Genomic DNA, 144,179 nt, shown 5'->3' with positions numbered 1-144,179 from the left:
CACATGGAGAATTCATGTCTATACTGAAGCTTTTCCATGTATCAAGAACAACAGCAGAAGCACTGGTCTTTGTTTTTTTCCCCCCTCTGCACTAAATGTAGTCCCCCAGCCCCCTCTCCCTCCCCTCCAGCCCTGTCCAGGTACTACAGTGTGTTTGCTGGGTGCTTCCAGGACACATCTGCCCCAGAGCTCCACAGACACGCAGCAAATGAGCACTTGCTGTCATATTGCAACACATCTGCTTGATGTACAGTCGAGCTGACGTATTTTAATATCCTACGCGCTGGCTGTGCATACTGTCAGCACAGTGGAGCTCAATGTACTGTAGGCTTGTTTTGTGGGCTGATGTAATGCAATTGTGTTATTTTGTTTGCATTGTGCGGGTGTGTAATGTTGTTTTATGTCAAATATGCATCAAACTGCAGTCGCTGTTGGCTTTTCATTACTCAGCTTTGCTATATTGTGATCACAGCAGCAATCAATTCTTCACAAGGGGAGAGGAGATAAAGAATTCATCGTGATTTATTTGGCCTCAGACAAACTGATTCTCCTCTGTGCCACTGCACATTAACATATTCGAGAATATGAAGAGTTGGATTTGAAATGAGACGTCGTCTCTCTGCTGGCTGAAAAGAAAAACAAGCATATGAGGTGTCATTCATGGTACGAGACATATTAACCCATTCACGTTCATATTATTTGTGTTTTTCTATATTTCATGATATCATCTTCTCTAAAATTAGACATTTTGGACTTGTGCTGCCGCGAGGAATTTTGTTGCTGTGAACAGAATGATAAGTCCAGAGAGGATGAACACACACATACAGCTGAGTTATTATAAATAAAGCCTTAAAGCATTGTTCTAATCCTGCAATATCACAGTACTGAGAGACGTTGAGGTGGAGAGTGTGTTCATACAATATAAATGAGCTTCCACAAGCCTGTAGCCAGAAGCTCCTGACCCACAAAGACTGTTTAAAGCTGTCTCCTCTGCTTTTATCTGCTTTAGAACCAGAATAAAGAAAGTAACAGAACCTCTCATGTCCTCTCAGCTCCTCTGAGCCTCAAGTCTTTACAAACAATCAACCCAGACACATTATTTAAGTGGAGCAGGTTCCCTTTAAAAACCATTTTTTCCTTCAGATGTCTTCTGATCACCTGTCAGGGACGGAGCATGCGCAGTGGACAGGAGCCAGAGACCACAGAGGCTGTTGAAGACAGATAACCAGGGTGGGAAAGAGAGGAAGTGCTACATTTAGATTTCAACATAAAAGCTTTAAAGTGATATTGGGGTTATTTGTTTATTAGCCTTTATTTCACCAGTTTAGTCCCATTGGGGTAAGACAACAACATTTCACCTGCCAAGAATAGCAGCAACACTGTTTCTTAAAATACAATTAAAACCATTAACTTGAGATATTTTACTAAAGCTTTCAACTCGAGGGATTTACATTTTTGAAAAATATTCATATATATATTCATATTCAATTGATTAGTTTGCTGAAAACCTGAAATCTTTCTTTCCCCATTCGGAAATAACAAATCACAAAATGTCCATAAAGACTGAAGATTATGACTCCCAGAATTTAGAATTGTTCAAATTGTTCAAATTGTTCGAATTGTTAAACATCTTTAAAAACCACATCAACCAGACAGCGACTAGATTTTTCTGAGGTGAAAATCAAGCGACTTGATTATTTCACTTCAATATGACTTCAGGGTGTTGACGTCCTCTCCTTCTATGTACGAAGCAAGATGAACATTTTTGATTTGTAGTTCAATCTTAGCATGCTGGGCAGATTAGCTGCCTGTGAGCAAAGCGAAGCAAATTAACACCAACACCGGTTAATTAGGGTTTTATTTTGTAAAACCCACCGGAAGCCCCCTTCAGTGGCTGTGAGCAGTAGTAAACCAGAGCTCCTGACGGAAAACTGTGGTCACCGTGCAGCTGCAGAGATGCGCGACACAGAAAAACAACGAGGGACGAGAGGGATGGAAAGAGGGGACATGAGGAAATAAAGACAAAACCACCTGAGATGCTCCGAAACACCGAGGAACTGCGTCTTCACCGCGCGTTTTGGAGATAATTACGCCGAGGGATCGCGCATCGATCCGGGTAGCAGGGTACAGGGGGGGGGGGGACGGGAGGGGTCGATCATGGGGAACGAAGCGAGCCTGGAAGGAGGCGAAGGGCCGCCGCCTGGGCTACCGGAGGGGCTGGCACCTGACGGGAAGGGCGGCTTCGTGCGGGTCTCCGACGGGAGCCCCGTCAACCTGGCGGAGCTCAGCGAGGAGCAGAGGAGGCAGCTCGCCGCGGCGGTGTCAAGGGCGCAAGGCAGGCAGCCCGGAGGCGCAGCCGCCGCCGCACGAAGGCAGGAGCTTTCTTTAAACAGCATTTATTCATTTCCATGCATTTGAGAGCAGGGGGTGGTGGTGGTGGTGGGGGGGGGGGGGGGGGACAGGACGTGTGGATGTGTTGTGTGCAGCAGCAGCATCTGGAGAAAGATGCTCTGAGGAGGCAGAGAGCCGTTCACGCCCCATCATTCCCTTCTTACAGCAGCTCCCCGTGTAATGGATCAACATCCACATCTGGCACATCTGGTAGAAACACCAGCACCCTTCTCAGAAAACAGCCTGACACCGGCTCTAGTGTTGTCTGACCACGTCTTGTTCCTCAGCTCATTGTGTGTGTCATGGTTTTTAAATGGCTGCTAATATTCCAGGCCTGGAAATATAGTGAACCTGGATGTGTCACTTGTGTGTCTCTGTGTGAGATCACAGACTTAGAGACACACCTCCACTATTTGTGCGATATTTTCGAAATGCCTGCTGGGTAAAAACGTGTCGTGCCCAATGTGTGTGTGTGTGTGTGTGTGTGTTTTTCTCTCCCCACCACCACTCTCAGATTGAGCCTTTAACAGCCAATAAACTTTCATGAGCTGGTCTCTGATATTACCAATCAGACCACTCTTGAATTTCTCTGAATTGGATTTTAATGAGTTGTGTTGGAAACCTGCTGTGTTATGGGGTGAAAACAATATGTTGCCATAGCCATTATGAGTCAAACATTTCCAAACAGATTCTCATAAATCGGGCTGCAACGCTTAATCGATCAGTAATCGACGATTAAAATCGCAGCCAACTATTTTTGATAATCAGTTTATCAGCTTAAGTGTTTTTATAATGTTTAAAAAGTATCAGCTGATATCAATGTCTTAAATGTGATTATTTTCTGGTTTCTTGGCTCCTCGAATGAGAGTTAAGTGAACGTCTTTGTGTTTGTGTACAAAACAGGACCTTTGAGGAGGTTTATGTTAGCACGTTCTGCTTCACATTCATCTTCATTTTTCCATTTTCAATTTACATATTAATAGATAATCACAACCCGAAACAGAATCCTGCAAAGATTCCTCGATAACAAATACACTGGCTTGATGTGTGGCAAATGCTAATTGGCACCAACTGAGGGGGGGGGGGGTGATGTTATTTATATCTGAGCTGGAGATGTAGGGGGAGGGTGTGTGCATCAATATTAATATGACTATAAATAGGAGCAGTTGAATCATTTCTTGCTGCTTTTTAATTTTCAGTTTTGTTGAAAAGTCTCATTTAATGGTTTAACATTGGTGTGAATGAGGCTGGTCGCTGTCCGTGGTGCTGAAATCCTCTCTACAGTGCTGATGCTCGATTCCCTCTCACCCTGTCTGTTATCGTCTCATAGTAAATACAAATGATGAGATGCTGTCATTACAGTGTTAAACTTTATCGCCCGGGAAGGTGATTCAAATGAGACGTAATGACAGAAGCCTGCAGCAGCACGTCTATATGTAGCATACACACGGAACAAGAAATAATATCAATCAATGTGTTTGTGCGCTGATGCATTCCTCTCAGGGTCCAGTTGACTTTCATGCATGTAGTTTGTGTGTGTGTGTGTGTGTGTGCTGCCTGAGCTAACAAAGACTTACCCCAATGGAGGCACACATTCCACCCCCCCCTCTATCTCAATGATCTACACTCCGTGTCATTCAGCGGTATTCACTTTACTGTCAGCTTCACCCCGGGGCTGCTAGCTACACATTTTGTGTTCACTGATGTGTTGAAAGGACCGGAGAGCCAGTGCCACGGTCTCAAGTTTTATTATTAGCACAGTGACGCCACAGTGGAGGCAGCGCAGTTGGCTAATAAATCGAGCAACGATTGAGTTGAAAATGGGCTGAAAACAGAACAGACATCAGTGAGAAGCTGTTTTTCTTTCACCATTATTTTTCAGTGTTTTTTTGAAGCATCTTTTATGGAAACCAAATATTTTTAGTATTTTTTTGGCAATCATCAGATTTTCTCACACTGCCACAGTAAACACAAATTAATTACATTCTCACAAATTCTATCTCTGTTTTCTCTTTTCCAGACCTTCAGAATCTGATGCCCAGCAACGACCCCAACAGGTAGGGGCCTCCAGGGGCCCGACAGGTCTCAGTAAGAGCCGAACTGTAGACGCCTTCAACCAGGGCCCACCTGGCAAGCCCACGCCGGGCCGCAGCCCTTCATCCCTCAGCCTTTTTGAGTCCAGATTCCGGCAGGAGCCAAAGGACCCTGAGACCAAGTCACCCGGCATGTTTGGCTCCAGCTTCCTCAGCGGGGCCAACCCCCTCAGTGCCGTGTCATCGATGACTTCCTCTGTCTCCTCCTCCATATCCTCCATGGGCGATTCTGTCAACATGCCCAAGTTTGGACTGTTTGGGGATGAGGAGGAGGAGGAAGACGCAGCACCTGAGTCCAAGCAGGGAGGAAAGCCCCCAGGGAAGGGCCCTCAACAAGGGCCGGGTCCAAAGGGACCACAACAGGGTGGACCCCAGAGACAAGGTCAAGGCCCCCCGGGGCAGGGGCCAAAGCCAGGGCAAGGACCCAGGCAAGGTCAGGCACCACCAGGCCAGGGGCCCAAATCAGGCCAGGGTCCTCCTGGCCAAGGACCCCCTGGGCAGGCCCCCAGGCAAGGTCAGGGGCCACCAGGACAAGGACCCCCAGGGCAACAGGGCCCCAAACCAGGTCAGGGACCCCCAGGGCAACAGGGCCCCAAACCTGGTCAAGGACCCCCTGGGCAGGCCCCAAGGCAAAGTCAGGGGCCACCGGGACAAGGACCCCCAGGTCAGCAGGGCCCCAAACCTGGTCAAGGACCCCCTGGGCAGGCCCCCAGGCAAGGTCAGGGGCCACCAGGACAAGGACCCCCAGGGCAACAGGGCCCAAAACCCGGTCAAGGAACCCCAGGTCAACAGGGCCCCAAACCAGGTCAAGGACCACCGGGTCCAGGTGCCAAACAGGGTGGCCCTCCCCCACAAAAAGGTGGCCCTCCACAACAAGGACCAGGGAAGTCTGGACCCAAGCAGCAGGAGCCACCTGGCCCCGGGGCTCATCCTGGGGAGCCACCTAAGAGTGGAGGGCCACTCGCTCAGCAGGGGCCTGGAAAGACTGGAGGTGGACTCTGCCCACTGTGTAAGACCACCCTGCTGAACACTGGGTCTAAGGACCCTCCAAATTACAGTGACTGCACTGAGTGTAAGAACCAGGTCTGCAGCCTCTGTGGGTTCAGCCCCCCAGACTCAGCAGTAAGTGACTCAATACTTTTGTTTTCTTCAGTTTTTTTCAGTTTATTTCAAATGTGATAAAATGTATGATTAAGATTTACTCCAAATGATAAATATCTGGTCATACAAACTTTCAGCCTGGTACTTATCTAATCATACATGAGACGGTTCATGTTCTTGGAGGCAGAGGTTTGGAAAAGTCCCACATTATTAAATGATCTGTGTGTGAAATATAAAATGATCAAGTCAGTTTGCTCTGTTCCAATTTAACTTCAAAAACATCATCCTTATCTAATTTCTGGGATAACTTGAAATGTAGTGTCAAGGTTAACCATAAAGTTACCATCTGTCCGAAACGACAGGAAGTTATTGAAGACTGGTTTGACTGAACCATCATATAAAAAATGAGCACACAGTAACAAAATTAGACCAAATAATTGTTGGCACTGTTACAGTACAGTTGATTCCAATTATGGCCTGTTGGTTTCTATTCTCTGAGCCTGACAGAAGGGAGTGCATCTCATACGAGTGGCACACCATTTGAGCAACAGAGGGACCATATGGTTCCAGGGAATGTTGATCAAGGTGACTCATGTCATGGCCACAGGAAGATACTGTGCCAGCCAGCGCGGACACTCACCGATGGGACATCAGCAGAGCAGAGCAGAGTGACTGGTTCACTCTGAATAAAGTCTCAAAAAGCTTCATGCTGTTTGCAGTCACAGTGCATGTTACAGTAGTATAAGCTGCTTTTAGGTTGGTTGAACTGACTTTACATAATAAGCACAATAATAAAACCATTCTTTCTGTTAAAATAATGTTTTAAACAACTGTATTTAGGTCTTTACGGTCTAATTATCTAGAGTTGAGATGATAAAGGGGCGAATTAAAAGTATTTATTTATGAAAAGCATTTGTCTCTCTACTCGCAGTCAGATTAAAATAATGACGTGTATAAATAGCATTTTTTTTCATTCTGAGTTAATTAAAAACAGACAAATCACTAAAATGTATTCATTATTATTAGTAGTTATGCAACTGTTGCCAGATTTATATTCACTCTGGGTATAAAGGAGCGATTTGAGAGGAGAAAACAGGATTCAGCATCATTTGAAACACTAATTAATGGACGTGTCTTTGAGTTTGTGAGCTAAACACAAAGAAAACGGTTATTTTAGGGGTTTAATTTTGTATGCCTGCCTGTGTTTATGCTGTAATTAAATGTGCCATTGATGTCCACGCTCATAACAACGAGGAATCTTGTTCCAGTCAATTCTAACCCATGTTTTGTGTCATGCACAGGGTAAAGAATGGCTGTGTCTGAACTGCCAGATGCAGCGGGCGATGGGAGGTATGGATCCCCCCAGCATGACCAAGCCCAAACAAGGCTCTGCCCCGCCGTCGCCGCAGAGACAGGCGCCTGGCAAGCCCGGCAAGCTGTTGATAAAGCAACAGAGTACCACCGACCAAGGGTTAACACCGCCAACCACGCCGAGGCAGAAATCTCCAGGTCCTACCTCTCCGGGACCTCTTTCCCCAGCCTCTTCGGCAGGATCACCCAAAATTGACCCCAAGACAGGTCGTCCCATCCAGCAGAAGACCACTCCTCAGCAGTCGCCATCTAAGGCCAAACAGGAGTCCAGCTTCTTCGGGGGGTTTGGAGGTATCAGTTTAGGAGGCCTGACCGATACGGCTAAACCTCCTGCGGCTGGTTCTCAAGCGACCGAGTCTGTTACAGGGAAACTGTTTGGTGGTTTTGGCGGTTTGATGGAATCATCAAAACCTCAGGCACAGGCTCCGCCTAAGCAGGAGGAGTCAGTGGCTGGGAAGTTGTTTGGCGGTTTTGGAGGTTTGACAGAATCGAAATCTCCTGCTGCTGCTTCTCAGATGTTCAGCTTTGGATCGTCCCTCTTGAGCTCAGCCACCAATCTCGTCACGGGGGAGGATGAAAAGGCAGCGGAGTCTCCACCTGACTCCCCTGCTGACTCCGGACCAGGTTCCCCTCCTGACTCCCCCTTCTCTGCGCCTGGATCTCCTCCTGATTCGGACTCTGCTCCTGACACCCCACCTGCCAGATCCAAGAAACCCCCCAGAACCATCTCTGTGGAGCAGGAAGAGAAGGCCCCAGCAGTGCAACCGGCACCTGCCCCGACCTCAACTACCAAGGAAAGCTGCCCTCTCTGTCAGGTGGAGCTGAACGTGGGATCATCAGACACACCGAACTACAGCTTCTGCACAGAGTGCAAGAAGACAGTGTGCAATCTGTGTGGATTCAATCCTACTCCCCACTTAGGAGAGGTAAGAAGCCTCATTATTGTTACACTTTTCTCAAGTTCCACAGCTTCCTGTGATTCCAACACACTGCACCTCCCAGTAATTTATGCATTCTGTCGTATATAAATAGAACGCAAACATCCTCTAGATGTTTCATTGAAATAGGTCACTGAAGAGATACCATCAGGAGTTTTCAGCTGAGTGTTTTTTCCCACAAGCATCCAGCAAACTGCTCTGGAATGAGGATAGCATGTTATTAGCTGCACTAAATGCATTAGTTTACCCCAAATAGACAGTTTAATGTCATTTGCACATATTTGTCCACTGACAGAATGGTTGTGGTCAATTACGCAGCATTTTAACAAGACAGGCTCATTCCGATCAGGCTGGTTTTTGTCGACAGGGCGGCCAGAAATGTGAGGATCAAATGGGGCACTTGAGAGAATGGACACTTGACACTTGTACTTTGTATATGTACAGTGTGTGTGTGTGTTTGCTTTGTGGACAAGATACACAACTTCAATCCCATTTTCTCTCTCTGAAATCAGGAGATATGTTTCTGTGCAAACGCACGTACAAAATGATTGCTTGAGTGTTTGTGTTTGCGAGAACGTGCCATGGTCTTTGTTTGCCTAATGATGATATGGAAACCGAACATTGCCTGCTTATCACTTGAGGTGTGGGGGACTGGTTTGCCTGTGTTACTTCATTATGTTCCACACAGAACAGATGGTTCTCTAGGGAGTCCGATCAGGATTCTATGGGAACAGAGGCCAAAAAGCGCTTCCGCTTCAGCATGTAGGCCAAGCACTAATATATATATACTACACCCACGTACTATTCTATGTGTACAATCCTACACTGCGTCACTCATAACCGTCTTGAAGCCACACATTGGTTAAACGAACAAAAGCTAAAGGTCAGTGACAGTAGAATGTTGACTTACATCCTCTTGATGTGGTCATGTGATTCAGGACAGAGTCACATGTGAGCCAGCTTCACGTGTTGGCTTGTGGTTTAAGTGAGTCTTGAATAATCTGCTGTGTATTTCTGGCTCTCTGAGGAGCCTTATTCTGTAGCAGCCAGCAGATCTAAGCTGCTGCACCACCGCTATGTTCACAAGCTGTGACAGTCTCAATGGAAATCAACTTTTATGTTGTAGGAATATAACTAGAAGACGAATATTGATTTCTAAGAAATATATACTTTGCTTTCAGTGTGAGTCAGATATGAAACTGGGTTCTACGAGTGATGAACTCCATTTTTTTGGGAGGGGGGTATAAAATAATCAGTAATCAGAATCTATAGGTAAAAGTTAGAAATAGTCGTGATATTGATTTGAAGTCATATCTCTCAGCCTCAGCGAGTTATCATCTAGCTTTTCTGTCAGAAAATGTATGTTTCTAAACTTGTGTTGTTGCAGTTTTAGAAAAATTTTAAGTCATGAATTCAACTATATCCCCTTCCCCTCGGTAGCATTCCAAAAACAAGATGTCTGCCGTTTGTTTACAGCACTGACTGAATTTCTCTGAAGTTTGGGGATTCTCTTTCTTGCGGCTCTTAATTGCTTGATTGGAAAATGGGGAGCTGAACTGCAAATCACTTCATTTAGGCCAAGCACGGGGAAAATGTAATTATACTGGAGAGCTGTGCCACTGATGTGCTAATTGGTTATAGATTGGTCGTTGTTTTAAAAGCCAGGATCGTCAGCTCAGCTTTGGTTTGAACGATGGTTTGAGCCAGATGCTGGTACGAGAACGAGGAGTCCCTCTTTGAGGCATGCAGGAGTAAATACTTTTAATAATTCAGTGAAAATAATAGGATTTGGTTGAACTTGAGAACACGTCAAAGTGGGGAACTACTGCAATATTCAGTTGGGGACACTTGTACACACCCAGCACCACGGTTGAGTCACCCCCCCCCCCACATACTGTGCCTCGCTTCTGTGTCATTCGCTGTCATAAAGGCCGTCAGCAAGGGTTCATGTGCTGACGCATGTGAGTGGGTCAGAGTGAGTGTATATGAATGTGTGCTTGTGTCTGTGTACTGAACAGTATGTTTTATTTGAAAGATTGATGACTTATCGAGTATGAGATAAACCGTGCGGGCGGGTGTGAGCTTTCAAAGTGTAGGTGCTTGTCTGAAGGGTTTTTCATGACGATACGTCCGAGTCCACGTGAGAATTTAGGAGTTTTCTTTCTACTGAAATACTGAAAAGGTGAGAGTGCATGTGTACTCTATCGTCACGTGTGCATGTGAAGGTGTAATCTCTGTTTCCTAAAAGGATTTAAAGGGCAAGAGGAAACCTGTCATTCCTATCGAGGCTTGATCCCAGACTCAGGTGTCGGCGCTTAATCCACATCAATATGAGTCGTGAAAAAAGGCACCACAGAGAGAACAGCACTCACCTTAATGGCCCCTCTTCCTTTCTTCCTTCCCCTCCGGCCATCTTTGTCACCTTTTTTCCAGAATATCTTTAAAAATCCCATCTCTTTTATGTCGTCTTTCTGTGCATCCTTTATTCCCCTAAATGTTTTTATATGACATGGGGGGAAACTCACGCAAAGCCTTTGGTATTTTTGGTGCTTATCCTCCTTTCAAACACAGAATTTTCTTTTTGTGTCAGACTCCCTGTGAATTCGTGTCTAGTGCTGCTCAGCGCTGCTGCCGTGGCTCAGGCTCCATGTCATGTTGCCCTTATCGGTAATGAGTGTGCTCGTTGGAGAAGTCTTACGTAAAAATGGGAGAGGCTCCACTTTGCTAACAAGCACAAATCGAGGAATCCAGATAAGAGACTGTGAGCTGTGAGCTACACCACCAAGGAAAACTAGATTTTATCCTTGTTTCCAAACTCAAAAATATATTGAGCCACAAACACCTCATAATCATCTGTGGTTCATGGAATAGCCTGGTCCAAGTCCAAAAAAAACCATATCACCTTATATCTGTGTATTTGTTTAGTCAGATATTATTTTTCACGATATTATGACGATCACACAAAGTTTTTCACCCACTGGACGACTGTGATTTGCAATAATATATCAGATGGTCTTTAATTATTAAAAACTCGAAGGCTGTGGGTAAGAAACTGAAACGCTTTGTTCCAAACTCCCTCATTATTGTGGCTATATGAATCTACATGGTAAAAACCTCAAAATCAAAATGGATAAACAAAGTTATAAAGTGACTGGTTATCTAAGTATTTTACCAGCTGTACAGTACATGTACTCTAATATACAAACCATGAGAGTGTCTGCTATACTGTTCCCATTGTAGTTACTGAACGATTGTGGTTTGGTGAGGTTGAGGAACAAAAACGACTCAGATATGTTAAGATAGTTCCCACCAGCTCCTCTGACGCTCGCTAAAAATGGCACGTTGTGGTTTTACTAGAGGATGATGTGTCAGACTATTTCTTTGCAGGCGTAGTCATTTCCTGCCTGGCCGCCTCCAACGATAACATGTGTAATGTATCCCAATGAGATTAGAGTTCTGCATCTTAAATTGTCCCGTCACCAGATCCGTCTTTGATGACGGGTCTGTTGTGATGCTGCATTGCGATAATCTCTTGTTTTTTAATATACACAATCATCAGGATTCGGTTTAGGCCTCTGTTATAGTTATAGTAAAGATTCTGTGAAGCCACTGAGTGAATTTAAAGTTAATTCAGTTTCCTTGCAAAAGACAAACCAGGCATAGTTGTGCGTGCTTGTCTCCTTTGGTCCTGCACATCCTCAATACGCCCACACTCTCTGCGTGGTGATTCCTGTGTCCTCCTTCCTCATTGTTATTCTGTGGCTGTGCCCATGAATCCTCCCACAGTCTGAGCCCTCCGGAGTCAGATGAAAACACTCTGTGGTCACACTGTACGGACACATGTGTACATAGTAGTGTGTGCTTACAGGCTTTGGTATATTTTCCAACTACAGCTTGAGCTCATCCTCTGGCCTTGTGTTATTCCCTTTTTCCTCTCTGTATCACAAAACCAGTTGTTAGAGGAATCTGTCTCTTGATTCCTGTTTGTGTTGATCAGGTTGATCTGTATCGGCAGCTTAATACGAGGCCAGTGGCCTCACAGCTCTGCCATCGCAAGCCCACGAGGGCGCAAAAATAGTCGCTGCCACAAAAGAGAGACACAAAGGGCGAGAACACATACAACTGTAGGGCAGCTCTCTCTCTCTCTCCCTCTCTCTCTCCAGTCTCTTTTATCGCTGTTTTGTTTTCCCTCTTCCATATTTCCTCCTTTAAAAGCGTCTCTCTGCTGCCCCAGGCAACCCACAGAGTCCCCCACATGGCCACCTTGGAAGCCATGAAATGGACATTATTTTTAGACGTTAAGGTGTATGTGTGTCTGTGCAGAGCTTTGGACAGAATATGTCTGTTGCAGAGCCAGTTTCACTAGTTTGACAGTGTAAATGCTGGTTCATGAAAATGGAAATATTGCACATATTAAATGCATTTGTCTCTTAAAACTAAACCCAGGACATTTTTCAAGCTATGACAAGTGGTTCACTGTTGTTTTAGAATTTCCTCTGATATTAAATGTCCTTGAGGCCCTAAAAACATCCCTTTTCTTTTTATAGAACTCCCCTCCAGCTCCTCTCCAGAATTATTTTCAATTATCCCCTTTCTAATTTACTGCCGCTTGTATGCTTAGAGAGGTCCAGATTTTAGCCACCAGACCTTTCATGCCAAGTTAGACGGGGAGCAAAGCCAAGACACAACGTGTGCCAACACTGAAGCTGTGGTGTGACGGAGAGGCAAGGACAGACAGCAGAGACACTTGAAAACACAAACACAAACACACACACACATCCTGGCAATGGCCTCAGCTAGTTAGTATAGGCTCTGGAGAGACTATGATATGGGGTGAAAAAGCGAGTGGGCTACTCTGAGCTTTGTGGATGGATTCTCTGACTCTGACGTCCTCCATAAAAATTGATATGCATCAGGTGAGGCCAGCAGCATGAGTTCCGGATTAGGAAAATGGCTTCACCTAGGAGGTGAGTGGAATAGCTTTTTATTCCCATCATTTAAGGTGGTGCTGTTTATATTTATGGCAGACTGAGGCTTCTCTATTTATTTCCAATTAAATGGTAAAATGCAAAATCAACAAAAACACATGATCCAGGAAGAAAAAACAATCAGTATACATGTTGTGCATTAGAGTCCAACTGATATGGAGTTTTAATTAATACAATTAATAATTATTAATGACTGTAAAGAAAACACACATATTGAACTCGAATCAAGAATCATTTGAATGTAAAATATAAATGCACACATTTTCTGCTTTGTTTATCACTCAGGCTCTGACACACTGTAGATTGTAATGGTGTAAGAAAAAGATGAAAGAGAGTTGGAAACAAGTAGCGAGCTCACAGACGGATAATGAGTGCGGACTTGATGGACTGGAGGCTCGGAACAGAGCGAGCAGAGAAATGGCCGACAGAGAGAGAGAGGAGCCCAACGGGGCGCTTGACGTGAGAGGGTGGAGGGGTGGAGGGGCGGTGTCACAAAGGATATGGGCGCTAACCCATTCTGCCCTGAGCAGTGCAGCCCATGACATCCTGACTGTTGTGGTTTGTTTTAGTGTTGGTGAGTCAGGCCTGTGTGTCACATTATCAGAACCTATAGGCAGAATTCACTGTCAAGATTTTAAATAATAAAGGAAGAAGTCACCAAAAGAGCACTGGTCCTCTGTAGCATGATGCTGCAGCCGTCATGCATGCATTGAATTTACATGTACAAAACATGCATGTGGGTACTGTACACGGCTCAGGCAAAGTACATCAATGATTTTTATTTCACCGGTTAATTTAAACTCAGCCACAGTGATTTGCATTGTTTGTTTTGCAGCATGCTAACATGTCATTTACTTGATGGATAAATGGAAACACAGCCTCCTTCTCCTCTGTGAGTGTCACTGCCTTTTTACACAATATAACCGGAGCCCACAGCTCATTAAGCCTAACCTTTACACTGAATGGAGGAGTGGGTGGGAATCCCCATCACCCCCCACCCACACCTCGTTTCTTCTCTCTTCTCTCCTCTTTCTGTTTCCCTGACTTTAGTCGACGTGTGATGTGAGATTCTTATGCACGAAAAGCAATATGTCTGTTTCAAACCATGTCACCGCCCACATACTTCCCTAAGCCCTTTACGTTGGCGTGGTTGTTAAACAATACATCCTCTAGAGGGCAGCGCACAGTCGAGAGTTTCCGACAACTACAAACATGGCAAAGGCGGAGGAGGTTGTGATAATGTACCTCTGTTATAAACAGTGATCAACAACTTACTCACAAAGTCTCTCCTCAAAAAAGTTCAGCCATTGTTTGAATTTCCTCCTTGTGTCTCACTATTGGCCACACGCTATGATTTATCACGGTTCCGCTCAGTTTTGTCAGTTTTGTCTGATCTGTAGGCTAAGTTCGGAGAGAAGGCTCAGTTTCTGTATACGTATCCTAAGTTGAGTGTGATGAACCATAAATCTTTGCACTATAAGAGTCTTAAAAGTCCTGCAGACTTTGGTGATAAGTTTCAGTGTTTCATCAGTGCGACTGCTTCATATCACATCTCAGTCATTATAATGAAAATACTTAGTGTAGCTTTAAACAGGTATTCCCACAAACTAAATATGCACACATTTATTTTGCTGTGTGGCCTGTTGTGTCTCACATGATATGTCAAATGACTCAATTTCTATCTCACATGTGCTCAGATTATGAGGTGGGTTGTGAATACACAAACATGGATGCAGACCAAAAATGCCCTGAAACAAATGTCCCTCCTTAATCCCTGGGCTCAGAGTAAATATAGGCCCTGTCCCACACCTCTTCCTTTGCGTCAGATCCACTTTAAAAAAACAGACTTGCTCTCTCAGTTTTTCACTCACCTGCCAGGGGAATATCAATCCACCATGGATCGCAACATTCTTGTCTAGGGAGAACAGAAACACTCAGGCTCTTGTTTGTCGTCTGTCAGGTCTGAGTCAGATTTGTGAAGAGAATTGGATAATTAACTTTTTCTCAGCCCTCACCTATCCCACTTTACTCAGAGGGCTTTCTTCCTGCAGTCTGACCAGCACAACCACAGTCCTCTGGTGCAGGTTACCAAGCAGCTGAGGGTTAAAAGCACTTTTCTCAGAGGCCTTTTGACAGAAGCGTTGGATTTATTCGTCTTCACAGCGCAGATTCTGCTGCTTATTCTGGGATTAAAGCCAACAGTGGGATGGTTTCAAGCCCACTTCTCCGACCCGAAGGCTCTCACCGCTCACATAACTATTCAGTTTCATGATTTTAATGAGGATTACATCGACACGTGGCCGCGCATGCAGCGGATCGAAGCCCCGATATGGACACATCTATAACAGTGGGACATTTATTAGGACATAAGATCTTTTTTGGCTTGCAAAGGAGCTGATGCCTTGATGTTCTGCTCGCAGTCTAGTGCATTATAATTAAGTTGGCGGGGCAGAAACACTCATCAATGAGAGAAGGGCAGCGACAGACAGATTTTAATTTTAGCAAGAGCTCCAGCACTGAAAGGTGAATTGAGCGGTGCTGAAAGGACACTGGCCTTTAAACAGCGTTATTATTAATATAATGAGCTAAATGAGGATATATTGAATTTTCCTTAACTTAACATGGCCATTCATCAGTGTTGCTAATCCATGATATCCATCCAGTGTTTGGGACATTGTCAGCAAACAGCAATTTTCAAATAATATTTCCCCGGCTGTAAATTTTTATCAGGATCAAATTTCCATATTGTGTTATAATGGAATTTCATGTTTCTCTTTCCAAGCATTCATCAAAAAGACATCCCATGAGTCTTAACCACAGATGCATCATCAAAACCTTATGTCGTGTAGAATAATCTGCTTGTTATCCTGGTTAAAATAGCAAGATGTTCAATTATAGATATGCATATTAGCATATTGAAAACAACATGTCGAGAAAAATATGCTTATTTTTCGGTCTTGATTGATGCCACTTTCATATTTTTTCAATTAAATTAATTCCTAAAAATAGCTGATGGATAACTTGTTGTATTTCATTTTAATATTGTGGTTTGGGGATTTTTTTTGTTGGGAGCAGTAACTAACTTCTTGGGGTTATTTTGGCCCAGGCATGCTAAAAGGTGGATTTTGTTACTTGCTCATAGCAATGAGAGTAGTATTGATTTTCTTTGCAAGAAAGCAAATGAGAATGTCACCCCAATTGTATTGATTTAAGCAGTTTATTCTTGATAAATAACGTTTCTCAATTAATTAAGTATTCAAGTAATTCATTGCCACGAAGTGACCTCAACTGACTCTTCAATCTGCAGTGTAACATGTTATCATCATGAGCGATAGCTTGTTCTGACATCCCAGCTCATGATTTGCAGATTTAAAGGGTGATAAAGTCAAACCTGTTGGCACTCACTGCGGACGAGTCACCTCCAGTAACTGTTAAGCTCCTTCCACTGCTTCACCCTCTACCTCGCTGCATCATGCCTTTATCTGAAGTCTTATGGTTAATTCTGTTGCTTTTTCTGACCCTGACTCACGCACGATTATTATGCTGTTTCTCACGTCCTCACATCCCCGTATAACCCCTGTATTCCATCCTTTCATCTGTCCTTTTCTATCTGCATAGTCATGTTATAGATCCTCTACCTCGCCCACTCTCTGTGCCAAGCTCTGTCTAATTTTAGCTGGGTAAAACCCTTGTAGAATCCCTCGTCTTAATCAAAGAGCTGCACTGACCTTCACAACACTCCAGCTCCCTGTTGGAAACAATAACCGAACATGGCTACAGCCCATCTTGTCTCGATATCTGGTTGCTGTCTGCGGTTTTCAGTTTGTCTCCACTCTGTGTCCTTGGAGAAGGTTGGGGAACGATGGAAAGTTTGGAGCATTGGCGCTGGAGTCTGATGTTATTCATTCATGTATGAGCTTGTGTTTGTTCAAGAGTATCATGTCAGAGCGAGTTGTCAATTCCTTCCAAGGTGTTTCTCTACTTTATGTGTCATCAACACTGTCACAAACTCATGTCTGTGTTGGTGTGTGTTTGCTCTTTGGTGTCTATGCACATGTAATATAAGAACACGTTTTTGCAAGGTGGGGGAATGAGTCCTGAGCTTTTATGAATCATCCACTGTGTCGTTTGCAGAACTCATATCACACGGAGGCGTATCACATTTATTTGAAAGATCGCTATTTATAAACATTATATAAATACATCTTTCTCGTTAGTGCAGTGTTGAGATGAGCGTACCATCCTGTGGGACTCTGTGGATTCACTCTGTAAATGAAATTTGTCATGGATGTGCTGAGAAATCTCCTCTGATGACTAAAAGACTAAAACTGTGGTACCCATTCATCTGTTGATAAATGACAGGTATTGAATTATAGTCTGTTGGTTGGTAAGTCACTCGATCTGTTTCCTTTTGTCACAACTATTTGATGAATTATAATGATGAAATTATCAGTACAGAAATTCCCCAGATGATGATGCCAAGTGTCTCTATTGATCCGCTGGCTAGTGCCACAATCACATTGCAATATTCTTATTTTAGCAAGTTATCTTACCAATTGTTGGATGAATGTTTTCTTCTGGAAGAACATAACAGTGGAGCTCACCCTATAAACACAAATGTCTTATTGACTAACTTGCCAAACATACCCCAGTGTTAACCCCCACTGCTCCAACCTGCCATTCCTTGTCCAATGCTGCATTAAAGGGATTTCATTCGTTTGACGGATTGTGAACGTATCATTACTATTAGCATTTAGTTTAATGCACCACTATTGATCCATTGATCAAAATTATCTCTATTGAAAACCCTACCAGCAGTGACAGAGAAAGCAGGGAGCAGGTCATATTTTACTCTATAATCTGAGGTATAACCTGATCCAGGGAATCTTGAAGGGTAAAGACAGACTTACTCTGTCTAGACATCTCAAATGTATTGAATTCTGTCTGTTAAAGTCAGAGCTGCCAATGCTTCCCTGTGTAGCTTTCAATAAAGCCAGGTACAGTTAATGACTTGATGGCCTTTCAAGGTGATTGCTGCAAGGCCTCTCTGTAAGAAATACTTTGGAGACTTGGCTGCTTAGCAATAGTGATTTAAATTAACATATCTGGAGGTTATTCCAAATTACTTAAAAGGATGGGTGAGGTCTGCAAAGTAGCCATGAGAAACGCTGTGGCCAAGTGTTTTAGGCAGCAGTAAAAGCTTTAAGTGTGCCTGTTGTGATGTGCTGATAACATCGGTGATGACTGGCTCTGCAGGAGCGGAGGCTGACCGATCGTCTGACTGAGTGACTTTTCAGCATTTCCTATCGTCGGCCATCTCTGCAGCTCTCAGTGCCTGCTTTTTCTGCTTTAACTGATAGAGCCGTCAAGCCGGAGAAACTCCCACCTAAGTCATCCCAGCAGGGACGGGTGGGAGGGGTCATGTTGTTAGTGCATGTTGCACACGCAAATGCAATCACATCTGTACTGTGTCCATCATCATGTCTGAGGATTAAATGGATTTCTGTCGTGTTGGGAAGGCAACTCAGTAACGTCAGCAAACCTGAGAGATGGAAGGAAGACAGGCATCTGAAAAGATTTCCATGAAACTTGGTGGAAGGATTGGGCATGGGCCTAGAAAGAAGCCAAATTTGGTTTGGATCAGGACAAAGGAGCAGATGCACACATTTTTTCTTGTATCACTTTCTTTAACACTGCCTTGGCAGAGCTATGGTCTCTAATAATGTCATTCTATTTACCACTTAATTCATCTTCTGAGGCAGCTTCACGTACACATCTCATAGTTTGGTACATGCCACAGAGATTTGTATGCAGGTGTGTCATCGTAAGTTTAAGCTTCTGACTTTTTAGGCATTGACTACAACACGGGCAGCTCATGCCTTATTTACTCTGACTGTGCTGCTGCAACATTGTCTCTGTCTCCCTCTTCTATCCTCCTGCTGTTCTTCTCTCTCACTGTGACTTGAGAGTTGACACGGTGGGAGAGGTGGTTTGTCTGTTTCATGGCTGAACATGCAGCCTGTGATCTCTGAAGCCCGACTTTAATATAAATCATTCTGTTAAGCCAGGCAAAGGCATTTCTGGGGTGAATGTGACACAGATCAGCGTTTGTGTGTGCATTTGCATTTATAGCCAAAGTATTTTTTCCTCACATCCCAACATGATGATTATTTATCATCGCAATAATTTTCCATTAAACAAAACTGCTGGATATTAAACTCCAATAATAGCTGCAGCCTTTGAATTACAGCCTCCAGCAAGGCCCTCCGCCTTGGTGCATTCCTCTGGAGCCCTGTGTTTAAATGAGTAACCCGGGACTGTGCAACACAAAAAAGATTGAAGAAGCCATGATTGGACAGATTCAGCACAGCAAGCAGCAACATTTAATATCTGGGTTAAGGCATCCCAGGTGATATTGGTCAAATATTGTACTCAATGAATAAACAGCACAGATTATTTAAATCAGCCTTCACCATTAGATTAGAGGTGTTACTGAAACTAAACACGATGTTCAGGGCGCACAGTCCTGGGGAAAAACAGCTGTGATTTACTTACACATTGAATGTTTGTTAGTGCCAAGGTTTAACGCAGTTTCAAGATATGTGCACAGTTACGCTGTGAAGTTTAAAGCATGCATGCCCAGGCACACCAAGTTATACAATCATTGAAACACAAATACATATACTATGTTAAGTCTGCTAGATGAAATGTCTGCACAGGCCACCCAACCCTGTCCGACATGCTTTGGTAAACCTCTGTCCCATTACCATGCATTATGCATGGGCCTGTCTCTTAAGTCCCATAAATGTAAAAGCTTCCTTTGAAATAGAAGAAATTCCACTGGAGCCGTGTCACAGTGACGTCTTATCTACGTAGAAACATAACGGTGTATTCATGAAGACAGCTTATCCATCTGCAGTGTTGTCACACATATACGCAGTGTGACTACACATATACTGTATAACATATCTGTGCCATTACTTATTTTCTAATTTATTGGTAGAAATCATGTTGCAGAAAACAATTTTGTAATTATGTACTAACAAGTTGTTCATATCTTTGTCTTACAGAAAGAATGGCTTTGCCTCAGCTGTCAGACCCAAAGAGCCATGTCAGGCCAGCTGGGAGACATGCCACCTCCATCCATGGCCTCCCCAAAGAAGCAGCCACATGCTCCTGCTCCCTCCACCTCCCCTACCCCTGCTGCTGTAGATAGCAAACCTGTAGTAGCAGCAGAATTAACCCCACCAACTCCTGAGACCAAGGTAGAACCTGCAAGCGCTCCCACACCTGATTGTGCATTAATTCCCCCTGATCATGATAACTCTCTTCCTGTTAGTGCCCCTCCCCCTGAAATCATTCCTCAGGAAACTCAATCAAATGAACAAAAACAAGCCCAAGCAGCTGAACCAGTGTCTGAGCCAGTAAATCATCCTGAACAAGAAGCTCCAATGTTAGAAAGCGTAGTTGAGAGTGTCCCTGCAGTTGAGCACCAGCAGAACAGCACAGAGAAAATAGCAGTGGACCTTCCTCAACCTGAGACGGGTCCTTCTAATTCTGTTCAACAAACACAGAGTGCACCTGTCAGTGATTCCCCAGCAGCACAGCAACAACAGACTAGCTCTCTGAATGCCAGCGAGGACCTTTCTGTCTCTTTAGAACATGAAAATCTATTGACTAATACAGGTTTAGACAAGACATCAGTCCCTGCTGAGGTAGAAGCAGAGCCAAAGATTTCTCAAAGTGAGGCGGCAGCTCCCCTGACAGATTATGAGAAAGTGGAGCCAACTACAGAAAAGCTTCCAGAAGGGACTGAGAATTCACTCCAGCCGAAGCCTGTCTTGGTACCCGAAGCAGTCACACAGGAAGTTTTAGTTAACCTTGATTCAAAGCCAGATTCTACTGAAAAGAAAATAATAGAATCAGAACTTTGTAAGCCAACTGAGAAACCTTTGTTAGAGGAAGCCCAAGATACTCTTGCAGTGACAGTAGACACAGCTCCTAACATGGAGAAAACAGACATCACAGAAAAACCTGAGGCCGACAATGTAGCGTCTAATTCAAAGAGTGAAATAACCGTGGAAGTAAAGGCAGAACCAGAGAGAACAGTACTCACACAAGATGCCCCTCATTCTCCGGTTGAGGCTGAAGAACAAATATCTTCTGTAGACCATGCTGAGGTTCCTAAACTTGACGAGACCCAGATAGAATTAAGGCAAGAGCCAGCAAAATGCATAGAATCCGAAAGTTCATCAGTGTCAGAGAAGCGTCCCGACTCAACTTCTGATGAGAAAAGTCAGTCTCAAAAAGTGGAAAACAAACACATAGAAAAGGAAACAGAGCCTGTGCCAGCAGATGAGTCACTCCCTGTAGCTCTGGTTCAAGAAAATGAAAAGAAAACTGTTGAGGAAAGGGTTATTGAGAAAGTTATTGAAATACATGAGAAGGCTGGGGGGGAAGCAATAGAGGACAGTGCTGAGGAAGTTGTTAAAAAAGACACTGTTGAAGAGAGGCTTGTAGAGAAGGTGGACATTGAGAATAAATCATCTGATGGCAAAGCCTGTGAAGATGCAGCAGGTGAGAAGGATGCAGCTGCAGGGAGGGCGCCAGAGGTAAACGCTGACGCAGGGAAATCTTTTGAAGAAGAGGCAATTGCACAGGACACAGCTGGGAAGGCAAATGACCAGAAATCTCTAGAGGAGGAGCTTAATAAAGCAGAATTGGTTCGAGCCCCCTCGTTTACCAAAACAGAGAATGTTTGTCCTGAAACAGAGAAGCAAGTATCAAAAACAGTAAAGGAGCAAGAGAGTGATGCTGAGAAAATGCCAAAAGATGAGATATCTGTAGAAAAAGAACCAGGAACAAACAATAAACCATCACAGTCCGAGGAAAGGCTTGTTGAGACAGTATCACTGACAGATAAATCAGAGGAGATGACAGAGCCTGTGATCAAAGCAGAGATTGAAGCGCAGAAAGAGAAAGAGCAGAAACTTATCGATACTATGTCAAAAGAAGACAATGAATTTGAAGCAGTAGTGGAGCAGGAAGCTGTGACTATGTCTGTTCTCCCATCTCCTGAGTCTAATGATCAAAAGGGGGTCAGTGTTAAGGACTTGGTGCAAATTACAGAGATGACAACATCTGCTGCTGTTGATAGTGAGACACAAATCAGAGATAAAGAAGATGAACACATTCTGGATGAGACAGAAGCTGTTACACAAAAGGCCAAGTGTATCGCTGAAAATCCACATGAGGTAGCGACGTTAGAGACGTTAACTCTAACACTCAGTAATGAGAAACAGTGTGAGGAACTTACAGAGCTGTCATTCAAAGAGAAGGAAACAAAACTTGACAAAAAAGAGGATGAGTCACAAACTGTTGCTGGAAACATCCGGGAAAGAATTTCATTATCAGAGGAAGACACAATCTGTGACACAAATGGCTCTGCACAGTCTGATGTAGGAGAGAGCACAATATCAAAGAATGAAGTATCAGAGACATGTTTTGATAATGGAGGTGAATCTCTGTCAGTAGCTTTGGTCCCTTTAGAAAAACCTGAAACCCCAGCCTCTGTAGTTAGTGAGCAGGACAAACATCCAAAAGAGGAGAAAACTAACGTGGAGGAGAACAAAGAGGCAAAAGATCAGACTCTGGGAAAGCCCAGGGAGGAAGATGCAGTCGCTGAGGTGACCGTAGTATGAAGCCCACATAGTAGTAGATTTTATGAATATCTTTCTACGTCCTTTGCTTTATTTCTGCTGTATTTAACAAAAAAATTATATACATAAAAATGAAATACCTAAATATCATGTTCAAGCTCAAGGATTCCTGTTGAAATGTTGTTTTTATTTCCAACATCTAAAGGAAAATAATATTTCTGTTTTATATCAATCTAACAGGTAAAAACGGTGGAGGCCTTTGGAGAGAAAGATATGGCTACAAAAGAGGGCAGCCCCACCAGCCCATCGGACATAGCAAAGCTGGAAAATACTGTCCTTCCCATTCTTGAGGCCCAGGCGAACATGCAACTAAAGGATGAGGAAGAGAAACTAACAGACACACTAAAGGCCAGACGTAAATTAGAAGTGATTCCTCTCTCACCAGAATCTCCTAGCTCAGAAGATGACAGAGAACTTTCTGAGAAAAATACCCAAGGTACCCCAAAGAGAAAGCTCCTTGTGCCCATGGATATCAGGGCAGATTCCTTGGACGACAGCAGTGAAAGTTTTGGAAAAGAAAGTCCAATGTCAGGAGACGATGAGGACTTTATCCGAAAACAAATAATGGAAATGAGCGAGAACGAGGACGCTTCCCCATCTGATGAGGAAAACCTAATCCGGCGAAAGATCAGAGAGGATGAAAAGAAAAAAATGGAACAGAAGAGAACAGAGGGTATAGAAAGGAGCACATCGGGAAAAGCCAGGCGACTTACCAAGAAAAGCAGTATAAGTCCAGATGATGAAGAAAAGCAACTCCATGGCTCATTGGATAAACCTGATATAGACAAAGAGGAGGAGCCACAACTAAAAGAAGTAGAGCATCAAATTGGTACTGCAGTTCGCAAATTCCAAAGTATGGAGCTGAATGCAACTAGCAGCCCTGTGCGCATAAATAATGATGATAAAGAACCTGAAATGGAATGCCTTACAGACTCTCCAGATGATAAATCGAGAGGTGAGGGGTCATCTAGTCTACATGCATCCAGCTTCACTCCTGGGACATCCCCAACATCCCTCTCATCACTGGATGAAGACAGTGACAGTAGCAGCCCCGGTAATATCCGTTCTGATGAGGGTAAACAACACAGGAAAGCCAAACACAGACAACCTGGACAAATGCTGCCAACTATTGAAGACTCTTCTGAGGAGGAAGAGTTACGGGAAGAAGAAGAGCTGCTCAGAGAGCAAGAAAAACAGAGGGGCTCCGGGAAAAAATCCAAGAAAGACAAAGAGGAGATTCGAGCCCAGAGGAGGCGAGAGCGTCCAAAGACACCACCAAGCAACCTGTCTCCTATTGAAGATGCCTCACCAACTGAAGAACTGAGGCAAGAAGCTGAAATGGAGGAGATCAGACGATCATCCTGCTCTGATTTCTCCCCCAGTATTGAATCAGACCCTGAAGGGTTTGAAATCCATGCTTCAAAGATCGCAGCAGTCCAGAAAACATATCAACTGCCATTATCGGTATCTCTTCACTCTCCAACAGACGATCAAAATACTGATAACCCACAGAAAAAAACTCTTAAATCTGCTGATGAGGCTTATGAGGAAATATTGCTGAGGGCTAAGTCACCAACAATCGACAAAGGTGAGATTCGACCAGAAAAGGAATCCCTTTATGGAGGCATGCTCATTGAAGACTATGCCTATACATCTCTTATTGACAATTCAACCGCTGATATGGGTGAGCCAGAGAAGATTATTATTCCCGGTCAGCCCAAAATATTGAGATCACCAGATGAAGTTTATGAAGACATGATCAAGAAGAGGAAAGAATTCATGAAGCTGGAGCAGGAATATCAAAAGATGCAGCCAAAACAGAACAGTACTACTCCAGAGATTGTGTTGCAACCGGCTGAAAATACCCTCTCAAAAATCGGTCCAGTAACATTGAGCAAAGATGGAAAGCCATTGTTGGATGCTGAAGCTGCCTATGAGGAGCTAATGAAAAGAGTGCTGACTCCTGGAACAAGTCCAACTCAGCAGGAGCCAGAGGTGGAAGCCACTGCATCAAGACGGGCACTCCACCCCATCCCTGACTTAAAAGTGACACAGTGTTCTTCAGGAGAGTTGTCATCTGATGACGAGAGTATGTTCAAAAAAGAAGAGGACATAACAGCAGCATCAGACACAACATCAGCAAAAGACACGGAGACATTTGTTGTGATATCTGAGTCTCCTCCATTATCCCCTTTGGAGCAGCCTCACACCACAATTGTAGCATCGGAGGCTGATGTTGTGGACTTATCAGGTGAACTCCCAAGAATGTCAACTCCTGTGATTGCGAGTGTATCACCCTTACCTACAGTCCCCCAGTACACACCTGGCATTACAAGTGTAGTGTCAACTGCCCCGCCTGTGCCCCCTAAGCCAAACGTATTGCGTAGGGCTAATTCTCAGGAAAAAGCAGAAGTACCTGTTGCACCACCACTGCCTCCACCCACCCCACCTAAACCTACTGTTTTTCCAAGGAAACCCCCAGTTCCACTTCCACCTCAGGCTTCAGCAACTCCAATCCGACCAGAGACAGTGGCTATGACTACAACCCAAGGACCGTCTACAAGACAAGCAGTTACACCGACGTACAAACCTCATGTTCCCCCTCCTGTTCCGCCAAAACCATCAGTTCCTGCTGGGATTGGCGATACTCACAGACAAGGACATAGTGTTAAACCACCAATTGCACCAAAGCCTGGCTCACAGCCTTCTTCACCTGCCCATGCCCCACATCCACCAAGACCCACTGTTCTTCCAACTGGTCATACTGACATAGCCCTAAATCTGAGCCCCTCTAGTGAGAGCAAGCCATTTCAACCCTCACCAAAGTCACCTTCTTCTCCAAGATATGCCAGCAATCTTCGTGACACATATGTGGTCATCACACTCCCATCTCAGCCCAGCTCTCCAGTTGACAGTATCTCAACTCAAGCTCCCTCTAGCCCTGGCCCAGTATCCCCTTCACATCAAGCTCAGCCCCAAAGTTATCACCAACCACAGCCTCAACCTCAATCATTTCCACGGCAGCATCCACAGCCAACCCCTCCACAAACGACCAGGGTGCCTCTGGCATACACAAAATTCACAGAATCTATTGAAAATCAAGAAATTTGTGACTCAGAGAAACATGTATCTAGTTCTTGTCACATAATTGAGGCTATATCTGCCTCAGCTCAGCCTCCTGTTGTTATGCCCAACCTCATCTCTCAAGTGGTAACCACAGAGGTCCAAAGGACAACTGTTTCTGTTGTTCATGAAAGGACACCACCACCAGTGCCAGCTCCGAGGGCAAATGGTGTACCAATCTCAATGGAGAAACCCAAGCCCCAATTGCCTGCACAGAATGGACAGGTCGTCCTACCTTCTGAGGTGGTAGATCTTAGGACTATGAAGGTGGATCCAGAATCAGACATGAATGGAGTAGATCTGTCTGCTGGTCCTGACTCAAGACGTCAGTCCTTTGTGACTGATGTTAGTCGTCAAAACAGTGCAGTGCAGTCATCTGTGGTCAACCTTAGTTCTGAGTCATCTACTGTTTCTATTGTGACTGATAGTATCACCATTGTGACCTGTGCTGCAACAATCCAGCAATATGACAATGTAGAAACCTCTCAAGAAACTCCGGTGCCCCTTCAACTGACTAAAAATAAAGTTTTTGAGCCTCTTTCTCAAATTGTATATCGGCCAATTGATTCTCAGCCCTCCACTCATGTTAGTACAGAGATCCCTATCAACCTCACAGTTGGATCAAGTGTAGGAACTTTCCAGACCACCCCTGTCACAATTGCACCAACTTCTGTCTCAAATTATGTTGCCAATGGATTAACTACAGGTACAACCACAGTGGCAGGAGCTGTAGATCTTAGCACAACCAAACCTTTCAACACTATGGTAACAGTGGATGGTGCTTCAGCAGATGTGGTCACAGCTGTAATCACAGACGATGATGGCAAACCAGTGGATCTCACTGCAGGAAAAAGAGCGGTATGCTGTGATGTTGTATATAAGCTCCCTTTTGCCGGAAGCTGCACTACTCAGCAAACTTCTACACCTCTGCCTGAAGACCGTTTTGGATATCGTGATGACCATTACCAGTATGACCGATCCCCTTATGGAATGAGGGGGTTTGGTGGAATCAAACCATCGATGTCAGACACTAACCTAGCAGAAGCTGGCTTGTTCTTCTATAAGAGTAAGAACAGCTATAATTTCAGTGGCACCACAGAGGGTGCAGTAGATCTTACTTCAACAAAGATTTCTGATGCAGGTCAGTGGTGTGACGTTGCTGATCTGTCACTTAAGTGTCAATTTGAGCTGCTTCGACTCATTCATGGCTAACGTGGCGAACCTTTTTTGTTGCTTTTTGGTTTCGTTTAGCATGGACAATTTTTTTGTTTCTTTTTTATTCTTTTTTCTTTCATCATAATACTTTTGCATGTGCCTGCATGCTGTTTCTGTACATCTTGTATATGCTTGTTGCACCTCTCAACATTGGATTTTTTTCCTTTTCAACATTTTTTCATGATTTGGATAAGGCATGGCTTACTTCAACATTAAATAAGTGTACATTATTGGACTCAACTGATATTTTTGACTTTTGACAGGTGAAGCTGTTGATTACTCCAAGAAAGGGACTTATGCAGGAATGACAATTCCACCCTATTCTCAAGCCAGAGTTACAAGTGCTGTTGGTACACTCTTTGGTACAAGCACTGTCTTGAGGTCCTCAAATGGGGTGGTGTATTCCTCTGTTGCAGCACCAATCCCATCTACGTATGCCATTACCACCCAACCAGGATCCATCTTTAGTACGACATACAACACCCTGTCAGGTATGCATACCAGTGACACCATGCCTTCCCTGTCCAACCTCCAGAACTTGCCACTAACACGGTCCCACAGTTTCCTGTCCACTATCTCCACTACTGCAACAGAAGAACAAGGAGAAGCCCCCCTCAATCTGGAGATCTCCAGAGGGGGTACTACTGCTAATGATGCTTTCACCACAGCAACAGCCTCTTTGACCCTTGACACCTACACTGATGCATCCCTGGAGGCCATAGCTGCTTCACTGGAAGCTCTGTCTTCACCCATGGTTCCTGGGGATGGCCAATATCAGGTAGAGCGAGAGAGGTTAGCGATGGAGAAACTCAAGCAACAGCGCCTGGCTGAGGAATTAGAGTGGGAGCGCCATGAAATACAGCGGTTCCGTGAGCAAGAACAGCTCCTGGTACAGAAAGAACTGGAGGAGCTGCAGGCCATGAAGCAGCACATCCTGGCACAGCAAGAAGAAGAAAGACAGGCTCATCTAATGATGCAGAAAGAAACCTATGCCCAACAACAGCAGCAGCTTGAGCAGATTCAGCGGCTTCAAGAGCAACTGCGTTTGCAACTGGAAGAGCAAAAGTTTCGTCAGATGTATCCAGGTGGAGAGATAGGGCAAGGTGTGCAGGAGGCAGTTGTCTTAGGACCAGATGGCACAGTGTTGGCCAGAAAAATCACAGATAGTGGATGCCAGACAGATGAAGAGGATGAGACAGTCAGCAAAGCTTACACAGCAGGGAGAAAAAAGAGAAGTGCTAAAAAGAGTGTAGACAGTTGTGTGCAGACTGATGATGAGGATCAAGAGGAATGGGAAGCTCAGAACAGAAGCAGACAAAGCCGGCCACGTACAGCTAGGGGTGATAGGGGAGGGCAGTCAGAGATGTCTCTTCAAGCCCATACTGAAATTTCTATACAAACAGATAAAGAGGGGAACATCAGAATGGACACCAGGATGGAGCTGTCTGACTCTGAAAGGACCTCGCCAAAGAAAAGACCTACTCCGTTAGAAATAGGCCAATCCTCTAACCTCAAAGTTGATTCCTCTACACTTCAAGCTCCTCCAAAATCTCCAAAAGTGCTCTACTCCCCCATATCCCCAGTCATATCCCCTAGCAAGTCCCTTGAGTTTGTTTCCTATGAGAAATCACTGGGTGATACAAGCCCACAAAAGCTAAGAGGAAGTACAGAGCCATCAAAAGCCTCTCCTGCGAGTCCAAGGGGACCAAAAGCAATGCAGAGATCCATGTCGGACCCAAAGCCTATGAGTCCAACAGGAGACGAACAGGCAACTTCTGGTACCCAGTTTGGTGATAGCTATGCTGTAAGTACTAAATGTATCACTTTAATTAACTGTCCAGCTGTTTGTGGTGGATTTCTAACTTGATAACATTTCTTGTTAAAATGCCATAGTAATAGTGCCGATTGTAGTAGTCTCCTATTAGGCTATTTAAACTGTTGTGATCCACTACCTCCTACAGAGTTTTGCAGTTTCAGTCACAAAAAATAAATATTAGTCCAGTGCAAACAAGATAAAAGATAAGCTCACTTTATACCTACACTCAACAGTATTTAGATATTATTCCTGTGGATTAATACAGTTGAAGAATTGCTGCTCCATATAAAACATCCATAAATCAAGACTCTTTTGACGTCAACAATCTTCTTTTTTCATGTCATGCACAAGTAACGTGATGGCTCAGCGGTTCCTGCCCCCACAGCAAAATGCATGCACTCCTCATGTTTGCATGAAGAAGCTTACATATCATTCTGTATGCCATGCACGCTAGGCACTGCTGCTACCACTGTGGCATTTCTTCCAAGGAGCCGCTGTATGGCTGCTTAATGCTGCTCAACAGTTGGATTATTATTATGAGTGGTGGAATAGAATGGCTGTTAAATAGAATAGACTTTGTGGATTCATAAACTGTTTCTCTTAGCTTTGCACACAAATACATATACTCAAATTATTCTAATGCTTTGGATAACATTCCATCCACATTCTGGTTTCAGATACCTAGGCGAAGTTGCCCATTGAATGTTTATACCCATACATACACTGAAGCTTCTCTTTAAAATTCTGCTCTATATAACTTTAAGAATAATATCATGCATTTCTATCTAAATTCTGTATCATTTGTGATGAAACATTCTAATTAATGTGCAAAGCTGTAATTTTTTTATTTTATTTCTGACATACAGTACCTTAGACTCCGTAGGTAGACTCCATAAACTGCTCCAGGCCCTCTTGGGATTATGGAAGTCAGTTTTCTGCTTGGGCAATTCATGCTGAGAATCTCATACATACATAAAAGGATGGAAAATAAGCTGAGATTGCAGGAAAATATTGAGCTGTCAGAGATCCATAGAGACTTAATGTGAATAAATTGCTTATTTTGAGACTTTGGCTTTGGAAGTATTAAGAATCATTTTATTTGGATGCTCAAAAGGTGATCAATAAGCTGTGTTTTCCAATAACCCATCATACATTTAAATACACCATGTTCATGTCCTTAACAACACAGAGACCAGAAAAGGAGAAATCTTTTTTCTTTTTTGAGGGACATTTTTCAAATTCTTGAGGCTGCTTTTCTAGCTGACTCATCTGTTTGATGGATTGAGAAACCTGTTAAATAGAATTCTTTCAGGGGTAATCATTTCTGTTTTTTTCTACAGGGGAAAGGTTCAGGCAGCACACCAACAGGCACTCAAAAGAAGGTAAAGAGGACCCTCCCCAATCCACCATCAGAGGATGAGTCAACAACCAGTGGCCAGACAGCATACAGCACTGGTTCAGCCCGTCGAAGAATGTGCCGCAATTCCAACATGGCACGTGCCAAGATCCTACAAGACATTGATCGTGAACTGGATATGGTGGAGCGTGAGTCATCCAAGCTCCGGAAAAGACAAGCAGAGCTAGATGAGGAGGAAAAAGAGATTGATGCCAAGCTGAGGTACTTAGAGATGGGCATTAATCGGAGAAAAGATGCACTTCTGATAGAGAGAGAGAAGAGAGAAAGGGCCTACTTACAGAGTGTTGCTGAAGACAGAGACTACATGTCAGACAGTGAGGTTAGTAACATCCGAGAGACTAGAGGTGGGCGTGGAGTTGGTGAAGATGAAGAGATTGAAAGTCATGGTCTTGAACGTCCCAGGACAGCTCCTCAGTCAGAATTGGATGACTTTGTCCCACCTCAAACCAAACATGAGTATGGAAAATACTCCCAGTATCAATACTCTCAAAGCCAATACCAGCAGACTCTCTACCAGACTCCCCAGTCCTACCAGTCTCATTCCATCTATTCCTCTGTCCCCTCGCTCACGAGCTCACAGCAGCAGAGTTACCATCAGATGCTATTGTTGCAGCAGAAAGCTGCGAGACAAGCAGCGCTACTCTCAGAGCTGGATGCAACTAAATATGAAGTAATTAGTCGCCAGCCGGATCCCACATCATCAGCTTATCTAGGAGTGAAGTATGACAAATATGGCAACCATCTGGATCTCAGAGCCTTGGATGTTGGAAGTATAGCAAGCAGCCCCATGTCAGCTGTCTCTGATTCCTATTACACAGATGTAGATCACCATACACCTCGGAGTTACATGCTGCTGGAAGATGCTGCAGAACTAGCTAAGAGCTCCACAGGTCTGTCGTCATCATATAGTCTGGCTGAGAGGGAGCTAGCTAAGGCAGAGAAGCTGCTGCGAAGGAGTGCTGCGGATCTGGGGTCTACTGACTATCTGGGCTCCACCTCCAGACTCCATACATTTGGAAAGACCCCTGATGAAGAGGATACAATGGAGGAACCATATGAACTGAAACTCCTGAAGCAGCAGCTCAAGCAAGAATTTAGGAGAAGCACAGGTGGGACAGAAAACTTACTGACAGGCCTCTCCCAGGACTACTATACCCCTAACACTGCTGTCTCTAGTTACTCCCAAAGACACTATCCAAAGTCAGACAAGTATAGCATCAGTCGACTTACTCTAGAGAAGCAGGCTGCTAAAAATCTCCCAGCATCTATGTTGTACCAAAAACATAAGACTCCGCTGATAGATCCTAAAATCTCGTCCAAGTATTCCTCTATGTCAGACAGCAGAGCTCTGGAAACAGACTATACCAGCTATCTGGGCTCTACCAGTGCATCTCCAAGATCCAGCCGACTTATGCAGGATGAGATTACCTTTGGCCTTCGTAAGAATATTGCTGAGCAGCAAAAGTACCTTGGGTCGACCTTGGGGGCCAACTTGGCTGGATCACTAAATTTGGGCCAGAGCTTAGGTTTGGACTCTGCTTATCCTAGTGGTAGTCGCTCAAGACCCTCATCCAGGCCCACATCTTGCTATGGCCTGGATTTGTCTATGAAAAGGGACCCTTCAAGCTCTTCACTTAGACTTAAAGGGGATGGAGAAGCATCAGGAGATGGACCAAGCTATCAAACCCCCTCTGGTCGCACCAAACCTACCAGCCTTCCTATTGTGCAAAGTGGACGTGGCCGGATACCCATAGTGGCCCAGAACTCAGAGGAGGAGAGTCCCTTGAGCCCCGTTGGACAGCCTATGGGTATGGCCCGGGCATCAGCAGGACCTCTGCCACCCATTTCAGCTGATTCAAGGGACCAGTATGGTTCCTGCCTGTCGTTGCAGGACTCCCAGCAACAGCAACATATCAGGGAAGAGCCCACCAGGGGTAGGGGTTATGTGCTTCTGGATGACCTTCAGGGCACCATGTCAGATAGTGAAGGTAAAAAAAGACCTATTACACTGTCAATCTTTTCCTATTTAATATTTCATCCTTGAGCATGTGTTGTTATGTTTTGTCTTGCATGCATGTATTACTAATGTGGATAATATTTAGCTGTTTTGTATTTACTGAAAGCTTGCATGTGTGTGTCATTTTCCTGTTTTCATGTTCAACCGTAACTTTGGTGAATGCACTGTATCGTCTTTTCTTTTTCTGGTGTCAGTACATTTGGTCACTCTGTTGAGATCTGGTGTGCATGCATACCTTTGTATATGTAACTCTGTCGTATAGGATGCATGTACTGTCTTTCTTTCTGTGTTTCAGATATTTCAGGCTTTCTGCTATTTTATTTACTGAGTGAGATCTTACTTTCTAACTTTCCATCACAGATACATTATGTGGGAGGTTAGCGCTTGTGGCAATCCGTGTTTCATTTGGACAAAACGGTCAATTGTAGCTGTTTCAAGTCGTACAGAAGATTAATTTCAAGTTTCTCAAATCTAACATTCAAGTATACAAGACTTGAGCTACAATCAAAGAACTTATTTCCTATTTAGAAAACTTTATCACTTCACAAATGAAACCCTGAAAAAGTGCCTCCCCACATGATAAGTTTACACAACTGGTCCAGAATTCATTCAATTGAACCAGTCCTCCAAAAGTATTTTAATTATTTGCTAATTATCAGCTAAATCTTCCACCCAGCAGCAAATTATATACAATATATAAATTATATATTTTTTGATGTGTCATGTGAATAGGAGATACTGTTGGTGTATTTCATAATCACGTGTGGTTCTGTTATTACGATACCGAACTGTAGGCAAGAAGAATACTTTACTCCAGTTAAATAATAATAATAATGGTTTAAAGCATGTTGTCATTACAGTAAAAGTAGCATGATTATTTTCATGTTTGAAATTCGAACCTGTGTGTAATAAATTTAAAACTTTACCTTGCATGTCTTGTCGTGAATACTTGCTTGTTATGTGTTGTGATGCATCTGTGATTTTATATTGCATGGAATACATTTATGCCTGATAATCTTTCTCTGAAGTTTCTTCATATTCATTTTTTTAAAGGTATCACTTTAATTAAAAAGAACATAGTATAGGCATGGCCCATAATTTTCTGTATGTTTGACTGTAAAAAGGAAATAATCTTAGAGTCTTAGAGTAGAAATACCACTGAAAAATAATGTTTGACGGAAAGCAGACTATATTCTGAGCTGTCATCACTGAGAGGGCCCAGTTCTGGAAATTAATTAAACATTATCTTATTCCAATAAGGCAGTTGATATGTTAGAGAGAGCTTACAAGTTAGGTAAATCTCAGTTAGCTGCAATCAGTTTCTAGGCGGAGGACGATGTTTTCTTGAGATATGATTGAAAATGCGGATTCTGATGAAGGTGTTATTATGTACTCTCTTCTTTTGGTTTAAAAGTTTAAAGATCCAGCTTGTGATTTGTCTTGAATGCACCATAACCACTTTTTGATTAAATTCATATGGATCTCATAATCTTGCAATGTAAACTCGTTTGCCTTGATTCCAGCCCTAAGTGATTCCCTGATGAACAGAGACGATGCAACCAATGGTAGAGTATTAGTTCAGTTCTTTAGTCATTCATAAGCTAACACATTAACCTGCACCACAAGTCAAATGCAATACTCCATAAAATGATGACTAAATGTTGGGGAGGTTGAAGACACTGGTAAAATTGCAAATAAATATCACATTAACTTTGATTTCTTTAATGTTTGCACATGCAGTTTTAAAAATCTATACATGTTTGGGAAAAATAGATTCATAATCCTAACGACTGGAGAATAATGGGACAAAATGTACAAACCCAACATTAACAGTCATAGGAAATTACTCTATAGATTATAGATTACGCTGCTTACTAAGATTCATATTTTACTCATACTGTTCAAGCTGCGGCGTTATTAGTTTACAGTACCTGCGAAAATGTTGTGTTTCTCAGCATCAGTTTCCCAGTGAAATAATAAATCAGCTTTCTTTTGTGCCTTCCTCATATTTTTACCCCAGCGTCTAATGAGTATTTGCTTTTCATGAATATACATTTTTGCTTAATGGTATTGAATCACCTTTGAATTACAAGTCATCCTCTCCAATAGGATGAAAAAGTCCAGGTTGTCAGATTGGTTTTAAAGTAGTGCTTGTTTTTATCCCTGAAGCCTACCACCTTAGACGAGAGGAGACGGACTGGTTTGACAAACCGAGAGATGGACGTTTGGAGAACGCACAAGACAAGAGACAGGTGAAACAGGAAAGACAAAAAGACACACATACCTACTGCACACAAACACTTTATATTAAAGTTCTCACGTGTACCGTATATATCACATCCGAGCAGAAATATAAAGCATGCACCCTGGATGTCAGTATGTACCCATATTAAATGAAATGCCACTTATACAGTATGTTCATGTTGCAAAGAATCCATATTTACCTATTTCCCATTTACCTTGTTCATACATGTCATCTCACCATTGTGTATGGACCACAGGGAAAAGTCCCATACTACCCCTTCCCTCACCTCAGGGTCAAACTGCAGAGGGATCCCAAAGACCGCAGTGTCTCAGGTAAAGTACCACAGTTTACTACATTTCATTCACTAACATCCGCATGCTACTGTTTGTGTAGTAGTTGTGTGTATATTCAAAGAGGCATGCACTAAAAGCTAATGCATGATTTAGATTTCATTGGCCCCATTGCTTAATAACTGCATCCGCTATGCACTGTTTACAGCACAGATATTCTTTTCCTTTAATTGGATTTTAACGATGATACAATGGATTTCAAATTATTCATAAAGAAGAAAGTCAATAAATTGTGCACATTATTGTGGATTTGGGTTTATTGAGCATGACTAGTGTGCTTCATGCGTTTTATTTACTCGATATTCAGGCCAAACCTCAACAAACTGGCAAGTCTCTTCCCCTGCCATTACGTTCCATCACACCATTCCTCCAGGCTCAAAGCAGGCAGACATTTCATTTCCTGGCCTCCCCTTTGATTTGGCTCTTCTCCATGCTCATCAGTCATTGCCGTGCTCAAAATGGCGTATCCTTCACACTCAGGATTATCTCACGCAATTAACAAACAGCCCACAAAGGAAGGGTTTTGTTCACAAGGGCCCGGTGCTGAGTCATTTTTGCCTCAGTCCTTTTGTTCTCGCTGCAACACGTTTGAGTGTTTGGTACTGAAAAATGATTCTGTGTAGGTGAAGGCCTTCCTTTATGTGTGACCTGTGGAGGAATATAATAGATCCTTGTATGTTTTTTGGATAGGCAGCACACAAGTTGGCATGTATCTCGTTACACATGCAGCAACCACAGAATGACTGAAAGCCTTTGAGCTGGACAGTAAACTATGCAACAGAAACAGTTATTCCATTCATTTTATGCCTGTTTACGTTGATTAAGTAGCTGCCATTGAACCCACACAAGGTTTAAAAAAGCAGGTTAAACCCAGTGTTGAAAATGAAAATAAATGTGTTTTCTTCACTTTTCTTGTCCCCTCGAAATATTTTCCTTTACAGAAAAATAAACTTAATGTCAACTAATATTTACAGTATATAGAAATCAGTAAGAAATTAATCATTTCAATTTAGAACATTTAAATATGTTTTACATCCCGGTGATTTTCCATTTACAGACCATAATAATTATTCAAACAGCAAAGCTGATTCCCCAAAGTCTAATTCAGTTTTACACACGTTTGTTTCCATAGCATTTTGACTGAGTTTATGTGTGTTGACATCCAATAGAAGGTGAAGATGTTCGATTCCACTGTAAGGCACTCACCAGTCCTTGTCTTTGAACGTGAACAGGAAATGGTCTGGGTATCCGTGTGGTTGGAGGGAAAGAGGTCCCCGGCAGTAATGGAGACATCGGAGCTTATGTTGCCAAAGTGCTACCTGGTGGAGCTGCAGAACAGACAGGAAAGATTCTTGAAGGTATGATTAAAATTCCTCTTGTGCAAAAACATTTAGTAATAGAACAAATGTACTTTTATGCCTCTCCAGCACTTGCTAAAGTCTAGATTAAAGGATAGGATGAAAAATTTAACATTATTTATTTATTTATTGTTATTTCAAAAAAGAAAATGTACCATTGAAAAGAGCTGGTCTAGTTGTTTTTTCCTCTTTTTAGTTTTTGTGGTTTAACAAACTGCAGCTTAAGAGTTAAGCCTGATATTTACCTCCTCATCTAAACATGAGATAGAAAGTGAATTATCGTATTCCCTAAAATAAAGGGTAAAACTATTCATTTAAAGGTCCAGTGTGTATGATTTAGGTGAAATGGGTCCATCCTGAACCTTAAGATTCGCAGCCATGCGACTCACGTTTAGCTACATCTTTCATTAGTTTTATCACCTCCTGTATTTTGAGATGTTCTTCAATGATTATGACCAAAGAAATGTGTCTTCTTCTTTCATTAATAATGTGTTTTGGGTTAATTTTCCTCTAAAATGTCATCAGATACACGATTAAAAGTAAGTGTCATATGGGAGGAGCCACAGTCAGATATGTCACCGAGTCACGATGTAAATAAAATGCACTACCCAGCAGCTATATGACCTGTGGTTTCACCCTTACATACCTCTCACTGACGCCACCTGAGGATGAATTGTTGTGGCGTTGTATTTACAGGAGCACATTTCATGAGGCCTTATTGATTTCACATGAGGGAGTCAGGGAGCAGTTAACCCTCTCGCCCTCTCAGTCCATCCGTCCACTCCCAGTCCCCTTTAATCTCCGCGTCGAGGCGAGTTGAATGTGTCGGACAATTGGTGAAGCCGAGTCTTTTTGAAGCTGCCACTCTGGTGATCTATGGATGGCGAGAGATAGTGAGGGAGAAACACTGCCAACTCAGACCTGTGTATCGGGTGCAGTCCATCTGTCTGAGCTCTGTGGATGTGTTGGTGTTTGAGCGTGGGCAAGTCTTCTTCCATTTCCTGTTTATTTCTTCATTCTGTTTGTCTTCATCAGAACATTCAGAAACAGTTCTGGTGAAAAACTGAACTGCATAATAAAAAGATGAAGATACTAAAAAATTTAACTGTGAAAATTTGAGGGAGAAATGGGGGTCAACTTAAGTTAGCTTAAATTTAAATGTACTGGAAAATTAGCCCAGTCGATACACACTCTCGACCAATCATGAGTCAGTCTCAGCTGTCAGTCATGAAGCCAGCCAGAGGGTGCTTGAGCTCAGAGTGCAGGGAATCGATCCTGCTACAAATCTCCAAAACATAAGCGACCCTAAGTTTTTAATTCCACGTAACAGTTCCTTATGGCAAATGCTTCCTATAACGTAAATACTCAAGAACTTTACACCGCTAGTTCTTCATATTAGCGATCCCACTGATCCGTCGTGGTTCAGCTCTACGCACAGTAGAAGTCTGTGGTTGAAGCAGATGAAGACTGCTCGGAGTCCAAGAGTCAGGATGCATCTGTGGTGTTGTTAGCCACTAGGAACACTGGACCATGATAACACCCAGAACCCTGTCATCAACAGTCAGTGGGAACACGGCGTCTCGCTCGCTGCCGTGTGAATATGGAGGAAATGTTGTCAGATCCAACAGATGAAGAGGCTTGACACAGAACCACAGTGTGTGTGTGTGTGTGTGTGTGTGTGTGTGTGTGTGTGTGTGTGTGTGTGTGTGTGTGTGTGTGTGTGTGTGCGTGTGTGTGTGTGTGTGTGTGTGTGTGTAGGAATGCATACTTTTTTTGTCTGTTGCTGAATCACAATGGGACCAATTTGTTGAATAATATCAAAGTGAAACTACAGCACACCTTCCCTGTCACTCACACATGCAGCCAGAGAGTATCCCCGCAAACAGAGGACCCTCCTGATGAGCTGTTTCAACCTGTGTAAGTCCTGCCGGCGTGCAGGGTCTGTGTGTTTTGGAGGATGCGTTGGGTTTGCTGTGCTGTGTGGATTCAAATCAACTCTCTCTGCTGAATTTTAATTAGGATAAATGGCCACTTCCGTCTACCAGACATTGGTCATCGCTGCAGTGGACTGGAGATTACATTCTGTATTTCTTTCCAGTCGATAATGCATCATGTTTGAAGTGTTATCCTGCGAATCCTAGTTTTGAAGCTCAAATAACACAAGGCCGTTTTGGAGTTCATCTTTAGTCCTGTTTTGGTCTTTGAGCAGCTTTGTCACACAGCCACTGTTTGGGTTGTCACCAGCATTTATCTCTCCAGCTCTGATGTGCATGCTCTCCCAGTGCAAGAATCAAAGTATGCCAAGTTTTCTTCTCACGATCATTCGCTGTGAGTCGAATTAAGATGAATTGATCCATTTATTCATTCACAGAGCCTCTCGCTTCAAGGTTTTCTCTTCTTGGTGTCAAATGAAATGTTTGTGTGGAATCTGCAGAACACTGTATTTTTAACAGTTTCTTCTTTGCACACATTGTGTGTAGGAATGCAAGTCCTGGAGTGGAACAGTGTTCTTCTGACGGGGAAGACGTATGAGGAAGTACAGGGGCTCGTCGGGCAGCCGTGTAATGATGCAGAAGTCTGTGTCAGACTGTGAGTAACTTTCTCTCCCACTTATAATTGTAGCATATATTCCAGGGCTGTTTTTCTCCATGACTGACAGTGGCAGGAGGGACTTTGTTTTCAAGAACGCCTTGAGGGAACGAGCTAGCTGTACTTGATTAAGTCTGTAACCGACCAGTCCGATTATATCTTCATCTATATCATACTTCACTTTTCCTTTTCTTCATATCCTCATTTTTATTTGTATTTATTTTCTTCCATATGTATGAAACGATGTGTTTTTTTCAGTGATCTCAACATGCTTGCTGATTCTGAGGGTTCCCAGCATCTGGATTTCCAGGATCACAGCAAAGGTACTTTACATTTGTTTTTATAAATAACTCCAACGTTCTTTTGCTGCTTCTCACTTCCTCTCCTCCATCTCTGCCTCCTCTGTATTCTCTGAATTAACGTCTCTATGATTTTTGTGTTCACGGTTTCTGTCGCCGGCTTTTTTATGGAATTGGTGAACAAAAGTTTCAATCCTGTTGGTGTAACATGCAACTTTCCCTTCATAAGAAGCAGCTAGAAAATGCATGGGACTGTGTAGGTATGATGATGATGATGATGATGATTAGTACTTATGTCTGTACGAATGCACCCTGTAGGTGACAGACCTCCCAGGTCTCCGGGTGTTGACCCCAAGCAGCTGGCGGCCGAGCTGCAGAAAGTGTCACAGCAGCAGGCTCCCTCATCCGCCTCCTCCTCAGGTCTGCCTGCCACCAGCTCAGTGACCTCCAGTCCCGCTCAGCCGGGTTCACCGTCCGTCAGCAAGAAACGCCACAGCAGCAAGGTGAGTTACCGCGTTCCCATTTTACAGTGAATTGTTGAGTTGAGAGGATTGTTCTGGTCACAAAGTTGTGACATTTGCTGATCCAGTCGCTTTGTGGTTAGACATAAATCTGCAGAGGGAGACCAGACTTTCACATTGTAAAGCATTTCTTAAGAGCTGGCACTCTAAAACTCTAAAACTACATTTACAACTAACTTTAAATCCAAATTTTGGAATATATTTCTTTACAGTACTGTTTTCCAAGTTTTCCAAAATTAGCTTTGCTTCCCTGAAGGATATAGTGTGGCAAGCTAGTGGGAAAAAGTGACCATGCAGGGGGGACCCTGAGAAAATGTGTTCAGTCACTGTTCCTTCATATACGGTGATCTGAATTATCGCAATAAGTTCCATAAGTTTCCTCTCTTATAACATGTACTGAGTTCTTAATAATGAAAATGAGGAATTATAAAGACAATAAAGGAAAATGCCTGGTAGCACTAATTAAATGAGGCATAATAAAGAAACTGTCTAATCAGAACATTTTCTAAAAAGCAGAACAGCTGTAAAACTGGTTGTAGCTTAACCAATGTTTCCTAAGCATCATATGCTTATGCACACAGATGCATCAATAACTCACAGTTCAAGCACAGCATGAAGAGCAGCACAGTACACAGTGTACACAACGAACACCCACCAGTAACCATGAGACCTCCACCTACAGATTCTTTCCAGCAGGAGCTTAACATGTTGCTTTTAACTCTTCCAGACGGCAGAGGGGACGAAGACCCAGTCTCACCCCGTCTCTGGAGACATACAGGTCTGGCGAAAGAAAAGATTAATTCTGTCATCTTAAATTTAAATTTAACATGGTTTCTCGTGCTCTGTCCAAATGCATGTGAATAACTCCCTTTTCACTGTGCTTTCGTTCTGCAGCTACAAATCCACTATGACAAGCAGCTGGGAAACTTGATCGTTCACGTCCTGCAGGCCAGAAACCTCATCCCGCGGGACAACAATGGCTACTCCGACCCGTTTGTTAAAGTGTATCTGCTGCCAGGGAGAGGGTGAGTCGAGGGTGTGGAACCTGCAAGCACAACTGAAATAGTTCAGAAAAGGAACAAGGCCAGTTTAGGATTAATGATACAAAATGAGAACAAACTTGTGTAGGTCGACTGATTTAAACCGATGTGTGTACAGTTTTTCATCGTTTGCCGTCTTTTTCAGCCACTTTTTCAGGAGAAGGGAATTTGAGTGTTTTCGCATTCACATCCAGGCTCTGCAGGCAGCCACTTTGTTAAGCTCAAACCTGATTTCCATTCATTTCCAAATCGATTTACAATTGATTTTGGCTTACCATGACATCTATCAATGTGCAGCACATGGCCTCTCTTATGCATCACCTCCACAGAACCTACAGTGCACACCAGGTCCGTCAAATGTTCAATTTATACCGTCCCAGCTTCTTGCTCCTGTTGCGGGACTCCTCCGCCACCTTATCGCTGCCGAACAACATAAACATCATGTGAATGAGATCCAGTGTACTTGAGTTGTTGTTGCCTCTGTTGATGGGTGCTCTCCTGTAGGTGTGAGTGCAGTCAGAATCAATAGCTCTCATATTTACTTGAAATACAATCTGCACTCGCTCTTACATCCACAGCTCCCTGCGAACTGTGATTGTGCTTTAATGTAATTGACTCTCCCACCCTCTCTGCTGTACCAGCTCCCTCGAGAGAGTGTTTGTGTTTTTTTCTCCCCGTGATCGTTTCAGATACAAGCAGAGATGTATGGCTGTGGGCTTTTTTGCGTTTCACAGAGCAGATGCAAACACCACAGTGGATTTTAGAGAGGGTTGAGATTATGCTAAAGTCACAGTAGGGGTGGCTCCCACGCAGCAGCCACGCTACAGGAAGTGCTTACAGAAACATTTTGCACATTTGTTTAAGCGCATGTGTGCACACACTGTATATGCTACATGTGTATACATGGTTCAATTTCACAGTTATCAGAGGCTTTTCAGATGCATCACAGATCTACTGTAAACTACATGGAGGTCCTGCAGCGTGTTTGATGGTGTCAAATAAGAATTGAATACACAGCAAAGAGGGATGTGTCAGTGTGAATAAAGCTGGAATTATGCTTCTTGGTGCTGTATGTTAGTGAACGTACACAGATGTTGAGTGGATGTGTTTCTTCTATACTTGTACAGATTGGGTTTCTAAAACAAGTGTCAGCGTCACGTTGAACAAATCACGATTTAAAGAAAAAAAAGTGTAAACCTGTTTGGCCTGAGGTGAAGCTGGTTGCAGTTTTGTTTGCGGGACTGTAAAAGTGACCTGCAGTAATTGAGACCGACTGCAGGACTCAGTCCACAGAACCCTGGAGCTATAATAAGTGACTTGAGGAGGACTTTAGTTTCTTATGTTCTGGTTAAAGATCATTTGTTGAAGATCTGATGTGATGTGCAGGTTTCCACTGCGTTTTGAAGAGCAGGAAATCTGGAAGGTGTGTGTCCTGAGCTTAGGTTCACAAATATGATTATGCATGTGTCCATTGAGGCATAATTCTGGCTTAGGTTGCAAGGTTTCTGTATCCAAAAATTGGGTTTGGCCACTTCCAATTTCTTATGTCTCTGCAGCAGATCTCCACTAAGTTTGCCAAAGGATGCGTAACATCACCTGAAAGCCCTGTTTACACACATACATGAAATCCATCAGACACTAAAGCACAAGTTCAGTCCACCCACTGCAGCTACAACCACAGCTCCCTGCTCCTGCTCCTGCCCCTGAACACACAATTAATGACTCACACACTTCGCCTCAGACTACAGTGATCCCCCCCCCCCCCCCGCCTTCCACATACGCACTCACAGTCCACAGTCCACAGACACTCTGACCCCCACCCTCCCTCTGACTATTCTTTCTGTATGTTGTTCTTTATATTTAATGCATGCTGGACCCCCCTCAGTCAGGTCATGGTTGTCCAGAACGCCAGGTATGTGACTTGCCCACTTTGGCACTTTTTCAAATTTGGTTGTCAGTTTGGTGAAGGTAACTGAAACTTGAACCAATCGGAGGCTTTGATCGATACCAGTCGCTACGCTCCGTCCCACAAAGTCCCTTCACCCTGGAACGATTCCGCATCTTTCCCCCCCTCGTCCCCATATTCTCATGATGTCCCCCCCTCACCTGCAGGCTCAGTGTCTTTACATTGCATTTACAAAAAAAAAACCTAAATAACATCTAACCATGTCTTTAACATAACACTTAGAAACATATTGACCTCTGTGTTGACGATTAACGTTTCCCAGCTAACTGTTGTGTTTTCCTGGTTGATGGTCTGTTTCTGTTTCCTAACATCGAACCCGACACCCTTTAGTTTGTCCCTGTTTTGTGGTGAAAATCCCCCCCCCCCAGTTACGTCCCCCATCGTGCCCCCGACATCGTACTGTGCCCTCGACGCCACATTTAATACACACTCCCATTATTTTTGCTCTGCAGTCCTTATTCATCCCATTATTCCCCAACACATAGTAGATTGTCCTTGTCTCTCCGGAAAACTAACTCCTACAGACGCACTCATGAATCTACAATCTTAAAGCCTGACACACTGCAAAAAACATCCATCTTAACAAGTCATTCATTCTTTTCCAGTGATGCTACTGTGATGTAATGATATTTTATTTCTTAAACCAACTGACATAAAAGGTCATTGAAGTCAGATCATGGAGCAACTTTAAATTTAACTGAGAAAAATTTAACTGAGAAATTATTTTTCTTACTGACAAACATTTCCACCTGTTTTAGGACATTTAAATTTAAAATGACTTGATAGACGTCAAAATGGACTTTTTTGCAGCCCAGCCTGAAATCATACCCTGCTCTCCATACCGTCCAAACAATGTGCATCACTTTCATTCTCTCCCCTCTACTGTCACATTGTGTCCTGCTCCAGTATGTTGTGCTCTCTGCCTTGTGCTGGTCCACTATAACCTGCAGTGCACACGTCTGTGACCGGTGCTTGCGATTTATGTCTCCCCCCCCACCCACACACAGTGCTGAAAACAAGAGGAGGTCTAAACATGCCGGCAAGAGTCTCAACCCCGAGTGGAACCAGACTGTCATCTACAAGAACATCCACCTGGAGCAGGTGCGTTCGTGCTCAGAGACACGTGCACACTCCGGTGCCACACGTGCAGCATCATACATTTTTGCTTATGTTGTCAAAACGTGAGAATTTGAACGATTACAACCTCCAGGTCCCTCCTCACCTTTCCAATGAGCTCCAGAACGGTCCCCCGGCTGTGTATTTACATGTGCAGGACAATAACGTCAGCCAGACTATTATCTTAGTAACATGAAATCTGCTCCTGGTTGGGCTAAGTGGTAAAATACACTTTTGCAAATGCACCTTTAAAGATTAAGCACAGAAGTATTCTTTCTAGTGAATAAATGGAAACAGGAACCAAATGGCTCAGTTTGTTAAAAGGAAATAAAACACTGTCTCGTCTCTGCTGGCATGCTGACTTATATTGAGGCCGTTGGTTTTAGTGGAGCAGATGGATATGCCCCTGGGATTTAATTAAACCATTTTAGATCATATTGTAGATTTGTTGGACCCATAACAATCATAGCAACATTCTTTTTTTAAAGCTTCCTAAATGACTGCACATTTTTTTCTTTTCCCATTCTAAAGTTAAAATACACTCTTGTGAATATGACTCTTTCCCTGTGTGTTCCAGCTGAGGAAGAAGACGCTGGAGGTCAGCGTGTGGGACTACGACAAGTGCTCCTCTAATGATTTCTTGGGAGAGGTAAACTTCTGTGACAGTTTCTTCTCAGAGTCGTCCCTGCAGCTTTTTGTGCATATCCCAATTCAACTGCCGCTCGTTGCCAGGTCCTCATCGACCTGTCCAACACGGCCCAGCTGGACAATGTCCCGCGCTGGCTCCCTCTGAAGGAGCAGAGCGAGGGCGACCACCACCGGCGCTCCCACTCTGGCCAGAGCCGACACGGATCCTCTAAACCCTCCTCGCAGCACTCCTCCCCGAAAACCAGCTCCTCGCACGATAATCTGGACTCGCCAAAATCGTCTGTGATCAAGAGCCGAAGCCACGGGATCTTTCCAGACCCGGCGAAGGGTAGGACACGTTCTGTTTCCCCTCCCCTGCTCAACTCTATCACCCTCATCCCCAAACAACCCTTCTGCTCTTCTGCTTCCCTCTTTATTCATCCTTTCTTCTTCTTTATTCTCCACACTGCACTCTCTTCCTCTCACTTCTTTATTTTCCTCAGTGTCCACCTGTTTTTTCTTTCTCTGCAAATAACCAGCACCTTCCTTCCTCTGCCCATTCTTGTACACCCATCGTAGCTTCAGCAGCTTCATGCTTTTTGCTTTCTCATGGTCTGTATTCTTGGTTGCCATGATGCCACCCAGCTCAGAGGCCTAGCCTAAGCTTCTGTCCCCTAACACAGAGGGCAACATGGCCGTGGAAGGCTTTGAATTCATTCAGAAAAATAATCATCAAATTTAATGGTGCTCGGCCATAATAGAAACATTAAGGTGGTTACCCTGCTGGCTAGAAGCAGTATATCAGTAGCCAGGAGCTCATTCCCCTCAGGTGTTACACCAAAGGTAACAGCCTCAGTTCACCAAAGTAAAAGATAGATTTTTTTTGTGTAATATGGTGAATCTGGTTGTTTTAGACACGCAGGTGCCCACTATCGAGAAATCTCACAGTAGCCCTGGCACATCGAAGCCTTCCCCGTCCGAGGGCCACAGCCACAGCCATGGACACAGCCAACACTCTCGCTCGCACGGCGCTTCGCGCTCCAGCAAAAGCGCAGCGCGGCAACACCATCCAGAAGGCGGCACTGGAAGCAGCGGAGGCGCTGCCATAGCAACGGGCCCCGATGCCCCACAGCAGTCGCAACAGCATCCGCCGCCGCCGCAACGCCTCCAACCAAGTAAACCAAGACGCAAATAAAGCCTACGCAGCATGGCCTCCTCGCACTCATCTGTGCTTCCTTCTGTTGAGTTTCTTTTTTCCTATTCTTTTCGTTTCCTTTTCAGTTCCTGGTTTCCCTCACTTCTTACTCACACCCTCTGGTCCTCTTCCTCGTCGCGATCACAGTTTGTCAGTCTCCCACCGCTTCCCTTCTGTGTGTACTCTGTAGTGTGTAGCGCCAGCACCTCACCTGTACTGTAGCACACTGTGTTTGACCTTTGACCTGAGTTTGAAGCCCTTTCATCGGACCTACAGAGGCGTAGTGGTTGCTCGTAGAAAGGACAGTACTTACTGATTAAAATCACGTCACCATTAAATACAGCTAAGAGGCTATATACAGTATGAGGCTTATTTTCAAATACAAGTTAAAGGAAATTAAACATTAATCTTTTTTTATCGAGGTTCAAGATGAAGTTTTACTGTTTTGAATGATAAACTTGAGTGTGACAGCATCAAAAACAGAAAAATACAGAAGAGTTGAAGGTGATAATCTCAAGGAACAAATCAGTAAATCTGTCACTTAATGTCGAATCAATGTGTCGTCCCCAGCTCGATTAAATGAGCAGATATTTATGACCAAATATAAACGTTATTGCTACAAGTTCAGTTAGTGAGTAGGTGGACAGGTAGCGTTTGGTTTGGATTGATTCATCCAACCAATTAAAACTGAAGAAAGTCGCGATCCCAACCCCCTCCTCAAAATATCATTAACCTCTTTTACTATTTTGATTTTCTATTTTGGATTTTTGTTTTTTTTATTTTCTGTTTATCAATAATCAATAACCAGCTTTTCTGAAGCTCCTCCACTGAGATGGCTGAGCATGCAGTCCGCTAACTTCCCCCCCCCAACCTGACCCACAATGCAACTCAGTCGATGCTGCACACCCCGCCCCCTTCATGACATGCAGGAGGGGCGAATGTGCACCTGCACACTGTGGCTGCATGTGATTGACAGTCAAGCTGGTTGCCATGGTGAAGATAAACTGCTCTCTGAATCTCCATCTCGCTCCTCCTCCTCCTCCCCCTCCTTCCATCTTGAACTTCGACCCCCATGACCTTTGTCTCCTGGCGTTGACCCCCCCCCCTCCCCCCTCCCGACACCTGACCTGCGCCTGCGAAAAAAACAAACAGGCCAAAGAGGCCGCCTCTCACTGAGGCACCAGAGACACAGCGTAGTGGGCGTGCTCACCATTCAGAGAGCCCAGTCCGATTGGCTGCCCGCCCTGCCGTCGGCCGTGTCTGCCACAGGGGGCCGAGCGGACGGCCGACACCTGACCCTCAGGAAAGCCATGTCAGAAGAGAGGCCGCAGAGCACCGGAGGTGAGCGTTTGCCCCACGAGTCTCCTCTCTGTCGTGTGACTGAAGCACTGATGGAGCAAAGGAGGGAGAGAGTGAGAGAAAGAGAGGATGCAATGCTACTAACGCACACCTGCAGAAAGAGAGAGAGAGGGGGGGGGGTCTTTAAAGCTAATGAGAGAGACAGGAAGTCAGAGAGAGAGAGAGATTCGCACTCACTCACACCACGTCACCAGAGATTCATGCAGCGAGGCACACTTCCTTCACGGCCACCGACACAGTTCACTAATACCAGGAAACGAATGTCTCAGTCTTGTGGTGTGATTCACCGAGAGTTAACATCTGCTGCGTCACGACTCCCCCGCTGCTTCATTGAACTGGTATCAGTGAGCTCGTGGCCTGAAGGAAAGAAAAAGAAAAATGTGTCTGCATGGATCTTGTTCTGCACCACATCCACACATGTCATTCATACTCTCCTCTCACACGACCTGATCAGCTGTTAATCCTAAACATGTTGTGTTTAAAAAGATCCTTTAAACTCTTCTTGATATGAAGCTGTAATCATGTGATCTTAACTTTTTTATGTAAACCAGCGCAGACTAAGATATTAGATGGATTTAAATAGTTCATATAATAAACTAACAACGTCACTAGGGTCTACGTGCCTCTTGTGTGGTCTTGCATAAACATATCTGTGTGATATCTCTCTGGATTTGTTTGTGTGTCTCACGTTGAAGCTTTATATGTGGATGATTACCGTCTTGTCTTCGTCTAAGAGAAAGACACATTGTTCGTCCATATGCTTCCTGCTAGTCTTCAGTGTTTGTGTGCAATTCATTACAATTCAGTTCTGTGAGCATTAAAAGTTGAATACGGTGAATTTTAGCCTCTGCAGATATTAACTGATGCTTCTTGGCCCCAGCTTTTTACTTCCCTGGAGGTGGCAGAGGTGCAACTCTGTTTTTTTTTTCTTTCTCCTTCCTGTCTTTTGTCCTTGTCTTGTCGTGATGGATGCGGTCGTATCTCTGCACAGCTCGTTCAAGCTACAGATCCGGCGACGCCCCGGTCACAGCGGCCTCGCTGGACAGCGGCCTGAGTGGCAGCGCCTACAGCTTATTGGACGAAGAGGCGGAGTCAAATGAGGTGGACAGTGCCATCTTCCAGGTGCCCCGATTGTGAGTCCGCAAAGACTTTTACTTCAAATTTATATTATATATGAATGTTTAGATGATGCTTAACCTTTCAAACCTTCGATGCAAATTAAACCTTTTGTATAATTTCTCTGATTTTGTTCCTTGTCATTTCAGTGGAAAGATTCCAAACGGCACTGACCCGATGAAATCTTCTCTGGGACACGGTGATGCTGAAGGTGTGTGTTCAAGTTTCTGGTAAATTCGGTGAACCATTCATTCATTTATCAAATCGTTAAATATATATTCTTTTTTTAATAAATAGAAATACATTTTTCTTTGTATGTATAATCTACTTTTATTACAAGTAGATTATAAAAGTCCTGAATAATCCTTATTTTGTATCTAGACCCATTTACAGGTTATTTTCATCATTATGTCTTGTCTAATTTTCCTGACCGCTCCCTCCTGCCTGTGACGCTGTGACTCATGTTACTGTGACTAATGCAGAGGAGCACAAATTACCTTAAAGAGCTAGAAAGACCCGAGGTTCGCTATCGCTCTCCTTACAGCAACGACTGGAGCTCAGTAAAACACACACACGGATTAACACGTTTACACTCATCTGCACTCTTCCTTCATCTCCCTATCATTTTATCATCTGCTCTCCGGCTCTTTGTGTGTGTCTCTGTAACACACACACACACACACACAGGCTTCCCTGACGGAGTTCTTGTTGACCCAGCTTTAAAAACTGTCACGTCCGCTCAGTTGCCACGGCAACTACAGGTCAGGCAGAGCTGCTCATAACTTCTCCTCATCCTTGTTAAACAAATAAAAGCAGTCGCTTGCAGGCCATGTTTTTATTACTCATCATGTCAGTGCACTAAGTGTCCAGTAGAGGGCGGTCTCAGAGCAGCAAAGGAAAACACAAATTGATGGAATCTGTCTAGTGATGAAACAAATCCCATCCATCCTCTATACTGCTTCAATCTGTATAACGTGATGTGTGTGTGTGTGTGTGTGTGTGTGTGTGTGTGTGTGTGTGTGTGTGTGTGTGTATAATCAGGTAAATCCCAGGTAATGGGTGAGATAAAGATCGCTCTGAAGAAGGAAATGAAGACGGAGGGGGAGCACCTGGTCCTTGAGATTCTTCAATGTCGTAACATCACCTACAAGTTCAAGAGTCCAGACCACCTGCCTGGTAACAGATGAGCAGACGTTTTATCGAACACACACAGAAACTGACCTGGTTGACGTAACAAACAGCAAACTCAGATTTATTACCTCCTGGTGTCACTTACTTTTCCCCCGAACGTCTCTTCACGGTCTTCACAGATACTTTTACATGATTCTGTATCATTTTTTATATTTGACAGCTGGGAAACCCACACAAACACGGCGGGATTGGCATCTGACATACCATCACATCTTTGCCAGGTTTTTTTTCTCGGTGCTGTGACACACGTGTTGCGTCAGTGTTTCCAGCCAACATTAGGAATATATTAACTGACTTCATAATATTTCATAATACAGAATGTATGTGCACGGATACAGAAACCATTAAGACGAGGGTCGCTCACACGTGAACACATAACTGAAAATCAGCATTTAATGATAGTATGATTATCACTATAATTACTGTAGGAATGGAAACAGCAGCACCTTGAACTGTGGTGGTAACTGAGCAGTGATATCTTTATACTAGATGTGAAGCCACCTTTATAAATACTGGACGTGTGTGTCGCAGTCAAATCACACTTCTCTTCCACCTCCCCCTCGTCATATTTACATCCTGGTATCCAGGCTTCCTGCTGCTTGTTTGATTTTCCCTCTGGGATCTGCACACAAATCTTTATTCCTATTCACAGTCTATGTTTGTTCTGCAGTAAAAATCTGCCTCATCAACCTTTAACGTTAACACTTCAGTATGTTTTAATATTTAATATCTGGTGATGTCCCCTGTACTTGTTACGGTTATTGGATCTTTGGTGTTTTCCTTTCTGCTCATTCTTTGGAGTTACAGCGCATTTGTCGCCCTCCAGTGGCCGGCTGCAGGAAAACATGAAATGTGATCTAATAGTAATAACTAAAATCCAGCTTCTCTGTTATCATGTAGGCAGTATTTATTTCAAACACTATGAACAAGTTAGATAACTTAACATAAATGTGTGTGTGTGTGTGTGTGTGTGTCCTCCCACAGATCTTTACGTGAAGCTCTACGTGGTGAACATCGCCACCCAGAAACGGATCATCAAGAAAAAGACCAGAGTGTGTCGTCACGACCGTGAACCATCTTTCAACGAAACCTTCCGCTTCTGTATGAACCCCACCGGACACTCGCTACAGGTACTCCCACCCCTCAGTAGCTCACGCTTACAAAATGATGATAGCTACATACAGTATTTCAATTCTAAGACTTTCAGATAATCACCCGGCTAGCTTCTTATTTATTTATTTGTATTATTCCAACCATATGTAACCTGGTGGTCGTGTTACTTTCTGGTCCAGCTGTTCCTCGTGTCCAACGGTGGCAAGTTTATGAAGAAGACCCTGATCGGGGAGGCCTACGTTTGGCTGGACAAAGTCGACCTCCGCAAGCGAGTGGTGAGCTGGCACAAGCTGCTCGCCAGCACCGCCCAGATCCACTCGTAGAAAAAGGATGAAACAAGACCTGAGGAGGTTTCTGACATGTAGGGACACCTCGGTCCGGACACTGATCCACTCTAGTTTGAGGGGGAGTTTGTGCGTACGGTGAAAAAGGGGTAAAATATTTCTTTGTAAGTCTTTAGCTTGAGTTCAGGTGGGTGACAAAAGATTTCTGGTGATGATCTCTGAGAGGAGAAGAAGAATTTACGCGTTTACAGGACATGAACACGTTTACAGGACGTACATGGTATACAGTAGTGGAGCCAGGGCCGAGAGGAAGTGTTGAGTTCAGAGGTCAGGTGCGGAATCAACCAGGTATTACACTCTTTCATTCACACACACATGCACACAATTTTGCACATAATCATTCACACAGCTGAGAAATCTTTGAATCATTTAAACAGATACAGGGAATGGACACACTTGCAGATTGTAATTTTATTTATGATCTTTATCCACAAAAAGTTTTTTCCCCTCATCATCGTCTTTATTATTATGATGTGCAGAGTTTTATTGATTTACAAAAAGAGCATTTTTGAGAACGATAAATTGAAGACTCCCCCGACGGAGGCCTCGTATTTATTTTTGTATTATGAGATTAGCATAGAAGCTCTATCATTTGTCTTCTCCACGATTATTTTCAATTGTATCCTGGGAAGGAAGCATAGTATATTTTATAACACACTACCTATCACTCCGGTTTAAGAGAGAAAAAAAAGAATCGCAGCAAGCATGTTTTTGGATTTATTAACAAAAGCATTTAATAATTGTCCCCCCACATTTTCCCACCTTTAATATATTATTTGATAAATGATAAATATTATTATATATCAGATTGGACACTATATATTGTGCGCATGACTCTATCTATTGGTATGCACAGAAAAAAATCACCTCTAAGGTTCACTTTGTAAATAGTGAAGTGTCATAGCTGGAAATGAATATAACATATTTAGATATATAGATATCTTTATCACAGACAATCGAGTCTTAATGATTGTGACATAGAGCTTTTATTTATCCATGACGCCCCTTAGAATGTGACGTTTACCGTTTTGAGATTCGAGCGTTTCTCGTCTTTTGTTCGTGAGATCCAAGCACATCGCAAATCTTGTACGAGTCAACTCAACGACGCACGCTTTCTGTGGTATTTTGCACTTTTTCCCGCTTAGAATGTAAAACCTGTCGAGATATTCGTTCTTTTTTTCGAGGTGAGGAAGTAGAGAGGTGAGGGAGAAAAAACAAGGGATGACAACACGAGGAAATGCCGCAAACTATCCTTGGAAAAAAAACCAAACATCACTATTATCATTCTTAGAATCGACAATGCTATGACAGTAGCATGTCCGATGTGTCGTCCAAGCTTTTCTGTGTGTTGTCTCGATATTACCGACTACACGTCAAACCGTGATGTTGCGTCTTCTGATATTTATCACGTCCTGGGGAAGGTCGTCGTGTGTCTGGAAGTCAAGAAGCAGCTCAGCGGGTTCATTTGACATTCTCACTCAAACTCAGCAGCGAAGCGACACTTGATATCTGAGTGATTTCTATGCAACGTCTACTGTGTGAAGGTGGTAACTGCATCTTGACTTTCCAGAAGTGTGACACTTTTTGGGGAGAGGAAACAAACTGTTTTTTCTTTTTTTTTTGCACTGCTGTGTTTTCACATCCGTTGAATGGTTACTGCTTTAATATGTTTTCTTTTTATTTAATTTCACATATTGTTTTGTATCGCCGTACAAATCTTGTGTATCGTGTATTGCCTGTGAGACTATTTCATATGTTGTATTATATTTGTTTACAGTACATATCAGGTGTACATAAAAAATAATGTTGAGAGTTTTGTTTTTATACACAATGTAGTGCTTGTTTACAACGTTTAGAGGGCCTGAAACTCAGAGAAACAACATTTATGCCCTTGTGCACGATCACACACTCACAAATGGAGATCCCCACGTTGAGATCCTCAATTTCACTTAGTTGCGAATCAAAATATGAAAAAAATAACATTGCTAATCAAACGATTTCCATCTTTCTACGTGATTCTCCCCAGTACGTGTTTGAGAAAGGACATGAAATCACAACATTAGTAGTTTTGAGGTCACTATGGTGTTATTTCTCTTTTCTTATTTTTATATCCATGTGCTTGTTTGTGCAGCGTCCTCACGCCAAGTCCATGCATGTCACCGGTTCTGACGCATATCCCTTCGTTAAAGTGTCGTCCGTCTAAAGATATCAACTTTAAAATCTAGCTACACACACAAAGAATCGCACACACGCGCTCACACTCAAACACACAGATGCCATCTCTCTATTTCCAACCTTGTAAATACATAGCTTTTTATACTGGGGTTTGAGGGAGCAATAGGTCTTTTAGCAGACGTATTAAAAAAGAAAGGTGTGTGATCATAGAAGTAACAGGACGTTGTTTTTCTCTTGATCAGTGTACAGTGGGCAGACTGAGAAATGACCTGACGTCTGTCTATACGGACAAACTTTGACCCGAACCCTTTACACCAAAACACTGAAGGTTTACCAGAGTCTAACGACACGGACTATCGTCTATCTTAACAGCTCAAGTAGTTGCAGGAGAATTTAAATGTGCTCACACTGGATGTTGCATGTTTCGTTGGTGGTTCATACTATTTTTGTGTCCAGATATTACTAAAGAAGAAAAAAAACAAATGAGGTAGAGAGAAAGAGATATAGAACAAAAATGTTATGGGGGGGGGAGAACTATGAAGAAAACGTATATTAAAATTATCAATGATGTATGCTGACTGTACAAAGATTATGCTTGTAAAACCTGTCTGGTTTTTCACTTGTAAGTAAACAGAAAAAAAAATCTAATGTCATGGTTTTGTGATTGTATACAGGAGGTATTGATAAATTATGCAAATTGTGCTGTAAAAATGGCTGTTGCCCCATGTCTAAATATTAAATATCAGTACAAATGAAGTGTTGTTGTGTTTTCACATACTGTGTATTTTCTTTATTAGAGTCATTATTACGTTTAAAACTGAAGAGTCATCGCAGCTGGTTTGCAGATGAAGTGATACCAATGAAGTACCAGAATCTGACCACAAGATGGTAGCATTTGTTTTTGGTTGTCAAACAAATGAAAGGAAATACTTGGTACATTTGATGTTTTACGAATATAAAGAAGGTTGTTTATTGTGCTGGTGCTGATTGTGTTGGTTTTCAGGATCTTTAAGAATATCCTTTAGATCATCGAGGTCTTTTGGAAGGTTCAAGCAGTGTTGGAGGTTTAACTGGTCATTTAAGAAATCCCCAAAAGTCCACAGATTGATTGGACCTGGACTGTGTGGGTGTGTATGGTGTGTTTGATTGACAGCTCCCCTCTCCTGTGACATGGCTCTATCTTACCTCCCGGAGAGAAGAGAAACTCCCAGTAAGAGGTAAGATGTGAATTCTATAAGATCAAACCTGCTTGTGTTTCTAACTGCTCTGGTTACAATAGGCCTAATTCTTTTTACATTAACAATGGCTCTCTTCCATCCGAGTCCCTGTAAGTCAACACGAAATTGTGCATTTTATAACTGTTCTGAATATTTCACAGTTTGTCCAAGTTCTTTTAATGGTTGACGTTGAATGGATTTAATGGTCAGACACTCATTTCACACTATTTACAAGGCCTTCACTGACACGAAGCCATGTTGTCCTTCACCACATGATCTCATGGGGCCAATGCTGAGGGGGGATGCCAGCATTTATAACATTCTACCAGCAGGGGGAGTGAGACACTTTTTTTACATAGTTACCCAATGATGTTTCTCCTGCGGATTTCTACTTTTGGACCTGTTGTACCCCACTGTGTGTGTGTGTGTGTGTGTGTGTGTGTGTGTGTGTGGGTGTGTGTGTTCTGTAGAAATAAAATAGATAAGAAATACAGTAAAGTATTAAAAGGTCTGTAATAAAAGATGAACTTGAATTAATACAATATTTAGTCTCTATATAACTAAACTTCAACCACTGCTGTGTAGATTCTCATCAAACAATTTGTTATGTGAGGCCTGATGAGGACCAGCGGGGGGACTTCCTCATGTTGATGATCTAATCATCTTTCTTTTGCATTAACCATAAACAGACGCCATAAACGCCTGGGGTAGCCTCATGTGGATCTGTGAGCAGCAGCGGCGTCTGTATTTTTAAACAGGGAAACGTTTTAAATATAGACGAGGGCTGGAAAGTTTGACATGTGACTGTTTTCAGAAATTCAAAGACTTATCACACAAAATTAAAGACACAAAATTATTCACAGTTGCTGTCCAGACTAGTTCAATGTATGCTTTTCTCTCTGTTCCCAGTGTCCATGTAAAGGTAAGCTAACATGCTAGGAGACAGAGTCAAGCCAGGCTGTGTTTTGATGGACAACATGCTTTTGAAATCATTTGGAGCCGGAGTCAGTGTAGTAATAATTGAATTATTCAGTTTGGCCCATGTCCCATTTGGTGACATGGAGGAGGCACAGTTTATGACCTATAGTGCAGCCAGCCCCCAGGGTGCAATCGAGCCACTTTGGCTTGACCTTTTGGGAGATGTCATGTTGACGATCTGTATTGTACTGTCTGCGGTCTGAAGGTAAAGAAAATATTTTGTATCTTTAAAGTACTGTAAAGTAATGTCTGAGAAGTAGCTGTTTGTGTAACTCTAGATATTGTTGTGTTCATGTGAGCAGGATGTTAATGGCTTGGTTGACTTTGCATGTGCTTCCACTTGAAAACACTCAGTTTGATCACAGTTTGCCAGACTCTCGTTTAATATTCCCTGTGTTATGTCTCTTATTCGCCCTCTCCATCCCTCTGCAATAAACTCTCCCTCTGTTCTCCCTCTCAGTTTTTCTCTGATGGATCCCTCAGATCCTTCACTTCTGAGGGTGTTTGTTCCCGTTTTTTGGCTTCAAAGATGTGGCCTGCATCAGACAGGGGCCTGGAAACGTGCCGCTGTCACCCTGTGTCTGTGATTCACTCAGCTGTGAGGCTGATCAAGATGGATGAGGAAAGAATGAGAGCTGGCGAGGCCACACCAGGTGACGTTGCTGGATGTATCATCTTATTGAAGGTTAGACGTGGGTCACACATCCATCAACCATGGCTTTCTCTCCAAAGAGTCAACTGAGATATGGAACATAGTGAACATTATAGCTACATTATCAGAATGTTAGTCATTGTGCATAGTAGCATGCTTTTCTTCACATTTAGCCTAAAGCCAACCTGTGTCCAAACACAAGCTGTTACCCAATTCAATGGAAGATTTCCTATTCCTATCGCATCACCAGCTTGTTGCTGTTGCATTGTTGGCTACTTTGACCAGCTGCACTTACTTTAGCTCCACCCAGAAGCTCACTCATTACCTTGGTCACCTCCATGATGGGTTTGCCCCACCTGTTGAATCCTCATTGCTCTAGAATGGAAGGATAGATTTGTTGGCCACATTTGAAGGTGACTTTGAACTGGGGCCACCTAGTAACACTGTTGTTACGCAATCTGCCTTCAAATGCAGGCCCCTGAATTGAAATACAGCTACTAGCATGGCTGCTTTCTTGCGTTACAGAATATTTAGCTTTTTGGTTCAACTGGTAAAATACTAGAGGTACCAAACTATTTGACATCCCGAAAAAATCAGAGATATGTAGAAAAGTAGGGCATCTGGACTTTGATTTAATATCCAGATCCTTTTTCCTGTTTCCTGTCTTGGTCTAAAATGGACATCTGGAACTGTCCACAGATAAGGACACTCAACACTAACCAGTGACTAATATCTCTGTCTTGACATGAGATGCAGCCAGAAGCTAAGAACATAAACGTGAGCCTGGAAAATGTCAAAAGACAAAGCTTTGGATCAAGATGTTTGGGAAGTGTGGTTACAGACGATGCAGACAGACCCACCTGTTACATATGAGACTTTACTACGATACAGTGGTTAAACCAGGGACCATACTTTGTATCTTGTCACCTCTCACAGAAGCGAAAATATAATTTTATAGGAAGTAAACAAGATTTTCTACGTAAAAAAAATTGACCATGACAGCAAGACCCTTCAAGTCCAATCACCTCAAATGCCCCCTGCAGCCGACTTGCTGTCACTGGATGCCCGTTTCACCCTGAGGCCCCCATCCTTTGCTGGGCCATAACTTCTCCTCCTGACAGAATAGCTTTCACTAATAGTAATGTGATCAGTCAGTGCACAGAGGGGACTGAGGCTGCCCCTGTCCCGAGTGAGACATCATATCACACACACACTCGCCATCACTCCTCTTTCACTGAGTCAACTAGACGCAACCATGGCTACCAAAACCACGGAGGGGAGTGTGGTGCGAGAAAACATTTGTGGGGTTTTTGTGTGTGTGGTGACCTACAAGAGCCAAGTGTGTCATGGCTGACAGCGACGACGATGTCCAACACGAGCTAGCTTAGACATACGCTCAATATTGATCTAAAGACATTAAGAAGACATGATCTAAATCACGTTCAAATCTCCTGTCAGGATTTGTTTCCATCCAGCATCATGTTCCATGTCTCCTCTCTATTAAGAAGTTGGATCTGACAATGAAGACTGTATCCACTCCGGCTTATGTGGAGATGAAACACATGTCCTGTCATCTCTGCCAGGAAGACACTGTGCAGGGACGACGCTGTGATTAAGATTTTAACTTGGAAATCATTTGTTGCCAGGGTAATGCACTCACCCGCCCAGGGGAAGAGTGATTACAGTATAATGCATGGATGTAGTTTCTTGAACTTTCCTCTTGAGTGACGGCTCAGCAGTTTCTGCATGAGAGGATGTGACAGTGACAGGAGTCAGATTTGACAGATGCATCGTCGTATCATGTGAATTGGACTGCTCTCAATGTGCTTACAACATTCGTTTTGCTCCACTGATAAGTAAATGGCTGTAAACTTAAAAATAATCATAAATGCAGGAGTTGGCGAAAAGAAAACAGCGAGTGTCGTCTTTACTTGACTTGAAAGTCTAATTTGATGTGGAAAAATGGCCAAGGCAGAATTTCGAATGGCATTTGAATAAAATGCAGACACTTTTTGCCCCGTAAAGATGTTTTAATGAGCTGCTGCATGAAAAATTAATTTTTAAATTATTTTAGGCCCTACGTCTTCATCTCTGCTTATCAGAGTTTAACTCAACACTAGATACAGGGTGTTATAGTTTCTCAGTGGAGAGTAAACAGTAAAAACGATGTGGTGTAAATGACAAGCCGAAAAGTGTGTGTTTAAAATTTAAAGTAAAATCTCACAAACTGTTTTTTTATTTTCCCAGCAGCTTAATTCGTTTGGTTTTGTGTCCTCTTTGTTAAACTGAGTATTAATTCTCTCCTGTTCGTCCCTCTCTGTGCCGCTCCCAGCATGAGACAACACTTTATGATGTGCACTCACTGGTTGGGAAAACAACAGCCTTGTGGCTCGGCTGCGAGGAGCCGGCGTGGAGACGGCGATGAGGTTGCCAGGCGACGGTGGCCGTGGCAATTCCCTGTGCAGGTGGGTGGGGTGGGGAGCTGGTGATAGAGGCCACACCTGCTGCCAGCCACACACACACACACACACACACACACACACACACACAGATTCTTAACTCACACAGAAACAACCTTTACATCAACCCTCCCTGTCGCTTCCTGTTACACGGACACTTGCACTCTTTGATTTCACCTCTGCTGCTGCTCTTTTCTGGACACATGACCCAAAGTAAACTGCACCTTAGTGGTCAACAGGTTCAAACCAAAGCGCAGTGAACTGGACAAGTGAGAAACACATAACCTTTGTGTGACGGCCCTGAATCTAAAATTGTGTTGTCTTTGTGAAAGGTCCAGTATTCACTCTCCTTTAAACTCTGGTAATCTCAATTTACTCTAATGTTTTATCTTTAGTTGCCCAAAAGCTTCTCTGTGCTCAAAGTTGAGATGGTAACTTTGTAAAGGTTACACACAGAGGTTTAAAGTTTAGCTGTTAAATCAAAAACATAATGAGCTGAAAGACAGCGACGCGTGACTGCAGAGTTGAGGGATAGTTATCGATATAATCCCTTATTAAACACAGCCGGTTGTTCTATTGTTGCCATGAATAATATTGATTGCAGCGGCTGTGAGGATGAAAGCTATAGTTACTGTGATCTGATAATTTACGCAAATTAGACATATTTAGTCAAACTGCATTTGCCGTTCTTGTGGCTTTTGCTAAACAAAACTAATCCCTGTGAAAAATCCCACATAATCCTGTTTAAGAGAGTGTTGCATTTGCTCGCCTGGTTCAAAAACAGAAGCAGCGTGAGGGATTGGAGATGGATTATTTGTCTTTTTTTAAATTTCCCTTGCAGAAAACATCTTGAGAATTAATCATTTTCAAACAGGCTGACGTTTAACCAATGTCTTCCTCTCTTACGTCCATAAACTTGCATATCATCTCTCCATTTTCTGTCTGGCTGTTACTCTAACCTGCTCCGCCTCCTCACCGTCGCTCTGTAAATACCCCCCCCCCCCCCCCCCCCCCCCAGCTTTTGTATGACTTATGGTGAAACCAGAGTTAGGAGAACCTACATGGACGTCTATTTGCACAGTGAATCTATTGAGATGGTTGCAGGTGAGCAGCACTTTGCCTTGTTTGTCTGCTGTGACGCTCTACGGCAAACACCAGGCACACGCACCTATTGTATGAACACACATACACCAACACGCAGATAGAAATGAAAGAAAATAATAACTTTGGGGGTGAGGTGCTCTGAGGAAATGAGTCAGAGATTAGTTTTGTATCTGACAAGGGGCTTTTGGGAGAAACTCATTCGAAAGTACAGTATATTCTTTTGGTATTTACCTTGCTGATTGTCCCAGCAGAGCAAATGTCACATCATATTAAGTCTGCCACGGCCCTCGGAGCAAGAGAATTTGTTATCACATTTATGCATAAGCACATGCTCTGCACTGTGGCAAATTAAATGAGGGCTTATAATGATATACATAATAAAACAGATCTGGTGATTCACTGAAGCTGACATGGACGGCGGCAATCGCTCGGAGGACCAGGAAACGCTCACAGCTTCAAACCTGTCCTGATGTGCACTCGCAAGTCCCATCTGGTCTGTGATGTATTCTTGTGATCGAGGATGAAGAGGAGGGAGAGGAAGGCCAACTGAAGTCAGGTTTGCAAGATGAACGCCTAATCAAAATTATGAGATTGCAAAATCTGAATTATTAAATGGTGGAAATCATGAAATAGTAAGTCATTATTTTGAGTTACTACGTTCTAATTGTGAGATACTCACATATGTAGGCCCAAGATTACCACGATGCATATACACAAGATTTTATAGCGAGTCCTTAAGGGTCAATGGGCAGGTCATCAGCGACAGAAATGGCAGACATGTTTATCTCATCGAGTGTTGCCATCTTTTTTTATGTTTAACGCACTCGGTCAATGATTATACAGCGGAGCGCTCTGCCATCTTTAGTCTGAGTTCTGTGGAGTGCCCTCTACAGGAATCCTTCAGTAAGTACCTAAGCAAGTACGTGAACAATAACGTTGCAGCCAATTGCCTGTGTGGTCAAACAATAAGTATAACATCGTTATTTTGGGATAGTAGCTCATTACTTTCACATAGAAGCATAAGTTATTATTTTGAGACATTATGTAATTATTTTGAGAAGGTGTACTCATTATTTTAGATACTCAATTATTTTGAGATGCTAATTAAAATCATTATTTGAGAAACTAAGTCATTATTTTGCGAAACATCAAGTGATTATTCGAGATATTAAGTAATTAATCTGAAATATTGAGTCATAATTTTGAGATACTACGTTTCTCATTATGACTTACAGAGGCAGTTAATGCTGTGGCTGTATTGTGATCATCAGATTAATAGAGAGAGACCTGCCCGTTAATCAGACTCACACCTCCTCACAGACAGAAAGGTGTTTGTGCCAAGTGTCCGGTGCTTGATAAGACTCCAGCGGCGTGAGAACCGTGCGTGAAGGCTGCTGCGCGTTGTTTGGAGAGGGCACCCGGAAACACGTTTGTGCGTCAGGAACACAAACACTGAAAAACAACAGTGATCCAAAAAGTGTCCAAATTGTGTAATCAAATGTTATTTCCGTGGATATGCTTTTAAGTTGAAGATTAAAATTCGACATTAATGTGTTTTGTTTTTTTCACTTTTAACGAGATTCTTACAGAACGATTTGTCTTAATCTGTCTTTTGGAATGACAAGTGATCAAACACGCACGTCTACGGAGACAGCTCACGCACTTTAACGCTCTTTATACCACGTGTTCGCTGCAAGAAGCTCGGTGTTGAATTTGAAAGTGGCGACATTTTTTGCAGTGTGGCACCGCTCCGCCGGCCTGGAGCTGAGGATCTGAATGCGCCCACCCCCTTTTTTTGACTCACGCCATAGATCCGCTCCAAAAGCCCATCGCACTTTGAGAGACTCACCCAACACACACACACACACAAGCTTCTGAAACCAAAAAAAAAAAAGCCCAGTCCTCAACTCCACCGGTGGGGGTGGGGTGAAGGAGACACGGCGAACGCACCAGATGAGATTTGTTTCCAAACGCGCACCGATGGCGGTGTGAGGCGTTTGGCTGAGAAGTACGCACGGCGCGGTGGAACAGTGGAGCTTTAATTTTTGTTTTTCTCTCTCGCTGTGTGGATTGTGTTTGAAAGGGGGGGACACAAGGAAAAGCTATGGATTACCCAGTCTGTCTACTTTTACTCTTGGCCACCGTGTCGTCGGTGTCCACAGGACAATTCCCCACAGCGCACATGTGAGTATCCAGCCTGTTGGCTTTGGAAAGTCCGGGGTTTGCAGGGTGTGTTGCAGAAATCACACCATGGTCTGTTATCAGAGTACACAATTCACTTTCAATTAGTCTGTATTTCTGTTTTAATCGTTTCCAACTCTGGTTCACATTCGGCTCTAACTTGCATTTGGTGGAACAGAAGCATTTTATTGTTCCTTACATGAAGTGATGATGTTTGCATTTTGCTTTTTGGACACAACTTCATGTGGATATTTAAAGCTGCTGCTGTTGCTGTCTGTCTGTCTGCTGACATGTGGCTCTGCTGTCACATGAATCTTCCCCCTGGAAGGTGGACTGAGGTCTGACTGTGGTGCCACAACTTTTCCCAACACACATACACACACACAGAAAACCATAGTTTGTTTGGAGTTCATCATATTTCAGAGGATTTGTGTTCCTGAGTCTGATTGACTTGCTGCAGATCCCTGTCTTCGTCCCCTCCTTCCTTCTATACTTATGTCTGTTTTTCCTTCCTTATTTACTTTACTTTATGCCCCCCCACCTGTCTTTCCTTGTTCCTTCATGTGCTCCTTCCTTCCTTTGAGCACTTTGAGCTGCATGAAAGGTGCTAACCTTTATTATTATTACCTTCTTTCTTTCCTTCTTTCCTTCCCTTCCTCTTTCCCTCCTTCCTCCCATCCTTATGTGTGACTGTGTCTCTTCGTTCCGTCTCTAACTCTAAGTCTCCTTTTATGGAAAACTATGGTTTTGCCAGTGTGCTCACATGTCCCAAACTATGTAATACTCCACTTCCATATTTACTATTTCCAAAATGCAGGCCAGTAGTTCAGGTTTTTCCTCTTGTTATTCATCCCAGTAGATTTTACGATGTGAACTGGAAAGCCTCTCCTGATGCTGCAGGAGGCTGGTGGAGATATCAATAGCTCAGTTGAGGTATGGCTGCTTCAGTCTATTTAAATTTGCAGCGCAGCATTAATAAATATACAGGATTACAGTTCCCAAATTAAACAGGGTGGTGAGTCTACAGCTTCCAATCTGCTCCTCACACTTCATCAACAGGTCTTCAGTTGATGGTTCTGCAGGACGACAGCGTTTGGTTTTTGACTCCAGCCCAAGTCCAGTCCCCCGGAGACGTTGTGAGCCATGATGGCACTCAGCCTAATGGCCGAGCACAATGATGTCAGACTAGCAGAGCGGCCTGCCCACTCCCTATATTTCATGGGCACTAAGTGGATTGATCTGTGGGTTGTGTACATGATATTCACACAGGCCCGGGGCGAGCGGCAGGCCCTCCTCCCCTGACAGCGCAATCGACAGGCGGACAGGAAAAACAGCAGTAAATCTCACAGTTACATCGACCAAGAGGGAGTTCTTCCTTTTGGAATTAGGAAAACTAGAAAAAGTCTCTTTCTGTGATTCAAGGAGGTTCAAGTGCAAAAGCAGCCAAACATTGTCGTCTTTAACCACAGCCGCTCTTAGTCTGTGTGTGCTTCTACATGTGGTGATGGTGATTCTGAGTGACACCTAAAGGTGCCAGTCAGAGGGAGACAGAGAAAGAGAGAGAGGAAAGGATGGAGAGAAGGATAAGCAAGGTCCTAGGTAGCTCAGTGACTAAACACATAAACCTTTAGAGCAAGTGTTCTTTCTTTCTGTCTGTCTCTCTCCCCCTTTCTTCCTTCAGTCTCCTTCCTTCCTTATCTATGTCTGTTCTCTTCTTTCCCTTCCTGATGTCCTTCCTTCCTTCCCTCTCTCTCACCTCCCTGTGTCTTGAAGTGCTCAATTTCTTTCCTTACGTCTCTGGACTCCATCAGCATCTGTTTACTTCAGATCTTCACATCCCCTCTCTTTCTCTCCATCCCCTAATCTACCCTTAATCCGTCTTCCTCTTCTGTCTTCTTCACCCCCTGTCCATCTCCTTCCCGTCCGGCTTCCGATATACATCTCTTGATCTCTCTCTCTCTCCACTCTTCTTTTTCGCCCGTTGCCTGAAGGCAGATGATTATCATCATCGAATCTGAAATGCAAAGTCTGATGTCATAGACTGTGCCCCAGAGATCCCGGCGCCAGCGAACACACTGCAGGATCAGAAGAGATAAAAAAGAAAAGATGGAGATGGAGAGAAAAAACAAGAGGGACAACAAGAAAGTCCATACTTTGCCTTTTACATCCCTTGTTGAATTTCAACTGTCCAACCCAAGACGTTATCATATGTTCCTCTGCGTTTATCGCCTCAGTCGCCAACAGACATATTTTGTGACATATTTTATCTCCGTCCTCCCTTTTTCCACAGTTTCTGTCACCCTCTGCTCCGTCTCTCCCTCTCTCACTTGCTGCTTTTTTTTAAAAGGATAAATAGATTTCATGCTCGACCAGCTAAAGAGCCAGGCTTCTTGCGTTCGTGCCAATCAGTGGACATAATGTGAGGAGGCACTTTATTCAAATACAGAGCAACATGGGCAGCTGTGTGCAAGCCAGGGGAGTGTAAAGATTTACACTGGGAAATTGGGTCCAGGCATTTTCCTAAGTTTGCTTTTGACATAGGAAGAGTGCGACAGATTATAAGCGTCAGGTGTGTTCACAACAACAGGAACATTTTGCTGCTAGCTGCTTGCAGCTGTGTCCAAATTCATACAGTGCATACCCGACATAGCATAACAGATTCAAGAGTGGTATCAATCTTCTCATCTAAATCGCTGGAACAATTTTCCTAAAATGCAAATTTTCCTGTCATTTCATTCTTAAAACAAGCAAGAAAGTCTGTTGTAAAGGTCAGGATTTCATCTTTTCAGTCCATCTGTGAATTTTCTTGACTTGAGGTTAATTCTGTCGCTAGTAATTCAGTTTGCTGCCATAATGTGTTTTGCATGATGTATTTGTCTCAGTGTCAGGTCACTGACAGAGACAAATCGTCTGTAATGAATATGGCTCAGTTCCCACTTGAAACCACCCATATGCATCTTATGTCATCACCAGGCTTCCTCTGGATCCCAGATGCCTGAGCTCAATGCTACTGAACAATCAATCATAAAATGTAAAGCGGTGCAGTGATAAAATCTCTCTGAAATATAAAGATAAAGAAGCCAATCTTGACTTGAATCTGCCGTGCTGTGATCACGTGAACACTCCAGTCATGATTTAAAAGTTGGCTCGCAGCACAGAAAACTCTATAATTCTCTCACATCCTTACTCGCTTGACATCATTATAGCATCAGGAGATGTGAACCGAGAAATATGCATAAATATCCCTGGCCACAGTCACAGCGTCCAACATGTTAGTCCTTTATCATTATTTCAACAAATTCAGGTTTTGTCAGTGAGAAAAGCTCCAGGCTTTGTTTCTTGATTGAATCACGCAGCCTCGGACTGTAAGATTAACAATGTCTCATCTTATTCAAACTAGGAATTAAAGAAAACAGTTGATAAATTAGATTCCACCTAAAACTATTATTCTGGTTTTAAATCCAACTTTGGAGCATGACACTGATGTTGGGGGGTTTTGAAGAGGGTGGAAATAATCGGCTCAGGGTCGTCTAGGGTTTCCTTCCTTGGCTGAGATTTGCGGCCCTTTGCCCTGAGGGATGTGATGCTCGGTATATTTCAGGAGGCTTGCTCTTGCCTATAGTCAAGTAGCTGACAGGCTATATCTGTAACACACACACATGCAAGAGTGGATGATCTTTGCTCATAGATAATGTTGGCTTTCTAGACTAACAAAATCTTTTTTCACTCTCTCACAGTTCCTTTCCCTCACCTTTCGCTCTTTCCCCCCCTCTTCTCTCCCACCCAATCCCCTTTGCCTCCCATATCAGCTTTGGCTATATTTAGGAAAGCCTTTGGGGAAGGGGCGTTGAGTGTCCTGACTCAGATGTAGGTAAAGATACAGGCTGGAAGGGGGCAAGGTTACAGGGGGCTTTCCATAAATCTCCACCTCGGCTTCTCCACTGATATTTTGTGGAGCCCCTTGCTTATTCGAGGCCTCTGGGAGTTGCTTCAGTGTCTGGTTTAACTTTCTGATCAGAGTTTTTCCCCACTGTCTTGTACTTCCTCCCCACAATCACACTTTGCCACATGGAAATTCCCAAGAATTTTCCATTCCGGCGTTTCCTGGGCAACCTTGGGAATAGCTACCAGCTGTGTGGATGAGAGCCCTGTTAGGTACAGTACGCACATCTGTGTACCCTAATATAAAACATGGGGAGTGTACTTTTAAGGCTGCATTGTAAATCGCGCATGTGCCACTCGTTTCGTATATCAAGGTTTATTTATTCATAAGTGTTTATCACATATGATAAACACTTATCAGCATATGCCTGAAAGGACAATACAGGAAAATGGCCTGAAACCAATCAATAGTTATTAATAGATACACAGCATCGTAAAATACAAAGAGGCAAAAAAAGATAACAAGAGTTATAATAAGAGAATAAAGAGGAGCAGGCTGTACAGGTTTAGAGAGTGTTAGAGGAAAGAGCTTGTAGAGACTGACGGTTGAAAATCAAACCCTGTGGCTCATGCCTGTTGTCACACCGTGTTTTTGTGGCTGTCATCTCTTTGTCTTGGAAGTTCATGACCACGCATTTATCTGAGGGTTTAGATAACACCAGCACTTTTCAGGAACACTAGTTTATAGCTTCACTTCAAGACTGGATACATGGGAAACTGCTAATGTGGGTCTTTCAAAAAGGCAGCATGAATTGTCTTGACATAGTGACACCTTCAGTTGAGATAGTTCCAAAGTTCTAGCCTCATATTTAGTGTTGGATATTAGAGTGGTATTGATCTTTTCCTCCAGCTCTTGGCATTCCCAAAAAAACTAGTAATTGTGGATCTGTGAGTGTCCACTAGTTAAGTTTTATTCAGAAACTTCCTGTAGATATCCAGAAATGTGGGAAGTGGTAAAATGAGCTCTTCTGGTGTGTAATATTTTGAGATGCAGAGAAAAGTGGACCCATCATGGCCTGTGATGGCTCCTCTTGAGGGTAATTGCTGTTAATGTCAGTGCTCGGACCACATTGGACAGTAGCCGTACTCCAACAACGCCAATGGTCACAACTTCATGATCTAATTTCTCTATTTATACACATTGTCGGATATTGTGTGTGGTTGTGTGCATGTGTGTGTGCAGTGAGGCGGAGGGGTTGGGCTGATGTATGGATGGGTAAGTTTGCTCAGAAAGTGTGAAGGTGACAGGGATGTAGAGGTTTAGTCATTTGAGCAGAGTTCAAAATGACATGTAGCAGGGAGAAAAACAGCTAGAGGGGCGAGGATGAGCAAGAGGAGGAAAACACAGTGAATTTGCCAAATAGAATAAAAATGTAGTATTTTTGATTGTTAATATGAGGGACTGAAAAGAAGATGCACATTCAAATTAGGCTGAATCTACCTGTATAGATCTGCACCAGCTCTATCCAGAGCATCTTCACAAGTGTTAAAGATTATAATTTTGATCCATTGCTCAACAGTTAATTTAACATTCTATTGCAAACATTTCATATTTAAACCCATATAAATTTAATTTGGCCCATTTGCTATTATGTCTGTCACAAAATTGCACGTGCACACATGAAGTATTATATTAATTGATTTGGTGTTGATTTTCTCTGGTCTACTATCATACTGGATTCACACCAGCAGGTGTGATTGCTCTGCAGCGAGTGCAAACACTTGCAGGTGTCACAACAATTCGGTTTCCCCTGACTTAATGTGTCCAGACACCTTTAGGGAGAGGTGATACAATGGGAGCTGTTAGTTCTGTCAGGACGTGTATGCCGTATGACATGGAGGGTGCAGACGAGACGGACAAGGTGCCAGGGGGACGGCGAGTCAGTCGTGGTCCAGGGTGTGAGGTCAAACATGGGCAAGGGTAGGAAGATAGACCGTCCCCCGGCTCTCTGGCAGTCTCATGTTGCCAGTGGACACACTGTGGTGCGGTGCTCAGATGTCCACATGGCCTCATGTGACGCGTGGTTCTCTGAGGTTACTTTGTCTTTCAAAAGTTTGAGTTTTTATAAATGTAAAATGTACAAAGAAGTTGAGAAGTGACAGGAAAGCAGATGATGGTGGGTGGGTATGCACATTTTCATTCAATCTTCCCAGGTTCTATGTGGATCATTCTGCTCACGTAGAACTGATTATTTTTCTCAGACACACTTTTTAATTCTTATTTTTAATGCAAGTAAAGAATTTTTTGCATTTGTGTTCAGAAAGACTATGACGATGATTATATTTTTAGACACAAATTTGCACAGTAAGGAGATGTTAGTTACTCATCTGCAACTTCAACTAACAACTTATATATCGGCTGAACGATAAAAAATTCCCTTTCACAGTCACACCTGTCAATGTTCCTAAAACAGAAAGTTATTTGCCTGAATAAAACAAACCTTTATATGAATTTGGTTGTATTTATGTTTTCTTTGTATTTATAGTTATTTATGGTAAAGTAGGAAATGTATCTGAGTAACCAACAAATTATCAAGCTCACTTTAAAGTTGTTATTTGTAAAGTACGGTGGAATCATTTCTAACTGCATGTACTGTAGCTTAGAAGTCAATATGTGTGTTTGTGTCACCTGTTAAATCAATCCCAGTGGAAGCACCTTCCTGTAACACACACCTGCTCTGTCTGTGCATCATTGCCCTCCAGCACCACCCCGCCATTTGCTAATGATCTCATGATTGCACGATGGAGCTACTGTTGTTGAGGCTTCACTTAAACACTGCTCGTCAGATCCAGGTAAGGGGGAACGTGGTAAAATACCCTGACAGACGTGCAAAGAAGGGAAACGACAGCAGAGCGGCAGAAACATCAATAACACCTCGCCGTAGATTTAATGAGGCTGGAAGACATTTACAAAGCCGGCAATTATTGTGTTATTGACCTCAGTAAAGGAGAAGATATCATCACTTGTCTCCTTGTGCTGTGTGATGATACCAATACGAAAGGAGGGAGAGAGAAGGACAAAGGAAGGGAATTATAACAATTAATAACACTGACATTCAAATTTGTGCATTTCGATAAATAAGGAAGCAAAAGGTAGGAAATAGAACTATTTATTATGTAGCGATTATTAATTAAACATGCAAAACATCAACTCACCTCCATTAAGGCCCTGCAGTCCCTTATGAAACCACATTTAAATCCACTAGATCTGGATTTTTTATGTGAATTTATGTGAATCTCAGTTATGGCAGATATGACAATTGAAATTTGTGGAAACACAACAAAGCAAACATTTCTTATACACAGAACGCCGACATGAAAGGTGGAAGAAAGAGGGAATAAAAACAAATCAAGGAGAGAATGGACGAAGGTTGAAAGAAGTGATAAATGGGTGGAAAGTGACTGTTTTCCTTCTACAAAGCTCAGAGATTCTCGCTGTTTATTAGATGCTCTGCTTCATAGTCAAAGCTCTTATTAGCTATAGCCCCCGGTGGCTCAATTACATCCACGCTGCTTCTCAAACATCCATATCTCTTTTTGTGCACCTCTTCTCTTTCCTCCTAATGGTGTCACCCTCGTCTCTCTCCAAGAACACATTAGAAAACCAAATTACTATCATTAGAGGAGGATTTAAGGTTTCAAAGTGTCTCCCAATGCTGCCGGGTGCTTCCTCTGTGACAGTATTGATGGTATTTGGAGATCAAATGTGGATCCACAGACTGGGTTCTGGGTATTAAACACATGAGGATGTTTACAAGACGAGAAGGTGCTGGAGTGGAAACTCTGTGATTGGATATTGAGCCCTGGATTCTCTCGGTTGCTCGAACACAGGCGTTTTGGGCCTTTCGAGATGGCACGAGGTTCACTCTATGGTGATTCAGTCGGAATGATGGAGCATCCAAAATCTCTGGATGTATATTCCGAGGCTTTCACCCAGCTCAGTGTGGTTACTCAGTGTGAGGTTTATGCCATTGGTTAAAATGAAGGGATGCAGAGACTTAACATACCAGTTATAAAGCCGTGAAAATAATCCGGGTGAAAACCTGCGATGCTGAATGACAGAGTAAGGTTATCTTGTCTTTCTCTTCCCTTGTTGATCGAGGATGTTTCCCTCGCTCGGCATGAAATGGTGCCGTTAATAACAGGAGTTTCAGTTGATATGAGGCGACGTGAAGCAGCGACTGTCTGCTAACCAGCGGGATGTGAAGATATTTTCTATGACAAACTGTCCCAATATTTTGACAGCCCAAAGCATAGAGTCTATGGGGTATTTATTTAAAGTTGCGCTGCTGCTTTCTCTTTGAGTGAGGACATGGAAATAATTGTGATATGAAAGTTCCCACAGGACTCGGCAGCAGAAGCTTGAAGGTAGCCTTCCCAATCTTTCCTCCAATGAACTCCATCTGGGAACCAGCTTTTCACAAACTCGTCATGAATGATTTATCTTTTCAAAACCTTGAAAGTGAATCACCATGACTAAAGGAGAAACTAATGAAAACGAAACAAAAGTTTTTGTCAAAGTCAATTCGAGGTTATTTTCCTTTAAAACGGTGTCTGTGTCAACATTGTACAGATTAAATCTGCAAATCAGACAGATGGAAGAGGTGTGAAGTGAAACCTTAACTGCAGGTATTGGTCATGAACTCCATTTCCTCCATTTTAGTAGATGGGACATGGTCTAAATGTTTCACACAGATGATTTTTGTTGTCTTAGATAGCAAACATATGAATATACGAGGGGTAATTGCTAATTCTTGTGTGTTTGCTTGAGCACGCATTTGGTTCACTGCATTTATTGAAGGACTCTGGCTGTAAATGCAGAAGATAGCACCGTTCGTATCCAGGATACGGCTTCATTTATGGATAGTGGGACAAAGTGGAGATACAGGGTTCATCTGTACAGTCTATGCTGCAAACCTGTTGACAATGGTAGTACGGAGTGTGTTTGTGAACAAGACAGCAGGGTATCAGATTATCTAAACCACGTTTAAATGAGCAGGAAAACAGGAAATACAGAAACAATGTGCAAGTAGCTCAGTAAAAGCAGGAAGCCAGTCTATAAACTGTGATGGATGTTTACTGCAGAAATCTCTGGTAAGCCACAAAAACAATGTGACGTCAAGCTGCTTTCATCTCACAATCACACTTCCCCAAGTTGTCATTAAATTATAGATGGAAGAACTCAACACTTTTAGACTTTTAACACCAGTACATATTGAAAGCGTGTTCTTGAACCAGCCACTTGCAATGTCAGTGTAATCATTGTACTGTTTAACTTTTGTTTTGTCATCTGTGTTGATCTCATAGTTTATATCTCTTGAATCCTTCAACCTCAAAGTTTTCCTGATTTATTGAACCCAACAGATTTTTATTATCATAGTTTCTAAACCCTGAAGTGTGTTTACTCTCCGAGCTGATTGTCCTACAAGTGTCTTCACAATGTGATACACAGCTGCACAGCTAATGGTCTGAGGGAGAGGAGGAGACAAACAGCCTCTCCCACAGTCACACAGCTCGGCCAGAGGGGTAAATGTAGTCTGAAGTGAGAAGGTACAGCCTTCGTGCTGAGTCATGCTCTCTATTCTGGGCCTGTGTCCACTTCCCTGTGTTTGGATTGGATGTCTGCTCCCGGCTGGAGGACAGGGATGATTTTTTCTTGAATATTAGAAATTAAAAAATGTTCTTCGTCATTTACAGTCGTTCTGTAACAGCAGACTTTGCATCACAACTATTTCACTACCTCAGAAACGATTTGATCACAAGCCTACACACTAAATAAATCCTGCAGCATTTTATTTTTTCATCCATTTAGGAGCAGCAGAAACGAGCTGCAATTACATGTTCTGTCACATTTTCTATTATGTTTATTCACATTTGATTTGTAGTTTGTTGAACCATAACAGTAAAGTTTGAATCAGGACCTAAAATGCTTTCTGGACCTCTTCAAACTTTCTGTTTGGCCTGTTTGTGTTGTTTGCATTTCAGTTCAGTGGATTTTGATCTTTGGATTAGTATTCCAGCTCCTGTGATTCTCTGCCCCGCCCGGCTTTGTTTCATCTGTGCCTAATTATCTCGGCCTCCCTTGTGTGTTTGGTCTCTGTGCGTCTCAGTCTCTTTTGTCGGTTCGTCCATTCACATCCCTCGTTTTCCTCTCGCTTCAGTTTAGCTCCCTGTCGTCGGTTTCTAGTGCTCCTGCTTTCGTGCCTGTAAATTTCACCTACATTCACAACCTGCCACTGTACTGCAATGTGGCTCTTATTAACCTTAATGCTTCACAGGTGAAAACAAAGCAATGAGCTGAAAGATGCTAAAATGAGTAGCAGAATTTGTCGACTTCTGACAACGTGACTGTCGATTGGTTCAGTGTGTGTGTCACTGCTGCTCAATGCAAGCTGAGTCTGTGGTTTTTCACTTGTTACATTACACACAGCCATATTTTTATAATTAGGTTTAACATGTAAAGTTATACAGTAGCTGCTGCTCTCAGTGTATTTTCATGTTTCAGTCCGTCACTCTAAATACTGAATTACACTGTGTGACACTGATCCCACACACACACACACACGGACAAATGGGATCACACCCACTCATTACAGTAAAAGCTCCTTCAAAAGAGCTGCACCTGTCCTGGTGACCTCTGACCCAGGCCCACCCCCCGCTGCCCTCCGAGGGACCCGGTGCTCTGGTTACACACGAGCGTTGACACACACATGCACAAACACGTAGGCGTACACACACAAACACGACAGCTGCCTTTACAGAGGCAGCTTCTCTTCCAGTCATTAAAGGAAAGGGAGAGGCCCTCTACCCATGAGCCTCTGTGCTTAAGGCCGAGGGGTCAAGCACAAATTAAGATACATGCTCACTGGTTTAGTAGAAGAATGGGCTAAATTAGTAGAGAGAGAGTCTCGTGTGTGTGTTCTGCTTGTTTGTCTACATCAAGTATGGAGCTGTGATGTAATGTGGTGTTATATCATTGACACCACTCACCAGAGCCTCACACCGTCCAACTCACTGGCAAAACTTGTGCTTGTGACTGACAACGAGAGGATGAAATCTCCATCTAATCTCTTTAGAGCCGATTTTTTCATTCAAACTCCGACCAAGTGCGTCACCAACTGTTCAAAGTCTGAACCTGTGATGATCTCACGGTCCCAACAACCCAGTGTGTGTGTGTGTGGCTCATTTTCAAGTTCAATACCGGTGAATGTGTGTGTGGTGTCACACGGTAAAACATGGATATTGCAAGTGACTGCAAGAGCTGCTGAGGGAAGTGATGTCCAGTCTGATTGATGTTCCCTAAAACACTAGACACTTTTACATGGATACCAATGTTCTGATATTATCCCGACATTGCCATGTAAACAACATTTACTAAAGACCTTGACCTGAATGATATAGATTTTATCATACAGAGAATCTTCACAGATATATTTTTATGCTATAGACATTCTCAATATCATGTATCTTACACACTGGCTTCATTTCACTGGTCTAAATTAAGACCGGGGGGGTTCAGAGGCTCCAAGGTCCTAAAGGATTTCTTGTATCGATCCCGTTCACACAGTACTCGATGAGCAGAATCAAAATTTAGAAAATTTAGATTCTGTTGCCGCAAGGAACAAATTCTCTCTTTTGTTACTTGAGCATCTTGTAGAAATTTTTAATTTTATTAAATGGTTTCAGAGCAGTTGCTAAAGAAAGTGGTGACAGAAAACATTCTGACCAGAAACTGCAGCTCCATACGTCAGAAGAAGAACCTGATATGTTCTCACTTTTACGTCTTGAGCAAAGGTCATGACCTTCCATGTCTGGTACAGTCGAGTGAACTCTGTAGAGCTGGTAGACTCGTGAAGCTTCAACTAAACACATCGTACAACTGCTGTTACAAGCTGAGTATTATCCCCTGTGACAAGTGAACTGAACTCAATGTGTAAAATCAGTGCAGTGCATCTTTACTTCAGTCCATCGCTGTAGCTCAACATTAAACTCCAACCATAGTCTGTATTTAAAGATGTTGTGTTTCACTGTCAGCTTGCTTGTTGTTTGTTTGTAAGTAATCAGGATCCAGTGAATTTACATGTGGTTTCAGAAGAGGGGGACTGTGAGCCACACAGACTCCAGCTACCAAAAATAAGTAAAGAAGAAGACAAAAATCAGTTTCAGCAATTGCCTGTCAGAGAAAAACAGCCTGCTCCATAAATGGCTGATATTAGTGACTCAGTGAGACGTGTGAGAGAGACGAGGCTTGTGATGTCATCAGGTCTCACACTTGGCTGATCTTTTACTTAGCTCCTCTCATTTCAGCGCTACATGGCTCACCAGCCATTTTGGAGGCTTCCGTCCTCTCCTCGTCGACCACCCCTCACCCCGCTCTCACCTCTCCCACCTCAGATTTCCCCAAGGAGCAGGACAGAGGGAGTAAGGGGGGGGGGGCAGAATAATGGGAGTGGATGATGCTATCTAATTTTTCCATGTCCTTCTCCAAGTTTCCATCTTCTCGTCAAATGCAGCACATGCTTCATTGTTAAAACAATGTCCTTCGGCCTCTATTCTTCATGAAACATGCAACAACATCTGTCTTCACTCAGGAGGAAGCTGCACACTCTGGGGTTCTTTAGGGAATTTATGCATGTCACTGATAAAGAGATTGTTATTAGTAAGTCAGCTAATCACAACAGCTCTTATTAAACCCAGACATTTTGAGTTTTGTGTTACAGGCTGACCTCGTCTAAGCTGTTACAGACAAGTGAGGGAGCTAATCACTTTTAACCACAACCACTGTAATTAGACACCTTCCCTGGATCATGTTTTATTGTTGTAACTGTCCTCTCCTTGTTTGGGCTCAGCAAAGAAGCTCTGCAAACACAGAATTAGTCCGAGCTGTCTGGATCTAGAAATGAAATACTGAACTTGGATGAGCTGGTTACTGTAGGATGTGTTCTGCAGAACTAACTCGCTCAAACCTAACTACCTTTTGACATGAGCAGGAACTATTTCCTGCACATACTGTACATTTACTTATATCGTATATATATATATATAGTAATATCTTGTGCAAAACAAGAAAACTTCCCCTGTCAGGACTTTTGGGGCTCAGTATGACCATGATAAAGTTTTGTTATTTGAAGTCGTTTTAAGACAGATTGTTACTCCTGAATGAAGTTGGTGGTTTTAAACTCTTCTTTAGGGGAAGAGAATGACAAAGGATTGATAGATGAAGAATATTTTGCAAATCTGAGGTAGTTTAATTATGTGTGACACCTCCTCACTGTGCTGAATGAAAGCAATATATCACCGTATACTAAAACCTTTTATAAAATGCTATGGATGTTGTCTTGTTGTCCAGCCTTGACCTCATCTCTGTTTTGATGGAGCACAACACAACAACACACAACACACACACACACACACACACACACACTCACACTCACACTCACACTCACACACACACACACACACACACACACACACTCACATATTCACATACTCACCGTTTTCCCATCAGACACCTGTTGGAAAACCCACCCCTCTTGCTTATGGACAACTGGGTTCATTTGGAAAAGTCACATGCAGAACAACCACAATAGACACCTGCTTGCTATGGTCAGTGGACCTTATCTTGACCCTGGAGCTGGCTCTGCGTGTACAGCAGTCGGCAAACATGTCCAACCATGGCTCTGACACACATAAAGCCTTCTTTAAAGCCATCTGGAAGAGATGATGTCCTTATTTTCTCACACTATATGTGTGTGTTTGCGGATATAAGTGTGACTTGGGGGTAAAAGTTATGTGCTGACAGTACACACATCCTGTATCTGCCCTCAGCGACCAGCAGCTGTCTCTCACAAGGCTAAATATACTGCACGGCCACTATGCCACACATTTCCAGCGTGAGCTAACTCCTGATCACGTTACACTGTATTTTTTAAATAAGATAACATAGACGGGGTTCATATGTCAGAGCTGTGGAAGGTGAGGAGGTTAATTCTCACTGTGGGGGAGAAAAGGCAATTTTCATTATGGATCATGTATTTTTTATTTTTGTGTTGGAAAGGAGCAGGTGCAGGGTTTGTAGGTGTACTTACAGTGTGGAAGATGTAACCACAAGAGCTGCAATTGGTCCGCTTGGTAGCATCCTGTTCTTCGACATCTACCTTCAACATTTCTAAAACAGTTTTGTTACTGCCTAAATAAAGGAAGTCGTCTACCGCATTCATTTTAAAAATAAACATGAATAGGGCCATGTAGCCGTATCATATCACATCTGCCATTTAAAGAGATTAATTGGTTTTGACAGTTCGGGGAATAGTGGGGATGGTCTCATATTACATGCACATTCGTGTACAAGCACACAGAACCTGAACTGAACTGAATGTGAAGTTTTGCATATAAGGAACCATTGTCCTTAAAGCCCTAATGGCTAAATTACAGGGTGTAAATCAGATTTTCAACAGTTTTCACATGCTTTGATGTGTTTATGGACATGTGCATCTCAGTGAGGTCATAGAACACAACTGGTTGTACTGATACTGATTTGAAATACAGAAACTATTGATTTCCACTTGATTAAAGAACTCTTGGATAGGTTCTGATCTCACTCAAGTTGGTTTAACTCTTGTAAAACAAAGTCCAAACCATAATAAATGAGCATTTCTCTTTCTCTTTCTCTTTTCTCTTTCCCTTCCTGACTGATCTTTTTCATCATAATACATTAACCAGTATCTCAACCCAGAGGACGTGACATTCTCATGCTGAGAACTATGAATAGCTAACGCCATAATGCACAGCTCATGTGGAGTTGAACAATGTTTTCACTTGGCTTAACATTATTATTTCATGCTTCCTCTCCCTGTGCTGTTTAGCATATTGTTACAGTAAGAAGTAAAGCACAGGTCATGTGTTCACATGGGCTGTATTCAAACTGAAGGAAATGTGCAATGTGTGATTTCCATCGGAGGGGGTACGAATGACTAATGGATTGGTTTTTGTGTTCTCAGGATAAAGGAATGGGTCGACCAGATGCAAAATGATTTGATCACGTTAACGGACACAACCAGTGGCTTGGAGGACCTAATACAGGTAAACACAACCTTATGCACACAAACTGATTTTAACTGTTGTAGCAATGGTTTCTCACTTGTTGAAAAAGAAATGTACTATGATGATACTGCAAATATTAGGTATATTTTTCAAAGAGGGATAAATCCATGGTGGCAGAGAGAGCAGAACAAAGTGCAAATACAGAAACACGCTTGCAAACTGGCTGTAGGTCAATGCTTTGTGCAGTTCCATCACCACTGACCAGTAGCAGGCTTCAATAACTTCACTAAGCATTGCCAGGGTCGTTGCTTTTTTGGGTCCAATGGAAACATATTTGTTGTTTCTTCTTCTGTCCCTTTACTCCATTAACATTTTGAAGGAACCATTGTATTGTATTTAGACCAGAAACCCTGAGCCAACTGGCATTCACTCAGAAAATGAAATGTTTGTCCGAGCCTACACCTTTTGCATTATAGCGATGAAACTCACAGCTCAGTGGAGTTCTGTAACCTCATCCTCATATCAAGTATGCTCAATTATTATTGAAGCCAATAAGTGCACTAATCAAAACGTACACCTGCTTTCTTTGCAGAATGACTTTTAATGTCAGTTTTAATAAAACCTGTTACACAGATTCATTATTGATCTTTGGTCACTTCTCTCACAGATATTATTCCTCCTTGCTCGACCTCAGTTGTCACAACGCATCACCAAGCTACAGTAAATATATAGTAGCTTTTTATTAGACATAATGGTGAATCATTTCACTCTGACAACCCTATATACGATCAGATGAGATCAACGTCACAGACACAGTGTCCTGCACTCACTCACACATGAGCTCACTAGGAGGAGTAGATGACTTTATGTTTTACATTAATGGACATAATGCATTCTTCTTATTCTTCTTCAAATATTGTAAATAGAAGACATATTTTAACATCTACAGTTTAGTCCCAACATACAGAGTAGATCGAAAAATGCATGAAAATAGTTGTGCGTCCTTTATTGCAACATAACCCAAATCTAAAAAAGTAGTAGGATTACCCTTTAGTATTTCTCTTGCATGAAAACAAATTCCATCAGACGCCTAGAGGACGAGGACACATGCACGCGCCTCAGTTGTGTGGTTTGAATGTCGGACAACAGAATCCCTCAAGGCTGCTAAATAATTGGCTGTTTGGCATTTGTGCATGTCCTTTTTTTGATATCTTTTGCTAGAACATATTCCGCAGCACAGTGAGTGGTCCTCTTGCATAACCTGACAGTGCAATTCAATCAGTGGACATGTCACTTCCTTCTTTAATCAGTGTGATGTGGTCAGTGAGATCCAGTGAAGAATTTTCAGATACAGTAAATTTACACACTCAGAGAAAACTAAAAGATTTATGACAACTTGTCACGTCTACACAGCATATTTGTATGCAATGACTTCATCTGCTTATCCTGTGATCTTACTTAACTTGAAAGCTGAGGTTTCATCCTGATAAGGTCACGTCTAGGGAAAGTGATACAACACCCCAAAACCCATTTAAAAAAACATTCAGTGTTAAAGATGTAACTTTTTGCTATTGCTACAAAGCCAATGTTAGCATTAAGACCTTTCAGCCTCTATGATAACCAACTAGCACTGGTCCACCTCCTAGGGACATATTTGCATGTTGTAAGTTTTCATTTCTGCTTATCTCTGACCCACGTTTTTTCCTCTGTGATTGTCTCAGATATATAAAACACACAAAGCTCACTTCAGTGTGGAATCGAACAATGCAGGGGAACTGGTGTCGACGGCTGCTGGGAACATAGAGAAACTGCTGGCCAATCGCTCCCAAGCCCTAATGGTCAGTATGGTCTCCTTACACATAATTATTCTCTGGCTCCTTCTGCGAAAACTAAATTGAAAGATGAAGTTTTTTTGTTGCCTCTTTGGTCATTGTGGTGTGAGTTTTCAATTGACTTGACCCTTAAGAGCTGTCGATTTTTGTATTTTGAGATGGGACATCTGGTCCAGTGTGTGTCCCACTGTAGCCAGAGCCCAAGGAGACACAGAAAGAATCTGCTTCTACTCGTTTCACGTCACAACCAACACTGGAACACAGCCACTGCTTCAGGCCATACACTGATCCAATACAAGCAGACATCCTCCGGTCAGATGACTTATTCAAAGTTACCAGTCTGGGGTGCTAAATGCCAAATAACGATTGAAAATACCACAGTGTTTGTGTTGTATCACTTTTTGCTGTGTTGAAAAAAAGTCACTTAACATTTATAAGCCATGACAGCACTGGATTGTAATGTTCATCAGTTGAGTCTGTGAGATTAAAATAACTGAAGTATTTGGAGGATTGCCAGGGAGCTTTGTCCAGACAGAAGACCTTTGTCAGGTCAAAATATAATTTATCCAGTACATAACTAAACTGAGGCTATGGACTCCCAACAATAATGGAACAATAATAATAACTTCATTTGTTTTGAACCTTAAATACAATAAAATGCAAAGGTCACAAGTTAATTGATCCATTTAACCTTTAACTGTTCCTCGGTTTGTCTGGCACGCTAAATTAGTCTCTGGGCACTCCCCTTCTCGATCAGTCTGCCTCAGAGAGTCAGAAATATCCCATTAAGTCCTGACAACCTGTTGCCATAGTTACCCTCTCATTGATTTCCCCATCAATCCAACCGAGCGTTTTGTTTTTCCTTACATCCCAATAACTACCAGGGGATGAGGGGACAATTAGATTTGGTGTTGTTGCGTTGCACCGTGGGAGAGGAACAACTGCTCAGAGAATTGATGGCAGCAGAATGGAGATGTTACACTACAGGCTCTGCTCTTACTTTTTTTATCAACACCATCTGCTGTGTATTTCACCTGCGCGAGTTAATAACACTTTCTTTGCTCTTTGCTGGGAACGTGAATGCAGCGAGGGAAGATGATATGTTTTTTTTGCCGAACACCATATGCCGATGTTCTTTTTTGTTTTCAAAAAGTCTATTTTCTTGTCATTGCATGGGCGTTACAGAGGAGGCGTCTCATGGTGGTGTGGTATGGACTGTAAATGGCGTTCTGTGTAATGAAGTGGAATTGAGCCAGCTTTATGCTAATCGATTTATGCAAGTTACCATAAATAGTCGCAGGGTGCACTTAGCTGAATCGTGAACTGAAATGGAAGTGGGGTAAGGACGACTGCAGCATCCGTTATGTTCTTGACCCGACCAACGCTCCTCTCGTACTATTTCTCAGCACTAATTTTATTCAGTGGCAATGAAACCCTCCTGTTGACTCACCACCATCAGCATCCTTCCTCCTCCCTGTTTCCTATCATGTTCTCTTTCTGCTCTGTGTTTCATCTCTCCCTCTGTTTATCCTCCGTTCCTTTTAGAATGGCCTGATGAGTATGAGAGAAAAATGACGAGTGGAATAGGGAGGGAGAGTAGTAGGAAGTCCACAAGTGCATGAAGCCACACCTCCCATGAGGCAGCACACAAAAGACGAGATTGTCTATCGCAGTTCTCCTGTCTGTTGGGATCTTAGCCTCTTAGTGCACAATTCAACAGGCAGCTCTGTGCTTTTTTCACACTGCAGCACTTCAACATTTCAGCTGCGTCACTGCGTCAATAGAAGATAACAAAAACAGAACAGATGCAAAGATTCAAAAATAAAGATACTCTTCTAGCGATCAGCTTATTTCCATCCATTATCTATAACTCCTCTGGGGGATCTGGAGCCCTTCCCAGCTGACAGTGGACGAGAGGTTGGGTACACCCCCCACACGGGTCGCCAGCACAGTTCCGACATAGTGACAAACATTCACACTCACATTCACAGCCAATTTTGATTCTCCACTTATCCAACCTAACTTGCATGTTTTTGGACTGTGGGAGGAAGCCGGTTCCACCCAGAGAAAACCCACGCAGTCACACTGGGAACATGCAAACTCCCCACCCATCAGAAACCATCAGGTTTGAACCCAGAACCTTGTTGGATGAATACTTTAAAACGTACCAGAGCACTTAAACCCACTAAGATCTTTTGTATTAGCTCCTCTAGCTGCACAGTTCAGGCCGAGTGAACACAGTCCCATTACAATGATGGCTGCTGTCATTAACTTAATCAGGGGCCGGCTTGGATTTGCTGTCTGTCAAACTGACATCTGCCCGTCCTGTCGCCTCAATTCAATCGCAGCTTTTTGATGCCGGTGCTCCCCTGACATGCAATCTCTCACATGTTGGCAGCTGTTGCTACTCGGAGGGAGAGAGGTTTTCTCATCGCGGCAAACGATTTATGGCACAGATCAGTTTTATGTCTGACTCATAGTGGGAATAATTCTGCACAAAACAAGAAGCACACTTCCCGAGACAGTCTCTGAGCTGCCATATGCAACGTATGGTATCACATAGAGATGCTTTACGATCTTTCACCATATTTTGGTGTGTTTATATTCATCCACTGTGCATTGTGGGAGGCCCGCTCTACCTCCTTAACCACAGCTACACACATCCATCAAGTCATCTTCCACCAATCACACTGACACACTGAAGAGTCGTGTTGAGTTTAAGCCTGCACCAGTAGCCAGATTTGGTAAAGTTACAGATTCTTTCTTTTTTGTTTGTTTGCACCTCTCCGCTCCTCTCCGCTCCTCTCCGCTCCTCTCCTCTCCTCTCCTCTCCTCTCCTCTCCTCTCCACTCCACTCCACTCCTCTCCTCTCCTCTCCTCTCCTCTCCACTCCACTCCTCTCCTCTCCTCTCCTCTCCTCTCCTCTCCTCTCCACTCCTCTCCACTCCACTCCTCTCCTCTCCTCTCCTCTCCTCTCCTCTCCACTCCTCTCCTCTCCACTCCACTCCACTCCTCTCCTCTCCTCTCCTCTCCTCTCCTCTCCTCTCCTCTCACTGAATCTCCCTGTGCTCACATTCTGTCACAGGAATCTTTTGTCACAATAAAAAAAGGCTTTGTCTGGTTCACACAAAGACCTGCACAGTTACTTCACCTACTGTCCTCCTGAATAGATTCTCCTGTGAAGGTGTCAGATTTAAATTCTGTTTGGATCATCACACTAGTCTGTTTCCACCGTTTCAAGTTAATGTTCACAAAGCGTTGCTGATGTGACTAGGGAGATCATTTTCTTTTCCTTCCACTCGAGGCCGATCAAAAGAATTTGCCTCTTTCATGTCGCGCCACAGGCGGCACGGTGGAGCAGTGCTCATGATCGTCCCCTCACAGCGAGAGTTTTTCTGGGTTCAAACCTCCCGGGCGGGGAGGGCCTTTCTGTGTCGTAGCACTTCACCCCCCCCGCTGTGTGGGTTCCCTCCGGTTGCTCCATCTTTTTGTCCACAGTCCAGATACATGCAGGTTATTTGGCGTCTGTGAATTGCCTGTAGGTTTGAGTGTGCAGGGTTGTTTGTGTTGTATATGTCAGCTCTGTGATTGGCTGCCGACGTGTGCAGAGTGGTGCTGATGGACGTACAGTATATTCCGTATTGTGAGACCTGTGCTTGATTATTTAGTTTTTTTGTCAGAGGGAGATGTTGATGTGTGTAGAACCGCATGTGCCAGACTGAGAATTATCTCCCACATCTCTTTGATACTTCAGAAGATTAATCCGTTTCTTTAGGCGGGTGCTGTCGTAGATTAGTTTCACTGCGGATACAAACTCTGGAGATTACAGACGCTGAATCTTCACAGACACACTACACTGCACTTGTGGCTCTATATGCACATGTAGACATGAGTACATCACCTTTGTTAGTCACTGCTCACATTTTTTTAAAATTCCTCCTCTTGTTCTTCATTCTTGTCACATATGGTGTTTTTTTTCTCCAGTTTTTTTCTCTGTTCTGCTACTAACTCTCTCCTAACTTCCTTTCCCATAACTTCACCCTGATTCTCTGTCACTCCTCATTCCTATTTTCCCATTCTTTCTTTGCCCTGTGTTCCTCCTTCCTCCCTTTATGTCCCATCGTGTTTCTTCTCCTTTTAGACATGCGTGTGTGTCCTTGTGTGTGTGTTTGAATATGGATGATAAATTCTTCTGAAAGTGAAGAAATGTTTCACATCAAAATTTGATCTCCTCTCTCTTCCTCTCTGAGTCGTCTTCCCTCCTCAGGATATTCAGTCCATTAAAGATGCAGAGATGTTTTAAAAACAACAGTGTTTCATCACATCTTGTTTAGCATAAGCAGCCTCACTGCTGCCATAGTGGTCACATGTGACAATACTTAACAGACAAAAATACTGACAGCGATAATGAAAACTCATTTGATCAAATTGCAACTCTTCACACATCTTTATGTTCGGACAGGAGTCTCAGTGTCGGCTCAAATATGAATTAGATTAAAAATAAGAAACTCACTCTTAAGATTAAGAGTGTTGTTTATGCTTTCCCAAGATCTTATTATCGCCATGTCAATTTTATTAAAATATCCTTAAATCAGCAGAATTAATCTAAATACATCAGAAGTTGCCTGAGAATCATCCTGTGTTTTAACTTTTCCTCCAAAAGAAATATCATTTCAGTGATGATTCATCCATGGTGACGTTGCATGCAGGAGCTGAACATGAAGTTAATTTGGCTTTTTTTAATGTTGTAATTAGGGTTAGGGTTGTGATTAGGGTTATGGTTAGGGTTGTGATTAGGGTTAGGGATGGAACCCATTGGAGATCAAGATATTCTTGAATAACTTTTTTTCTGAAGGTCATAGAGACTTGGAAGTTGGTTCCATCTGGACTAAAGTGGGTATGCCCGATCCATTGGTACCATCCACGAGCTTCTACGACCTTCGGAAGGGGTCAAACCACCAAATCTAAAATAAAAAGTACAAGATATTTTTGAATAACTTTTTTTCTGAAAGTCATAGAGACTTGGGCATTTCATGATTAATAAAGGGGAGCCCGCCACACACCCATACCGAATTTCAGCTTGTTTCGAGCAAGCAGCGCGGAGTTATTCACCCTAAGGTGATATGGGTAAGGGCTGAAATTAGGGTTAGGGTTACAATTAGGGTTAGGGTTAGGGTTGTGATTAGGGTTAGGGTTAGGGTTGTGATTAGGGTTAGGGATGGAACCCATTGGAGATCAAGATATTCTTGAATAACTTTTTTTCTGAAGGTCATAGAGACTTGGAAGTTGGTTCCATCTGGACTAAAGTGGGTATGCCCGATCCATTGGTACCATCCACGAGCTTCTACGACCTTCGGAAGGGGTCAAACCACCAAATCTAAAATAAAAAGTACAAGATATTTTTGAATAACTTTTTTTCTGAAAGTCATAGAGACTTGGGCATTTCATGATTAATAAAGGGGAGCCCGCCACACACCCATACCGAATTTCAGCTTGTTTCGAGCAAGCAGCGCGGAGTTATTCACCCTAAGGTGATATGGGTAAGGGCTGAAATTAGGGTTAGGGTTACAATTAGGGTTAGGGTTAGGGTTGTGATTAGGGTTAGGGTTAGGGTTGTGATTAGGGTTAGGGATGGAACCCATTGGAGATTAAGATATTCTTGAATAACTTTTTTTCTGAAGGTCATAGAGACTTGGAAGTTGGTTCCATCTGAACTAAAGTGGGTATGCCCGATCCATTGGTACCGTCCCCGAGCTTCTACGACCTTCGGAAGGGGTCAAACCACCAAATCTAAAATAAAAAGTACAAGATATTTTTGAATAACTTTTTTTCTGAAAGACATAGAGACTTGGGCATTTCATGATTAATAAAGGGGAGCCTGTCACACAACCATACCGAATTTCAGCTTGTTTCGAGCAAGCAGCGCGGAGTTATTCACCCTAAGGTGATATGGGTAAGGGCTGAAATTAGGGTTAGGGTTACAATTAGGGTTAGGGTTAGGGTTGTGATTAGGGTTAGGGATGGAACCCATTGGAGATCAAGATATTCTTGAATAACTTTTTTTCTGAAGGTCATAGAGACTTGGAAGTTGGTTCCATCTGGACTAAAGTGGGTATGCCCGATCCATTGGTACCATCCACGAGCTTCTACGACCTTCGGAAGGGGTCTAACCACCAAATCTAAAATAAAAAGTACAAGATATTTTTGAATAACTTTTTTTCTGAGAGTCATAGAGACTTGGGCATTTCATGATTAATAAAGGGGAGCCTGCCACACACCCATACCGAATTTCAGCTTGTTTCGAGCAAGCAGCGCGGAGTTATTCACCCTAAGGTGATATGGGTAAGGGCTGAAATTAGGGTTAGGGTTACAATTAGGGTTAGGGTTAGGGTTAGGGTTGTGATTAGGGTTAGGGTTAGGGTTGTGATTAGGGTTAGGGATGGAACCCATTGGAGATCAAGATATTCTTGAATAACTTTTTTTCTGAAGGTCATAGAGACTTGGAAGTTGGTTCCATCTGGACTAAAGTGGGTATGCCCGATCCATTGGTACCATCCACGAGCTTCTACGACCTTCGGAAGGGGTCAAACCACCAAATCTAAAATAAAAAGTACAAGATATTTTTGAATAACTTTTTTTCTGAAAGTCATAGAGACTTGGGCATTTCATGATTAATAAAGGGGAGCCTGCCACACAACCATACCGAATTTCAGCTTGTTTCGAGCAAGCAGCGCGGAGTTATTCACCCTAAGGTGATATGGGTAAGGGCTGAAATTAGGGTTAGGGTTACAATTAGGGTTAGGGTTAGGGTTGTGATTAGGGTTAGGGTTAGGGTTGTGATTAGGGTTAGGGATGGAACCCATTGGAGATCAAGATATTCTTGAATAACTTTTTTTCTGAAGGTCATAGAGACTTGGAAGTTGGTTCCATCTGGACTAAAGTGGGTATGCCCGATCCATTGGTACCGTCCCCGAGCTTCTACGACCTTCGGAAGGGGTCAAACCACCAAATCTAACATAAAAAGTACAAGATATTTTTGAATAACTTTTTTTCTGAAAGTCATAGAGACTTGGGCATTTCATGATTAATAAAGGGGAGCCCGCCACACACCCATACCGAATTTCAGCTTGTTTCGAGCAAGCAGCGCGAAGTTATTCACCCTAAGGTGATATGGGTAAGGGCTGAAATTAGGGTTAGGGTTACAATTAGGGTTAGGGTTAGGGTTGTGATTAGGGTTAGGGTTAGGGTTGTGATTAGGGTTAGGGATGGAACCCATTGGAGATTAAGATATTCTTGAATAACTTTTTTTCTGAAGGTCATAGAGACTTGGAAGTTGGTTCCATCTGGACTAAAGTGGGTATGCCCGATCCATTGGTACCATCCACGAGCTTCTACGACCTTCGGAAGGGGTCTAACCACCAAATCTAAAATAAAAAGTACAAGATATTTTTGAATAACTTTTTTTCTGAGAGTCATAGAGACTTGGGCATTTCATGATTAATAAAGGGGAGCCTGCCACACACCCATACCGAATTTCAGCTTGTTTCGAGCAAGCAGCGCGGAGTTATTCACCCTAAGGTGATATGGGTAAGGGCTGAAATTAGGGTTAGGGTTACAATTAGGGTTAGGGTTAGGGTTAGGGTTGTGATTAGGGTTAGGGTTAGGGTTGTGATTAGGGTTAGGGATGGAACCCATTGGAGATCAAGATATTCTTGAATAACTTTTTTTCTGAAGGTCATAGAGACTTGGAAGTTGGTTCCATCTGGACTAAAGTGGGTATGCCCGATCCATTGGTACCGTCCCCGAGCTTCTACGACCTTCGGAAGGGGTCTAACCACCAAATCTAAAATAAAAAGTACAAGATATTTTTGAATAACTTTTTTTCTGAAAGTCATAGAGACTTGGGCATTTCATGATTAATAAAGGGGAGCCTGCCACGGTCCCATACCAAATTTCATCTTGTTTCGAGCAAGCAGCGCGAAGTTATTCACCCTAAGGTGATATGGGTAAGGGCTGAAATTAGGGTTAGGGTTACAATTAGGGTTAGGGTTGTGATTAGGGTTACGGTTGTGATTAGGGTTAGGGATGGAACCCATTGGAGATAAAGATATTCTTGAATAACTTTTTTTCTGAAGGTCATAGAGACTTGGAAGTTGGTTCCATCTGGACTAAAGTGGGTATGCCCGATCCATTGGTACCATCCACGAGCTTCTACGACCTTCGGAAGGGGTCTAACCACCAAATCTAAAATAAAAAGTACAAGATATTTTTGAATAACTTTTTTTCTGAGAGTCATAGAGACTTGGGCATTTCATGATTAATAAAGGGGAGCCTGCCACACACCCATACCGAATTTCAGCTTGTTTCGAGCAAGCAGCGCGGAGTTATTCACCCTAAGGTGATATGGGTAAGGGCTGAAATTAGGGTTAGGGTTACAATTAGGGTTAGGGTTAGGGTTAGGGTTGTGATTAGGGTTAGGGTTAGGGTTGTGATTAGGGTTAGGGATGGAACCCATTGGAGATCAAGATATTCTTGAATAACTTTTTTTCTGAAGGTCATAGAGACTTGGAAGTTGGTTCCATCTGGACTAAAGTGGGTATGCCCGATCCATTGGTACCGTCCCCGAGCTTCTACGACCTTCGGAAGGGGTCAAACCACCAAATCTAAAATAAAAGGTACAAGATATTTTTGAATAACTTTTTTTCTGAAAGTCATAGAGACTTGGGCATTTCATGATTAATAAAGGGGAGCCCGCCACACACCCATACCGAATTTCAGCTTGTTTTGAGCAAGCAGCGCGGAGTTATTCACCCTAAGGTGATATGGGTAAGGGCTGAAATTAGGGTTAGGGTTACAATTAGGGTTAGGGTTAGGGTTGTGATTAGGGTTAGGGTTAGGGTTGTGATTAGGGTTAGGGATGGAACCCATTGGAGATCAAGATATTCTTGAATAACTTTTTTTCTGAAGGTCATAGAGACTTGGAAGTTGGTTCCATCTGGACTAAAGTGGGTATGCCCGATCCATTGGTACCGTCCCCGAGCTTCTACGACCTTCGGAAGGGGTCTAACCACCAAATCTAAAATAAAAAGTACAAGATATTTTTGAATAACTTTTTTTCTGAAAGTCATAGAGACTTGGGCATTTCATGATTAATAAAGGGGAGCCTGCCACGGTCCCATACCAAATTTCAGCTTGTTTCGAGCAAGCAGCGCGAAGTTATTCACCCTAAGGTGATATGGGTAAGGGCTGAAATTAGGGTTAGGGTTACAATTAGGGTTAGGGTTGTGATTAGGGTTACGGTTGTGATTAGGGTTAGGGATGGAACCCATTGGAGATAAAGATATTCTTGAATAACTTTTTTTCTGAAGGTCATAGAGACTTGGAAGTTGGTTCCATCTGAACTAAAGTGGGTATGCCCGATCCATTGGTACCGTCCTACGACCTTCGGAAGGGGTCAAACCACGAAATCAAAATAAAAAGTACAAGATTTTCTTAAATAGTTTGGTATAATGATCTTGTTTTCTGTTCAGACATTTTTCTCTGTGATTTTTTTGACTCAGTTTAGCAGAAAACAAACTGACGGCAGGATGCAGATGCTGCTCCCCTGCATTGTGTCCGTTCTCGGTTTCTGTCTGTTTGTGTCTGTGACTCAGAGCCTCCTCCACTGTACCATGATGCTCCAGTCGTCTCTGTCGTCGTTACCCGTCCCCAGCTTACATGCGTTGTGTAACTGCTCGCAACAGTGCAGCTGTGTCCTGTTGCTTGACTGGGAACTCGCACATCAGAACAGATTGTACACACACACAGACTCCTTCAGTCCATTCTGTTAATCACATTGACCTGAGCGTCTCTTTTTTTTTTTTTTAAACCTGCCATGACAGCGTGGTGGATCGCCTCTCTCCGATATCCAGGCCAGCCCGCGCTCTGCTCTCATCAATTATTGAGCCGTTCTTCTTAACCAATACTCTTTGATGGGGCCTGTGGTTGACAGGTCATTTCTCCCCCTACAGTGACACATAGGCACAGATCTCAGATAAGTTAATTTATCATACACAGGGGAGAAATATGTGGTGGTTAGAATTTCACAGCCGTTTCCACAGAATATGAGTGACAGAGCCAACACACTCTGCAAAGCTTTCACCTAACCAACTAATTTTAAAGACAAATTAAAGGTTAAAAGCTTAACTCATCTTAAAAGTGGTGCAATTAGGTCGAGGTAATTGCACTTACTGTTTTCCACAACAGAGTCTATACTATACTCTCTGCCAAGGCCCAACAGTCCCCTTAAACTCAGTGAAGCTGCATCAAACTCTACACACTCATGGATATCAGTCCCCTAAATACGTCTTTTCAAGATCCATGAATTATTCTATGAGAAATTGATGTGAAAGTGAAAAAATAAAAATCCCTGGAGACACCACTTTGTCAGATCTGCCCTAAGATTTAATGGGTTCTTTCGATGGGCTGTATATAGAAATTAATGTATAGATTCTGGGTGTATTGTATATTGTCCTGTATTCTCCTGAATAACCAGCAGAGGGCGATTTAAAATTTTGTTTCTGTCGAAGTCGATGAGGATATATCACCTATTAAAAAAAAAAAATGTTTTCATAATGTTTTTTTGTAAAATGTATGATAAAACATGTGATTGACAGTTAGTGCTGTCCAACAAGTGCAGGTTGCAGGTGTCGGTGGGCGTGTGTTATCCTCTCAGCTCTCACTCAGGCTCCAGCCCCTGCTCGTCCAAATATGGTTAATCTTGAGGCTTCAAAACTGAAGTCTGAGACAACACAAATCCTTTTTATATCCTTTTGACATTTAAACCCCTCAATCTTCACTTTTGACATTAAAAAGCCACGAGGAAGAATCACATCGGCTGCCGACATCAGGTTTAGCTGGCGTCTGGTCTCAGGATGACCTCAAACCAAAGCAGGAGCAGTGACATGTTGGGACGAGGGGGAGGTTATTCTGTGTCAGCGCCCTTAAGGAAGTCCGTCTGATGGGAGTCAAGGGACTCGGCCTGCCGAGACCGAGGCGGTGGAGACCGTACTGACCCGAAGAGAGGGTTGTTGTGATTAAAATCAAAGTGAGAGAATAAAAACGAGAATATGGGGAAATAAAAGAGAATGAGGTTCTTTCATTCTGTTTTTTGGAGGAAAATCAAAAGAGAAAAGACCACCCACCCTGGAGAGAGAGGAAGGGCTTGTAAATTGATCCCATTTTATAGAGACCAATGCCATTAGTGGTTCTTTATTGATTCCCTTTAAAGATTCCTGATCAATTTGCTGTGCGACGAGGGGATAAAAGTGGGCTTACACAGATTTTCTGCATCACGACCAGTGTTTTGTTTGGGTCAGGGGAGAAAAAAAGGATGTGCATGTGTGCAAAAGGATTCCTCACAGGTTGAGAATTTACTGGTGTTGGCGGGTGGTACGACGTGCATGCAGTGACTCAGGCTCAGTTCGGGGGGGGGGGGGTAATGTCACACTCACCCAGCGTGGCCCAGGTGTAAGATGTTTCCGCTTGTTGCTGATTTCTCCACTCTCACTTCAAATTGACATTTTACAAACATTTGAACCACGGAGATGAAGCCCTCACACCTTGGACCGTTTCTTTAATCCTCCCTCAGCTGTGTATATGTAGTACATGTTGTCTTCACCGTGTACAACAACATTAAGGACTCGATGAGCTCAGAGGTCTTCGATTCCGATGCTCGGACAATTTGGAGCCAGGTTCTTGATTCCCATCCCCAGTTTGAGGGGAAGAGATGAGACAGGTCTAGAGAATGGACAGCAGAGGGCTTAGCTATTTGAATATTGATTGTTGAGGGTTATTTCAAGCCTGGGATTGCATTAGCACTTTGGCAGCGAATCCAAAAGGCTTTGGCTGCCCACCAGAGCCTGTGCCACAATTGATCGGCGTTTTTTTGAAACAAAAACAACAGTTGCCTTCCAAACACGGCCTCTCGTGTTGGTTTAAATCGCACTCGGCATGCGTCTCCACCGATATAAAACCAAATTTTCTTAATTATGAGTGGGCTGTTGGCATCGGCGCAGAGAGGCAGCTTTGAGTTGGGCCTTAATTGCAGATGAGGAAGACGGGAATGGGAAGATAATGAAGAAAATCTTTCGGGTCTCTTGTGGTGCCATCGCATGGGAGCTTTCGCTCTCCGCAGTGCGTGGACCACGGATGCGGCGTGTTACCATGACACCCTGGTCGCTAAGCAACATAGGCATCACAAACAGATTCCTCACTCCCATAATGAATCACTTCTCTGTCACGGTCTGTGTCGGCCCGATTTTCACTCAACACTGGGCAAAATGAGAAAACCATTCATTCAAGTACCATCATCTACCTCGTGGACGCGTTTCACACAGAATCGGGGCGTTCATTTTCATTATGCTGTCTAAAAAGGATGAGAGCACTTGAGTAGAGCTCGTTAGGGCGTCGTGTTATGTGGTGGTGCGTAATTACAGAGGAGTCACTGATCTCTAGTGTCTGGAAGTGTGTTATTAAACCGACACTGGATGACATGCTGTGAGTCATTAGACACTGCTGTTAAAGCCCTAATCACAGAGCAGCCACACACACACACATGCTCACTCGCTCACACGTTACTTTATTAAGTTGTAGAATAAAACAAAAACAGTCTCTCTTCTTTTGCTCAAACATCACATGCACCAACTACTTTTTATTCAACTTCATTTATTTGTGTGAATAAAGCTCATTCATGAAGTCAGTCACTTCACACAGTTCTGTCCCCTCCAGGAGTGTCTCTCATTGAAGTGCCGCTGAAATGCATCTTCTGAAAATTGCTGAACAAACAACGTACATTTTCTGCCCGTGTCACATCTGCAGGAGTAATTATTGGCAGCTAAGTTATGCTGATGGTTTCCCGGGCTAGGGTGGACCTCTCAGTGAGCTCAGTGGGAATTATGATCCAGTAAATGATTCAGTAAAATATCAGAAAGCTGTGGAAAGTGTGCAGCTCATTTGAAGATATTCAGTTTAATATGATGTAAGAGGACAAGCAGGTAATTCTTACATTTACATTTTCTTGACTTGGATGATGGAGCAAATGAAATAAATACATCCTGATTAATCACTTCGCAGAGTGGCTTCACGCCAGATCTGTAGTTTTCTCTGTGGTCATGTCTGTCTGACCTGGCCCCCGACTCTTCTCTGTATAAATCACAGATCCAGGATCATACTTCACAGGCCTCGAGCCAAAGTGTCTGCCGGCCTGCTCCACATTTCCAGGCCAGAAACGCATCATCAACCATATTTGTAAAAAAGGCAACATTAGCGACACTTAGCAGTGAGGGGGCCGAGCGCAGAAAACAGACAGTTTGGCACATTGTAGTTTTTACTACACGACAACTTTTACACTAACACAATGGAACTGAATTATTTATCCTGCAGCTCCAAACATAAACCTCTAAGAGTTTTGTGCATTGAAACGCAGGAATTATTTTAGGATGTGCAAACACACATTTGAGTATTTGATATATATGATGCTGCGGAGAATGTTAAATCTGTGAGATATGGTGGGTGTGCATGTGTTTTTAGGTCCTTTCAGGCTCAACAGCAGCTCAGAGTGATGAGAGTGACTCTGAAACAAATCAGAGTGCGTGTAAACCGCTGGCAATAATTCCTTTCTTCAAGATATTGTTGCCAAAATACTGTTGCAGCTCGATCGCACTTAAAGTGGTGGTAAAAGGAAGCACCACCAACGGCATTTAAAACTGCATTTATGATTTTCATTGAAGAACAGTCATTTTATATAGTTTTCAACACATGTAAAGTGTTCAGTATCACTTTAAGAAGTGATTTAAAGCTGGTGACCATCCTGCATAAGGAGGCTTGTGGCCTCCTGCAGAAGCTGCAGGTTCGGTTCCGACCACTTGCTGCGTCTCTTCTTCCATTCCTCTCAGTATGAAGGCCTGTGATTTTGAAATGCCAAATATAAGGTGATAGAAAGTGTAGCATCAACTTTGAGACCAGGCGACATACAGTAAATATGTGTGTGTGTGCAGAGCCACCGTCTCACCATCGCCGGCCGACCACAGCTGTAATTGGGAGTTGTTTGCAGCCAGCTGGCTCACAGATCGCTTGCTGGGCTGGAGGAGTTTGCTTTAGGAGAGATGAGCTGTCGAAGTGTGGAGAGCGAGACTAGTGTCACGTCCACAGAGTTGGTGAGATGGTGACGGCTACTTCCTGAACAAAAGACCAGGGTCACAGTAGAGAGGGTTAACGTGTCAACCTGCCTGTGCTTGTTTTATTTCTATGGCCAGTCTGAGTGTGTGAGTGCAGATGTATATCTCCCTCTCTCCCTGTCTTCTGCTCTCGCTCTCCCTTTTCCCCTCTTCCCACCCTCCTCCCGGCTCCCTACAGGCTGAGCAGGATAGATCTGACTAAAGTGCTGCCAGTCACAACAGCAGATGCTCATGTTTCCTCTGCTCTCCCGAGCCTCCCCACACATCAGTAAGATGGCAGGTGTGTGTGTGTCTGTGTGTGTGTGTGCGTGTGTCTGTGTGTGTGTGTCTGTGTGTGTGTGTATGCGTGTGTGTGTACTGGCAGGCCTGGATGCTCTAATCAGATTGCCAGGAACGTGTGTCTCAATAGGAAGCATGTATTTACGGCACATCTCTGTGTGTTGCCTACTAAATGTAAAGTCAGACGAGCTGCAGTAAATCACTATTCTGTGTCTTCACATCACATAAACATCAGGGAAACTTTTGTTCTCTTTGTTTGTGTGTGAGTGAAACATTTTTACTTTCAGTCTCTTATTCATTCTTCATATTTGTAGAAGATGATCCAGCTGTAAACATGTTACGTTGTTGATCTCCTATAAGCCACATAATTACTTTTTCAGACTGACAGACTGTTTGAATGTTGTGTTCAGTATGAACAACAACAACAACAACACAGTGGTTTGTGTTTTATTAGTTAAACAGATTGAGTCTGTTTTTTATTCTAACGCAGAAGAAAATCTTCATATTTTAAGACAAATTCTACAGAAATGCATAATTTTCAGGTGGATGGATGTGTACGTGTGCGTGTGTGTGTACGTGTGCGTGTGTGTTTTTGTGTGTGTGTGTGTCCCTGTTGCTCACACACAAACTGAACCTGCTGATTCTTTATTGCCAGAGAGTCTCAGACCTACACAGCAGCAAACACCAGATTCTCCTCATTATCAGCACCTCAATATGCTCTCATTAGTCATCGCTGCTGCTTGCTGACATCATAACATTTAATGCCAGCTCATTAGCAAGTATTTTCACAGTACTTATTTATCCTAATTACTTCCAGCTCCGTTTGCATTTGTGTTGTATTTGGACTTATTAGCTGACGTGTGTTTTCACATGACACCTCCGTGTGTAATCATTATTATCCCGTGGGCCCATGGGAGTTCTATTTGGATGTGGTTATCATCAGTGGTGAGATGTAACAAAAGGACATTTACTTAATAACATAACTTGAGTACATTTTTCATGTCACGCACTTGATTCGATTTATTTTCAGGTACTTCTCACTCTTACTCCACTACACATATCTGTCATTTTCAAAGTAATCAATAACGAGGGGAATTGGTTCATTTACCAAATCAGGCATTAATTACCATTCGACTCCGCCTCCTGCAGCAGCATCACTGATGAAGAAATACTTGAGATGAATTCAGAAGAGGCTGAGAAATGGAAAACTACTTTGAGTATATTTGAAAGCAAGTACTTCTACTCATGTGCACCACTGGTTACAATGGAAATATATCAGCACGTATCTGTGAAAATGATGATGATCTTCGCTGAGTGCTTTAGTTCTGCCTTCGTAAACCTCCCGTTCTTCTGATGCTGCTTTGAGCTTCCAGAGTAAATTAACATTGATGGTTTGTAACCACAGGATCAGATGACGAGTTTACTAAGATTGATTGAAACACACACACCCCAATTTTTCTTTGCACCAATGATGACCTGACTGGAAACTGAAAGTATATTCCCATTAAATTTGTGCAGCTGGGTGAAACTACACAACATCTGCAAAGGCTTTCAACACCATCGTGGCTTGAAGCTTCCCTCCGCACAGACACACAGCTCGGTCCCACCAACGCAAAATCTCCACCCTAACGAGACACACCTGAGGCTGCCGAGGACGTAACCGTGTTGCAGACCACATGCGTGTCAGCCCGCCAACCCCCACCTCCCACCACCCAGCATGCATTCCGGGTGGCCTGGTGGTGTTACGGGTCCAACGTGTGATCTGAAGCCAGATCTGAGGGAGAGGAAGATTTCATTATCTAGACGCTGCCTCTGTGCCCATTGATTATAGAGTGAGGGTTTCACTTTTTAAAAGAAAGAGGAACAGAGGGATAATAACCATCAGCTTCGTTTCTGCAGAAATATCCAGTTTATTCACTATTATATGTTTGGAGCCATATTGGGACACGGGTCAAGAAAGAACCCTTTAAAATGTTGGTTGCATGGATCCTGACAAATGGGCGGATTCAGGAATATTTTTATCACTTTCTTTAACTTTGGAATGATTCATGGATCCTGAATTTAAAAATCTGACATATTCAGGGAACTGGATTCTATGAGTGTATGCAGCTTGATTTAATTTAAGGGGACTGTTATGCAGAGGTTTGCACACAACTTCTGTAATGTATTGACCACCAGACTTTTATCTCTATGTGCATCTTATTATGAGGCCACAGTAATATCAATAGAAATATCGACTTCGTGTCATGTTTAAAAATCAGATTTTGCACCAAACCCTATCACTGATCAGACTTTGTTCTACTTCTTGTGACGGTCTTATTAATTCAATAATTTATTATTTCAGCCCCCTCCTCTTCTCCTCCCATAAATGAATTTACTCCTGTGCTGCCATCAAATCTCCTCTCTGTCTGACTTGGAGCCCTTTGTGCCGCACACACGGGCAGGAAGCGCTGGGTTTGATATTGGAGATTTCCCAGGGGAAATTAATAGTACTGTGCATATCTGGACCAGGTACAGATTAAAAGCTGGGCCCATTATAAACCCATTAACCTAGTCATTAAGACCAGATCTGGGAAAAGATGGAATAGGGCTTTGCTAATTTTAGTGTCACAGCATTGGTACTAATTCACACCAGCTAGAGTGGAGAGGAAATTAGGTATTTTCCCTTAAATGCACTGTTCCTGCATCAGCAGCTTCACATGTAACTCTGATATTTAATCATTCATATTTGCTCAATTTTAAACGGCGTGTATTTACATTTCTATTCTATCACACATCACTCACATAGGCTAATGCCGGCAATTTGGGTTCGGTATCTTATTCATTCACAACGACACTTGTGGAATGGAGAACTCAGGGATCAAAATTTTGACTGTCTGGGCAGTGGTCGACCCGCTCTACCTCCTGAGCCGCAGCCGCCCACAAGATGCTGCACGTAACTCAGAGATCAGTGGAGTTAGAAATCTTCAGAGCGAATGTTGGGGTCAATGCTGTTATTATGATGATCAGAGTTGTATGACCGTAAAGTTTTTACAGGAATGTTACACATGGACTAACATACTCTCCCCCCCTCTCTTTTTTCCTCTCAGCGGTTGGCAACGGAAGCGGAGAAGTTTCAGAAGGAGCACAAGTGGCAGGAGGACAGCGAGGTGAGTGAGCGAGGCCGGAGCCCCGGTCTGATCCTTCTATTAACACCGGCCGCAGGTCCACACAGATCAACTGGTGCCATGAACTCCGTTAGAGGAGCGAGGGGAGGGACGTGGTATTCATGCTCCGATATGATTCTAATAATCCAACAGCAAGTCTCATTATAATGACAATCACCCTGTAATGACTTCATGCAAGATTGAATTTCATTATTTTACATAATTGGCAGAAACAACCAGGCATGATGATGAACATGCACACGGCTCACTCGCTGACATTCTCCATTTACCATAGTATTAAGAATGCATTAGAAGAGTACAGCAAACAATATGAACACACATTTGTTTTACTCGTTCAGTTACTTTGCCTGATTGCAGCCTCCTCTGGGAATCGCAGCGAGAAAAGCCTCGTGCTTTCTGGAGCCATTTACGAAATGATAAATGATATATATGTACGTTCTCTGATGGAAGAACTTGAAAGAAATTCAACTTCTCCATTTAGCCTATTAGCTTGGGAAAAAAAAGGAAAAGTCCTCAGTGTTATTTGCCAAATCTTAATGATTCTTTTCCATTAGAAGTTCTCCATTATTCAACATCTTGAGCTGAGAAACCAGGGAAAGAAATATTCTCTCTGAAGACAGATTCATTTATCTGCTGTATCAGTCGCTGAGTTTCATATTTTAAATTCTTTGGTTAATTTTATTCCTGAACCAATTAAACATCTCTCTTGAATTGAAATTAGGCTTAGATGTGCAGTAATCGGATGTAACGAAGTACATTTACTTCATTACTGTACTTAGGTAGATTTATTTTCAGGTGCTTTTCACTTTTTTCCACATTTTTATGATGCATTGCGCTCACATTGTTTTTAGACATTTTTAAAAGTAATAGCGTAGTAGAAGTAGAAAAGTGAATACTTTTACTTGCATATTTTTGTGTTTTTATTTGTACATTCACAAACATTTTCAGTTCAGACCATAGTAGATTCCATTTTCGTGCGTGCGAACAGACGTCACCTTTGATAACTGGGCCAGTTCTGCTGGGCACCTCTCCCTGCTGACTTTAAACACATAAGAAGCTGTGACTGCTGCAGTAGAGCCACACGCTTACATGTGTCAGTGCATCATTATTGTTACTATTTATAAAAGAACGGATACTTCAACACTCCCCAACAGCCGAGCGTGTCGGAGACGAGTGCAAGCGTCAGTTCTACGAGAACTGTAACAAGTTCAAGAGGAAACCTTTTGCCAAAATGGTTCCAAAAACTGTTGGGAGTTGTCGACGTTGGAGTCAGCGAAGAGCAGAGACTTGATGAATCAAATGTGGACATGAACTGTAGTTAACACCATTAAAAAAGCATCTTCTTATCCACACACACACACACACACACACACATATACACACACATCCATTTGGCAGTAAACATCACACCCACCACAACCTACCTCATAACTCATAGCATTTATTTTTCTCTCCCTTCATCTCTTCCTCCATCTCTCACACATTCAGTGTTCTTGCACACAGTCGCCTCCCCCGAGGGGTGTGAGGGTGTGATCGTCACCTCTTAAGGTGCACATCGTCTTGCGGTAACTTGACCTGACAGAGAGCATCATGGGACGGTCTCCTGTTATCAGCTGCTTTACATTTGCTTGTGTCATATCGGCATATGTGCCCCACACCTGGACAAGTAGTTGAACGCATTTCCTGCTCCGTCACAGAAACAGGGAGCATATGCCAGCGTTTGGAAGCAGTTTACTCAGCTTCATCTCTCATTGTGAGCTAATCACACACGGTTTAAGCGGAGGTAACGGTGGCGGTGGCGGGGGGAGTTCTGGGCTCCGGAGGTGGGAGGCAGGTGCTGGGAGTCATTGAAACCGGCTCTGTGGCTCAAGGGCATCCTTATGTCAGCAGAGAGGCTAGCTCGTTAGCGCCCCGGCTGGCCTGTGTACTGACAGGAGGCCCAGGAGTGTGAGAGCAAAACATCAACACTTGTTTTCACTGATCATCAGCGTCAAACTCTGACAAACCGCTGCGCTGTGAGGAAATACAGCAAGATTCAAATCCACGACTGACGGATGAAACTTTGAGAAAACCTCTGTTCTGTTGGATGTGTGGAACTATGTGAGGCTTTTTGTCTTTTAGCTGGAAGTCTTTATTTTTACTGGAACTTCTCACCTTTCTACAGGGAAGATAGCATAAGATAATCCTTGATCAGTCCAGTTATTGAGAAACAGCAAAATAAAGTTTAAAAAACAAGAAAGTTCACTAACAGCAAGTGGCGATCAAGACGCTTTGCCTTCACATTTGTGGCGCAGTCATGTCGTCCATCTTTATATACAGTCTATGTTCCGAGGTGTGTCAGGATATCGTGACATCACTGTCTGCTAGTTACGGCAGTGTGTTCAGAAGTAAGACACGTAAAACCTTTAACCAGAGCGAGAATGTGCAACACAAGTTTTTTGTCATTTTCTTGGTTTTAAATGTTTCTTCAAATGATTTCAGTTTTCTCAGTTTAGTCACTCATTGTTTTCTCTCTCAACATCCTTGCAGGTCGACAAGCTTGTTTACTACAACTCCAAAGATGACGTAAGTAAAACTAACTAAATTTGAGTATATATGTGTATTATTGTTTTTTTTTTTTTATCCATACTGTAATTAGTTACATTTCTGTGTATAAATTGCAGTATTTTTCTGCAGTGCATGTTTTGGGCCCCTCACTCAGGAGGAGCTAGTATGCGTGAGACACTAAGAGCATGTCCCCTGGCCTCAGACGTCATCTGTCTGCTCTGATAAACAGGGATCAGCATCTAATTCCTCTCCACTGTCCCGGTGGGAAAGAGCCACACACCCACAGCACACTAATGTCACTATGCATTTGACTGACAGGCTCCGTTTCCCCCTCATCCGTCTGTCTCTGTCTGTGGACGCCTCGGTTTCTGTTTCACTGCCCAAATTTTTGATTCAGTTGCGCAGTCTTTATCTGTCAGTGGTGACATTTCAGTGGATGCTCGACACTGACACCTTGTCATTCGCAGTAACCGGGGATCTGTGTATACGGTGTGTTAGCAATCTGAGGGTGGACTCACATGCACAGACCCCTCTTAAGCAAAGAAAAAAAACTTTCCAGGACGGTTTCAGCTTCAAAATTACAACTTCTGTTACTTTTCTGCAGCTAAATCAGACGGAGAAGAAGAACCGCTATGTTCCAGATGATTTCCAAGTCGACCCCGACTTCAAGCGCCTCGTCTCTTACAACACCACCGCTGTCCACATCCCTACGGATATATACGAGGGCTGTAAGTTGAAACACATCTATATATCCCTCTATTATAAATAGTATTACATAGCAGCCACCTCCACCCACCCTGCTCCCTGTCTCATATTATCGCTGTCATCGCTATGTTCAGTATCTACTGTACGTTCCCGTGATGTGGAGCTCAGCCTTCCAGCGCTGTCTGTGGTGTGGACAGTTCCACACCGAGGCCGTTCTGGTCTATTTATAGCACAGATACCAACAACCCAATGGCCAGATCACTCGAGCCCTCTCTTTACCCTGGTCACCAGCTGCTCCTTTCCCTCCCGTTCATCGCTGACCTTGCTGACCTGCTCGGGACAGTTGCAGAGAATGTCAGCGCCTGATAGGCCTTCTTCTTTTCAAATGTTCTTTATGTGAGGTTTTTCTCTGTAATTTTGGTCACAGCTTCTGTTTTACAGCTTGGTTCAATATTTTGACATCATTCTTTTCATCTTATAAACATTGTGCTGCAGCAGGATTACGCAAATACTACAGAACGGCTTTCTAAGAAACATGGTGGAAGGATGGGACATGAAATGTTGGTGTGGATTAGACCAAATGAGTGGATCCAGGATTTTTTTATCACCTTTTTCAGGATTGAAATTAATGGATCTTATGAAGGCATATTTATGGAACTGATATCTATGAGTGTGTGTGATGTGGTGCAGCTTGATTGGATGTAAGGGGACTGATGGGCCTGAGTGGAGATGCTCCACTGAGTGCCTCCCTGGTCCGTTGGTTGGTCGGTCGGTTTGTCCGCAGGATTATGAACTGAACCAATTTCCACAAAACTAGGTGTCAGAATGGGACACCTAGTTTTGTGGAATATCAGTGGATCCAGGAATGTTTTAATATGGAAAGATAGACCATTAGCCTTGGCTGTGGTTTGTGTTCTCTGTTCCCCCTTCGCAAATGTTAATATGCTAACACATGCTGCATACAGAAATAGAAGGCGTATTCATGCGCCTCTTTCATCGGTTTTCTATCTGCTTCCCCTTATGTGGTGTAATTACACTTCTCTCACATTAGGCAGATCTAAAGTTAGAGCTATATCTTCACAGGGACAACTGTGGACCCCTCCCTTCTGGAGCCTTTCCCAGCATGCACTGGACATAACACAGGGAAAGCACATCGGAGAGGTCACGACTCACACTGGATTCAGCTCGCTGTAATGAAATCTGGTATCATAAAGAGTTCTATTAGTGAATGTGGCAGATTTGAGTCATCAACAGCCACATAATTGGACTCTTCACCTTTATGACTTAACAATGCCAAATGCAAAACAGATATAACTGTAGGATTGATGGTGGGAGGGTAATGGCTTTTGCATGACTTTGTAACTTAGGACAACACTGATACCAGAATAAATGAAAGGAAAAGAAAAGGTTATTTTTAGAGTAACATGACAATCGTGGGTTTTTCACTGTAAGATTTGAACATGTTTGAAGTGTTGTACGAATGTATTAGTTTGTGAATAGGCTCTGTTCAATTCTTTGGTATTGGTGTCACGTTTTAAAAACAGTAATAAGTGAAACAAGCCTCACCAGATGATATACATGGATGGCTGACTGTGTACACAAGGAGCAGAACATAATTACCTATATACACGTGCACTAACACACAGACATACTCCCTCAGGGTTATAAGCCTCTTATTCTAGGACACTGAGGAGCACGGTGCACGGCATGAAAGGACTCAGTCATGTCTTGATACACACTCGCTTAAAACACGCAGCGCAGGTCATGTCCTTCCATGCACACACACACACACACACACACACACACACACACACACACACACACACTTAGGAATCGTTGATAAGTTTTATTTTCAGTATCGGCATCAGCCATCAAACATCCATATCACTCCGGCTGTGGTAAAATGCTTTGTTCAAATAGTTTAAATGATCATTCCACGTGTGACCTTTTTATTTGACTCCTCGTAAACGAAGCAGCCATCAGAGTTTCCTTCGTACGCAGACACACAGCATCAGATATTAACCTCCTCGGCTTTGATGGAGCATCCGATATCAATCTCTCTAATGTCCGTGACAGTGGCTCTGCTTAATGCAGTGGACTCGGTCATGTGACTCTAATGCCTCGATACAGTGAGTGAGTCAGTGCACAGAGGTCCGACTCTAGATGTGCAGAGTGACAGGACGTTCCTCTCGTTGCCAAATGCACTCAGTTATTTTTACAAGCAACAGTTATAATGAAAGGAAGATGGGGACGTTACCACTGTTCATCAGTGTCTACGTCTCATTTTCTCTGACCACATATGTTCTTTCTTTCTTTCTTTTGTTAGTTTGGTTGTTGTGTCTGTAGTCCTCTCCATCATTCTGTCTGTAGTTCTTACCTTCTGTCATACTGTCTCAATCATATTAAGTTAGCTTTCTAATATTGTGGAGAACGGGGTGTTAAATAATCCACAGCCAATTGCTCTCTTACTAAAGTGGGTGGGGTCTGAGTGAAGCTGTGCTGTTGCCCCCCCCCCCCACTCTCTCTTCCTCTATTCCTTTCTTTCTCTTTCTCTCTCTTCCTTTCTTTCTTTCTTGCTTCCTTTCTCTCTCTTTCTCTCTCTCTCTCTCTCTCTTTCTCTCTCTCTCTCCCTCTGACTCCAGGATGGGCTGCCACATTGATGCCACTCCGGCTGGCCGGCACTGCCAGCGTTGCCATGGCAATGTGTATTCGAGTGTGAGAGTGAGTGTGCATTAGAAGGAGACACACACACACACACACAAACATTTGGACACGCCCTGGTGTTCTGTCTTGTTGTATGGAGGAAGGACTGGTAACTTGATTAGGGGACACTTTGTCTAGACAAGACGGGCGTCCTTGTGTCTTTTACTGATTCTGAAGGAGAGACGTGTCATCCTCCTCTTCCTCTTCCATCAGGGTCGACTTTCTTCTCCACCACTTCCTTCTCCTCCCTCTGTTTTGTTTACTTTGTTCTTTTTCATTCCTCTCCACCACCACGCTCTCCTCTTTCTCCTCTGCATCTCTTAACCCCAATCCTGTCCTCCCCTCATCCCTCGCTCCACTTTGTTGAGTGTATTAGTAGTGGGGTGCATGGAGACAAATGTGCCTCTGTCTTTCTCCCCCGCATTAGTCCTGCTGATTGGAATCTATTCTCCCCGCTGATCCAGTGTGGGTGGTCAGACCGAGATTCATTATCCTGTTTGTGTGAGTGTGCGTGCACATTGGAGATGATTTCATCGCGTGTGTGTGTGTGAATGTGCTGTGAAAGTGTGTCACATCACACGCACCTACTGTACTGTATATGGATCTCACGGCTGCGTATGCGTGGCTTCTCGCTCATTAGGCAGATTGGCGTGGATGCGATACAAGGAGATGAGCACAGAGCGTCGCGGCCCTGGCAGGAGATCGGAGACTCGTCTGATGCCCGTTTGCATCAACGCCGTGTGGCACCTGTCAGCCCGAGACACGCACACACTGTGACGTTCCGAGATACCGTGACTGTGTGTGTGTGTGCGTCGAAGTCACGGTCCCCGTGGCAAAGCTCACAGCGTACAAATTGATTTTCGCCTCCCTTTTTGCACTCTTGTGCCACTTGACACACGTCCCATTTCATTTACAACGCTGGCTGCCAAACTCTGAGGTATCTTCATTTCCATCTCTCCACATCCCCACCCTCCTCTTCCCTCTCTCCCCCATCACCACCATTACGTCTGCGACCTGCGTCCTTGTGACAAGTTGGCTGCCTTCCCAGGATGTTCTAATAAGCTGATTGGGATTTGTGTTCGGATTCCCCTTCATGCCACAAAGTTCTCAGATAAAGTTTCTTTCTTGTAATCCAATTTTATCCTTCAAAGAAAATACGTATTTCCGGCGCTGTCACACACTGTGCTGTTCAGTTCTGTCTCTGCAATGAATAAGTGGAAACGTCTGGCTGAGGCTGGTACGCATAGTATAAAACATTTTCCTATACTTATATATATATATTTATAAAAATCACAATGATTGCAGAAGATGCCGTTATGAAACCATCATGACGAAGAAATGTTATTGAGGCTTCACACTTTAACTGAACATGTTTTTCTTTCCTGAACATTAATGCACAACTTTTATACAATAGAGTCAAAATTCAAGATTCTTTATTGTTGTATGCAATGACAATGGAATCTTACTTCCCTTGTTTTCCAACGGCACAGAAAGAAAGATTAAACACCATAAGAGAGATTGAACACAAGACCAGCTCACTAATAAATGAATAATAATCTGTGCTTCGGCAAATATAAGCAATATGTGGGTGAAAGGCTCACATCGGACATTTGGTAAATCAGTCATCTACTTTTTGCAACTTTATGATCAATGTGTTTATATGTTTTGAGTCATTGCTCTTGATATCAAACCTAAATGACTAAAAAGGCCTTTTCTCATCTTTGTGTGTGTGTGTGTATATCCCTTTATCCCCCCCCCCCCAAGCCCTGGCTCTTATGAGTGTGTGACGTGTTACATCTTCATGTCACCTCGGGTGGTTTTCACACACATTTGTAATAACCACACTCATGGAGAAACACATTACCATCCACTTACATTTACGTCACTGGAATTGAAATGTGATCTATTATTTATCTGCACATTTCCTTCCCTTCCATCGTTTTTCTTCTTCCTTTGGTTTGGAAAGGCAGCGACCACATCGTGATTGGAGCAGTTACACTCTTCTTGTTTCAAGCATTATGGCCAAATAGATAAAGTTGGATTGAGTCCATCCAACTGGACTGAAAACCCTTCACGTAATGGGAGAAATATGAACTTTAAAACATGTCTGAAAACAGCAGACACAGTAAAATAGTGTAACACCAGATGTCCTGGAGTGACAGCTCAGCTCAAGTCAACCATGAAGTTCAAACACCTCCAGTGCTCTCTGCAGTTTAGAGGTCTTATTGTCCCCTGTGTCGCATTTATTACTTTTCCTGTTTCTTATTCTTCTGCAAGATGGTGCCCATAGTTGCTCCAATTAAAAAATGGTTGTGTGTTGTTTTACGTGTTCACGAATCCCTTTTGACAGTTGAGTGTTTGTTGGTGGAAAGATGATTTGCTTGATGTGCTGTGTGTGTTACAAAATAAACTGGATGTCAGTGAGACGACGTGTTCACGCTCCCGTCAGAGTCAGTTGCGAGTGGCGGAGTATCATCGAGTAGAGGGGCTCCTCCTGATACCATGATTGCAGGTTCTCTCCACTTCAGCCCCCACCATGTAATTACTTCCCAATGCACAGGCAGTTTCTGCCACCAGCAAGCTGATGACAGGTTCCACCACAGGGCATCACTTGGCACGGCTCCCCCTCCTCTCCCTCACCTCCGCCCACCACCATCACCCTCATCAGTCACTGCCAGAATCCTATTTGATTTGTTTTTGAAAGCATCTATATCCCTCACAGGGAATATGTAGTATCTTCTCTTCCATATTCATTCCTTCCATCCCTTCCCGTCCCATGAATCATTCATTTTATTTTTATCTCCCATGTCTTTACTTGTTAACCATGTGGTATTGGAATAGTTTGACGTATACGGCTGCGGTTGTCACAGCGTCTTTTCTTAATCCAGTTTTATTTGTTAATATGTTAGTCTTCATTCATCTAGAGATTCGTTAGATTTTGAAATGCAAATACAATTCAAATCTCAAATGAGTTCAGGTCCAACCAGAGTCTCACTCGGTGCCGGTTTGTACGACGGATTTTGGAGTAAAACCTTTTGGATTTGGTGGATTCACTGCTGAGGTCAAATAAATCTCTATCCTACTGTTTTTTTTATCTCAAGTTAATTTTTAAGGAATTCAACTCTGTGTCTCTACATGTTTCATGTTTATTTATTTACTTTTGCATTTTTACATATATTTTTTTTCTGTTTATTTATTTACTTCTACATTTATTTATATATGTTCTGTATTTCTTCATGTATTTGATTATTTAATATTTACTGATGCATCTGTTTTTCCGTAAGACAATTTGATGGGCGTGTCTAATGCCAGGTTGGTTGCAGCGGCGTGATGATTGGATGTAATACTATTATTACGAGTATTACTGTGTTGAGTTGGCCGGTACTTATGTATAATCGTCAGAACAAATGTTAGGGGGGAGTAAATGACGTAGTGCTCAGCAAACAGGAAAAACAACTTTTACTCAGTTCTCTTTGAGACACTGGTAATATTCATGTTTCCTGCTCTAAATTAATTCTGAAGAAACACACATGCCCTCTCTGCTCGTTTCAAATATCCCTCAGGACACGATGCCCTGCCTGACGAACACAGCTGACCGGAGCGTGTGTTGCCGTGGTGATACTTTATCCTCATTTCTTCCTCCCATCACGGTGACCTCGAGTCGGCAGCAGCAGCCACATCCTCACAGAGATGGATCTGTTTACACTGAAACCCTGATTTGTTCCAGTATGTGGTGGAGATGGCTGACACTGCCGCGCATTTGCTATTGTTGCCAAGGGCTCATCAGCGGAGCCTGACCTGCCCGTTTGTGTGTTTGCATCCAAATTCCCATGGGAGGCTATAATGGGTAGGAACGCGCAGGAAGTGAGGACACACATGCTCGTCTCCTTCCTCATCACATCTACGTCTTGACTTCAGATAGATTACAAATCAGACTTGTGATTTTTCCTTTGTCCTTGTTAGTTCGCTGTTCAGTACGAGACAGTCGGGGCGAAAAACCACCAGCGCTTCCTGTACAAGCTCTGGTTACTGTGAGACTTGTTGCTACTGATGTCACAGAAGACAGCAGGACTAATCCATTAAGGGCCATCCTCGGGGAGCAGGGGGAGATCAGGCCTGAACAAATTGTCTCCACTTATCATTGGGACACGATTTGCTCGGCAGTACCACGGGGGAGCCATTGAAAGCCTTGCCCTTAACTCTCTCTTTATCCTGCAGAAGCATGGAAATAGAGCCATGCTTAAGTGGGGAGAGGTCGAGAGGAGGGGAAGGTGTGTGGAGCCGGAGGGAGAGTTACAGGACGGTGAGCAGAGGAAATGAAGGTTTTGACGAAATAAGTCGTTTCTTGGTTTCTATGGCTCAGCATTGCTTTACGTTGTTTAAAGAGTACGCTGTGTTTTTCTTCCTGGTACAGTTATCATAATAGGCCAGTACTCCCTGTACACTTTATAAAACTTCAGGAGTATAAAAATAACTACAGTATAAGTTATTTGTAAGATTCTGAATTGTTATTTCTTTACTTCACAATGTTCCCCAGCACCTACATATAAGTACTTATAGAATTGACATCATAACTCCAGAGTACTTGTGCCGTACGTTGTGGGCTTTAATCTCAAGTGTTATCCAAATTATTTTAGTTTTTTATGTCTTCAAAAAGTTTTGGCTAAACAAAAGGTTGGCCACATGTCCCAAAATGTAAAAGTATACGATGGAAAAAATAGGCAAAGACATTTTCACTCATTGTTTTCCATTTCTTTCATATTTCTTGCTGAATTACATTTATAATATAGTAGCTTGGGATTTTTTGATTTTGCTATTTAATGTGGTAAAATCCATCATTTGCCCCGTCAGGATCTTTGTCCAGTGTTTTGGTTAACGGCCAAAAACCTGTATTCTCGCCTCAGTTGCTAAACGTCAGTGTGTTGGCATGTTGTCATTAGCATCTAGGTCAAAGCTTTGCTGTGCCAAAGCACAAAGTGGTAAACGGACAGTTTTTATATTGCACTTTGCTGGTCTGAACAACCACTAAGTGCTTTACAATACAAGTCACATTCATGCAGCACTTTCATATGCAGCGCTCTTCTATCACACATCAATCACACGTGATAGATTTGGGGTTTATTGTCTTGCTCAGGGACCCTTTGGCACACTGAAGGAGCTAGGGATCAAACCACCGTTTCTTTAGTAAGTGGACGGCCCGGTCAAGCCTCCTGAGCCATGCTAGGTATAAATGTGACTCCTGTGTGTTTTGATGTGATTGATTTACAGCTCAAAACTAATGCAATCTCTCCCTCTCACCTCTTCCTGCTGAGTTGCCAATATTCTGTAATTCTCCAACCGAGTTACTGGAGCTCACCACTAACTTATCGTACCTCGCTTTTAAGATCCAGATTTCCTGGATGTCCCCTCCTTCACCCTCTTGTTCCATTTTTCTGTTCATGTTCCTTTAGTGCTTTTACAAACACACACAAACATAAACGAGTATGAGTCATGCTGAGCTTTAGTTTGACATGCAGCCCACTCTCCCAGGCGGAGAGCTGCCTTTTTGGATCAAACTTGATTGTTGGGAGAATTAAGCCAGTGAGAGCTCCTGCAGACAAACAGGTAAACAAAACGTTTACTGTACGTCTGTCCCCCGAGTTCCCAGAAGATGAGTTTGTCTTATTCCAGAAATATCAAATTCAATCACTCTGTTTTTACCATCCCTCTCTCCCCTGTGTCTTCTCTCGTCACTTTTGCTCACTTTCCGCGGCTGCAGATGTCTGTGCTCGCGGCTTGAGAGTGAAAACACTAAAAGAAATGGAAATATCTGATCACAGTAGATTGATGTTTGTGAGGAGGCTTCCTCTCAGCTGTCAGTGTCAGCAGCCTAATACTGTGTGTGTGTGTTTTCTCCTCCCTCTGAATTGCTTTTTCAGAGGAAATGGTTTTTGAGCCTTGACATTTTGTGTTTGTCAGATTTTTATTATTTATTATTTTTTATGTTTATTTTGTATTTGTGAATATGACTCATTTACTCTTTCTGTGTGTGTGTGTGTGTGTGTGTGTGTGTGTGTGTGTGTGCGTGCGTGTGCGTTCCAGCCACCATCATATTGAACGAGCTGAATTGGACAGAAGCTTTGGAGGATGTTTTCCGGAAAAACAAAGAGGAGGATCCCTCGCTCCTCTGGCAGGTGTTTGGTTCTGCCACCGGATTGGCCCGCTACTACCCAGGTGAGCAGCCCAGCAGCCAATGGGCTTTCTCCGTCGGCCTGCTTGACCCTTTTTTATGTGGTCGGTGATTGGGACACCAAGGGGCCATTTCATCATGCCGCTGACAGATGCATCCAAAATCAGGCAGACTTGTGCTCAAACACTGTGTTGCTGTTGGCTGACTTTGTCTTTCCTGTGACTTTAGCCTGAGAAAGACGACAGTCAGTCACGAATCACTTCACGAAAAACATGCAGAACATGTGAAACCCCCTAACCCTAACCCTGTGAACAGTTTAATTTACTAAAAACACTTCATAAAAGCACATTTTGTGTTTTTTGTACAGATTAAACACACAAGATGTCTGCTAATTATTTAGCTTCAGTCATGTTGGTAAGCATATAGAGATAAAAACAGATTCTGAATGTGAATCTGCAGAAACTGTAGGCGAGGGATCAAAAAAAAAAAAATTGGCAATTAAAAAAATAATGAAGCCTAGAGCCAGGTATGGACAGGCCTCTGACACAGGAGTCATCCCCTGGACCCCAGGATGAGGATCACTGTATTAGGACATAAGAAAAATGATGAGACCTAATAAGACTTGGCCACTAGCACACAAATTAAAGTGTCTCAAACGAAACCTTAATGAGAAATAAACATAATTTCCTCTTTCGTCCTTCTGCCAAATCCCAGCATCCCCTTGGATGGACCTGAGCAACTCAGCCAGTAAGATCGACCTCTACGATGTGCGCATGCGACCGTGGTGAGTGCAGACGCTGGTTCATAGTTCGTTGTCTCTTGTCCGTTTGATTGTCAGTCATTATTCTGGTGTTTGTGGAGGACACACACGTGGCTCATTGAGTCTACCTGTGTGAGTTCCATATTAAACGTGCATTGGCGAAAAATATATTTGCATGTTGCACAAACACGTCAGACCATCTGTACACACACACACACACACACACAAACATACACACACACACACACACACACACACACACACACACACTGAAACGCTCAACTCCAGGTCTTTGACAAGAGATTCATTAATCTCCCAAAACTGATTAAAGCTGGAAGCCACAAACCAAGTTATTGAATTTCCTTTCCAGAGCCTCTTGATCTCTGACACGTGTTTATTAAAGAACACATTTAATGTGCTTTGTGAAATTTTCTTATTTTAATATTTAATAAGAGTCTGTGTGTCTATGTTATCTATGTTTGCCACTTGTGCATTTCTTTATCCTCAATATCCTCGACCTGTGTACGTGTCTGTTGTTACTCACAGGTACATTCAGGGGGCGGCGTCACCCAAGGACATGCTGATCTTGGTGGATGCGTGAGTGACGACCTCATGATTCATCGATTACAGTCAGATCTTATTTTCTTTTGGCCCTGATGCTAACTCTCTGACTAGCCTCACGCCGCTGGGTGACACTCACATCGCGTATCGGGCAACTTCATGCACAATTTTCATAGAGATTTATATAATTATAATTGTCAATACAGTCCTACGAAAAAGCGTAAAACCAGCTTTGAATGAATTCTACTTGTAAGTATCTCTTGTGTCCTTCATTTCCTCTGTGCCATAGAGTTCAGTGTTTATCCCAGAACTGTTCAAACGCCACAGAGTGTGGATTAGTCCCCAGCTGAAAATAGTCCCCAGGAAATACTATCTGTGGAAGTAATGTTTGCAGGAAACTACAGTCCAGCTAATTAAGTAAATTACTGAGCCTTTTTCAAAATGTTAATTAGTGTCACATTTACATTATTTATATCTATTAACTTGTCAGTTGACTGCAGAAGCTATGATATAAGAAAGAGTAACAGCAATGTTGGTTTTAGTCTCCTTGGGATTTTAAATGTCACATTTCTAATTCACATATTCAGAGTTTGTGTCTTATTATCCCTCCTTTAAAGAGAGGAACTGTATTGAAAACAATTAAAAAATAGAATTAACCACAAGGGGATAAAGAAAAACAGAATAGAACCAACCTGTATTTTATATTGGTGTATTTTCTTTTCTATTGATTGGTGATTATTCCCCATTTTTGTGTTTGTTGTACGTCAGAGGCAGAACAGTGAAAGAAATGCCTTCTGCTGTTAAAAACATGTTCTGCTGTTGTTGTGTGGTTTGTCCGACTCGTTCTCCTCGGTTACAGTTTCATTATAAAAGACACTAATGGCGCAGCACCAGAGCTAAATGACAAAACGCGATGATGAATGAGAAATTGAGTTTGTCCACTTGCAGCTCTTAAGACCGAGCTGGTGATCGGCACTCGGAGGATTGATGAGGCTTTTGCAGACGTTGAGATCTGCCACTGTAACGTCGGCTGTTCCTTTTCTTTCTTCTTCAAACTGAGGAACCAATTAAGTGGCACAGAATATTTTTAGACCCATGAGGACGGGTTCTTTTTATCGTCATAGCAACATAGATGATTATTATATCAATGAGTATTGTTCTAATGATGTGCAACACTCAACTCATGTCATTATTGAAGATTAATAATAATAATAGTTGTTAAATGATGTTAAACTTATATCATCTCTATTTTTCCTCGAATGCAGGAGCGGCAGCATCTCAGGTCTCACCCTCAGACTCATTCGAACGTCCGTGAACAAGATGCTGGAGACCCTCTCTGACGACGACTACGTGAACGTGGTCTCTGTGAGTTTTCACACAGAAATAAACGTGGCCTGTAACGATATATCATTTAGAAATGTGCGACCTTCTGTCACTCTCAGAAGATTCCTTTATTTCTTTTTTTTTTTAATATCCAGGTGCGTTGCTGGATGTTGACGTGGGGATTATTTGTGGCGTGGATGTTTGAGTAGCGTTAGCTCCTGACGTTTGAGTCATTGGTTTAAACGTGGAAATGACCTTTTGAGTTACTTAACACATGGATGGATCTATATTGTGGATGAATGTGTGCATGGGTGCATACTCCTCTGTCTGACTCAGAGTGTCTCTGTGGCTATATGTGTACAGTATGTGTGTTTATGTACGAGGGAAATATCTCAAGAGCGTCTGAGCTGAATTCCGGTATGTGCGGGTAATAGAGCGAGCACGTGACGAGGCTCGAGTGAACCCTGGAACGCCACGAGATAAGTTTGACAAATGAATGTGTGCTGCTTCATGACCCACACGTTGAATCAGTTGCATGTAATGGCAAATCCCCTGTTAGCCCAACTGATATTCAGTGGGACTCTCAGGCATCAAAGGATTTCCTGACATGGGGATTGAGGAAATATTCATCCATCTTCATCTAAAGTCCTGCAGCTCGGTCAGATGAGCCGTGATTCCGGCTTCCCAGTGATATTAATGCTGGGAAGAAAATATAACCCAGTTTCAAGGGGTCACAGTGGTTACTTTAGTAGTTGCAAAAGACGTGTTGAAGGAATCACGCTGGATGTTTTTCGGAGCGCCGAAAAAAACAACATTGAAAACAATATCGTGACGTCACGAGGACGACCGCTGTGCGGGACATGTCAAATTTAAACTGAAGAATTTGGTTTTTGGTTATTTAATGATATTAAATTTAATTTTTGAATGTTTACGTCTCAACCTCAACACTGACGCCCACATGTCTGAAAGTACTTGAAGTAAATAGTTCAGTATTTTTAATGAGCTTTAACAAGTAAACTGTTCATGTCTGTTTCCACCCAGCTGAATGTCTCCTGGCTGCAGCTGCATATGAATTTTTAATGAAAACATATGAGTGTGGTGTCAATCTTCTTATCTCACTCTGCAAGAAAACAGATGCTTCCCAAAATTATGACTTTATTCTGCTGTTTGATTATTTTATATCTTTTTAGTTTTCCATTTCTTTTTCATTGTCGTGCTTTCTGTTTATTTCATCTCATAATGGAGACCACATGTAAAAGTCCCACTTACGCGACATCACAAACTTATATTTAATATTTTGGGCTCAGGATGCATCGTGTTACTTGGACGTGACTCCGCTCCGTCTCAAATCTCCTTGATCCTCGTTCTTTGTCCTTCTTCCGCTTCCCGTCGAAGGCAGGGATCATAAATTAGGTTTTCACTCTGCTTTCCAAACTAACCATTAATTTCATTTCCTTTCACTTCCCTTAATAAAGCAGTGGTTTATGTTTTTGTTTGGAGCTTTCAAATCAGCTAAGTGAAAGGGCTTTTGAAGTAAATGAAATCAGGCAGCAGCGTAATGAGGATATTGATGGAATCCAGTTCAGTTTTGTATCCAGGAGCATTTTAAAGCTTTCTGAAGCTTTATTCTTTCATAATAAAACCGTTTAATGAAAGTCTGCTCACAGCTGTGACGACTGTGTGCGTGTAGATGTATTTCTGACTTATTCACTCTCCCATAAAAACGAAATACAGTTTCTTGTGTTTTGAAAGAGAATAGATTAATAGATTAATGTAGTTTAACACTTTATAAAGTTTCAACTAGGCATTTGTTTCAGTCTGTTCATCTATATAATATACTTCAGATGTTAAAGATGCTTCCTTCATCAACACGTATATATATGTATATGTGTATATTTAAGTATGAGTGAGTGTTTGTGTATGATGTGTGTGTATATGTACATACAGTATGTGTGTATTTTTTTATATACATGCCAACATACAATATTCTGTTGTTAATTATCTAATTTAGATGAAACTGGATCTCACTGTTGTTTATATTTGTCGCTGTTGTATACATATTTTTATATATATAGATATATATATGCATGCCCACATACAGTATGCTGTTGTATTGAGGTTTTAATTCAGTGTGTGTGTGTGTGTGTGTGTGTGTGTGTGTGTGTGTGTGTGTGTGTGTGTGTGTGTGTGTGTGTGTGTGTGTGTGTGTGTGTGTGGCATGCTGAACGTCTTGGCAGTTATTTGCCCTGAAACTTCTGCCAACATGTTGAATAGTTGGAAACAGACATTGTGAGCTGCAGCTTCATTTGCTCGGAACAGGTTATGTTGGAATTTAGTTTTTTGATTGGTGATCCTGGATTTTTGTGTGAATCTCACAACATATACTTCTCAGTATTAGTGCTCATGTTTGCCTTTATAGACAAAATATGAAAACTTCTGATCTGTATTTATATTTTTTTAAATGTGACATCTGCTTAAAATAAAATCCTTATCGGTCGGGCTCTGATCTTTGGAAAGTTTCTTCTCGCTCCAGTAAAATATTTATTTGTTATTAGGTGACTGATGCACCAATAAACGTGTGCGAGTGTCCATCTGTCCCTCCACATGAACAATACTCATATAAAGACACTTGGTGCAGTAATATTTGAATCCCACCATAACAGATCTTTTTGTGTTTCTTCTTCACCTCCTTATGCCACTGTTTTCACGTCCCTACCTTCTCTCCTGTCAATCCTTCCTTCTGCTCCTCTAGATCCCTTCGGTCTGTGCAGATTTGATTAACACTGATTCCATTAACACGTTAACAAATTGTTACGACAGCAAGGTCAACAAGATAAAGCCTTATTAAATCAGTCTGTTTACTTTAAAATGATCTTTTAAAGGAATCCTACAAACTCTCTGTAAATATCTTATTCAAAGTACTTTTTGCATGTTTAAGGGACACTGCATGATTCTGCAGCGAAGGGAAACCCAGGCCACATATTTAAGAGGAAAATATGTGCAGGTTGCCTTCCCACCACTTCCCATCATCCCTCCTTCCCTCTTCCCTCCAGTTCAATGAAAAGGCCTCGCATGCGGCGTGCTTCCAGAACCTGGTGCAGGCCAACGTCCGCAACAAGATGATCCTGAAAGACGCCGTGCAGAACATCACCGCAAAGGGTATCACCAACTACAAAGGCGGCTTCGAGCTAGCCTTCGAGCAGCTGGCGCAGGTAAGGCGTCGGCGTGCCGGGGGGGATACTTCTGCAGCGTCTGTGTGTGACATAAGGGCGTGGGAGTGTGTGTGGTCTACATATGGGGGGGGGGTAGTGATGGGGACATAGAGGACGTCAATCTGTTGGATTGACGTCCTTGAAATGTGCAGAAACAACATAAATACTTTCTCTGAAATCTACTTAACAGTCTGATGTTCATGTAATTTATAGTTTTAATTCAATTCTGACACACACACACACACTGACAACTGTAATGAAGAGTGAGTGTATGTTGACCTCTTCTGGTTGTTTTGGACATTGCAGTTTCTTGCCTCAGTGGCAGTTGGACCTGGATTCTTTTTTTTGCAGCCGCTCCTTCAGCCTCTTCCTGTAGTGAAAGATTGTTTTGTTTTTCACGTTAAGTAAAACATATTCATTCATTTTCCTTAGATGAACGTGTCAAGGGCGAACTGCAACAAGATCATCATGCTCTTCACTGACGGAGGAGAGGAACGGGCGGAGGAAATATTTCAGAAATACAATCCAAAGCAAGCGGTAGGACTTTAAACACACGTTGTCCACAGAGAGGAAGAGAAGGAGATTTTCTTTTCATTGTCATCAGTGTGTTTTTACACCTCACAGGTTCGAATCTTCACGTTTTCAGTCGGTCAACACAACTATGACAAAGGACCAATACAGTGGATGGCCTGTGCTAATAAAGGTATGAGGTGGCGTTAGAGCTACAGTAAAACACATTCACTTCATTCACAAATCCAATGTGTATTTATTTTTTAAGTTTATTTTGGTACTGTCATAAAAATGTTTATTATTACTATAATTTACTCGATTTATCATTTCCCAGTTCTTCAGAATCTCCATTATTCTGAGCACATGACAACAACAAACAACAATTTTATAAATCAAATAAATCACTAAAATTGCTTTTTTTATGACAAGCAAAAATAATACATTAACATTAAAAATAAAACGCAGCAAATAGAAGAATATAACATGATTTTAAAGTAAATATCAAAGCAGGTGCTGCTCAGTGGGCCTACAAATGTTTTTTTTTTGTGTTTTTTTTAACTCTCTATCTCTATAGAATATCCCTTTAAATCCCCTGAGTTTGTTTTAGTCCGCCTGTATCGACAGGTTATTCTTCACAAAATGACCCAGTGTTTTCACAGTAAGATAATGCTACATTAACAAACTGCATAAATGGCCTCTTGATAAACACGATCTGACTTAAATGAACCTCGTGCTGTATTTTCATGCTGGATGTTAAAACAAACAGTTTTTTCTCTGCTCAGGTTATTACTATGAGATTCCCTCTATAGGAGCCATCAGGATTAACACACAGGTAAAACAAATACACTCTCTGCTTAAATGAACCATGTGCACGTGTGTGTGATGCCCTCTTGTGGTTGAGTGGCCGCTGTGCAGGGAACTAAAACTCCTGGGTCTTGTATTGTGCAGGAGTACCTGGATGTGTTGGGCAGACCCATGGTGAAGGCTTACAGGAAGGCCAGGCAGGTTCAGTGGACCAATGTGTACCTGGACGCGCTGGTACGTCACATGTGTTACAACAGATACACAGAGAGTTTGCAAAAGAAATTTAAGAATCTGTTTCCTGGATCTGTTCTCTGTCAGATGAAGGACTTCAGATAAGTCTCGTTCTGTTATTTGCCATTTGCCATCCTGGTAAACTCGACTTCAACTCTGAACCCGTTGTGTTTTGCGAAAGCACTGATTAACTTTCCCCGAAAAGCTTCTGTCAAGATTTCCTTTTTTAAGAGGACTGCATAGATAAGGAAGCATTTGGGCGAACGGAGCCAAGCAGTTGTTGTCATCAGTTTACTGATAAGACGCTGTCAACTTTTGGGACCGTGTCCACCTCGTCAGCACCAGAAACATCTCTGCCTTCTGTTAAAGAAAATATCTTATTTCCAAGTTGGAGCTGGTTTGGTTTTCCAATGAACCAGTGACACTTGAAGGATCTGTGGTTCACACAGTTTTATTTTTATCATGGAGTATTCTGTGGATTCATGCCATGAGAAATTCATCTGTATTTATATTATGTTGTATGTTCGATCCTGCAGGAGCTTGGCCTGGTGATCACTGGAACTCTGCCTGTCTTCAACAAGACCGACACAGGCTCTAAGGTATTTAACAACCACCTTAATGATATTGTTTTTATTTTATTCTTTGTTTTAATAATGTTTCTTCTTTTCTTTTATGTATTTTAACCTTTACTGAGGAAAGGTAATGTCTTCATCCCTGTTTAGTTGGTTGGTTTGAAGTTTTTTTCTATTTTTACCGTGTATAAGCAAGATTACGTAAAACCTGGTGGAAGGATACAACATGGGTCAGGGAAGAACCATAGCAGGGGGATGGATCCAGGAATTCTTTTTTCACATTTTCACCAATTTTTCAGGAGATAATTCATGGATGACTGATATCTACGGGTGTGGTTTGATTGAATTTAAGGGAACTGTTGGTGGAGGTATGAGCTCTACTGTTACTGTAGATTTACTGACTACATGTCCTGCCTTACACTTTGACCCCATGGGGCACGTGAAGTCTGCCTGACACGCAATATTGTTCTCAATTATCGTCTCATCCTCCGCTTTCATCCGCTGCTTTCTTGTGGCTCGTCCTTTCTATCCTCTGTCGGTCTCCCACATGCCTCCGCAGGAAGAGAATCTAGGGTGTCATAAAGCAGAAATAAAAATGAGATCAAACCTTCAGATCAGAGACGCGAATGATCCGGTAGCTAAGTGCTTCAAGATGAGTTCAGATACTACTAGTCTACTACCTCTGAAGAGCGCAGGGTTTTTTTTTCTTTACCTCCACTACGGTTGAAAACAAGGCTGGAAATGCCTCGTCAGTGAGTCACGGCGGCTCCTAAGGCTTTTGGCAATGAGACTGACCAGATTTCTATTGCACTCCCATTTCCTTGAAATTGTTCAGAATGCACCGAGGGACTTGATTCATACAGAAAGAACAACAGGACTCATGCGTGGGTTTGACAATGACTTTCTTTCTCTCTCTATCGCATGGTGTCTTCTCAGAAGGCCCCACAGAACCAGCTCATCCTGGGGGTTATGGCTATCGATGTCTCGCTGGAAGACATCAAGAGACTCACGCCTCGGTTCACGGTAAGAGCAGACACTGCAGGAACCTGCCTGTTCAGAGCTCACATGGCTTCTTCCGTCCTTTCACCACTATCGTTCTTTCTCTCCATTTCCCTTTTCCTGTAGTTTGGACCGAATGGTTACTACTTTGCCATCGACCCCAACGGATACGTGCTGCTCCACCCTAATCTCCAGCCGCCGGTAGGACACATCCCTCAAGCATAACGACAATCAGACGTTGCGTTTTTAACTTTACGGTTATTGGATGCTCTGAATATTAGAACAAGATCATTAATTTAGTGAAAGCCGTTTGGTGCAGATTAAAGGAGACATATTCTGCTCATATTCAGGTTCATATCTTTCATTTGTTGTTACTTGAAAAGGTTTACACGCTCTAATGTTCAGAAAACACATCACGCTGCTCAGACTGTCGATTGCTGCAGCTCCTCTTTTCAGCCTCTGCCTGAAACACTGGGTTTCTGCTCTGATTGGCCAGCTGACCCACTCTGTTGTGATTGGTCAGCCTGCTTCCTACACATGTAGGAAGTGTCGCCCTCTGCTCTCGCTTTAGAATCAGGTTTTTATTGCCAAGCAGGTTTATACAAGGAATTCGATGTGGTGTATTTGCGCAAGTGTAAATATAACAAGATCCAAAAATAGGAAACCAAAATTAAATATAAAAATAAATTTTAACCTGCTTCGTCAGGCTCGCCGCTAGGTACGCAGTATTTAAATGCGGGGCATTGTGACATCACATTAGGGTGGAAATATGGGTATTTAAAAAGTACTGACGAGGCGTTCAGGAGCACTGTTTTCTGTGGGGGAGAGGAGCTCTGCATCGTATGTCTCCTGCAACGCTGATGTCTCTTGCAGTAAATTGAGGTTTTAACATCCCGCTCAGATTCACTATCTTTGTTATCAGCAGCAGGACATTTTATCTTTACGTTGCTTGTTGCTTTGCCGTAGCTACAGATTTAATGTCTGCCTGAGTGAATTCACTGAGTTCGGTGAACATTTTGCTGCCGGTTGTTTTCGTCTCTTTTATAAAGAGCTCCATCATATGTAGCAATATGTTTTCCATTGACCTCACACGCTTTGGTTTCACATGATTACAACATGCAAAAGTCAGAAGAAACATTTTGATCCACATCCTGTTCCCTGGCGGAGGTTGCAAAACCTCAAACACATCATTAACTGCGATTCATCATATAAAACATTATAGTTCCTAACTCATTATTGTTCTTCATGTTGTTTCCATGCAGACTGCCAAGTTTCATGAACCTGTCACGCTGGACTTCCTGGATGCAGAGATTGAGAATGAGATCAAAGTGGAGGTTTGGAAAATATTTCAATTTTTTTTATTTGTGTTAGAATCAATGTCCCTATAGTTTCTCTTCATAAAATGTTTAATTTGTCATAATTGTTCAACAGATGCGGAAAAAAATGATCGACGGACAAAGAGGAGATTTCACGATAGCTACGCTGGTGAAATCCCAAGACGAGGTGATTTTACAAGGGTCATAAGTACATCTGTGTAAAAATCTACATGTTTACTGATCGAAGTGTTTCCCTCACAGCGCTACGTCGACCAAGGCCAGAGGATGTACAGCTACACACCAGTGAAGGGAACAGATTACAGGTAAATATCATATTTTTTATATGTTTGGAGAACTGGTGTTTTTGTATTTGGAAAGCATGACTTGTTGCTATGATACAAGGGGGGGGGGGTTATGTGCCCGTGCCAGTGGCCGCAGGCATCATATTTATTATATTTATTATTAAATGTTTTGAATCCGTCGTTACGTACGTCTGTCCCATTCTCGTGAGCGCAATATCTGAAGAACGCCTTGAGGGTACTTCTACAAATTTCATACAAACATTTACTTGGACTCAGCGATGAGCTGATTAGATTAATGTTGTCAAAGGTCATAGGTCAAGGTCACGGTGGCCGCACAAAAAACATTTTTTTTGCCTTGTGAAAGTAATTTCTCCGGAATGCCTCAAGGGAATCCTTTTAAATGTGGAACAAACATTCGCTTGAAACTGGATTTGATTTTGGTATCCAAAGGTCAAAGGTCAAGGTCACAGTGGCCTTACCAAGAATGGTCATGTTTTCTTTGATGTGAATCAAATAATAAAAGATTATTACTCAACCTTGCCTCGACAGAAGTTTACAGTGATATTATATATATATGTAAAACATGTAAAGCTCTGTGCATTAAGTAAATTCTGTTAAGACATTTGTCTATATGAGATTTCTGTGTCTTTCTTGTGTCTCTCAGCCTGGCCCTGGTCCTTCCTGAGTACAGTATGCATTACATCAGGGCCACAATCGGTGACACAATCACACAGGCTAAATGTAAGTTCCACCTTAAATCAGTTCAAATCTCTTGTGACACTCAGTGTATTATTGTTTTAGTAATAATATTCTGCAGTGTTGGCGGTAAAGTGAAGTGTTAATGTTGTCCAGTGTCCGCTCTCTGTGTGAGGCTGAGAAATGCTCCGCTTATGGTTCCTATCCATCATTCACAGCAACCCCCCCTCACACACACACACACACACACACACACACACACACACACACACACATATACATACACACCAACTTACAACATGCCCTCGCCCCTTGTGTCGCCACGGTGACACACACCCTCAGTTGTGGTGCCGTTCAAAGTTTTTGTCGCCAGACAGCGGGACGAATGGCTCCAGTGTCTCCTTTCACACATAGAGGACTCATCAATTCATTTAGAGCCAAGTGTGTGTCTGTGTGTGTGTGTGTGTGTGTGTGTCTACGTTTCTGCGTGTGTTCGTGCTCAGTTCTATTGAATGAATACATATTGGATCAGAGGCTCCAGATGTGTTGCGCTGTCATGTCTCTTTTGAGCTCTGTCTGTTCCCACTAGTAAAAGATGTCATTGTCATAGTGTTACTCAAAGGACAGTTTTATTGTGTGTGTCCGTGTGTGTGTGTGGTTAATATGGAGCCGTCCCTGGTTAGAGTCTGTCTTCCTTATGGTTTATATAGTTTACTTATAGTTTTCCACGTTTTGCATTAACTTAACATTCCATATCGTACGTTTCAAAGGCTAACGTCCCACCTTTTACTCAGCTGTCGACGGCTCGCTATTCCAGAACACTGTAGAAAATCAGTTGGCAGGGACTTCAAGCTTTTCTGACGGTGTAATCCATCAACGCCAACATTTCTTCACCTTTATTTTTCCTGGCGGAGTCTCATTATTTGCAGTTGTGAGCAGGGACAGGTTTAAGAAACGCTGTTTGTTGTTGCTCGGTGCTGCCTGCAGGGGCTTCATGCGCTTATTGTTTCACCGTAACGTTTAAAAAACGTCGCAGCATCCTCGAACACACCAACATCAGGGGTCGATGATGAAATTTAGACGAAGTTTCAAATCGCTGCTTTCATACATACACACGAGGACGTTTCAAAATCTTTGTTGTTTTCTCGGTTAAGACGACTTTGTACTGATTTACATTATCTCCATGGAAACCTGCTCTCATCACAACCTTAACCCCCACAGTGTGTAACCACAACCGAAATATGATAAGCTAAGTCCCGTCCTCAGGTACACACCCACACATCTCACCCTAAATGACCTGAAACACCCTGTGCATCTTGCATCTCTCCTGTTTCTTTCCCAACTCCCTGTTTCCTCTCCTCCTCCCTCCTCAACTCCTGACCATCCCTGGTGTGTCGGACCCCCTGCAGCATTTTTGGGCAAGTATCCTCCTCTTGTGCTTTACCTCCTAACCCCCCGTCATCGTCCTCTAACTCTCAAACCACCTGCAGACGTTAGGTTGGACGTTACTTCACGTCTGACCTGCTTCATCAAACATGCTGTTACACACTCGCAAAACACAGAAGCATCTTTGTCTTTGTTTTCCACATTAATTAGCTTCTACTGACAATTCTGTTATCCTGAATCGAGCCGCTGTCTGCTCTTAGAAGCAGCGCTTCGCATGTGATGCCTGCCCACACAGCGCGTTGCAGACGGGGTGTGAATGTCTGCTTGTGCACGTATGTGTTTAACCCCCACCTGTTCAAATGGCCCTCAGATGTGGTTTTGGCACTGATCCCGCTGCAGAGGGAAGAACTGAGGACAGGATGTTTGTGTTGTTTAAAAATGAAGCCATAAAGGAGAAAGCTGTGAGTCTGCACCCAGAATCTGAGTCCGAACTTTTTCTTTGTTTTATTTTTTCATTTATTTATTTACTTTGACTCACTTTGAGTTTTACAGGCTTGTTAAATAAAAGACAGGGTCCAGCTTAAGACACTAACCGTCATCTCCTCTGCCTGTTCTCCTGTGTGTTTGTCATCATCTTCATCTTGTTTGCTGGCATCAACTTCTCAATCTCCACATAACACAGTTAAGCTCTTGTGGTTTGTCTGAAACCGCAGCAATGACTCGTGTCTGTTTTCTACTTTTCCAGAGAGTGAATATAAATGTCAGTTTTAAAACATCCAATGCTCCGCTTCTCCATTTTCTTATTTGTCATGCATTTAAGCCACTCCGGGTTCTTGTCTTGCATGTTTCTATTTGTGAGATTGATTCCTGCTGGAACCCGTTCACAGTTTGGACGGATTTTTGGACGTAGCTGCATGTCTTAGATTTTTCCCTGACTCAGTCGTTCACAGAGGAAAAAAACTCCAAAAAGATCTGGCAGGATTGTCATCATCGGTGCAAAGAGGCACAGAAAATGCATGCAGCCGTCACTCCCTAAATCTCCCTGCTATCCATCATTACGAGATGCCGCGTTGGATTAATAAGTCGGGGGCCAAATATCAAAGCAAAACCACATGGGTGCAATTATTTCCCAATCATGGCCACCGAAGAGGACAAGGGGTAGCCCATGTCGTCATGAGAAATTCTGCTGTACTGTAAAATCAACTGTCGACACAATGTGCTTTGGAGAATGTCAAAGAAACGTCAAGGCTCTGAGCTGCGGTTAATCCCCGTCAGTTCATTCTGATGCCAAATACATCGCTGAATTACAAAAGGAATGCTAATACTAACGCTAAGAACACATCTACATCATCACGTTAAACACTTGTGACCACATCGTGAGCCACTTTTTCTGTTCTCCATCGACACTGTTTCCATTTCAATCCAAAGGTCTAAAAAAACCTTTTGTTTGGAATGCAATATTTCTATTCTGGAGTCGCTCTGTGAATAAAATATTGTGTCACCTTTGACCCCTGTGGTTTTACCCTGTCCTTCTTTTTCCCCCCTCCCCTCTCTTTTCCCTCTCGTCTTTAACCTCCCCCGGGGGATGATTCTCTCGTTCGCTCCCTTTCTCTCTTCTGGGATTTTTTCCACTCCAGGGAAAAATGGCAAGTATTATTTTTTCTGCCTCCTTTACTTTCATCCCCCTCCTCTTGTTCTCGAGCCTTGTCGGTCCTTTACCCAGAATGCCTGGCCAAGCCTATTCTGGTCCTTACTTACTTTTACCTGATTACTGTCATAGAGTAATATTTCTGTTCAGTGTAGAAATCAGCTCAATGTAGCTTTGATTTGTCCATTTTATCAGTTTGGTGGTTTATAATTTTCCTATTTTGCCTTTTTGGCTAAATATCGTAATCTTAGGACATAATGCATCAGGGTCAAGAATTCCTGAATCTATGGCTGCTGATATTTGTCAGCTCGTTTTAAGTTTGTTCTTTGTTCCTTGTTAAATATTCAAACTGCTGGAGCACAATCTCCTGTATGCAATCACTCTTTCAGCTTAATATGAAACTGTCGGATTCTGACCTCATAATATCTTGTTCCTTTCACCAGTTTCTGAGAGCCTGCTCGCAGACAAGTTTGATGAATATGGCTACACGTTCATCGCTCCGAGGTAAGTTGACATGTTTATTTGGATTATATTTCCTGAATGATTCATAAGAGATGTCATGACGCAGCACAGAGGTTCTTTTCTTTTTTTCCCCCGCAGGATGTACTGTAAGGATTTAAAGCCACCCGACAAGAACACAAACAACACGGAGTTCCTCATGGAGTTCAACAACTACATCGACACAAAGACTCCAAACAACCCCATGTGTGAGTATTGAAGAGCAGTTCTTCACCTAGAAAAACTCCTGCCGCTGTCAACTGGGACATTTTCATTGAGAATCAAAGCTTTTATACTGGATCTGCAGCGGTAAGACGTCGTTCTCACTACAGACTTCTATTTACATCTCAAAGGGCTGCTGAGCCTCCCGGTATTTGGTGTTGTATGTAGATGTGAATGAGTCTCAGCCATCTGGCTTGGTATTAAGGTGTGCACTGAACATTTAATGGAAGAGCGCCAAACCCAAACCTATTCCCAGAGGTCTCCCTTCCCAGTGAAATACAGGTCTGGCTGGATGGTTTGGTGTGCATGAGCAGGCAAAGCTTTGTAATGTGGAGCCCCCCGAGTTCGTGTTACCCATTTGACGCTAACTCTAAAAGTCTGACCATCACACGCCTCAGTGCACATGTGTGAGGTACGGCGGCTTAGATGTGACACGCGCGCTCACACACACACACACACACACTCACAATATTCACCAGCAATATTCCTTCCACACCCCGCCTACAGCCGCTCGACCTCATCCAATTACTGTGTGTTTGTGAGAAAGAACAGGACACGTCAAGCCAAGACGGCGAGCGGAGCAATAAAACACAAATCAGGCCGGTGGACCTTCTCCCAAACATCTGACCAACGCATTAACATCCTTGGCATTTCTTGCATAAACTCATAGATTTGCATCAGTCCCCATATTTTCACCTACTAATACAATAGGTCCCCAGATATTTATAAAAGTCCCTTTATTGTGTCCCGTAGTATAATTTGATGGTTTACATTTAAGGACTCACTTCAAACACGTCGACATGATCAGTCCAATAAAACTTTTCACCCAATTGAAATATTACTTTCACCGTTATTAGCTGCGAGTTTAATGGAGTCCACAGGGAGCACAGAGGGAGAGAGAGAGGAGTTTGGCCCCGGTGGACTATTGGCAGCTCGAGTCTCGTTACACGCTTTCCTTGGTTAAAGCCACTGCAGTGGCGAAGAAGTTGAAGTACATTAGGAATTCCTGGGCTGCGTTCAATAAAAGATCCCTAATGAAAACCACCGCACAAAGAGGGAAGGCAGGTTGGAGGTGTGGGGGTGCGGGATAAAGTGTTACACCAGCTGTTTTCTCTGATGTGTGTGGTGTGTCATAAATGTTGGAGGAGGTGGTGGAGGTGTATCGACGAGCCTCAACCTTAATGGACTGTAGCGGGTCGTCCGAGTGTTCAAAGAGGCAGGCACGGCCCAAAGAGAGGGCGAGCGGCTTTTATCGCCCGTTATGTTCGTCATGTGGTCGTGTCGGACGTCTCGGAATGTAATTTTGTTACACCTATATCAACCCGGCGGCCTGCACCTCGGTGGCATCAAACACATTTGATTTATAGTTTTCTATTTCAATTCAAATTTCATTGCGAGGTATAATCTTTTACCTTCTTTCTAAAAACAGTCGCCTCTCGGTCAGATTTGATCTACTGTGTTATTGCAACTTTGCATTTGGACTTTGTAGCGGCATGAAAATGTTACTATATATAATTTAAAGCTTTTTGTTATCTCAAATTAACTAAATGTGATGTAAATGTTCAAATACTTTGTCTGATATCATATCGGTGACCTTACATTCGCTCTCTCCTTCTTATGCCTCCTTCCCAGCAACTAAACGCCTCCAGGGAATTTCTTCAAATTTAATTCAAATGTTCATTTGAACTCATGGATGAACTGATTTGAATTTTAGGGGTAAAATGTCAAGGTTTTAATTTTTTGTTAATTATTTCAAATTTGTTATAAACGTTTGCTGGGATTCACAGATGAACTGATATGATTTTGGTGGTCAACGGTCCAAGATCCAGGTCTCAGTGGCCTCGGCTAACTTCTGATATCTTATGATATGACATGATATCTCAAATCTCTCAAATGTCACTTGGACTTAAACATTAATTGATTTGATTTTTGTGGTGAAAGATTATGGTTACGTCATAAGGGTCTGGAAATAAAAACAAATGTAGACTGAAACCACACCAGTTTGCTGAAGGCATACAGCTAACCATTTATATAACATTTTCTGAAGCACCCCTTTCTGGAAAAGACCTTTAAGCTATAGTGTCTCCACAACAAACAACAGTTGACAGCATTATCCAACGGAGATGTCCCACTTTAAAATCTGATGTCTGACAGAACATTTCAACACTCCCTCAGCAATTTCTGAAACGTCGGCAGACACACAAATTGGGTCTCAAAGATAACATGCTTACTTTCCCTCTTGCCCCTTAGGCAATGTGGAGCTGGTGAACAGACTGCTCTTGGATGCGGGCATAACCTCAGATCTGATTAAGCTTTGGAAACAAAATGAGCAGCAGTAAGTGACGCGTCAGTGTTTTGCCAACTTTTAACCATCAGGGTTTTATGGTGATCCAGCAAAATTCAACTGAAATGCGGTTTATTACTTGGTGTTTGGTAACAAATGGAAAAAAAAACGAGTACAGATGGTTCAAATATTTCAGCATCACCAGCAAATGTCATGCAGGTACAAAGCACATTTTTAACTGTATTTTTTGTGACTTCATCGTCTCTGCTTGTCAGGCTCGGTGTCTCGGCCAGATTTGTTGCCACTGATGGGGGAATCACGCGGGTCTACCCCAAAAGGTACGTGTCAACCTGATGAGAGAGGGCTGTTGATTTAGGAGCACTGAGAGGAGCAGACGGTATGTTTGGGATTATCTTATAAGGAACAATGGTGTGGTCTGCCAAGAAACCAGCAGCTAACACATGAAACGCCTTATTTTTTATAAGTAGTGGTAGAAAACCAGATCATTTAAGTTTTGAACATTCATCCCTCCATCAACTATAGGTCACAGGTTAAGAAAACCAACCAATAGGACCTTATCATTATGTCCCTAGCTACTTATTCCAACTCCTCCTGAGGGATCCCAAGGTTTTCCAGATGGGATTTATAATCCCTCCAGCATGTTCTGTCCCTGATCTGGTTTTCCTACCAGTGGAATCTGACCGCAATGGGCATCTCAATTAGATGATAACCGCCTCAACAGTTTTTCTTTCACTGTGATGAAGCAGTGGTTCTCCAATAATTTCCCTTCAGATGTCCAAACGTCTCACACCAAAGGGTGGGCCCTAAAACCCAAAGCTTAAGATTATAGGTGTTGGTTGGAACGTAGCTTGACTGATCTTCTGCTTGCATCCTTCTTCTCCGTGACAGTTGGTATAATAATCTGCTATGAGTTACGAGCTAGAGTTGTTTGTTCTCCATTTTCTCAACATGTCATGACCCAGTTCGAAACAATTTTAGTTATATGATCAGTGTTAAGAAAGTGTGGCAGAAAAAAAGGTAACAAGTCTGTTTTTTAGATTTAGGAGACATTGCAGATGTCAAAGAAGCATTTGATAACGAAGATTTATTAACCTTGGGAGCAACAGAATGTGAAATTTGATATTTTGAAGTTGGACGCTAGAAGTGAGGCCTGGACAAGCTGTTTATAAGAAATGTGTTGAGACACTTTAGCAGGATGAGCTTGAGAGACAGATATGAAAAGTGCATTGGACCAAAAACAGATCCTTGAAGTACTCCAGAGGGAAAACTGTGATAAAATGGGTTTGTTCCCATGTCCAAATGACCTGCAACACCAAAATGCTTAAAAAATGCTGCCAATAAAGTTTTGAGCAATGTCACAGACCAGTAACCACCAGGTTGTAAACTTGCCAGAGACTAAAACACATCTTTCAAGTTTGAATGAAAGAAATGGAAACATTTTAAAAGATTTAAGTGTGTGTGTGTGTGTGTGTGTGTGTGTGTGTGTGTGTGTGTGTGTGTGTGTGTGTGTTCTGTATAAATGCATCTGACAGTGCCGGGCTGTACTGGAGGGAAGAAGCAGAGACGTACGAGTCAAGTTTCTACAAGCGAAGTTTGGACAATGATCTGTACATCTTCACTCCAACTCCCTACGCCGAGAAAGACAACAGTGAGTAACAACCCTGTGTGTGTTTGTGTGTGTGTCTGTGTGTGTGTGTGTATCTATACGTTGATTCTGTTGTCCTTCTTGCAGCAAGCGATGACTCAGTGCTGGTGAGCAGAGCGGTAAACATCGATATTGAGGGTATCATACTTAAACCAGCTGGTAAGGACACAAACACACACACACACACACACACACACACATTCATACACCTGCTCAAGTCGTTTGTCAAGTTGACTCCCTCGCTGTGCAACTTACACCTAAACACATGCTTACAGCAATGTACATACCTACATCTTAATCTTATAGTTTTAAACCTATCCATGCTTCTTCTGACACACACACACACACAGCCCCGCTATGACTCATACACACAAACACACACAAACCACACATCACGTTGTCTCGTCTCCTGGGTTTCTTGGCCAACCTTGCATTTTATAAGTTCAGAGAGTAGAGTTGACGCAGAGGTCCGTCATGATCTAGGACGTCTGGTTTTTGTGTTTTATCCCAGTGGCCGGCGTGAAGTTGGACATCAGTAGCTGGATGGCGAGATTCATCAACACCACACAGAGGATGAACGTGAGTATATTCGTGCCTGCATGACCCTCTCAGACTCTGCCCTCATTCATCACTCTATCCGCTCTGTTGTGTTCCCAGTGCAATGATGAGATCTGTGGATGTCAGAGAAACGACATGGTAAGAGGTTTAATTGCATTTTTTTATTTCTTCAGCTGTTATTAATAATGAGACTTATGAGAATGTCACTGAAATCGTCTCTGTGTGATTCCAGTACGTAGACTGCGTCATTCTGGACGACGGGGGCTTCCTGGTGATGTCCAATCGAGACGAATATATTGACCAGGTGAGTCCGTTGCATTTAACTCTCAGGTAAGACATAAAACATAAGACCATTATCAATTCCAGTTCCATTTTTATTCACTTGGCATCATGCAGGGGATGTTATGATCAGTATGTCTGTCCCTCTGTGTGTCTGTCCCATCAGTAATCATTTTGTTCCGGCAGCAGAACTCGAAAAAACAATTTTTTCCATGAAACTTCAGTTGTGTTAATCAGACAGGAAAGTGAAGCCTTTTGATATTTTTAGGTTTCACAAGATTTAATTTTTTCCATTGTTCCATGGCAAGAAGTTTCACTTGAGAGTTTTGTTTCCAGGGTAAAACTCCAAAAGCTCTCCAATTTGAAATGTTCTGTTTTTCTGTATTTAAATAAAGTTTGCACTGTGTGTGTGTGTGTGTGTGTGTGTGTGTGTTTTATTAGAGCAATCTGCTTGTCTTTTCCACGAAGGAATATTTTATGACCCCAGATAACTGATTATCTGCTCTTTCAAGTTTTGTGGACATCGGCCACGCAGCTTTTCATCACATGTCATCCCCTGATGACGCCTGAGAATTAATCAATTTTGTTTCAGATCATCAGCAACACTCATGTTCAAAATTGTCCCAACCTGGAAATCCAAAAGTTGCTCATATAGATGACTATAAACGATCTGTAAAGTATAAGTATGTTTATTAACCAATAATATGATTTGTAAATCCTTTCATTCTCTCTCCATGGAGAGGTGATGTGTTTCCATGGTTCTCACATTTTTAGAAAAATGTAATGATTTGATGAAACTGTATCAGTATTGTGGGTTGTAAGATAATAATATATATTATTTATAATATTACTCATAACTAGACATTGAGACATTTTCATTTTTGTCGGCCAATACTCTGTATATATGACATGACTCCTGGGGGGGCGGTTGCAGTATAAGTTTTAAATCCTACCTCCTCTTTGTTAGTTGATGGGACATGGACCAAACTCAAAAGTCATAAAAGACGTTAAATACATTTTTCTGTTATTTTTGTTCGTTTTTATCACGCTGATGTTTGTGCAAGTGTTCATTTTTCCAACAACTGGTTTGAATTAATTGTTTGATGCAGTGATCAAACTCGTGTCTTGGCGGGACCTCACTGCCACGGCTCCATCCCCCGATCGCTACTGTGCAGACTCTGGCTCCAAATGCACAAGATTTTCGTATCCAGGATATTTTGGCTTCATGTCTGGATAGTGGGAGGAAGTAGACTTTATAAACGTGTCTACGAGTCGACGTTCAGTTAAAATGCTTGTTCTAAATGATCTTTCACACTTGAAACACTTCATTGGTCAGCACTGTACACGGACTGAATTTAGCACGTAGAGCTTTTCTTGTATTATTATCCAATTAAAGCGTTTGACTCTACAAGTTACTTTCAACCATTCACACCCACACTCTTGCAATGCCTCTATATGTAGCACCTTCTCTATCACACACCATTCACACCCTGCACGTACAGCCGTTAAAAGCAATTTACAGCACAGTGTCTTGCCCATGTAGACTGGAGGAGCCGGGGATCGAACCACTGACCTTCTGGTTAACGGACCCGCTCTGCTTCCTGAGCTACAGCAGTCCATAATGAAATATGAAGCCGTCATTTACCCTATGGCACCTGTGTAGTTTTGATTACAGGAATAAAGTAAACTATGAATTTTTCACGTCTGAAATGAGACCCACTTTATCTTTCAGGGTTCAAACCTGCGGCGACACTTCACTGTGATCATCCTTAACAATGCAGGCAAAAATAAACTAATGGGACTGTTGTGACTCATGAGATTGGTGCACAAACACATACAGTATACAGTAAGCACATCCATTTCAGCCTCACTCCCCGCTGCCCTATCCTTAACGCTAAGAGCCGGGCCCCTGCTGTCGTCTGAGTAAATGTTTTTTCATGCTGCCTTGGCCCCTTCCTAATCAGGGCTGGGTGTGTGCCGGATAAATCAGTCGCCCTCTGAAGTTTGGCAGCAGCACTAAAACCGAGGGACCCGGGGCCTTGTTTGGAGAAGGTTGTGAGCTCTCAATCATATTTCTTACAGGAGCAAAGTTTCTCTCCCTCTGTAAGTTTCTCGCTTTCTCTCCCTTCTTTATGTCTTTCACTCTCCGGCTTGTTCTTTTCTCTCTTTTTTTTTCTTCTGCCAAACCCTCAGGGAGTCTGCAGCCAACTGGGTTGTGACTGTTAATTCATTATTTGTGTTATTGCACAGGGGGAAGGAGAGAAGGCTTCCTTTACCTTATAGATTGGGAGATTTATATATCGCTCGGCTGTTGCACTTAAGAGGAATGGATATGTGGAGGATGGCTTGTTAACAGTGACCTTACAAAGTGGAAGGACAGGGATAGTTTGTATTTCCACACAAAGTTATACATGTTCGACTTTTGCACACACACACGCACACACACACACACACAAACACACACACACACACACACACGAATATTTTACATGATCCCTCCTGGATAGAAAAATACTTAAACGCTCCCATGCACACGGTCATGTCACACCACTGAGATGCCGAGACAAACTACTTCCTTGAGGCTGAAATTTATAGTTGCCTGGCGGACTGTGTTAATCAGATTAAAGTGAAGTCCATCATCCTGGTTTGAGGTAGAGTTACTCTGTGTGTGTGTGTGTGTGTGTGTGTGTGTGTGTGTGTGTGTGTGTGTGTGTGTGTGTGTGTGTGTGTGTGTATAGGAAACACCTTCAGCACATATTTACACATTCTTCACTGTTTCATATTGATTAAACTGTTGCAGGGAGGAGTACAAAAAATGTTTAACCGCTCAAAATGAGGAAGTTTTCCGTCAGTGGCGCATACATTTATAAGATTTTCCAATATTTCGTTTCCCCTCTGAAGTTGTTGAGAGGCCACCTGGGATCATCGCTGTAACGTTCCCGTAGAATGTAAATAAAGATGGATGATACAATTCCCCTTCCCAGGATTTTTGGAAATGGAAACTAAAGTAGATTTGGGAAGAAGCAGAGGGGGGATTAAGCACATAAAATGGTCTATAAGCAGTTTAATGCATGTTTACAAACACATTCTGAATGTGGCGTCACAAAAAGTTTTTTACTTATGTCTACATTCTTCATGCTTCCGTTAGATCGGACGTTTCTTTGGCGTGATCGACCCCGTCCTCATGAGAAGCCTGAATGACTCCCTGTTCACCTATAAGCAGACCTACGACTACCAGTCGCTCTGTGACCCCAAGAAAGAGAGCAAGGCGGCTGCAGGCCTGCGATCAGTCTACGTGGTGAGTTACATAAGCCAGAGATCATGCACACACACACATGCACACAACCTACCACACACACACTTTGTCACCCATATGTGCACACACCTACACTTACATGTTCACACATTTTCATATCCATACATACATCTACTCATTTCCCTGCATGAGCACACAGACAGATGCAGCCATTTTTTTTTTTTTTTTTTTTTTTACTTACGACTGCTTCCACACACACACACACACAGACACACACACACACACACACACACAAACCATCAGCCACCAGGGAACCATAAATCTGCACAGAGCAGATGAGAGGGGTAGCAGAGGGTATGGTGAACGCGTTAGAGTGGGAGTTGCAGTAACAGTAACGGGATTAGGTGGTCTGGTGTGCTCTGCTAACACACTAAGTGATGTAGAGAAGGGGGCACTGTTCTTCCTCTCTTACAAAACACTCAACTCGCAGTGAAATGTTGCAAATTGTCCGCAGACATCACTCTAACGCCGCCTCAGATCCTCAAACGTTTACATTACCGGTAGCGTTAGACGGAGCTGATACCAAGAGATGAATTTTCTTACTAAAAACGCAAACGGTTCCCATCGCTGATAGACAAACTAAACCAGGTGTGCGACATGCCTGAGTTACCAAGGTGAGATGAAAGATGCTGATCAAGGCAGCCGTTGACAGCCAGCGATGCCTCCAACACAGTTAGTGAAATCTACATAATGACTCAACACGCTATCAACGGAGCAGAGAGGACCCGGCCATGATTCACCAAAACAAGGCCCTCGCATGCTAAGCATAATCAAAGCAGCATGTCGGGCCTTTTATTTGAACCGTGTGCTACTTTGTTTTCTCACTGGCCCTTTGTTTACGTATGTATGCTCACATCTGTGGAGGAGGCTCTCCGCAACCAGCTCCACTGCAGCCACTGTAAACACAAGCAGGATGTTCAGATTGGTTCAACCAGCTTAAAGTGATTTGCTCCATGATTCATTATGTGGATAATTTTGTCCCACTCTGATATTAATTTCAATCTTGTTTGTCCCTGTCAGCCAACAATCGCAGATATTTTGAATTTAGGATGGTGGGCGACAGCTGCAGCCTGGTGAGTCTCTTGTTTTTTTATTGACCTTTTCCAATATGGTTGTCGTTAGTGTCATCCCATTTTTTGGTCAAATGATTAATCACAAAATTACACAGTATAAAAATCCTTAACCTCACATCGTAATGGAAAGCACGCAAGGATTTCTTCCTCTAAAATGGACGTATAGCATCTGTTTAATAGCTGAAATGTTCCCAAGGCAGTCAGCATTCCACAAAATCTTCTCTTGATTTATGCTCCATCTCAGTGTCTTGATGTCATTAACAGCTTGTTTTACAATATTTGCAATAAAAACGAATTTTGGTCGCATTCAAATCATGCAATTTGACACTTAAAACAATAAAGAACTAATTGGTTTTAGGTCAGCAGCGTGTTTGTTGGGTGTTTTGTATGATTCAGTGAATTAGGAAATCATCCCAGTTCATCTTCTTTTTTTTTCTCTCTTAGGTCAATTCTGCAGCAGATACTGGTCAGCATCACATTCCCCAACTTCCTGGATGCAGGTGAGCTCCCATCGATTGAAGCCGTAGAAAATATCAGCACTGTGAGCTTGTGATTAAATTTACTCCAACAAAGATCTACCTCTAGGCGTCGTCATTATGGAAAAGATCTGGTAACTGTTTCAGTATGATAAGGCCTGAAACACATTGTTGGGTAATTGTGTCTTTTTTTTATATTGAAATTCTGGTGCAACACCTCACCACACGCCGAAAGTAACATTGTGTTCAGGAACTGTTCATCGCTCAACGGGGCCACATAACTCATGCGTGCAAGTTGTAGCACATATGAGATGATACGGGCCAATGCGCGGTCATGTCTGTGGGTGGTATTTTGTGCGAATACAAATTTTCCTTTTAGAAAACACAGATTACCATCTGATTAAAAACAGGACAGAATGTCAAGTCACTCTGTTTTTAAAGTTTGAAGTCTTGTGATGACAATGACGGTTGTTTAAAATTCAAAATTATCTCAAAACCCAGAAAAACCCATTGAACCATAACTGCCTGCGTGGCTGGATACCACCAAGAATATGTGCGGAACTTGTAATTTGAGTGAAACGACTCTTGAGGTGAACTGAAGAGTCTGCTGGTTTGTTCATCAGCTCAGTCTTTTGTTTGTCAATGACGATTGAATTGTGAATTTGTGCAGCTGCAGAGGTTATGGGTACATGATTTTTAAGCACCGCGGAATCCCAAGAGTCCACGAAATGTAAATCCAATATGTTTTTGTGCATCTGGATGTAGAGCAGTTTTCAGACAGGCAGCTTTAGTTTATTGTGTATTAACATTTTGGTAGCAGGGTTAATTTGTTGTTGCATTAACTGAGGTAACAGATGTACAAACAAAGATGCACGAAAGGCGTAAGCAAAGCTTCCCTTCTGTTTCCCGTCTTTTTAGCATCTTTCAGCTCCTTCTTTTTTTTTTCTCGCAAGGTTAGTCTTTGCTTCTCTCACAGAAAAGAAACTGCACATCTTGACTAGAATTAAAGTAAATATCTGAAAAATCTGCCGCAGGAGTTGGAGCTAAGAGAACAAATAATAATGGACTTAAATTTGTCAAAAATCTAATAAAAATCTACAAATCAATAATAATGTTGCTCTATGACTGTTGGATAATTGTCTCCTATCATGTTAACTACATCAACTTGATATAATGCTCAAATGCCCAAAATCAAGAAAGCCATATGATATCAATGTTTGACTTTAAAGTTTAATGAGTTCTGTGTCAGATATATACTGCATACACACAGTATATGTCTATACTTTGAAGTATTCTTTACCACTGTCTTTAAAATGTCATGATTTTAGGATGTACCTGATTTATTCTCTGCCTTGTAAAGCACTTTGTGTTAAACTCTACAAAAAATCGATTATTTTCATTATTATTTACATATAAAGTGAATTTTCTGTTGTAATTATTTGTCCGTCCACAGCTGAAGTGGACAGTGAAGTGTCGGACGCCATGCGGAAAGAGGTCTGCATCACCAAGCAAACCCAGTTTTACTTTATGAACAACAACGTGTCTTTCAGAGGCACGGTGGACTGTGAGAACTGCTCCAGGTGAGAGCTTCACACACACTCTGAGTGGTTCGTTTGCATCCATGAGACACAGATTAAGTCCCCAGAGGTGACACTCAGAGAGGGCAGTAAAACCTCTCATGCCACAGAGGTGAAGTCACGTCACCAGTGGGGACCACCGTCTGGGCATGGTCATGTGTGTTACCGTGCACTCGTGTGTGTGTGTACGCCGTTTTAAGGCCCCCTCGTGCCGGCTAATAGAGTGCCTGCCGGCATGCCGTGTGCCGTTCCTGCGCATTAGCTGCGCACACTTTTTTTCTATTTTACGACCACCATAAAAAAGCAGAGAAAATCATTTGTGCACCAGCGACATGTGGGTTTCAGCAGAGGTCTTGGACGACAGTGGGTTGGCACAGCAGGTTTGTGTCCCCCCCCCCCCCCCTTAGGAATAAAAAGCAGTTGGGCAGCTTGATTTAGCGATCCAGTGTGTTTTTCATTGTGTTTGCACTTTTAGGGTTGTGTTAAAGATGAAAGCTTTTCTGGAGTGTTACTTAATCATGTATAAGAAAATAATTACTCTCTACTTTAGCAGCTCATGCTCGAAAAAATACATAAATGTAACAGTGAGTGAAATCAGTGTCTTGCTTTCATTGCTCTGGATAAATATTCAACTTTCTGCATCTCCTGTGAGAATGATTCATTGAAATTGTATCTCCATCTTTCCTGGAGTTGAGCCCACGTGTCAACAACTGCTCATGTGTCTCTTGTGTGCGTCTGCTCCTCTCCAGACTCTACCACGCAGAAAAGCTGCCCAAGACTAACCTGGTCTTTATCATTGCTGATGCGAAAGTCACCTGCTCGTCCTGTGACGCCACCCTGATGAAACAGGAAGAAGAGCCGTGTATCCTTTTACCTAACACAGCTATCGTCTGGCAGAGAACATGTGCACTGGGTTCGGGGGGGACAGATGTTTAAGACGTTGGTGTTTTTTGACGAGATAAACATGGACAGATGCTGATCGTGACATGTTGCTATCAGCTGATTTTCTTAGCACTGACTGTCGAGAGGAAACTTGCAGTAGAACAGCAGAATTTTCTTTCTCGATAATGTGTGAGCATATGCAATTTCCTCACAGTGACAAATAAAGTACGCAATGATCATTTCCACCGTAATTGACGTCCAAAATTTGGCCGGGAATCCAGATGTTCCTGCGCAGTGTTTATCCGTGTCTGTATTGCAGATGGCAGTGTGGGATAATTCTGCCAAATAGCTTACAAACAAATCTGTGATCTTCTCTCGGCTCACAGGGCTGCGGTCAATTATAGATGGAGCCTGGTGGAAAACACAGTGCTTGAAAGCGCCTGCCACATCATTGAGGTATTGAGCAATACGCTCAGCCTAGTTCATGCTGTAAAAGTCCTGTTGCAATTAAACTGAATCTGCTTGATTTGGACAGTCATGAAATGCGTCCCGGTGATTTTCCACTTTGATCAGAATCCCATGTGTAATCATTTCGCGGGTGGTAATCAGAGTTAAGTTTCTTCTATAGACTGTTGTGATTAATCACTCTGTCACAAACTGTCATGTTCCTGACTTCACTCATCCAGCTGAAGGTCCTGATCCCTGTGAGCTGGCTCAGAGTCCTCGGTACAGGAAAGGGCCTGCAGTGTGTTTTGATAACAATGAACATGTAAGTTGCTTTCGTCAGACCTTCACTCATTTGAGAAAAAAATTTGAACAGTGCAAATGTTCTCCTAAGGGTGCTCTGTGTAGATTTTCATTAATGGTTTAATTACTCCAAGCGGCTGAGCAGTGACTGGTGAATTTATTGTTCTCATAAGAATTCAAGAGGTTTGCAAAAGAAAAATCCAGCCTGAAATATCGAAGCATTTCAAATTAAAGTGTGTGCCTTGAGGCTACAGTTTGGGATTCACTGTTAAAACCATTTCAGTCTCTGCCAAGGAAAATGTAGGCAGTTTGTAGGACTAAGCTTCTACTACTTAAAATCATCCATAAATCTGCATCCGGGATTTAACATTTTAAATACATAGAGGAAAGCCTGTCCAATAAACCAAAATTACTGTACTAAAGCTAACGGGGGCAACAACAGAACCTGTCGGAGGTTATAGCCCTACCCCCACCGTGCCTGTTAGCGGGGCATTCTTTCCATGTATGTTTTTTATGATGATATAACTTGATCAGTTTGGACGATGAGACCAGAAGGATTTCATTCTTAGTTAAAAAAAGAAAACTCCCTGTTCAGAGCCCAGAATCCATTCTCTATTCTCCGATATAGGAACAATATGCTTCAGTGAAGCTTCAGTTCCATCACTAATATCTTGACATGGTGCACGTCGGTTTTTTTGCTCTGTGCTTGAGGATTTCCCACGCAAAGACAAACAGTCGGTTGTTACCCTCCTTATGAATAACTGAGCTAAACAAACATTTTTAAGAGCAGCACAGAATCTCTGCGTGTGAAACCTCTGTACTTGACTGCCCTGTTTGTTTTCACTACAGTCTTTTTTTTTTTTTCTTTTACAATGTTATCAAGTAACTCGTATGCCTGCACTGTCTTGCTCACTCACATGCACACACTCATCCACACAAACACACCCACATACTAATTCTTAACTCTTCTGTCACGCGCTTGTCTCAGAAGCTAACGCATCTGTCTTTGTATGACTATTTGTCCACTTGAAGTATTTTCCTTCTGCCTTTTCTGTTCATGTTTGCTTTTTAACTTCTTGCTAATGATGTGGACATTTTTGCTGCATGATTCTCTTTTCTCTCTCTCCCGCTCTGTGATTGGCTGTTGATGGTTAGGATGAGGCCATGTGCCGAAGGAGCGCAGGCTCCCCATTGGTTTCCTCTCTGCTCATGTTACTGCTGCCACTGTTCATGTGCTGTCTCGGGTCAGTCCCATAACTCTAGCTCTTTCTCACCTTGTGTTATATTCAATCCAAAGCTGCTTTCAGACATTCACTGATAAACATTTTCCTGAATTTCTCCGGAGGGGCTGTATGTGCTCAAGACAAATTCCAGAAATTCTTCTGCCAGTCGAAATGAGTCCATGTGAGAGCGCAGCAGGGCAATGTGAGGAAAGCCAGTGGGCATATTTATGAGGTTTCTATAACAACAATAATTCAAATAAATCAGGATGATGAAAGAGAGGTGCCCTACATGTGGAAGATGCTGAAGAAGATTTCAAAACAAGATTTAAGCGCTTTTTCAAAAGCATCAGTTTTCGATCTGCCGTAAACTAAAACAGGATTTCTGTAGTCCCCTGTTGTGTTCTTCTTATGTGAAAGGCAAACTTTTCAATTCCGCTCACATTTTCCAAGAGTTAACGTCTGAAATCAGCTTGAAAATCTTTGACTGTAACAGTTGCTCTCTTTCCCCTGATATCCTCTACTTTCCTCACCTTCTCTCCTCTTGTATTTCTTCATCTCTGCATCGTTTGACTAATTCCAGTCATTTTATGTTGCTTCCCTGCAGTTATCCTTGTTACCTGTCAGTCTTCTACCTCCATCTGTCTTCGCCTCCACCTACTCACCTCCCTGTCTTTGAAGCTTTGCTCTTTGTACCTCACCCATCTTTCATAATCCATCTCAGGCAATAAACTCTGGTGTGTATCTTTACTGACATCATGATTACTGACGTATCCTGACAACACTGGCGAGAACAGACTCTTCACTTCTCGTTTGTATCTGGATCCATTAATCTTTTTAATGATTATCGATGGATACTCAGTTGAATATTCCTCCTCTTCTACCAGATGCTAAGCACACAGACGGTTTCATATCAGTTTTTAGCCATGCATGATTCCAGTTACATGGAAGAAAAAAACAGTTAGAAGCCTTGTGATATTTCCTGGGGTTCCAATCGACCAATTGCTAAGCCTCATTAGCAACACGATCAACACCTGTCAAGCTTTCTCCTCCTGCACAGCACACACAGTTTGTAGTTCAGAATTTCATTAGTTGTAAGGGGAAGAATTTAGGGAATTACTGGCTAAAAAGATGTTAATTGTGTTTATTCTAACAAACAGTAACTTGACTTCTTTGCCTCACCGCTCGGCACTAGGAGGCGGATCTAGACTGTGGTGGGGCATCCAGCCTGAGTCCCCCGCTTTGGCTAATGGCGTTTCTTCAGCTGGTACTGCTCTGGGTTCTGACTGGATCCAGAAACCATGCTGTCCCATCATGACCTCTGAACAACCTCATCGCACCCTCTGTCTCCCTCCCTTCAATTCTCCAACATGGCAACCAGCATGCGATGCTGCCACCGAAATGATGAACGCCCGATGAGAAGTAACTAACAAGCAAAAACCTGTGAGCCCCACATTCTTCCAGTTTCCTCTCGTTTTCAGGGGTTTCTCAGTGATTTCACCAGGTCCAAGGGTGCGAGCGATGAAAGAAATGTGTATCAGATGATCGGTTCAAATAATAAGAAAGACCTTGACCTACGGATGTCCTTCATCCCTTCAATTGTCCCCCAGGGGAGATGAGAGGAATCCAGAGATTAATTTTGATTGGTGACTTCCAAACTTTCTCTGACTTGATGTCACTGAAGACGGAGATTGGCCTGCCTTACAGTATCAGAGGGATTGAGATCCCAGTGGAAGGGACTTGCTGTTTAATTGAAAAAGTTGAGCATTTTTATTCACCACTGCCAGAAACAGTGCTGCCCTTTGCGAGCGTACAATTTATTTAGAATCAATTTGCAGTGGATAGTTATTAGGTTTTTATTGTTTTGTGTTTTTGCGAATTTGGCTACTATTGCAGTACGAGATGCCAAATTTTTACATCAAGAGTTGTTGCTCTTCCGTTGAGTTGCTGATAATATTCTGTCGTCTCTGTCTGATTTTCAAAAAGCAACACCCATGTTCACGATGTCTGAGAGGCCTTCGCCTGGTGTTCTGTCATGTACATACTGTTCTTGCAATGTGGAAATCATCTTCATTGTTATGTTTTATGCACAGAAACCAACCCATCGACTGCCACAGAGCTCCTGCTTCTGAGTGTATGATTTTTTTTTACAGCTAAACACCTAAACATCAGCCCTGATCAGGAGTGGTAAATGTGTGCAGATTTTTCCTCCTCTGTGTTGGATCGCTCCAGTTTAAAAACTTTGTTGCCATAGCGCACATTATCCAATCAGGATGAGCCTGGATGGACAAAATCTCTAGTGCCATGTGGACTGTGTGACTCAGACAAACCCTTTAGCTACTAAATGGAGAGAAGTGTAGTATTTAATTTATTTCACTATTTATTTTATTTGAATGAAGCATCGAGACAGCATGCTACCGTTTGTTTTATCCCCACCACTAAAGAAAATGAATGAAGAGTGATGGAGGAGTTTGTACTTGACCTTTTGTTCAACAGAAAAACAGGAAATCCCTTTGTTTGTATTCACTGCTGTCACTTTTTAAATTAAATGACTACTATCTGCACTGCAATTCAAAGTGCAGCTGTTATTTGTCTTTACAGTTTGACTGCTGGCTGAGGAACAGCCTCCATCTCTGTGTAGTAGTGAGATTCCCTTTTGCAGTTTATTATCCTGTGGCACCAAGTGGAAATCACTATGCACCTGCGTTCATGCCTGTGATCCTTTCTATTGCTTTTAAATGTACTTTCAATTCGCTTCATTTTTCATCTTTTTGCATTAGTTACATAGAACATACCTAATTTAAGCAGCACAATTTGCAGATGATTAACTGCAGATGAGTTTAATAAAATTGTTGGATTTAATTCAAACTAGGATGACACTCATACCCCCGCCATGGCCCGACAGTCCCCTTGAATTCAGTTAGGCCAAGGTAACAGTGCAGATCATGAAATTATCATCGTCTCCATTGCTGAGATTTAAATTAAGACCACCCCCCCAAAGAAGTCAAAATATTAAATACAGACTTTGTCCAGATTCATGCCAAAATTGAATGAGTTCTTGGCTCATGTCCCATCCGTCCACCACGTTCAGTGGAAGTGTTTTTTGCACACAAACTGATGGGAGAAAACATAACCTACTTGGTGGAGGTAAATACAAACTGTCTTATGACAGTGTGGACGTTCTGACCCTTGACTGCTCTGTTGTTAATACTACTTTATTAAATTGAATCACTTTCATTTTCGAACATGGTTTTCATTTTGATCTCACGTACAAACTTTGTGTATCTTGCAGGTTTTCGAAAATCTACAAAATAAACCATCTCTCTGGTGGTTCCCACAACCGTAGATGACCTAGATGATCATATTTTGCTGCAATGATGCAGACACAGACTCACAAGGTGGAAAAAAAACTATCTTGTGCATCACTAATGTCAGCAAAGATAACGCAAAGGATATTATTTTATATCAGAATGAAAATATAAGAGAATAGAAGTTCTCATAGAAGATGAGAAAAAGATATAAATTAAACAGGAAATATTGTGTTGGGAGGAACAGTTGAAAGCTGTGGTTACAAAACAAGCTTTAAATCCCTGAAATAAAACTGTCACTTTTATTTAAGCCAGCTGCATGTGGCGATGTCAACAAGTAGTTAGACAATTTCAACAATCCTGAGATGTCCGTCGGTTCACGAGAGGAATTGACATTAACAGGTTTAGTGAGAATGCATGCACACACCTGCCAGAGGAGAAACTATAATGTTGTTTCTTTTTTTTGTTAGTTGAAGGATTCGCTCCATGTTTTCTCATAAAATCACCAAATATCGTTTCATCTGTTTCACATTCAAGACATCAACAAAAGTAGTAATTTGGCGGTTTCGGGTAGACGCTGTGTACATAACGCCACTAAAACAGAACAGGGATCTTCTAGAAGTGCGTGTTAGACTAAACAGTCGACACGTGTTTGCAGGAAACCACTAATTCTGTGGGAAAGTGAAACCATATAATTAAAAAAAAGAGTGCACCACATAACCACTTTCACTGTATTTTTTGAATTTCATGCATTCCTCCAGGTCAGATTAGGGAACGCTGGCTCAATGTTTTTTTGTCGCTCCATCACCATCGTTAAACCATTATCACCGCCATCATCGTAGCTTTCCAACTGGTCTGAGGGAAACATTCTACTCACAATGTTTCCATCCATATTCAACTATAACCTTCCACCTGAACAATGTCGTGAAACTTAACAATGCTATTTAACATTTACTAACACTCAAGAATATCAAGTGCCATATAGGACTCTTATTCTCTTGTGGAGAAACCTATTATTCTAATATAACATTTATGCAACGTTACCAAGGCAAGATGTACGTCTCATGAATTGTTTCCCTGTGATTGCATGTTTGTGGCTGACAGTTTGTTCAGAAAATATCCAGTGTGCTCCTGCTTCAGTGTGTAATATTGGGAAGCATACTATTCTGGGTGTCCTGCATTTATTCACGATATGATAAGGTTACGATCAGCTATTACTGCCTTTCTCTTGGGGGGACAGCATTTGCCTCCACCCCGCTCTCATTCGATTTGGGAGAGGGAACCTGATTGGCCAGTGTGAGGTTTAAACGCACTATTCTTGATCTGATTGGTTCGAGTCACGTATGATTCACTGCAGTTAGAGGACCGTTCCAGTGACTGAGCAGGTTTTATTTATAGACTGTAAATAAAGATGGTCACGTCTCCAATTCCTCAGAAATATGCAGGGTGTGACTTCTGCCATCTTGTGCATGCAGAGTAGTGATTTCTAGTCATTTTAACCAATCACGAGTCAGTCTCAGCCATCACACTGTTCACCCTGTTTTCATAGCATCAAATAGCTAATTACAAATAAACCTACAAGAAAAAAGAAAAAAAACACTGAATGTGCATTAGTGTGTAAAGTGCTGCCTAAAAAAGATAAATTATCATTTACTCTGACTTTTAAGTTTCTTCCATCCCATCCACTAACATGGAGGAGTAGGGATTTATGACCTATACTGCAAACAGCCACCAGGGGACGATCAAGAGACTCTGGCTTCACATTCAGGGAGCTGTCGTGTCATCCATCTTTATATGCAGTCTATGGTTTTATATCATTAACTACAAATCATGTATACTTAACACTACCTTGTTGAAGTTGTATAACTGCTAGCATAAACACGTTACCACTGTAATTGTGAGCATGCTGCACGCTAATTTAAGTATTTAGCTCACAGCTACAGCTAGTAGGCGATGGCCTCTTGAAGCCACAAAGGTGCAGACTTGTTTTCATTTGTGTACAGTTTGCAAATGAAATGGCAGACTCTTGAAAAACAAACCAACAAAAAAGAAAAAGGACATCCAAACATTGCGAAACCCAAATAAAGTATCCATGAACTGTAGCTATAACGAGTAAAAACTAGCTTGGTCCTTTTTGAACATGAGCTTCATAATCGTCCAAATGTTCCATTCAACTCTTTAAGTGCTAAAATCAGATGCTGTCACCTCAGGAATAATATACTCTCAATGTGATATGAAGTCTTTTTGATTCTGTGGGTAATCTCTGTATGGATCGTGTGGATTGGCCTTTTTATTTCTGGAATCTTGAGGATTTGCTTAATGTGTGGTTTTGTGTGTGTGTGTGTGTGTGTGTCTGTTACCCTGCTGCCACTCTCTGGCAGACGACTGGTGGAGCGGTCGGGCAGTCTCTCCCTGTCTTCGGTTTTAAGACAGGCTCTTGATGGATGCGTCCGCCAAGTCGTTCCTCACCAGACTACAATTACATCCACACGTTTTATTTTTAAAATGGCGTTAGAAAACTCAAACTATGTTTGCTTGAATTAGCGTTTCAGCTCCTATGTCCTGCCTCCTTCATTCTCTACCCAGGTGCTAACCCTCCCATGAATGTCCCGAACGTTTTCCTGTTGTTGTGAAAGCGTCTGACTCAGACAATCTCCTGCTCCAGTCATCCGATGAGAAAGGCAAACTCCAGATCCAATTTACCGGACATGTTCCGGAGTCTGTAAATTGTGTTACACAAACTACTAGGGAAAAGTAAACAGCAATGGTGAAAAGTAAGAACAGGGTTTTTTCTTTTCTTATACCGAGAGTAAGCACTGGCAATAGTTTGTATTCGCCGCTTGTAGTCGATTTGTGACTGATAAGACTCAATCAGGAAATAAATGTCGGTGTCTGCCTCATCGTTTAACATCGTCTCTGCCTGTCCAGACTAAAATGCAGCCCAGAATTGTCTAAACAGAATCGAGGGCCAGCAGCGTTTCCAAAGTTCTTTATTTTTAAAAGTGATGGTGTACACAGAGTGGAAGTGATACTTTTTAAAACTAAAACCTAGTGTGGATGTAGCACCAGAGTCTGGTGAGAGACAACTCGGTGGGTCTTCCTGTCAGTCCCCCTTGATTGTGCTTTAATATATTACACTTCTGTGGAACTCGATTCTCCAGAATCAGTTGTGTAAAAATTTGGACAAAACTGATGTTGTTCTCTTCAAAAAGAAAAAATAACAATGTTGATAACCCTGTGGATGGAGGAAAGATGTGTTTATTCATGTGCAAATAAGATGTAAAACTTCAGAATAAAAGTTTATGATTATTATCTGTTGCTTTTCATTTAGAGTTCTGGCTGACGTCCTTTTCTTGCAAAATATCAGGGAGTTTTTTTTCCCCCCGCAGTGGATTGGATTTCTTTCACTAACTTCTGTCACATTGCCAGCACACATTTCCCATCCAAATGTGTGTGAGAATGAGAAGGAAGCACCCCGAGTCTGCTCTCCCTGTGTCTAGCCAACATCAGAAACTGACGTCCGGCCAAGATCAACAATGTCCAGGAGAAAAAAAAAAAGGACGGTGGCTCAGGTCCAGCCCCGTCTCTCTACAGCATTGAATTTGGCTCAAGGACGTGTCCATTAACAACGACCCGTAATGTGCCTCTGGTCATAAATTTGCAGTAATTCCTGTTTTCCCTGTTGCCTGTTGATCAAATGGTAAGTGACTTTCTCGTTAGTGCCGTCCGCTTTACACTTGAACTTGAAACCAGCTGTGGTCAAATC

The 144,179-nt window shown here is 42.7% G+C and overlaps 2 protein-coding genes across 12 annotated transcripts in view; both read left to right on the top strand.

The window, feature by feature from the left end:
- The window catches only part of pcloa (piccolo presynaptic cytomatrix protein a), a 55,663-nt gene extending 2,114 nt beyond the window's left edge, over positions 1–53,549 (top strand). Inside the window, exons 1-27 of one of the 9 annotated variants that reach the window (XM_069519555.1) lie at positions 1,909–2,372; positions 4,412–5,606; positions 6,887–7,882; positions 19,953–22,568; positions 22,782–26,865; positions 27,203–28,743; positions 30,096–32,160; positions 33,713–33,754; positions 34,359–34,441; positions 34,691–34,766; positions 36,017–36,142; positions 38,623–38,731; positions 38,990–39,054; positions 39,349–39,533; positions 40,279–40,329; positions 40,446–40,576; positions 42,477–42,503; positions 43,565–43,658; positions 44,251–44,322; positions 44,406–44,649; positions 45,215–45,475; positions 46,648–46,836; positions 47,846–47,987; positions 48,120–48,181; positions 49,012–49,146; positions 50,146–50,291; positions 50,454–53,549. In XM_069519555.1, the coding sequence (XP_069375656.1) occupies positions 2,158–2,372; positions 4,412–5,606; positions 6,887–7,882; positions 19,953–22,568; positions 22,782–26,865; positions 27,203–28,743; positions 30,096–32,160; positions 33,713–33,754; positions 34,359–34,441; positions 34,691–34,766; positions 36,017–36,142; positions 38,623–38,731; positions 38,990–39,054; positions 39,349–39,533; positions 40,279–40,329; positions 40,446–40,576; positions 42,477–42,503; positions 43,565–43,658; positions 44,251–44,322; positions 44,406–44,649; positions 45,215–45,475; positions 46,648–46,836; positions 47,846–47,987; positions 48,120–48,181; positions 49,012–49,146; positions 50,146–50,291; positions 50,454–50,597 (15,096 nt within the window). In that variant the 5' untranslated portion in view covers positions 1,909–2,157 and the 3' untranslated portion in view covers positions 50,598–53,549. Of the gene's footprint in view, positions 1–1,908; positions 2,373–4,411; positions 5,607–6,886; positions 7,883–19,952; positions 22,569–22,781; positions 26,866–27,202; positions 28,744–30,095; positions 32,161–33,712; positions 33,755–34,358; positions 34,442–34,690; positions 34,767–36,016; positions 36,143–38,622; positions 38,732–38,989; positions 39,055–39,348; positions 39,534–40,278; positions 40,330–40,445; positions 40,577–42,476; positions 42,504–43,564; positions 43,659–44,250; positions 44,323–44,405; positions 44,650–45,214; positions 45,476–46,647; positions 46,837–47,845; positions 47,988–48,119; positions 48,182–49,011; positions 49,147–50,145; positions 50,292–50,453 lie in introns of those variants that run through there. The other 8 variants (XM_069519563.1, XM_069519561.1, XM_069519557.1 and 5 more) reach the window with 8 other exon arrangements.
- Positions 53,550–61,003: 7,454 nt separating this feature from the next.
- Positions 61,004–143,725, top strand: cacna2d1a (calcium channel, voltage-dependent, alpha 2/delta subunit 1a). 3 transcript variants are annotated; one of them, XM_069520373.1, is made up of 39 exons: positions 61,008–61,387; positions 76,327–76,408; positions 78,091–78,207; positions 95,786–95,845; positions 98,393–98,428; positions 99,015–99,138; positions 107,900–108,031; positions 108,702–108,771; positions 109,294–109,344; positions 110,574–110,673; positions 113,685–113,843; positions 114,276–114,380; positions 114,468–114,546; positions 115,136–115,185; positions 115,302–115,391; positions 115,925–115,987; positions 116,897–116,983; positions 117,086–117,160; positions 118,222–118,293; positions 118,391–118,462; positions 118,537–118,598; positions 119,242–119,318; positions 122,751–122,811; positions 122,908–123,014; positions 125,278–125,362; positions 125,587–125,649; positions 126,865–126,980; positions 127,065–127,136; positions 127,489–127,556; positions 127,635–127,673; positions 127,768–127,839; positions 130,963–131,112; positions 132,151–132,203; positions 132,648–132,703; positions 134,133–134,259; positions 135,006–135,118; positions 135,825–135,907; positions 137,041–137,129; positions 138,301–143,725. In XM_069520373.1, the coding sequence occupies exons 1-39, from the start codon at positions 61,308–61,310 to the stop codon at positions 138,311–138,313; spliced, it is 3,210 nt and encodes a 1,069-aa protein (XP_069376474.1). In that variant the 5' UTR covers positions 61,008–61,307; the 3' UTR covers positions 138,314–143,725. The 3 variants fall into 3 exon arrangements, with proteins under 3 accessions (XP_019947679.2, XP_069376474.1, XP_069376473.1); XM_069520372.1 differs by lacking the exon at positions 137,041–137,129 and having other exon boundaries at positions 61,011–61,387; XM_020092120.2 differs by lacking the exons at positions 122,751–122,811; positions 122,908–123,014; positions 125,278–125,362; ... (12 more) ...; positions 137,041–137,129; positions 138,301–143,725 and adding an exon at positions 120,683–122,232 and having other exon boundaries at positions 61,004–61,387.
- Positions 143,726–144,179: the final 454 nt, after the last annotated feature.

This window comes from Paralichthys olivaceus, chromosome 23, assembly GCF_024713975.1.
Source record: "Paralichthys olivaceus isolate ysfri-2021 chromosome 23, ASM2471397v2, whole genome shotgun sequence".
NCBI lineage: Eukaryota > Metazoa > Chordata > Actinopteri > Pleuronectiformes > Paralichthyidae > Paralichthys > Paralichthys olivaceus.
Note: the sequence above shows the minus strand (reverse complement) of the source record. Positions and strands in the feature narration are given on the sequence as shown.

Excerpts from the sequence above, each read along its gene's own strand:
- cacna2d1a (XM_069520372.1), top strand. The coding sequence starts at position 61,308 with ATGGATTACCCAGTCTGTCTACTTTTACTCTTGGCCACCGTGTCGTCG. Across the intron at positions 61,388-76,326 it reads CAATTCCCCACAGCGCACAT|GATAAAGGAATGGGTCGACC; the intron begins GTGAGTATCCAG and ends TTGTGTTCTCAG. Across the intron at positions 117,161-118,221 it reads ACCCTAATCTCCAGCCGCCG|ACTGCCAAGTTTCATGAACC; the intron begins GTAGGACACATC and ends GTTTCCATGCAG.